This window comes from Taudactylus pleione, unplaced genomic scaffold, assembly GCF_031769625.1.
Source record: "Taudactylus pleione unplaced genomic scaffold, aTauple2 ptg000354l, whole genome shotgun sequence".
In the NCBI taxonomy this organism is placed as follows: Eukaryota; Metazoa; Chordata; class Amphibia; order Anura; family Myobatrachidae; genus Taudactylus; species Taudactylus pleione.
Window position 1 is genome coordinate 2,909,834 of NW_028284755.1, and position 144,179 is coordinate 3,054,012.

General features: G+C 43.1%; 1 protein-coding gene across 2 annotated transcripts; it reads right to left on the bottom strand.

Moving 5' to 3' along the window:
- Positions 1–9,273: 9,273 nt before the first annotated feature.
- Positions 9,274–92,880, bottom strand: PTEN (phosphatase and tensin homolog). 2 transcript variants are annotated; one of them, XM_088444325.1, is made up of 9 exons: positions 92,368–92,880; positions 58,616–58,700; positions 33,757–33,801; positions 31,209–31,252; positions 30,081–30,316; positions 29,216–29,357; positions 24,110–24,276; positions 15,316–15,543; positions 9,274–11,908 (listed from the first exon to the last, which is right to left on the bottom strand). In XM_088444325.1, exons 1-9 carry the CDS (start codon positions 92,444–92,446, stop codon positions 11,732–11,734), a joined length of 1,203 nt encoding a protein of 400 aa, XP_088300451.1. In that variant the 5' UTR covers positions 92,447–92,880; the 3' UTR covers positions 9,274–11,731. The 2 variants fall into 2 exon arrangements, with proteins under 2 accessions (XP_088300451.1, XP_088300450.1); XM_088444324.1 differs by having other exon boundaries at positions 29,210–29,357; positions 92,368–92,542.
- Between the last annotated feature and the right edge of the window lie 51,299 nt (positions 92,881–144,179).

Consider the following 144,179-nt stretch of genomic DNA (forward strand, 5'->3'; position numbering starts at 1 on the left):
TCTCTTGGAATGCTCATGTGGAACAAAATATGTGGGCAAGACAAAACGTCCGCTGAAATTACACATACAGGAGCATATAAGAAATATTAAAAATAAGGTGGAGACGCATATGGTATCAAGACATTTTAATCTGCATCACAAATGGGATCCGGATGAATTGACGTTTAAAGCAATAGAACATGTGGAACTTGGAGACAGAGGAGGAGACCTTGCAAATAAATTATCCAGACGGGAGATGTAGTGGATTTTTTAACTTGACACTATGACTCCCAGAGGATTTAATGATAACTACGAAATAGCTCCCTTCCTATAAAAGATGGTGATGGATAAGACACGTCAGGAGGGTATATTGTATGTCCCAATATTATCTACAGTCATACCTAGGTTGAAGCGCCCAATCTAGTCTGATCTTGGAAGCTATGCACCATTGGGCCTGGTTAGAACTTGGATGGGAGGGAAGACCAGGCACTGTAGTTTTCTATGGGACATACAGGTGTGAATCCCTTATGACATGTGACCTATGAAGTAACCTCTGAACTACATCTGAAAGCTCATGCAAGAACTATCCATAATAGATCTATTTGATAAAGAAGAAGCACATGAAATGACTGCACATGAACTTAGAAATACCAAGATAAATTTTATGACCTTATTTTGTATTTATTATCCAGATATACATGTATACATATATTTACATCCCACAGAGGTTATCTACAATAATTATTAACACATTAATGGACGTTTTAGCTTTATCAATAAGATATGTGGAGATGCCCAAGCTGTAATTATAAATAAGGTTAGGTCTGGGGCAATGAATAATTAAGAACAATTTTTTTGGACCTCTAAAAAATGTGTTTTATATATTTCCAACACATGGGTTTAAACTTATGCTGATACTAATATTGTTCCCATTATGTTATATAGGAAACATTAAACAAACTGACAATTCCAGGACTTAAGAATACATCATTAGGCATAAAGGAGTAGAAAGATGGCCGTGGAGAGAAAGAATGCCAGGAGTAGCAAGATGGCCGCGGATGGAATTATCACCGGGAGTACTAAGATGGACCCCGCCAGCAATGAAGGACGGATACGAGATGGCCAGGAGAGGAAAAGTGTATGAATGTGTCCTAACACTTGGCCGGGGGATTCAACAGAGGAGATGGACTAATCAGGCAAACTTGGTCAACCATAGAGATGCTGTAACGCCAAACGAGGGTGGATGTGACATGAGCAGAAGTGACGTGATGCCGAATATAGACGGAGGTGGCCTCACGGAAGGTCTGGTCTATTGTGAACATTGAAAAACGGGCAGAAGTGCCGCGATACTCATGTTTTGAGGGCGGAAGTGACGCAAGATAAGAGCAATAAGAGGCTGGATATAATATTCAAAACAAAAAAGTTTCATAACAAGGAAGTGATCATATATACAACTAATGTATTTGATGAGAGACCAGTCCACTATAAGATCGAGTAACTACTGCTTTTTATATGGTAATTAGAAAACCGGAAGTGTTGTCACACACGATTCCTATCATTCCTTGTTTGTCCTCATTTGAAGGGGTATAAATACTGGAAACCCCATAGGAGCTCAAGCATCCCTTGAAGAAGTCCAAGACACCGAAGAAACGCGTTGGCGGCTCCTATTCTCTACCCATTCATGAACTTGCCATTTTTTATAATCAGATAAGCTATTTTTTATCCTTATTTATTCTGATATTCTTACGGCATTGTTTTATATATACTTATATTTATTGGTGGATTTTATGTATTTTATCCTACATGTGGAAGGATATTGTTTTTGATTAAAAGTTGCTTTTTATTTTTAAATGAGTATTTTTGCACTTTCATAATTTAACTATTAACGCACTGCTGCACACGTTGATGCAATCTTGTTTATATATATTGCTGCTATTCATGTTTTGAATATTAATAATTTGGAGACATCTCCTTATGAATTTTTTACACGAAGCACTTTAAATTATAAAACCACTATTTTTTTAATATATATATATGTACATAAGCACATGAGGCGCTCTATTCCAGTTCCAATATTTGCATTATATATATATATATATATATATATATATATATATATATAATGTCCACGGGTGGCACTCCCAAAGATAATGAAGTAATGTAGCAGGTGCCCTCCAAAGAAAGACAATCGTGACTGTCTCCCAATATAAAATCCAGATAGGCAGCACGCCACAAAATCAAAAGCCACACAGGAATGTGATTAAATCACGACCAACGTTTTGGGACCCTTTGTTGCCCCATTATCAAGGTCAAACAAACCTACAAACAGAAGACAAATTTATTTTCACATAGCACCTAGTGAGATCCGCGCCTCCAGAGGTCCCCGGTACGGGTCACCATATGATGATGTCACACCACACGACCATCACGTGGGATGGAAGCTGCTCATAGTCGGCATCCCCGTTGCCCTGGAAACCAATGGAGCGGCGAATCTGCAAACATACAGAAAATCCACTCAATACACCAATGGCAGTTATAAATATAACTGAGACAATTAAAATTCAGGCATATATATAATATAATTATAAAAAATATATATATATATGTGTATTCTGCAATTTAGTTATGTTGATTCGCTGCTGCCAGATATATAGATGTCTTGAAAGAAAATGTGCCGACATCAAGACATCTATATATCTGGGAGGATTTTTTTTCTATGCCAGGTATATAGATGAAATTTTTTTGATCTGGGTTGGCTCTAAGCAGAAATTTCTTGATTTTATTGAATGACATAATTAGTCTACCAGCCCTGTAAAGTTTACATTTAACATCGATTGTTTCTCTGTTAATTATGTGGATGTCGAAGATTGGATGGTGATAAATTGATTACTGAATTATTTAACAAACCCAGATAGAAACACACTCTTACATTATGGTAGTTGTTACCCTAGACCCTTGAAGTATGGTTTACCTTACTAGCAATATATTCGGGCTCATAGAATCTGCAGCAATGAGACTACTGCTTTAAAGCAGATGGATATTATGTATGCCAAATTCCGTGAGAGAGGCTATGCTGAAGATATTTTGATTCAGGCCAGGAATAAAGCTCTGGCCATACCCAGATCGCGATTGTTAGAATCTAGTAAATCCAGGGATAACACTGGACATAGATTGCCGTGGGTCAATCATTTTCATACAAATAGTGATCACATTAGGAACACAGTCCGGTCTCTTAGGCCTATTGTGGGCACAGATCCTGACTTAAATCTTCATGACACCCGAATTATGCCATGCTGTACTTCTCCACAATTGGTTAAGACAGATGAGTGGAACTGATAAGGCACAATCTCAAGGATTTTTGCGTCCTAAGTTAGGATGCCATAGATGCTTGAATTCTTACATGTCGCTCCTTAACAGTGGGCAATACTTTTAATCATCCATATAGTGGACGTAAATTTTATATTCGCCATCATGTACCACTAAATATATCATTTACGATTACTTGCCCATGTGTGTTGATATATGTGGGAAAAGCAGATAGAACCCTTCAAGAAAGGATGGCGCTACACCGATCGGCCATTCGGGCTGCAATAGTGTCGGGCAGCAGTGACCAACGGATGGCGCGTCACTTTAATTGTGGCCACAACCTTGCGATGTTACGTTGTATGATCATTGACCACGTCCCTAAACCCCTGCGTGGTGGTGACAGATCTCAGATGTTGCTCCAGTGTGAATCACGCTGGATCTTCAGACTTGATGCTTTAGCACAAAGAGGTCTCAATGAGAACCTTGGTCTTCATTGTTTTCTTTGAGTAAGTAGAACTATTATTCTGAAATCTATGTGTGATGATATTGAGTATGTTGGGGCTTCTAATAAGCTTCCTGTGATATGATTGTTTAGAGTGCTTATAATTATGATGCAATAGCCTATAGATTTTGCATTGTCTGCATTTTGGCTGTCGCCATATATTAGATGTTTCACTACATGTTCTTTTTAAGTGCTATTCCCCGATTTTGACACTTGTTGATATCTTTAGATACATGTAAACGTAAGTGCTTGGGAACGTTTGTATTGGAATATGGTGTCAAATTCAGTGTCTTTTTTCTCTGTATTATTGTTAATACTATAACCATTATCTTTTATATATTTATAACTGCCATTGGTGTATTGAGTATATTTTTTGTATGTTTACAGATTCGCCGCTCCATTGGTTTCCAGGGCAACGGGAACGCCGGCTATGACCAGCTTCCTGCACTGACGCGTCTATGAGACCCCCCACGTGATGGTCGGGTGGTGTGACATCATATGGTGACCCATACCAGGGACCTCTGGAGGCGCCAATCTCACTAGGTGCTATGTGAGTATAAATTTGTCTTCTGTTTGTAGGTTTGTTTGACCTTGATAATGGGGCAATAAAGGGCCCCCGAAACGTCGGTGGTGATTTAATCACATTCCTGTGTGGCTTTTGATTTTGTGGAGTGCCGCCTATCTGGATAATAAATATACACACAGTGTCCTGGTTTGGCACTCAATGCTCTTCACTGCTGTAGTGGCCTGGGAGCCCGCACAATATGGCAATGTAGAAACTGAGTGTAAAACCCACACAAAGTGGTTCGGGACTCGATCAGTCCCATCTTCAGTATATGTATTTTCCTGAAGACGGGACCGATCGAGTCCCAAAACGTTGAAGTAAATACTTTGGTAACAAGCCCTGGAGTGACGCATTGTGTTTTCCACCTTGTGTGGTTTTCCACTCAGTGTGTGTGTAGAGAATATGTATGTATGTATGTATGTATGTATGTATGTATGTATGTATATATATATATATATATAAACACACAAAGAAAAAAAAATTTTCCTTATTATGCACTAGAATATAAATTGCTTCACTTCAAGTTGAACCCTAGTTCAAGTGGGAACACTACGATCAAGACATACAAAACTAAAACTTAGAGGGTGCAAATGTATCCAATGTCTTTCGTTGCACCAATTAAATTACTGAACAAAAGTTCTTTTTGATGTTGAGAATTAAAAGTCAATTCAAATTGTCACCAAAGTGGATGTTCTTTTAACAGTTAATCCAATTCACAGTCTATTCATCCGTTTTGATTTGAATGTTGTTGAAGGTAAATTCCATATGTTCCGAAACATTGTCTAAAAAAGACCCGCTCACCAGAGAACACCCAAAAACATGGCACAAAGGCCAACCATTAGAATCGTTAGAACAATAAAATATTTTTATTATAAAATTTCTGTCAATCTGACATAAAATGTATACTCAAAAATGCTTACATAATCACATTTTTTGACATGCATAATCCTGATTAGAATCCAATGTACAGATAATTCCTGTTTGATGGATTCGCTCCACAACCCAATGCGTTTCGTCCGTTAGGACTTCATTAGGGGTATACAATTTTGAAGCAAAGATTCAATAAGAGAGACCTGGTAAATAGATGTATGTAGATCAATAAAACTCTGGCAAATTGGGGTCACTATGGACAACTATTTGCTAGATACACCTCCCAAAACGTGCTGTGCTCTGTCAGAATCAAGTTGTAATCAATTCTAATGGTTGGTCTTTGTGCCATGTTTTTGGGTGTTCTCTGGTGAGCGGGTCTTTTTTAAACAAATTCTTATCAAAAATAACTTTTGTTCAGTATTTTAATTGATGTAACGAAAGACATTGAATACATTCGCACCCTCAGTTTTTGTTTGATAGATATATATATCTATCTCTATATTTTATTAGACACAAACTTGTGGGATTTGTTTTTCTTAAATATACTATTTTATATATAGTATAATACACATCTCTTTTTTCTGCTAAGGCCACAAGAAATACACTGGGAACTAGAGTAAGATTTTGGAACTCTCGACTGCCGAGCTATTTAGCACTAGAATACACCTGTACATTTTTGAAGTTAGGTTATACACTTCTTCAATAAAACACGCACACAGTGACAAGAATGAGACTTTAATCAGTTTTAAGTGGAGTTTATAACACTAAGATAAAGGGATGTTAACACACATACAATAACAAATGGACATGTGATTTGTATGAGGCATTATCCTGTACATGTAATTTGTTGTATATTCTCAGTGCATAGCATTACACACAGAGTCACTGCTGCACAGCACAATAATATTTGAAGAGGCTGAACCGGAGAAAAGACTAACCAACAAAAAAAAAAACCTTCCCCCCCCCACCCCCAAAAAAAACCCCAAAACAAAATATACACTTTCTGGGAATTCCTCAAATATTTGGGAGCAGAATGATGGAACAGAAAACGCCCATCTCCAGTTGAAGCCTCTTAATAGTGCACAGTTCCACCCATTCCATTTGCATGCATGACAAGTTTAACAGTATTTAACAGAAAAGAAAAGAGGTAAACGAGGCACTTTGTGGCAACCACAGGCATCGTTAGACATATTGCACAAATTTTGCTAGAATTAAAAGGGGAACTTTTGCTTACTGGCATAATAGTGTAAAAATAGTAATAAAAAATAATGAAGTTATGAGGGAAGAAAGTTAATAAAATAAAAAATATATTTGATACTGCCTGCAAACTCCACTTGAGTTGATGGCCTGTGCCACAGAACATGGAAGCTTATGTACACAAGTCTAACGTTGAGACTGTGGATCTACAAGCCTTGACATTAACCATTGAGAATACTCAAAAGAAAACTATGCTATTTTTTTTGTTTTTTAATTCCTATGCAATCCCTCTGGTTCTACATGCTTGAATGCTTACAGGTCATATAGTCTTAGCACCACGCGCATTAAATAGAACCCACCAGTAAATTTAGGGCAGCTAAAATACTGTCAAATAGATTTCATTCAGAAATGGAGGAGAGAACAGATCAGTCAGTCACAGGAATTCTTGTCAAAATCTGAGGGGATGGTAACTGAAGAAATAAAAGCAGAGTACGTCATATATTTTATAGTTCTACATATATAATGCCATATTTTTCCACTTCGGATGACTATACCATAAAAACTTTAGCAAGGCTTTTCAATAATAATGTCTCTCAAAACAGGATTTCAATATAAAAAAAAAAAGAAAAAAGAACAAACAGTGCAAAATCCCATATTTAATATTTTGGCTGGCTGATTTGAACTACCATCATTTCACACAATAGCTGTCAGGCAACTGGGAACCACATAGATTTGAGGGGGTTGGCATATGTTTAAAATTAGTGGACAAGCTTCTACAAGGTATCCCTTGTGTGGCTGTTACATATCGGCAATGCAGTTTCTGAATTGTCACTCTTGCATGTAAAAGTACAACCACTAACAAACTGGGATAGATTTGTATAAATTGGCTTTCTCCCTCCCCCTCTTAATCTATTGCCCTGGTCACAGCTCTATATACAGTAGCAGCAGATATGTACACCACACACACAAGAACATCCATGCCTGAATCATTGGTGACTCCTCAACTTAGTGCAATCTTGTACATGCCACGTCTTCACCACTGGCAATGTCGGTAAGGCAACAAATGAGCTGAACCATCATGAAACACTGCGCGCAGCCATTCAGAATATTAAATACACAGAATGGATCCTTAATTTTCTTATTAAATGTTAAGTGCTAACTAAGCAATCTACTTTGTTGTGATAGCACAGATACAAAATATGGGCAATTCTCCCCCCCCCCCCCCCATTAGCAGCCTACAATAGAATGCTGTAAATATTGAGCTGTATTAACAGTAGGCCATCAAAGAAAAATAAAAAAAAGTTGTTTTCAAAGTGCTTTTACTATAATTAGGCAGCCAGTTTGCTAACATCCCTTGTGGTATGTGTTCAGATAGTGCCTACTAAAGAGTACAGAGTACCAAATTGCATTTCCAAATCAAGTTTTGCTTGGCTTCATTGCCATCCATGATGTTTGAACCCTTGATTACCATAACAGACCAATATACTGACTAAACAAAAATTTGGAATAATAGAGTGCAGCCAAGGTTTTTTAGGAAGTTCATTATCCATGGTCTGGAACTAAATAATGGGCTTCAATACATGAAATGCAGGCATAACCCAACTGCAAGTCATGAGGTAAGTGCACGTTTTCCAGTTATAGGAAATGTACACTCCTTGGAAACAAGAGGGAACTTTCCATGCTTAAGAGGGAAAAAAATAATAAAATCAAACTCACCATATTGTTACTTGACTTATTAAGTGACTGACTGCAGTTTCGGTATAATGGCAAAAATATCCATAAAGTTTCAGTACTAGTTTACAGTACTGTATATCATGAATACTAAAAATTGCCTACATTTGGCAATCTAGCTTTGGCTGACTACAGGGAGACATGTAAAACACCTGTAGTATTTTGGTAGCTCAAGACTGTAATCTCTTCTAGTGCTCATGCATGCCGTCATTAAGTCTCCCTCCTGAGTTCTTTCAATAGTCTGGTAAACCAGGCTTTAATGGAGATTTTAGTAGGGATCACAGTTTCATTATTTGAAATGATAGATGCAGGGTTATGGACGTTGCAGAATGATGGACGTTACAGAACAATTGACCAAACAGGATCAATAGAATCTGTGTTGGATAGGTACACATTAAGAAGCAGTAATAATCGTAATAAAATAAAAGAATGCATCTTCCATTTGAACAGAACTCAATGATCCCTTCTATAAACAGTAAGCGCTCCACTAAACATGCAATGTTTACATAAAGCTGCAGATGTGACACTGTAGCATGATTTAAATGTAGAAATTTGCACTGAAATTCTGTTCTAAAGATTTGCAAAAAAAAAAAAACCACTACACTGAGCATATTGCTGCAACCTCAAGCCAAATATTTTATTTTATTAAAAACACTGATCAAAATACAATAGAAGATTGCAAGTTTTCCTGGTAGGCTTAGTTGCACCTACACCTTGAGTAAGAGCATATTCTAGAAATACACGCATTGCACTTCCAGACTAATTAAAAATGCATACTTTGGCAAGGAGCTCAAGCGGAGAGCATGCTCAAAAATCAAAGTGCTCACATAAAAATGAAAAGAAGGCATCTTAAAGGGAATTGGTATGTAGGACCGCCGGACGTCAGTTGAAATCCCGACGCCGGCAGCCCTATGGGTTTAGATTCCGACAGCAGAGGTAAGTAGGCTATCCCTACCCCTTTCCCCCCCTTAACCCTTCTTTAAGGGTGCCTAATCGTAACCTCCCCCAGGGGTGCCTAAACTTAACCCCCCCTCCCCGCAACCCTAAACCTAACCCTCCCAAGGAAGTACCTAATCCTAACCCCCCCTCCACTTCCCCTAGCCTAACCCTCCCAGGGGGGAAGGTGCCCAATCTCAAGTCGCCCCGGGAGTCCCTAAACCTAACCCCTCCCCTCCCGCGGCTAAGAGGTCCCAACACCCGGCTTACCTTCGTTTGGAATACCGGGCGTCGGGATTTCGACGCCTATCATTAGTCCCATGCCGGGATTTGACAGTCGGGAAGCCGGCAGTCGGCATTTTGACAGCCAGATTCCTGACTACATACCCTTTAAGGTCCCATGGAGAAACTCAATTCTATAATTCAATTTAGGTATTCTAAACATTCCTATTAATACATTTCCATAGGGTAAATGCAATAGACTGGGAGATGCACGTTTCAGTGCCATTCTGCAGGGTCTGCATCTCGCAGGCTATTACATCCCCCCTCCCCATATGAGCGTCAAATTAAAATTTTGTTTTGCCCAACAAGCGCCTATCATAAAATTCTCTAAACCATGTCTAGATACAAAGTAAACTACACAACAGAGCCCCATTATTTGTCAACTAATTCAAATTTGAATTTCAGCTTCAATTGATAACTAGGTCAAATTATTGTTAATAAAAAACAGAATAAAATGGGATTTTACACTGTTATGAAAGGTATTTTAGTAAAATATAAACGTATATAGCATTTGGACTTGGAGAGTGAAAGCTTGAAAAAAACAAATTCAGATGAAAAAAAAAAAAAAAGAAACAGCAGTTGTGGTGAGCTTAATATTAAGCAGTCCGGTGTGCAAAATAAAATAAAATATATATATAAAAAAAAAAAAAAGAAAGAAAGGGCCCACATTAAAAAGTGGAATACCGGGCTGCATTTGTAAGTAATGATTGAACACTGCCAGTTCAGAAATCTAATATTTTAATAGCAAAAAAACTACATAGAATATTAGGGACACTTTATATTTTGATATACACCATTTTATATCTGTTCCGTGTTGAAACTTGTAAAGCAACACTGACTTCATAACCATGTGTAATGTAAAAAAAAACAACAAAAAAAAAAAAAAAAAAATATATATGTATATAAAAAAAGACATTGAAGCTACTAAACATTCTTCAAGTAAAATTCCCTAACAGTTTAAGTGTGCAAAACTGCAAAACTCATTGTAATAGAATGTGTAAGGTCAAAAAGGTGGATCTGCTGACAGCTATGCAATAAATGCATCAGGTCTCTCCTTTTTCCTTCTTTTCAGAAAGATCTGTTAGAATCATACACTGAAACTTCCTGTACTGTTAAAATAGTTTATATTCAATGAGGAGATGGGAGAACAAAATTAGAAGCTTGCAGGCAGCACTTAAAGCATTCACAGCAGGTATATGATTAGAAAAGAATGCAATAATTGGACTCTGATTAACCATTATGTACCAAGATGTCCTCAAGAACACTTGTGTATAGCATTGAAGATCCTCATGGCACAGGTGGTTAATGTCTACAAACCTAGCACTGGCCTTGATAACATAAGGGATGGAAATCATCATTGCAACAGTTTGGAGTGGAGGGGGTTAAATTTCACTATGGGCAACAAAATCCATAACATTTGTATGGAGAAAACATTGCTACCGTCTTCGTCCATATTTTTTTAGAGCATGTAGATTTTACAATTCACATGTGGGTCTGCTTGTGAATGTTTGTATGGTTCAATCCTGTACCTCTTAAAAGAACACTCCCTATAGCTGCCTTTTCTAGCACCATTATGCTTAAAATAGAAAAATAAAAAAAATAAAATAAAAAGCACAAACAATAAGCAGCGACAGTGGACAATTCCTTCGTATGTTCAGGATTTACGGTAGCACGCTAAACAAAAGGAAAATGTTTTAGCTTGAGATGGTACATGAATCAAGCCGGAAGTAGATTCAGTTTTAAAAATTCATTATTCACCGTATTTAATATATGCATATAACAAAGTAACCCATGAACATTTCTTAGCCAGTTAAAGTGTTATCGGTTGCCAAACCGGCTGTGAAGAGGCAGGAAGTGAACCTGGTATTTCACAAAGCACATAATGAATTTCAGTTGGTGACAAAACACAAAAAGGAAGAAAAAAAATCCTACTTATACACATCTCCACTTTAAAAAAGAAAAAAAAAAAAAACTTGGAATAAAATGGAAAGTGCCATCTTTATTTATCCTAATTAAGATTTAAATGTCCTTTTGACATGAAAAGGATATTTACATAACATTGCTACGTAACCTTTTCTTATTTTTAATTTTACGTTTTTTTATTTAGTTTTTTCTCTTTTTTTCTCATTCCATTGGACAACAGTGCCAAAAACCCTGTGGGGCAAAACAATATTGGTCAAGGAAAAAAAGAAAAATAATTGCTCCTATAACTGGTAGTCTGACAATGTCATTTGCCATTTAAAAAAGGTCCTTTTTCAGTTTATTCAAGTTTGTCTTTTTCTGTGGTTTTAATTCCCTCGATTTAAAAAAACAAAAAAGGAAGAAAAAAACAAAAACAAAAAAACAGGAAAACAGAAAAATATTCAGACTTTCGTAATCTGATCTTCATCAAAAGGTTCATTCTCTGGGTCAGAGTCAGTGGTGTCAGAATATCGATAATGATCAGGTTCATTGTCACTAACATCCGGTGTCACAGAGGTGGAGCTGCTAGCCTCGGAATTTGAAGATTCTTCTACTGTTTTAGTGAAAAATAGCTTCACCTGCAAAGACATAATAATGAATGAAAGTAAAATGTGATGCGCGCGCGCGCGCACACACACACACACACATTGTATGTGTGTATATATGTATGTACTGTATATATATATATATATATATATATATATATATATATATATACATACATACACACACACACACACACACACATATACACACACATATATACACACACACAATACATTACATATATCTATATATAGTCAGGTGCATAAATATTGGGACATTGGACAGAATTTTCATATTTTGGCCTCTATTCACCACCACAATGGCTTTGAAATTAAACAAACAAGATGTGCTTTAACTGTAAACTTCCAGATTTAATTTGAGGGTAATTACATCCAAATCAGGTGAACGGTGTAGGAATTACAACGGTTTCTATATGTGCCTCCCACTTTTTAAGGGGCCAAAAGTAATGGGACAACCTAAACAATCCTAAATCTAACTTTCACTTTTTAATACTTTGTTGCAAATCCTTTGCAGGCAATTACAGCCTGAAGTCTGGAACGCATGGACATCACCAGACGCTGGGTTTCATCCCTGGTGATGCTCTGCCAGGCCTCTACTGCAAATGTCTTCAGTTCCTGCTTGTTCTTGGGGCATTTTCCCTTCAGTTTTGTCTTCATCAAGTGAAATGCATGCTCAATCGGATTCAGGTCAGGGGATTGACTTGGCCATTGCATAACATTCCACTTTTTAGCCTTAAAAAACTCTTTGGTTATTTTTGCAGTATGCTTCGGGTCATTGTCCATCTGCACTGTGAAGTGCCGTCCAATGAGTTCTGAAGCATTTGACTGAATATGAGCATATAATATTGTCCGAAACACTTCAGAATTCATTCTGCTGCTTTTGTCAGCAGTCACATCATCAATAAATATAAGGGAACCAGTTCCATTGGCAGCCATACATGCCCACGCCAGTACACTACCACCACCATGCTTCACTGATGAGGTGGTATGTTTTGGATCATGAGCAGTTCCTTTCCTTCTCCATACTCTTCTCTTCCCATCACTCTGGTACAAGTTGATCTTTGTCTCATGTGTCCATAGGATGTTGTACCAGAACTGTAATGGCTTTTTTTAGATGTTGTTTGGCAAACTCTAATCTGGTCTTCCTGTTTTTGTGGCTCACCAATGGTTTACATCTTTTAGTGAACAATCTATATTCACTCTTGTGAAGTCTTCTCTTGATTGTTGACTTTGACACATATACACCTACCTCCTGGAGAGTGTTCTTGATTTGGCTAATTGTTGTGAAGGGGTTTTTCTTCACCAGGGAAATAATTCTTCTGTCATCCTCCACAGTTGTTATCCGTGGTATTCCGGGTCTTTTGGTGTCGCTGAGCTCTCCGATGCATTCTTTCTTTTAAAGAATGGTCCAAACAGTTGATTTGGCCACACCTAATGTTTTTGCTATCTCTCTGATGGGTTTGTTTTGATTTTTCAGCCTAATGATGGCTTGCTTCACTGATAGTGACAGCGCTTTGGATCTCATATTGAGAGTCGACAGCAACTGATTCCAAATGCAAATGTCACACCTAGAATCAACTTCAGACCTTTTACCTGCTTAACTGATTATGAAGTAACGAGGAAATAGCCCACACCTGTCCATGAAATAGCTTTTGAGTTGATAGTCCCATTACTTTTGGTACCTTAAAAAGTGGGAGGCACATATAAGAAAACGTAATTTCTACACCGTTCACCTGATTTGGATGTAATTACCCTCAAATTAAATCTGAAAGTCTGCAGGTAAGGCACATCTTGTTTGGTTCATTTCAAAGCCATTGTGTTGGTGAATAGAGGCCAAAATATGAAAATTCTGTCAATGTCCCAATATTTATGCACCTGACTGTACATACACACAACTACCATACACATACACATTATATAGCCCCCCTCTCCCACACTGAAATATTTATATTTTCCACTCATTGGAAGATAACATGTCTGCCTACAAGTTTGCTACACAATTGATTCAGCCTATGGAGCACATCTGGCTAGACTTGGATAAGTCAACTATTTCCAGTGTGAGAGGCCCATGCAATGTATATGATGATTATTAATTATGTAGACCAAACCTCTAAACTACTATAATATTACTGTATAGAAAATACTTATTTCAAGAGAATTCCTTGGCTTTCAGCTTCAAAGGGACATCAGAAATGTTACGGTACAGTTGTGCGGTCCAACTTAACTCCTGTTTATTGTTGGTGCTTTGTGTAAACAGATTAATTTAACAGGTCAAAAGGAAATTTTATGGTTTTGAGGTGCTGGAACACTTGGGATTAATTCTAACCAGCGTGCAATATGTGTGGAGTTTGTATGATCACCATGTTAAGAGTATACTCCAGATCCTTGATTCAATTTAGGCTAAATCACAGCAAGTGTGTGCATGTGCATTTGCGTAACAGCGTTAGGGAGATTAATTATAATGTCTAAATGAGTCAGGGACTGAAGAAAAACATTAAGCAGAATTTATACACTTTCTTTTTATTAGCTATAATTGCTAGGGGAAGACTCTGTAAAACAGGGGTGCCCAAACTTGGTCCTCGAGAGCTACCAACAGTTCACGTTTTCCAGGTCTCCTCACAGAATCACAAGTGAAATAATTAGCTCCACCTCTGGATCTTTCAAAATGTGTCAGTGAGTAATAACTACACCCGTGCACCTGCTGGGTGACCTGGAAAACGTGAACTGTTGGTAGGTCTCGAGGACAGTTTGGCCACCTCTGCTGTAAAAGATAATCGCCCCTGCCCCATCTAGCAGAACTAATTCTGAGGTGGGCTGCTTTTAACAACACTATTTCACACAAGATGGATGGGGCTATAAGTGCTATATCACCTTTGTGAAAATAACCTAAAAAAGTGGGGTTTAGACACTTATGAAGGATGCACATTATAAATACAATGTGGTAGAAATACAATAGTTTTTTCGTGCTCGATCTCCCATCTAAAGTGAAGGGAGCTTGGGGTGCAATATTCAATTGTTTTGTGTGCCCAGGCCTTTTCACATGACGCGTTCAAATAGACCAGGTTTAGCTGTGTAAAGCGGCTAAACCAGTATAAATTCCTGGTTAGCGTGCCAACCTGCAGTTTAGGCACCCAAAACCAGGACTTTTCACAGATTTCTGAGCAGGAGAATGCGAGCAGAAATCTGTGCACCCGCAGCTATTGCACCCAACCAAGGCAACAGTTGAATTGCTCTTTTTGGGTCCAATTACTCACAGCCGCAGGCGAAAAAAAAAACAACTGAATTACCCCGGTGGAGCGAGGAGGATAAACATGGAAGTTGCTTATGACTATAATGCTGCTTAAATACTGAAGACCTGATTTGAACGGCTCATCGATGGCTCTGCTAAATTTAAAATAAATTATTCCTTTATGGCTTACTTTGAAGTTTGGTGAGAAGTATCTGTTGGCCTTGTCTTTGTTAGCTTTATCAAGATCGTTTTTTGTTAACGTGAGGGTGAGATATTCCTTGTCATTATCCGAACGCTCGGTGCTGTATATACCATCAAGTTCTTGCTCTCCAAGTAATGTTCCATTCTCTACTTTCTCTGAATATTCATCAGGACCAGGTACAAAGAATGTATTTACCCAAAAATGAAACATTTTTTCCTAAAAGGAGAAAGAAATTATTAAAACATTGCACATATTGCCTTGACATGTGTTAATTAATTTCTGCAACCCAATGCAACAAGTAATTTGCCGCTCATAAAAATGTCCTACTAGTAATCATGTGACCACCACTAAAAGTATTCATCTCCATTCCATTTATAAAATATATACACACACACACACACCATGGTGTGCCCATTACACTGCACAACAATGAAAATGTTTCTGATGTGAAAATAGTTACCAGTATAAGCCGACCCGAATATAAGCCGAGGTACCTACTTTTACCCCAAAAAACGGGGAAAACTTATTGACTCGAGTATAAGCCTAGTGTGGGAAATGGCAGCAGCTGGTAGTGCCCCCAGTAGTAATTCCCCCTGGTTGTGCCCCCAGTAGTAATCCCCCCTTTCAGTGCCTCCAGTGGTAATCCCCCCCTTTCAGTGCCTCCAGTGGTAATCCCCCCCTTTCAGTGCCTCCAGTAATAATCCCCCCCTTTCAGTGCCTCCAGTAGTAATCCCCCCCTTTCAGTGCCTCCAGTAGTAATCCCCCCTGGTAGTACCCCCAGTGGTGATCCCCCCCTGGTGGTGCTCCCTGTAGTAATCCTCCCCTGGTAGTTCCCCCAGTGGTAATCCCCCCTTTTAGTGCCCCTGGTAGTGCCCCCTGTAGTAATCGCCCCCTGTAGTCCCCCCCCCCCAGTAGAGAGATCACTTACCTGAAACTCCCGGTCCTGGTCCCGCCGCTATCCGCTCCTCCGGCCGCTTTGCATGGGAGAGACGTCGTCATGACGACGTGTCTCTCATTACCCACTGCGGGAGACGGAAGATGGCTCCCGCAGTGGGAGCAGCCGCTGAGAGTGACAGACTCTCAGCGGCTGCTGATTACAGCAAACACACAGCCGCCGGCTCCGGCGGCTGTGTGTTTGTGCTGTGTAGCACTGACCGAACTCCGTCAGGTCAGCGCTACACTTCACTCGAGTATAAGCCGAGGGGGTACTTTTTCAGCACAAAAAATGTGCTGAAAAAGTCGGCTTATACTCGAGTATATACGGTACTTCTAATTGATTTCAGCATGCAAAGAATGAATATGACATTTAAAACTCTGTTAGCTCTGAGTTCTGAGATATAGCCCATTTATGATGATGTAGGGGTATTCCTAGTGAAGTGGGCAGAATGGAGAGAATCTTTCCAGCAATCTGCGTTCTGCGAGAGAGGGGCGGGGCCTAGTGACCCAATTAAATGAATCAGTTATTTGTCCCCTCCCCTATTCAAATATATGCGATTCACAGGATTACCCACACAAGATAACTGTGGTGCACTGAGTGACAAGCATAGTGAGCGGTTCCACCAAGACATTTCAGCAATGGAACAACGATATCAGGATAGGTGAATCACTACTGTTGGACAGTGACAAGAGATGCCCCATAAGAGGAGTACAAGCGACAAGCAAAGAGATAGCACCTCCATGAATAGGCCACTATATTAGCTAGTACTTTCATATGCTGTATGTTTGTTTCGTTTGCTGTATGTTTTGTTTTGTGTTCTTATTTGTGATTGATTGAATTAAAACAACTTATTTATTTTCTATCAAGAAAATAGATTATTTTAAAATAGCTTTTCACTATGACTATATTACTAATGTACATACAGTATAGTGCAAGCGGTGTAGCTCAAAAAATAGAGCTAGTAAAAACATTCTGAAATCATTTTAGTTTTTCTTGACCTCAAATTAGTAATGTATGACTATTTTTAGAAAGGAAACAAATGAAAAGTATTAATTTGTTGTACAGTGTTATTAAAGGCCTGCTATCACTCAGCTCTTACCTGTACAACAAAACCCTGCAGACCACCCATTGCACTACTGCAAGCTATGGATAACCAAAGCACAGCAGCACTGAGCACCACAGTGCAAACTGGCTGTTTAAGGTGATGGGAAGTTCTTTTCCTTCCCATTTTGGAATACAAAGAAGGACGTTATTCAAAAGTGGAAAAGGGTAAGTAAGCAAGCAGCATGTAAGGAAGGATTTACAGCAAGTGCCATGTAAGGAAGAATTCATAGTGACACCTATGCATGGGCCATGCATCAACATGCTACGAATTAGAAGTGAAGGTTTAAATGGCTTCTCAATTCAGGTCTTGCTTTATTTATGTAAATTAGTTTTAGCCTCAACACAGCCAGCACAAAAAGGTCAACTGTTTTCCATTCAGCAGACACACCTGTCAAGTGAGGTGTGAATTACTGGTGCTGCTGCAATATTCCCTCGCCTGTAACTATGCCAGATAGGAGTCCTGAAGCCGTTAAATACCCAACTGTGCTGGAACCCATAGCAACCACTTTTCAGTAGTCTAACTTCCATTACATTGATCAACGCATATGGCCAATTAGTGGTTATAGCTTTATGCACTTTTCTTCCACAGCTTAAACAAAGCTATATTGGTTTGAATAGCACAATGTTGCTTCTCTACAGTGGAAAGGCTATTTAAAAAGCAACCAAAGTAATCGGATATTTCATTAGTGTTCACTCTAGGTCCAGCGCCAGACTTACAGAAAGGGCACTACGGGTGTCCGAAAAGGTGGCGTGTCCACAAGAAAAGGGGTGTGGATTCACTTCATCACTCTTGGGGGCATGCCCGCCACTTACAGACATGCCAGGCTGCCCCCACGCTCTCCCTTCTCTGTGAATAGCGCCCTGCATCTATCTACTTGCGGTGATCGCTAGACTGCCGTTTTCCCCACCCGCAGGACGCTGCAGCCCGCGCTGTTTTAGTAGGGCGCCACCAAAAGGGGTGGGGCGTGGTAGCCTGCTAAAACAGCATAGCAGGAACGATATTTCAATGTGCGCCTTTATTTTTAAATACATACAATCTTATACCCCTTTTATACCGGAGCTAAAACCCGGGTTAACCCGGGCAACTCCCTGGTGTAAAAGGGGAGAGAGTTGGATCGCCGGATCGAATGACCCGGCAATCCAACCCAGGTAACTAGCAGGGCTTAACACAGGCATAGCCCGTGAAACCCTGCTGTGAGAACAGCGCACTCCGGGTAACGATGACTTGGAGTGCGCTGCTAGCCAGCCGATTGGTCCGGCTTCAGTGGCGCTTGGAGATTACGTCATCTCCAAGCGACCACTTTCACTCCGCAAAAGCCGGGTCTATGCAGACCTGACTGCGGTGTGAGCGGCGCTGACTCGGGAATATCCCGAGTCGGCGCCGGCAAAATTCCGGGTCTTATCCGGATAGGAACTTTGTTCCAACTCCGGGTCAGACCCGGAATTTAGGTGGAAAAGGGGTATTAGCTACTTCGGATTTAAATACCATTTAGGCTAGTGGTTCCAAACTTCAGTCCTCAAGGCACCCTGACAGCACAGGTGACTTAATTAGTACCTCAGTCAGTTTGATTATACCATCTGTGCACAAGCATGGATATCTTTAAAACCTGGACTGTTACGGTGCCTTTAGGGCAGAGAGTTTGGGAAACCCTGATTTAGGCAATTCCCTGTGATTCACATTTCAAATTACAGCCACCTCAAGTAGCTGTAATGGCAGGATTGTTTTGCAAGATTGCTCCATGGCTGCTACAGGAGAATATATTTCCTTATATTGGGTTATGAGCTGAATAGATTGACCATTGAAACTTATTTTATAGGCTGAAATCAGACTGCACCAAAGAACCTGGTACAAAGGCACTTGAAACAATCACATTTCAAATTAGTATGCAAATTGCTGATTAACTACAATATAACAAAAATCCTAAATACATCTGGTTTCATATGTTTACCTTGGTTTTCCTTAGCTCTAAATAAAGGGGTGTCTAACCTTATGCATAATAGCGCCATGCTATGAAAAACAAAATGCATTCCAGCAGTCATTGATCCATTCATAGCCTCCATAACGCGTCCAGTCTATATTTTTATAAACGTATCCATCATGCGGTTTTGAAAGACATTGACCCTTAATAGTACAGCTGTACTGCAATATAAAATTACCATAATGAAGAAACCGCTACAACCATCCCTGTCTTAAATGCAATCAATTATCCACTTGTATGGGTAAGATTTTCAATCTCACGTACTCATTAAATGCCACCATGCTAAAACCAGGCAGCTTGATGCATAACGGTTATCCTGCTCTAACAGGGCAGGGCAGATTGACACTTTAAATATTTAAAAGGATTAATGAGCTTCTCAATGTGATGGCTTAATTCATGCAGACATGTTCAGGTGTGAGACACGCCAGACCTACAGTGCAGTCATGTGATTAATAACACACCCGGCCGCTCTGCTCAAAAGCAGCATGACGGGAAGCAGTATATACAGACAAGGTCTTTTACATATACCATGTATAAAGCTTACCTTCTCTTTTGCCAGTGGACCCCTCAGATGTGTGTCTGGTATTGAGAGAGACCCAGGGACTATAGAGCTTGGCGACTCCCAGGGGCCGACTTTAGAGTGGGATACAGGGTTCTCACAAACCTCTATTCTATCTAACTCCCACTCTGCTAGTGCTTGTTGCCAGGAACTAAGCACACAAACCAAAATAGAAAAATAAAGAAATTAAACCTAACTAAAACCTAGGACCTAAGCTAGTGCCTTACTCCAAGGCACAAAAAACAAGACTGAGCTTATGGTGGAAGGGGTGGGGTTATGTAGGGGGTGGGAGCCAGTTTCAATTAGTGTCCGCCTCTACACCTCACTACGCATAACCCAGAAGTAATGGCATCCCCCAGATGGATCAAAAAGGAATGGCCGCATCGTTCAGGTATGTGACTAAAGGTGGGTATACACTGCACAGATCTCTCTGCAGATGATGGCCGTTCATACACACTGACCGACCATCATCTGCTTCTGGCCGTGGGTCATGCTCCGCCCCCCCCCCCCCCCCCGCAGCCCCTTTACACACTCCCCGATGCAGAGATACATCTGCCCATTCATTGGCTGTGCAACAACTGCATCGTTCATAGACATATTGCTGGTACACACTGGCCAACGGGCACCAGATATATTGGCCAATTAGATGATCAGCCACTATACTGGATCTGTCAGTGTGTACCCAGCTTAATAGGCAGGTGTGTGTCCACAATGTTTTGACTACATTACAAAAAAAAAGTGACCAGATTTAAATCCAGGTTAGGGCAAAAGATAAGGACTAGTTCACCTGTTTCATATTAAAGGTCACAGAAGGGGAATTTGGAAATCTTACTCTTACGATAGAGGTCAACCTTAAACTAGGGTTTGGATCTATTACACAACATGCACTGGCAAGCAGGTGGTATGTAAATATTTAATCCAGTATTGAGCTCATGAAGCCTACATGTACGCCTAAGTAGAACTGATAAGCACTGGTAATTTACACCATTAATTACACTTACAGGTGCCTATGTTCACATTCTTGCATCAACAGAACAACATTTACAGCATATAGCTAAAGCTTAGTTATTAACAAGGAGAGGGTTTTTCAGATGACTGTCACACAGGGGTTTTATAGTGCCCTGAAGTTTTCCATCCTGTACCGCACCTGGTGGGCAACATTTAATTGACAGTGGAATGCCACTAGAGCAGTTTAGTTTTCATACCTCCACATGCAGGACTAAGGTCACTTTTAGAATATTGCTGGTTTCGGGCAGGAAAATAGCAGTATTCTAAAAGACCATCTGCCTTTAGAGCAGGGGTTCCCAACTACAGTCCTCAAGGCACACTAACAGTCCAGGTATTAAGGATAGCCATACTTGAGCACAGATGTCAATTAAAACATCAGTTATTTTGATTTAACCATCTGTGCTCAAGCATGGCTGTTACTAAAACCTGGACTGTTCGGGTGCCTTGAGGAGTGAGGTTGGGAAACACTGCTGTAGAATTTCCAAAAACATGAGGGGGATGTGGATAAACTGCGCTGGTTGAATTGTTATTGGTGCATATAGCCGCATGATTGGGCAAACCTTTAGATTTAAGGTTCAGCAAGTCTTTGAAAAAAGCACATTAAAAACTGCAGTCTTTAACAAAATAGAATTTAGATTTTCTAGACAAGTGGAAGTTATACAATTACAAGGGCTGTATGGTTGGAGGGGGAAAAAAAAAAAAAAAAAAAAGATGCAGGTCATAAAGAAATCCGTTACACCACATTAACGGCCTAGAAATTAAAGTTTCCAAAAATTCTGGCTCCACTTATCCAGGTCATAAAACCACCTCAGATGCGGACTGAAGGCCGAATTCAACTAGCCCCGTTAATTTAACAGGTGTGAAAAAAGGTGGTAGCCTTGGGCTTTAACACTTGGGGCTATTCAATTCCAGCCCCTTTTACACCAGAGACCCTTCACAGACCTATGTATGACCTGGGCCACGGCACCCGAAAACAGGTAATTTATCTGGGATTTCTTTTTGAGCCTGCTCAGACATGAACAAAATCCTCGTCAAGTGCAACCTGTTGGCTGCCTATGGGGCTAACTGAAAAGCCCCAGGGATCAATTAGCCCGCAGTAAATTACAGCAGCTAATTGAATTCCCCCCCTTAGGGTAGATACCCATTTGCTTTAAAATGCAGTAATAACACACAAGTGCAAAACACTATCAGGACTAAACATGTTAAATAAAAAAAACAATTATTAAGTATTGTAACTATAGAAATATTAATGTCTTTCATTAACATCCTAGTGGGGAAAAAATAAACTTCCAGTAGGTAATTTGGCTTAAACCATGTTTAGACATTAGTTACCTGCCCTTGTGTTGGACAGATGACAATAAATGGTGTGTGTAGGCCAACACTACACAACTAGTTTCCTAGCATTTTATCCCTTAAATGTCTCCTACAATTATTCATCAGTAAGTATCCCAATACTATCAGCTACATTTTTATTAACTTTTGGAGACTCCGTTTTTGTGGATCCATTACAAAACATTTTATACGCAAAGCTTAGCACGTGTGTGTGTGTATATATATCTCTATCTATACATACATATATATATATATATATATATAGTAGACCATGGGACAAATACTTAAAAGGATAACCTCTGTCCTGTTGATATATTTGCCTGGTGAGTGTTCCCTTACAAAAATAAATAAATAAATTTATATATATAATATATATATATATATATATATATATATATATATATATATATATATATATACACACATATATATATATATATATATATACATATACACACACACACACACTGTCTGTACCTATACATGCATGCAGATACATACTCCAGTTCTGCTATTACGGAAAATCAGTATTCCTTTGCCAAAACTACTTGTTTTATTGTTCTTGTTTCTAATATATTATTCCATGTTATCAATTGAGTCATGATTCAATCCAGCTAGGTCCTATTTTTACCCGTTATAACTATCCCCAAGCATTATTCTAGTTTATTTCATTTGAGAGACTGCAAATATTTAATATTTTTATAGAGAAAGTAAATACCCTGCTGTTAGTGGTAACATTGTACTACATAGATGCTACCAATTTGGCACATTAGTGGGGCTGTCAGTTGGAGGCTAACCTTCCTCCACACTCATTCTGTGACCTAGCTACGTAGAGCTAGACTCTGCTCGGTCATAGACCTGCAAGATGCAATCCATGCCTACAGTACTCATTTCCATCTTGACAAAGAAATGTGGGATATTAGTGATGCAAATTGCACATTCTGATCCAGCTGAGTAACTCAACCTGAGAACTGACCCAGGAACAGCTGTGTCAGAGGTGTGCACTGTGTACACCACCAATTGTGGAGCACATAGGCAAAACAGTTTACCGAAAAATACATGGGAACAAATACTCCAAAATAAAAGCACCGAGTATTAATATGGTGGTGATAACATCCCAAGACTACTTACAACTGTACAATATTTGATTAAATTAACAAGTAGAAAGATTACCACAAAGAGGAAGGGTGGGGGGGGGGGGGGGAAGCTATACTTTGTTCTCTTAATCTCTTGTGGTTAAACCATGTACTTGCATTAAACAATGCATGGATTAAAATAGCTAGAAAACCTCACATCTCTGAAACCTTGCTGGGTTTTGCACTAAGTAGCCTCACAACCACAACAGCTATTATATAAAGGCTCTCTCTCCACACCCAAGTCTAGTCACCTCATTCATGTTCACATTTAAGGGTTGGGTATGGGATGCCGCTGGTCAGAATACCGATAACGGCATCCAGACAGTCAGAACCCCGACACCCATAAGGGAACTAAGGTAAGACTAACCCTTACTCCTACCCCTTCCTGGTGCCTAAACCTAACCTTCCCCCTAGTGCCTAACCCTAACGCCCGATACTTACCTTCAGGTTGCCGGCGGTCGGGATTCTGGTACCGGGACCCCGACGCGGTTGGGATTTCGGCACCGGTATTTCAGCCGTTGGCATCCCAATGCCGGGATGCTGACTACATCCCCACACTAATATTGCATAGAGAAGCAATAGATTAAAAATCCACTTAAATCAGCCCCGATCTATAATATTCATCAGAACAAACGTAACAGTTGTCTGGAAAATGTAAACTTTGCCAAGCTCGGAAACCTTGGTTTTACACTTAATATAGCTGCAGCGAGAAGAAAAAGTAACAAACCTTTTTCATCATCTTGTTCTGCTTGTGGAAAAACTCAACCTTTATGTCCCCACAAACAGGAAGAGGCTGCGGGAAATCAAAATACATGTATTTCTCCTCACGTCTTGTGGGTCCTGTGGAGGATGTAAATATCTTAACCTTCAGCTGATAGATGACAAACTGGGGATCTACGGAAGGAAAGAAAATGGCATATCAGGTTTAACAATTCCCAACTTTATGCAATATCAAAAAGTCTACACAAACCAAGGCTCAAAAGATAATTGTGTTATTAATAATTCCCATTCTATAGCACATTGAGTGAACACACTACAACAACAATCACATGAAAAAAGCACTTTGGTTTTAAGGAAAAAGTATAAAATCAATATACTATTTAGCAAAAAATAAAGAAAAACACGCAGGAACCAAAATGTACGCACTACATAGGAGGAAAGTGCAAAATGTACGGTCAGGGTACATAAATTAGGGGCAGAGAAACCATTTGAAAGCCAAATAAATAGTTATTTAAGTGAGAACAATGTATTGTTAAATTAAATATCTATAAATTTTTTAATCTCTCAAGGCAAATGGAAAAAGAAGTGGGAGACGGGGCAATGTATGGAAGCGTGCACTCATCTTTATATCCTTTCCTCAAATGTCACAGAAAATATTTTAGTTTTTGTTCTTTTTAAAAGGAATCTAAAAAGATTTTTATTCTTTCAATTCAAACTAGCCCCTTTTAAGGCTTAATTCTTCCCACGAGCTGCTGTGGCACATTCGGCATGATATTGTGATACACTGGTGGCGAATTACTGCTCTACCACATATAAAGGCATACATAGCTATACACACTTACAAATCGGCTACTCAAATCTGTCTGGCCAGACATCACAACTGGGCGGGCATTTACATTTTCCTTCCCAGTTGTGATGTCAGTGTCGGCGGTCCCTGCATACAGACCGCCTGAATCAGATGTGGACACAATGCCAAGATTTACGCAGCTAAGCAATCAGATGACTGCGCATTGCGCATGTATCACGGTTGCACTGTGCATGTACCAATATCTCCTAACGATGCCGCTAGCAGCGAGAATTACTTTGCAATGTGATTGACATTCAGGGACCATTTGGGGGCGGTTACAGGGAGTGGCGGCAAATATGCTCATATGGGCGTGTATCTGCCTACATATGCAATCCCATACGAGTTCCCTCGGCCATTCTGCGCAACTATAGGGTTAACTCAGTTGATCGATTACCGAAGGATCTGCGACCACGGTGTGTAGCTGAATACTTGCTTGGATCTGTGTTCGTGTCCACATCTGAATAAGGCCCAGTGTATGGGCGGTCGGCGGGACGCCTGTGCACATGCAGATCCACCAATATATCTGCATGATAGATCGGTACAGGGCTGACCAGATGTGCCCCCACTTAAAATAGCAGTTCATTGAACACTGTCCTCTACTGCGAATTCATAATGGATTGCCAGTCTGAAATATAATCACCTATAGATGCAATACCAACATTACTACACCCCATAATGTATAAGGCAAAGGTTCCCAAACATTCCTCAAGGCTACCCAACAGTTCAGGTTTTAGAGAGATCCATGGTTGAGCACAGGTGACTTAATTAGTACCTCAGTCAGTTTCATTTACCCACCTGTGCTCAACCATGGATCACTCTAAAACCTGAACTGTTGGGGAGCCTTTGTGGCCGTGTTTGGGAACCTCGGGTATAAGTGAAAGTGTCCAAGATCCACACAATTCTGGATGAACAGAGACCTGCAGACACCACTGACTTCATCAGCGCAAACGCCTTTAAGTTTGCATGAATAACCTGCTCGGTGCAATGTATCAAAGGTAATTAGACAAAGCATGTTAGCCTCTTTGTCAGGTTTCCTGACACAAGCAGTATATTCAGATGTCTCAAAGGTGCCAGCCCTAGAGAGGTGACACAGGCACTACCTGGCGACTCAAACAGAGGCTCTGCTAATAGCACTGATTCATCTGTAAAAGAAGAGATTTTGGAGGAACATCTTTAATGAGCATCTGTCTTTTACGGGGAGATGGTAATTTTGTGGGTCAACCAAGTATTTCAGAGAACAAAAGCCTATTTTCCCAAGAGCCTCAAAACAAATTTCCACCAGAGTTAAATAGTCAGAATCCACTGGTTCCATATGAAAGAAAGAAAGAAAAAAAAAAAAAAAAAAAGTATTCTCATGATCATTTGGGCCCAGGAAACATAGCAAAGAAAAGGTATCGCTTATGCTGGGCATACACTATACAATGACCTGTCAGATATCGGTCCAATCTGGCTGGTTGGAATGAAAACCTGGTAATGTATGGAAGCAAATTACATTCTACCATATGTTCCCAAACACTGGAATATAGTCAAAGTCGATTGTTCAAATAGGTAAAATTCATCTGATTGAATGAATTTGTCTGAACGACTATTTTTGTCTGTTTTCCAGTGTTTTTGAGCAGATGGTTTAATGTCCTTTGCTCCCATACATTACCAGATTTTCATTCCAACCAGTCAGATTGCACAGATATCTGACAGATAATTGTATAGTGTATGCCCAGCATTAAGCTGCATACACACGTAAAGATTTTCTGTCCAACTAGTTGATTGGTTGGAATGAAAATCTGGTACGGTATGAAAACAAAATGACAATCACCAATTTGCTCCGAAACACCGGAAAATGGACAAAAACTGTTTGAACAAATTGTTTAGATCAAACATTTAATAAACTTGTCTGATGACCAGTTTCATCTGTTTTCTAGCATTTAGGAGCAAATTGCTCATCATTTAGTAGCAAAGTGGCAACAATTTCACTTTAGAAGAGCGCATCAGCTACAACTTTTTTTTTTAGCTGCTGTAACAAATATACAAAAAAAGTTTGTTCTTCAAATTGAATCTCATATACTAATACAAACTGGATAATTAAAATATGCTTCTAGACTCAGACTAAGTCACCACTCAAACTTAATTCAATATCCTTTAAAGCAGATACCAATAACTTTTGGAAATTCAGTGATAACATCAATACATTTCTATGGGGGAATTTAATTAGACACGAAGAGATGTAGCACCGAAGCTATTCTATTGTAAAACTACTTATGTTGGGAGATGCAGTGTACTGCAACTAAAGCAGGTGCTTGGCCTCAGGAGGATGCCAGCAGAAACTTGCTAGTAGCGAGATTACATCATCCCCTCTCTTCATATTGAATTCCTCCCTATGTTTTGCCACATCAAGCCCCTGTATGAAACGTGCCTTCTTACTGTTTTGGGGTGAATATTATCTACAGGATGATTATTTTTTTTTTAAATCTTTTTTTGTCAACATGGAAAACTATGTACTTTACATTTTCTCTCATCTAAAAACTCAAAGCCCGCAAAGCTATTGGCAAAAATTGATTACTTTGTTTTTTACAGTTGTAAAATCTCACTATATAGACTGAATGCATCATTGAGCAGCAGAAGTAGTAACTTAGCACAGGGTTGGGTTAGGTCACACTAATCAGGTACACAAAACCAAAATGCCCAGGATATTCAGAACAGGAAGGGTGGAGGCTACAAACCCACAGCACAAAAAGCCAGAGATTAAAACCACAATGGTGTGCAGAATTGGGACACTACAAAAAGGGCCTAAAGTTCTCAGCCAAACTGAAAAAACAAAACCACAACTTGTAATGTCACACATATTGCAATTGCATAGTGTGCCATATCCACCATGGCTAATGACAGTCTGGCTAGATTTGCAAATTGTATTATGGTTAAAAGAGAAGAAAAAAAAAAAAAAAAAAAAAGGATTGGGGGTGTTGTGGACTACTCTTGTTCAAGTTAAGGTATCATTATCTGGACTAACAAAAAACGAAACACAACAGGTCAAGTACGGTCATATCCACCACGCCTTGGATTTTTTTTCTATTCAAGATCTCCAAACACATTCTTCATACCTATAAAAGATTATGAAGGCTTATTTTACTTTTTAATTAAATACTGCATTCATTGATCTGCAGGAGAAACAGTTTGTCATGGGGCAGGAAAGTGTCTTCCAGAGACACAAAGCCAATAGCGGTGCAGGGGATACCCTGAAAGATCTGCCGACTGATCATCTTTGCGCATTAATGATGCAGAGCTGCGACAGTCTGTATATGAACAGAACTTGGAATAATAATAATTAAAAAAAATGTTGTAGTCTCTACATTGTAGCACTTCGTATACAGATTCAGAGAATCAGTAGCACACAGATATAAAAGTGTTGCATAGCAAATTAATCAGCAGTGTCTGCTGGTGCATACTAGTTGCATAACATTGTGACTTGGATGCATTTTTGGCGAAAAAAAAAGACGCCTGGTACTAGCAGTCTCACAGGACTTGGCGTGCCGAGCAGGGCTTTTTAGTGCGACGGCAGCGAAGATGTATAAGGACACATCAGTAACTGTACTGATCAAACACCCATTAAAAAAACCTCTGAACATTACCTGCAGGTATAACCTCTACGGCCAGGTGCAGGAGCTTTCTGGAGGTGGTCCATATCCACCATTCTGCTTTGAGGCCTCACACCACTTACCACTACAATTACACAAATGCTGAAGTACAATCCATGAGTTACTCCAGCCATCAATCTGGGAGCCAACAAAAAGCCAGCAACACCTGTTTTGTTACGAGTTAATCATTATTTATGTCTTTTCACACATTTTTAAATAGTTAATCCGAATGGTCCATTTCACTAGTCAGCTATAGCCTTAATGTGTGTTTTTTGTTAGGTACCAGGGACAATGTTGGGAGAAAGATAGTTGGTACATTTCATCTTGAAATGCACAGCACTTCTAAAATATAGCTCCCATAAAAGCCAAAATTAAAAATTAGTTATAAAGAGCACAACAAATTCAACATTTCAGTATCATAACACATACTTCTCAAAAGCAGTAAGAAAAAAAAAAAAAAGTACATATAATCTCTAAATCAATAAGTACATATTGTTTTTATTTAGACACCACTACATGTGTTCTAATACCATAAGAGAAAAAAGCAATAATGTAAACATTCAAATATATATTTACATTAAAATTGGTTATCAAATAGACAAACAATGAAAAGAGAAAATTAATTTCTTACACTTACTGCATGTTCCGCCACTGAACATCGGAATCGTTTCAAACATCATCTTATGAAACAACAGTGCCACTGGTCTGTAATCCAAATTATTTTTTAACAAGTAGCTGTAGTAATATACATAGCGCCTTTGGCTGGGAATTGTCACACCCTAAAAATATACAAGGAAAAAAAAAGGTTTGTTAACATTTGCCGTGTATATTGTAGCAGTTTATGTTTCTCAACCTTGCTTAACATTCTTTTTATCTCAAAGAAAAAAATCTAGTTTAACACACCTAAGTACACAAATACAGTTTTTATAAGTCACCTGCAATAGTCACAACAATGGAACTTGGTTATATGCCACAATAAGAAGCACATTTCAGACTTTAAAGTTTGTAGTTTAAAACAAACAGCAAAAAAGCATCTTAAAAACAGTAAAATTCCATGTATTGCGTACAATTTTCTTTGATCTTATTTGTGGCAGCTGCACACATGGAGCAAAAGGCTACCATATAAAAAAATAGTCCTCTTAAAGCTGCATTACTACATAAACCGGTAACAAAAAACTTTGTTCAATGTGTGCAATGGCTGTGGTAGGGGATTGAGAGGGGCAACCAACCCAAAGCCGCAATATTCACATTTGTGGCTGCAACTTCACAGGCAATGCTACCAAACCGCAAGCTAATCACAGAAGTCTGCTCTTCCCCACACCCATTCCTCAGAATGGGTGGAACAGATGGCTTCATTTAGTGCCCATTTCCATTATTTGAAGCATACTATAGAACTCACACCCATACTTTAAGTTATAATTACATGCTATTTATGCTAAATTGTGGCTTCACTTGTGCCCAGCTTCAGCGTAAGCTGGACGGATAGCCACCTGGCTACTAACCTTTTTGTCCCGAGTCCGCACTTCTCCGTAAAAATCTAGTGCTTCTTGTGCCTTCGGAAACTTGCCTCGATGTAACAAATAAGCACAGATCATTACTCCTGTACGTCCTTTGCCAGCTTTACAGTGGATTGCCGCTACATTGTCATTTTCACTTAGCCATTGGTCAAGATCTTCACAAAATGGTTTGATTAGCTCTAACTGTGGTGGATTGTGGTCTTCAAAAGGATACTGTGCAACTGTATGAAAAATTGGTATGGTAAAAGTTAAACTAAAACGAGCAATATAATTATACTAAAATGGACATTTCTACCTTCACCATACACCTAAAGTGTTGGGCTACACAGGCAAATCTGACTTGTGATGACAAATACAGCAGAGGGGGCCAAGATCACGGGATTGCTCTACTAACTTGGCACCGAATGATCTTTACTATACTTGCTGCCACATTTTGCTTTGGATGTTAGGAACTGCGACTCTGGGCCTGATTCAGCAAAGGACGCTAATGTGATCGCAGCTGGAATTTCCAACGAAACGCAGCTGCAAAAATATAGAGTATAGAGACACCCACTGCTAATATACGTCCAACGTCACGTACCTGCCTAAACATTGGTAACATTGATGCAGATCGAACACCCATGCTGCGGTTCTGATCTGTCTCGAAAAATGGAACTCTCCTCACACGCAGAGAGGTCTCATGCTGCGAAAGCAATCGTAATGGCTAACTTATGCAAGCCCACGGACCGGCGTTTAAACGGTCAGACACACCTGTGTACACCTAACCACACCCCCAAACCACGACATTCACCTTGCTATGTGCGTACGTAATTGCAAAGTGATTGCTATACGTGCGCAGTGTGACTTACATGCATGTGCAATAACAAATAATTGCCCAAGCTGTGTAAATCACCCAAGACTACAACATCTGAAGCAGACGCTTTATAGGAATGGGAACACCATTTTGCTTTTGCAGTTTATCATAGTGCTGTGTGTACAAGGCAAAACCTGAACATCTTCATAGTGAATAGAACAATGTTTACAAAAACCATGACAAATTAAATCTGGCCTGTTAAAAAGTACTTGAAAATGCCAATTATACTAGCACTTGAATGAAAAAAAATAATCACTTACCTCTGCAGCTAAATTTGTTGGTATCATAATGTCTTTCAGCACATCTAGAAGATAAAACAGATAGAATTTAGACAAGTATTTACATTACACAGAACGTACTATAAATAACTCATACTACACAAAGAATGGTGAAATTGTAAAATCAATCTATTTAGTAACAGTGGAAAAAAAAAAGGTCTAATTATTTCTAATTCCCATTTGCAGCATGATCTTGTAGAACACATTACTCTGCATTATTTAAAGAGATATGCAATTAAGACCCAAGTCATTGATCTTGGATTGCTCTCAGTGCAAGTGCCTTGTGATGTCATTATTGGCCTGGCTCCTTACTCATTACACTCAAGAGCCTGACTTTGGAAAGCGGCCTATGTGAAGGACATGTCTGCCCATTCTTAAGGTGCGTATCCACTTGCCGATAGAGGAATGACAGTACGATTACAACATTGTAATCGTACAGTCGTTCCTCTTCCCCTGTAGTGCCTACACTGAACGATATGCTGTTCAGTGAAGGCACCCTCCCTCATCCCCAAACATGCCCAATCTAGCAACCCTCTAATGTCCGGACTGCTTAATAGATTGTTGGTGCTACACAAACGAGGGAACGTTTTTATATATTTAAAATCGCACACACTAAACATTGAGTAGCGATCACGGCTTGCAGCAGTTTATATTTGAAATATTATGTTCTTCTAAAATATGGATGCTTCTGTTCTATTGCTGGTCATTTTCTAACGAGACGTGTGTCATAGTTTTAGGACCTTCCATTAAGATTGCTTTGGAAGTCTGTACTTTATTTGCACCAGAAACATTCCCGGCAGATATTGGCAACAATGACAGTGAATTACCAGTTTCTGCCAATTTATTAAACGGCATAAAGCACAGCGCCATCCCAATGCGTCACAGTAGTAAAGTCACGAGCTATAATCAAGAGCAGTGTATTCTGCTTTGTGAATGCTCTGTACAATGAAGTGGCTGCAAAGACAAAGCAACCAGTTTATTTTATATCAATATACCTACCAAAAAATCACACATACTGTATATAGCCAACAGTGATTGTTATTAGTGTTCTAAACACAACAGATATTATTTTACATTTCAAAACTCCTGTTCAGCCTACATTAAAAAAACAAAATCATTCAGGATTTGATTGGGGTATGAGAAAGCCGTACTGCAGTCAGTACAGACAGTGGTGGGTCTTAAACAACTGATAACAGTAGAATACACACCTCTGCAAATCATATACATATAAAAAGTCTTCTAATACAATTGGAATATATGAGATCTTGTAACACGTCAGTAGTTGTCATTTCATTTAAGAGGAAGCAACTTCTCAGCATAGGGGGCCTTTTACTCAAATAAAATAATAAAAAAAAAACGGAAAAAAAAACTCTGCAAAAAAGCATTTTTAAAGCACACCCACTAATAGGAGTCTTACATATTGTTAGTCTTATTCAGCTCTGCAACTTCAAATCTGAATAGCTATGACAGAGTTTGAGACATATTGGGGGCGATTCAATTCACCGGGATGATAAATAGCCCCGGGAAGGAGTTCCCCGAGCTATCCAATTCACTGCGCTGTTAGCCAGACTAAAGGACTTCTTCCTCCTGAGGGTGCGAGCAGAAATCCGACTAAAGTGCCCATTTATGACTGGATCTAAAGGTCATCCACCTTTACCTAGATAAAAATCTACCACTAGGTTCCTATTAGAACTGCTAGTTATTAAATAGGGGTTGTAACATTCACCTCTCTTTAAAGTCAAATGACACTTTGCACAAGAACAGGCAGAAGAGCTTAGAAAGATCATGGCAATAAAGAGCACATATGGCAAACAAAATGGCAGCTGCTCAAATCAATTTGGCGATACTCTTCAGGTGCATGAAAGGGAGGGGTCATACTATTCTTTGCTATACAGCACTTATGATTGTCTATCTACTTTTGTCTAAAGGCAGTGTGTGTATAACATATATATATATATATATATATACATACATACATACACACACACACACATATATATATATATACACACACACACACACACACACACACACACACATACACCCCCCCCCCCCCTATACCTATCCATCTATCACATACAGCTACCTTTTCAGTGGCTGGATTTACATCGTAAGATTTTGGATCACAACCAAGAGGGGAGGTGGAGGTCGCATTCTAAATAAATAGATCCACCTGTGTGATTTCCAGGAGCTCTTTCCAAAAGTTCACAAGTCAAATGTATTGTCCATGCATTCTATTTCTATTCAACACATGGTCACAGGCCATGAAGTGGGCTCCATTCCAAGTCATTTAAAAAGTAGATCAAGTAACATGAACGCCTGCCAAAATTCCATTTAACCTCATCACTCCACCAACACAACTGAGCTAACAGAACTCTATTAGGCTCCTCCAACTAATTGTTTCAGACTTGCAAGTCAGTAAAACAATACCCTTCCACTGTCTATAGAAATAAAAAGCATTCCACTTTCACTCAGTGCTAAAATTTGAACCACAGTGTTTGGATAAGGAGGCATCTTATAATATACTTACAGATTGTAGATCTTGTAATGGTTTTTATGCTTGGAGTCCAAAAACCTTAGAGAAAACAAAAACAAAAAACACATAACTAGATCAGCAAATATCACGTAACGACACTTCTCCTAATTAATAAGATCAAATCTTGTTTTATTACTGTGTTGTTAACATATCAAATAACTGGAGCGTTATACTCGAGTGAGCGCAAGATTAATAAAAGTCACCTGCAGCAGAGGGAGGGAGGTGATGGGGTGCTGTAACACAGTAGACACCCACTGCACAGCCTGCTTCACAGACACAAGGGTTAGTGATGTGTCAGCAAATCAGGTGGCCGCATTCTGTATCAGATCCCTCTTTCAGTGGATTGGGTAATACCTTACTTTTAAAGCACAGCAGCTGTGGATTATCAGTTTAACAATGGCCTATAGATTTTCAGGACCCATCTGAATAATGTGGGGCTTAGTGGTACTTAAGTGTCCGAATGATCGATCTCTCCCCCTCTCGATCTCTCCCCCTCTCTCCACAAGGAGGTGGTTTGCAGGAAGTTAAGGCACACATCCACTGAGAGACATGAAAATGACTATGTCGTAATCGTGAAGGCGTTTGTCAGTCTGTGATGTGCCTACACTGAGCGAGCAGTCGTTCTGTGTAGGCATATCAATCATCTGCAAACATGCTGAACCTGACATTATTGTCAGGTTGTACAACATATTTGCCCGATGATAGATGTCTAAACAACCAGCGGGAGCGCGCATCGCTGGTCGTTTTAGACTTTTTTTAACGAAGTGCAAATGATTATTGAACGATATTGTTCAATATAATAGCCTAGTGGATGTGTGCCTTTACAGTTAGTGGCTAGCCAACTTTTAGTCCAGGATTAGGCAACTTTTGGCACGCCAGCTGGTGTGGAACTACACAAAACATGATAAAACTGCAGCAAGGCATGGTGGGATGTGTAGTTCTATAGCAGTTGGAGCGCTGAAGGTTGCCTACACCTGTTATAGTCAATAATAATACTGTATACTGAATTTCTTGTAAATGATGAGCCTAAGCCATGGCAGGAAAATGCTCCTCACATTATAGAATCCATCAATGTTGGAAACAAGCACTCATTGCTGTAGTTCTCAGCTGATTGCCAAGCACATAGCAAGGAATTAATTCATTTAACCAGATCACATTCCTCTACTACTCCATAGTCCACAGCCTCCTGTGCTCTTAACTACCACTGAACTCACAAGACATTCATTGGCAGAATTGATGAGCGGCTTAAACACCGCAGACTAATATATCCTGTTCTGTGGAATGAAGGCTTTTTTTATATTGTACAGCCTTAAATCATACACTGACATTAGCAGTCAATTGATTCTACAATTGTGCAACTGTTTTTCCATGCACCAAATGAAAACAAAAATATCTAGATTGTGGATTATTTTGTTACTTTTGTCCCCTGTGTTTTTCAGCAGTTTTGCCAAATGCACCCCAAAAATCAACTCTTCCAAGAGCACGGAGGTCTCCTAGCCATAATCATCAGCAACCAGGCAGCCCAGCATCTCTACTATCATGACAGGATGATATTTGCTTAATTAACACTAGCCACATCTGTAGGGAAGACCTTTGCTTACTATCCCTAATATTCCCATGTGTTTCCATTTTTATTGTAGACTATCTACAACATGGATAAAGAAAATAAGACATTCCAGGCACTTTACTGATCAAAGTCAGTGAGTACAAATGTGGTCTATCAAATATATTGCAGCACCAATTAATCAGATTCTTTATGCCTTGGAAGTTTGAGGCAAAATTAACCAGTGTGAAATAGATGACAAGCTACTACCGATCAATATATTGTGGTGCATTAAGTTCCACCTCTATCATACAGAAAATATGAGATATGGTAAGAACTTACCCTTGTTATCTCTATTTCTACGAAGTCCATAGGGTTCCACAGGATACCTTGGGGTATAGGTGTGACGTCAGTCGCAGGGCACCAAAGAGTTAAGCTTTCAGCCTCCCAGGATGCACTAGGTCCCCCTCCTATACCCCGCCCCCGAGCCAAGGCACCTCAGCTAGTTACCAAGCCATATGCCGGAGGAGGAGAAGGAAGAGAGAGAACAAAGATCTGGACACATACAAGAATCACATTCTCACCAGAGGGAGACGGAAAACCGGTGACCAGAGCAAAGCCCATCTGCAGCACAGGTGCGACAGGGCGGGAGTCCTGTGGAACCCTATGGACTTCGTAGAAATAGAGATAACAAGGGTAAGTTCTTACCATATCTCATATTTTCTACTTCAGGGTCCATAGGGTATCCACAGGATACCTTGGGGATGTCCCAAAGCAGTATCCTTTAAGGGTGGGGACGCTCCTGTGCAGAAAGGAGAATCCGCCGCCCGAAGGAAGCATCCTGAGAGGCGAAGGTGTCAAACCTGTAATACCTCACGAAGGTATGGACAGAAGACCACGTAGCAGCCTTGCAGATCTGAACTGCCGAGGCACCACGTCGAGCTGCCCACGAAGGACCCACAGACCTAGTGGAATGAGCCTTCAGAGAAGGAGGGACCGGTAGGCCTTCATGAAGATAAGCTTCAGAAATAGCCATACGGATCCAGGCTGCCAAAGTTTGCTTTGAAGCAGGCCAACCCTTTTTACGGAAGCCAAAGAGGACAAACAAAGCGCCCGACTTCCTAAACGAAGAAGTGCGGTCAACATAAGTCCTTAAGGCCCGCACAACATCCAAAGAGGCCTCACCCACGGAAAGACCCGGTGAGTTAAAGGCCGGAACAACTATTTCCTCGTTAATATGAAACTGGGAAACAACTTTGGGAAGAAACTCGGGCCGAGTGCGGAGCACTGCCCTGTTCCCATAAAAAACCAAGAAAGGGGGTCTACAAGAAAGAGCCCCTAACTCAGAAACACGTCTGGCCGAAGCAATGGCCAGAAGGAAAACAGTCTTAGCTGTTAGCCATTTAAGATCCACTGAGCCCAGTGGTTCAAACGGCGGTCCTTGGAGAGCCCTCAGGACCACAGCCAAATCCCAAGGCGCCACAGGTGGAACAAAGGGCGGCTGAATGCGGAGAACACCCTGCATAAAGGTGCGCACATCCGGGATTGTAGCAATCCTACGGTGAAACCAGACAGATAGGGCCGAAACCTGTACCTTCAAAGAAGCAAGGCGAAGCCCATGATCTAGTCCCGCTTGCAGGAAGGCGAGAATCCGAGACAGACGAAACTCCCGCGGTGCATAACCTCTCGGTCGACACCACTGGAAGAACGTATGCCACACGCGATGGTATATCCTCGCGGAAGACGGTTTCCGAGCTCGTAACATGGTACGCACCACAGAGCTGGAAAACCCACGGGACCTCAGCATGGCCGTCTCAACAGCCACGCCGTCAAAGACAGCCGAGTTAGGTCCGGGTGAAGGCAAGGACCCTGAGACAGAAGGTCCGGTCGTAGCGGCAACCGCAGAGGAATGTCCACGGACAGACCCTGAAGGTCTGAGAACCAGTGCCGTCTGGGCCACGCGGGAGCTATCAACAGGAGCGTCCCTCCTTCCTGTTTGAATTTCCGGATTACCCGTGGAAGAAGGGAGACCGGAGGGAACAGGTATGCGAACCGGAACGTCCACCGGATGGACAGAGCATCCACCAGAGACGCCCCTTCGTCTCTTGTGCGAGACCCGTACACCGGCAACTTGTTGTTGTGCCGGGACGCCATGAGGTCGATTTCTGGAAGACCCCACCTGTCCACCAGTAGTTGAAAAACGTCCGGGTGCAGGGACCATTCCCCCGGATGAACGTCCTGGCGACTTAGAAAGTCCGCCTCCCAATTGAGCACTCCCGGGATGAAAACCGCTGATATGGCCGGAAGATTGCGCTCCGCCCAAACCAGGATCCGAGAGACCTCTACGAGAGCCGCCCGACTGCGAGTTCCTCCTTGCCTGTTTATGTAGGCCACGGTGGTAGCGTTGTCCGACTGGACCTGCACCGGGCGACCCTGGAGAAACCGCTGTGCCTGCTGGAGAGCATTGAAGACCGCACGGAGTTCCAAGATATTTATTGGAAGCTCCGCTTCTGTCGGCGTCCACCTGCCCTGGAACAAGTGTGGACCCGAAACTGCTCCCCAGCCCCGAAGACTGGCGTCCGTTGTCAACAGGACCCAATTTGGAACCCAGAACGGACGTCCCTTGTTGAGGTGGGTCGTCTGTAACCACCACGTAAGGGACAGGCGAACCTCCTGGGTGAGCACAATCGTCTGGGACTTCAGAGACTGAGTCAGCCCGTTCCACTTGGACAGGATCAGGTGCTGCAGAGGTCTGGAGTGAAACTGGGCGTATTCCACCATGTCGAACACCGACACCATGGAGCCCAGTAACCTCATCGCCGAGTGTAAGGACACCCGGCGGCTGTGCAGACAACTGCGCACCCTTGACTGTAAAGCAGAGATCTTGTCCTCCGTCACGAAGATCCTTTGCTGTCCCGAGTCCAATAAGGCTCCAAGATGCAGAATCCTCCGAGACGGGATTAGAGTGGACTTCTGCCAGTTGATTAGCCAGCCGTGCCGTTGCAGCAGTGCAATGGTCAGGTCCAAGTGGCGTAACAGGAGCTCTGGAGATCCTGCCACCAATAACAGGTCGTCCAAATACGGCAACATGCGGACTCCCTGCAGCCGCAGAGAAGCCGCCATGACCGCCATCACCTTGGTGAAAACACGTGGTGCTGTTGCCAGGCCAAAAGGTAACGCCCGAAACTGGAAGTGGTCGCTGCTGATTGCAAACCTGAGGAACTGTTGATGGCGCCAAAGAATAGGGACATGCAGGTAAGCGTCCTGTATGTCCAATGACACCAAGTAGTCCCCAGGTTCCAGCACCAGAATGATGGACCGTAGGGTCTCCATCCGAAACTTCGGGACCCGCAAAGACTTGTTGAGTGCTTTGAGGTTGAGAATCGGACGATATGACCCATTGGGTTTCTGTACCAAAAATAGATTTGAATAGAAACCCTGGCCCCTCTGGGAGAATGGAACCGCCACTATAACTCCAGCCTGGAGCATAGTGTGCAATACCTTCCGCAGCTCCGTAGCCTTGTTCCGGTCTGATGGGAGACCCGTGGTGAAGAAGCGAGCCGGGGGTCTGTGCCGGAAGGAGAGGGCGTATCTGTGGGAAACCACCTCCAGAACCCAAGTGTCTGTCGTAGTAGTCGACCAACACTGGGCGAACTGTAGCAGGCGGCCTCCCACCCTGGGATCCCCCAAAGGGAGGCCCGGACCGTCAGGCCGCAGGCTTGCCATCTGGCTTGGGGGCCGGACGTCTGGTACTCCATGCCTGCTTCCGGGGCTTGACCGATTTCTTAGGGCCAGCCTGTCGAGGAAACGACTGTGGTTTGGGCCTGCCCTGGGCCCTAGATGACCGAAAGGACGATGGTCCCGAACCAGAAGGAGCAGCGGCCGACGGGAGACAGGCAGATTTGGCTGCCGCCAGCGTGGCCACAATCTTATCCAGATCCGGACCGAAGAGAACTTCTCCGGTAAACGGCAACGCTTCCAGACCTTTCTTGGAATCTGCGTCCGCCTTCCAGGATCGCAGCCACAAGGTGCGACGAGCAGCTACCGCTGCTGAAGAAATTCTAGACACCAGAGTACTAATGTCTAGAGCCGCCTCGTTGATGTAGGTGGCCGAATCACGGAGATTGCCAATCAACTCCGCCTGATCGGCCGGACAGTCGGATTCAAAAGAAGCCTCTAATGAATCCGCCCAGCGCTCCATCGCTCTGGCAACCCAGCAAATGGCCATAGCCGGCCGTGCTGCCCCCCCTGCAAGGGAATAAGCGGACTTCAGGCAGATTTCTACCTTGCGGTCCGTAGCATCCTTAAGGGAGGACATGGATGGCATCGGCAATGTGGCACTACGGACAAGACGGGTCACGTGAGAATCCACCTGTGGAGGGGATTCCCACTTCGCAAAATAATTATCCGCGAACGGATAAGCCACCGCCAGGCGTCTCTGCGGCTGGTATCTTTTGCCAGGTTGTTTCCACGCCTCCTCTAAATGGTCCACCAACTGACCCGAAAGAGGAAAGACTGTGGCATCGCCCTTCACATCTTTGAAAAAGGCATACTTAGATTTAGCCGCTGGGGGAACTTCGTCCTCAATCACCAAGGCTGTGCGGACCGCCCGAATAAGTCCAGGAATATATACTTTGGACTTAGCATCAGCGTCCTTAGTATGGAGAGGTTCCTGATCGTAAGGATCTAGAATCTCCCCATCATCAGACGTCCCTTCGTCATCCTCATAAGGAGCGGACAGAGACGCCACCGGCCTTTTATGAGACCGCATCACAGACTCCCCTTGCAACACATCCGACAAGTGCTGTACAGAACTCGTCAGGGAGTTAACCCACGCTGGCTCCTGAGAACCCGGGAGCGGGGAAATAGGGAGACTGTGGGGTACCACCAATTGTCGTGGGAACCCCTGCATGGGTGACGACACCACAGACTGCTGGGACAAACCCATCGGAGTAAATGCGGGCTGCGGAGCTAACTGGCCCACTAAAGCTGTTAACGCCTGAGCGAAACAAGCCCAGGGCGGCTCCTGTACCGGTGCTGTAACCGTAATAGGCCGCGCCATGGACAAACACTGCCGGCAAAGGCCCTCCGCGCTACCCTCCCCCTCCGCTAACGGTACTTTGCACGTGGTACACTGTAGCCGGAGGGGAAAATCACTTTCAGACATGATGGCACCACGTATGTGACCTCTCTCACCAATTAAGTATTAAATAGGCGAGAGACCACCCTGCAGCACCGCACCGCACCGCAAGGGCTTTAGCAGAAAGAACAGGGACAGTAATAAAGCTGACAGTTTAGAGAGAAAAGATTACAGGCAGCAGCGCTAGCACAGTCACATACAATGCAGAAAAATAACAATTCCTGCACTAACAGCGCTGATCACTCAACTACACAGACACAGGGCCTGGTAGGACACAGCGCTGCATACACAGACCTGACCACAGCGGAGGAGAGGTATGCGGGGGGACCCAGACCACGATGCTTCCTTCCAGCGCTTCCAGCAGCGTTCACCATGCGTTCTGGAGAAGATGGCCGCCGAGGAGCAGAGAGGAGGCTGGCCTGGGGGAGGAGCGCTGCCACAGGACCAGTCGGCAGCATGCAGAGAGGGCTGTGTGCAGCGGGGGAGGCGCCGGCTGTGAGACAGGGAAGGCGCGCTCCCCTGGCATGCATTTAACCCCTGGGACGCCGCAGCGCTACCGCTCTGCTGCGGTCCGCTGTCCCAGGGGGTAGTGGAAGCGCAGGTTGGTCGCCTGGCTCCACGCTGCAGCCAGTCCCCAGGGAGCCCCCTGCCTGGGGACTTAGGACCATGTGATCAGCGGGGACCCACCGCGGGACCCCGCTGCTTACCTCTGTCCCCCTTGAATCCGGCCATGGTCCGGAGCATCTGGGGTCACCGCTAGCTGTGACCCCAGACGCCCACCAGCATCCCCGGATCAGTACCGGCGTTCTGGTACCGGCGGGGTGTAGGGAAGACAGCATGGACGTCAGGACTGACTGTCCATGCTGTTCATCCAGTTGTGCAGCCACAGCTGCATGAAGAATAAGCTTCAGGGGCTCTTCTAGCCCCCACTCCAACAGGTGCACCCGACTCCGGCCGGGCACCAAACTAAACTGAGGTGCCTTGGCTCGGGGGCGGGGTATAGGAGGGGGACCTAGTGCATCCTGGGAGGCTGAAAGCTTAACTCTTTGGTGCCCTGCGACTGACGTCACACCTATACCCCAAGGTATCCTGTGGATACCCTATGGACCCTGAAGTAGAAATATACATCATCTATGTAGTGATGATTCACAAAGTTTAGTGCCAGTAGATTGATGCAGCTCTGTAATTAGAAGATAGTATTGTAAAACACCTATGTGATGTGGTGCCTAAAAGATTTGCCAATTTAAATGTGCATTTTACTACAATCATCTCCCAATAGTGGTAAGTTGGTGGGCATTCCAGCACAGCCTTGTAGCAGCTCTAAAGCTATCAAAGCTGCAGTGTTCATTTTCTACAGGGCTACATATTAAAGACTACACTTGTTATTTTAAAGATACTTTAATCAACATTTCAGTTCTATTTTCTCACAGACAAAAAGTGAAAAACCCAGCATTTACACAGCATTGATGCATAGGTTTTTTTGCCACTCCCAGCCTGTACTCCCCTTCACATAGAAAGCAAATTGCTAGGACAAGCATTTGGACCCGGTAATTTGCGGATCAACACAGGTATTTACAGGTGTGTAAAGGGTCAACCGGATCGCAATTCCCGGGACTTCGACCCTGGTAAAAAGAAGGGTTGAAGACCCAGGAATTACAATCTGGGTTGACCCTTTCACACAGAAAAAAGGGCCCTTAACAGATCCAAATGCTTCGCCTGGCAATTTGCTTTTCTGTGTGAAAGGGGTATTACAAACCTTTTCTAACCATACCCAATTGTGTGCTTTGCTATTTAAAATAGTTGTAATCAGAACTGAATAATGGGTCCTTATACACAGTCACTCACAAAACGACATTGTACTTATTATCTCTAGAAATGGGTGAGGGGGGTCTTTGATCTCCAAATCGATATGCATTTTTCCACTCCAGTGCTCCCTTCACCCCCCATCTGTTACTAACTTCCTGTTAGGCTTCATGGCCATATAGCCTGCAGGAACTGCCTTTCCAGGGAGCCTATTGCTTCATCCGAAGGCGACAGACAGCCCAGGGTCTTTAGCCTTTCACCTAATAAAATTGTTCCTTAGCTACGGTACTACTTAAATTAAATGCTCAGGTATTTATATGGAGCTTACTTAATACTGTAGCGCAGTGATTCCCAACCACGGTCCTCAAGGCACACTAACAGTCCTGGTTTTAGTGATATCCATGCTTAAGCACAGATGGTTAAATCAAAATAACTGAGATACTAATTAAGTCACCTGTGCCCATCTATGGCTAGCCTTAAAACCTGGACTGTTAATGTGCCTTGAGGACTGTGGTTGGGAACCCCTGCTGTAGCGTGTGAAACTATAACTGCTACAACTAAAATACAAATCACATTCAGAATATTCACAGGTAAGTAAATATCCCAAATCTTTACAGACTTTGGGATATTTTACATTTAAAACAAGAACAGTTTAAATATATTGGAACCCTGTGCAAGCAATTGCTCTAGTATCAGCCATTTCACAAGAGAAGAGCGACTGCAGTGTCCCTCGGTTCAGTAAAAGCTACCCATACCACATTTCCTTAAATTGGTAATCCCTGGTTTAAACCATTATAGGACCCACACATCTGCAAATAATTGGGGCCATTGCCAGTTTTGCAGATGACTGGGTTGGAGAGGAATGTGAAAATCCAACATGTTGTACAATAGATTCCCCAATTCCAACCCAAAAATTATCAGCACCTGCGAATCAGGGATTTAAAACATGTTGTATTTTACCGATTTTCATTGATTTATAGTTATGTTTGACTTGCTTGAGTGCAGATTCTGTCAAATTTAGTTAGGGCATTCCTGCCAGTATAAATACATTCCTCATGCACCTATATCTACTTACACTGACACTTTTTGCATGGTCTTGAATATGCTTTTAATGAATACCACTTCACATACTGGAAATTACATTTGTACCCGTTTCTGACATTGTATGTTTGTCTGTTTTACTGTATGGAACAAGGCGGTGCTTCGCTAATAATCTAAATATTGGAAATGTTAAAGGACTGAATATGGCAGAAAATCAACCAACGAATTCAATACACCAAAAGTAATAAAAGAATCATTCTTTATACAAATTGTACTAGAAAATTAACCTAGTTACAATACATCATATACTAAAAAGTTACAATTCTTCTGCAGAAGTCTACACAGACTAATCTAATATACATATATAAAACCTCTTAATATGCATCAAATGATGTGTCCACATAAATAGTTGTAATAAAGACTACATAAAGCTGTCTTGTTGAATGACAAAGATCTCACTGGATTGTAATCCACAAAGATATAAATGCATACTCGTGTCCACAATTAACACTTGGAAGACTGAAGCCTTGATTAGGTCTCCATATAAAGGTAAGTGCTGCTGATGTAATGAAATCCAAGTCTTATACAATCACTTAGCTCCGTATAGCATGGCTAAAGTCCCCGTCTATCCATGTAGCCCGCTGAGCTGATGACCTCCAGGTCTTTTAAAACTGCCGCTTCTATTCTCCGTATTTTATATAGCAGGTGCCGTGAACCCCAAAACAACCTGGAGGTCATCCGCGCAGCAGGCTACCTGAATAGACTGGGGCTTTGGGCGTGCTATACGGAGCCAAGTGCGTGCTGTATAAGACTTGGATTTCCTTACATCAGCAGCACTTAAGCTGCCCCATCCACTACTAGATGCGGGGACGACGGCACGATTATGACGCCGTCGTCTCCCACGGGGTGAAGTGCATACACTGAATGTTCAGTGTATGCAGATCAATTATCCCGAACATGGCAACCTAACGGCAGTCATGTTCGTGCGATGATTGATGTTAAAAACGACCAGCAGGCGCGCGCATCGTTGGTTGTTTTTAACATTATACTGCCTGATTTGCCGGCGATTACCAAGCGATTGAGCGATGACGGTCGTTAATGCTCAATCGCTAGGTTTAATCGCCTAGTGGATGGGCAGCATTACCTTTATATGGAGACCTAATCAAGGCTTCAGTCTTCCAAGTGTTAATTGTGGACACAAGAGTAACCATTTATATTTATAACTTTGTGGATTACAATCCGGTGAGATCTTTAAGTCATTCAACAAGACAGCTTTATGTAGTCTTTATTAGTTATTTATGTGTACACATCATTTGATGCATATTAAGAGGTTTTATATATGTATATTAGATTAGTCTGTGTAGACTTCTGCAGAAGAATTGTAACACGGTCAATTTTCTAGTACAATTTGTATAAAGAATGATGATTCTTTTATAACTTTTGGTGTCTTGAATTAGTTGGTTGATTTTCTGCCATATTTAGTCCTTTAACATTTCCAATATTTAGATTACAAGCGCAACATCGCCTTGTTCCATTTCTGTCTGATCACCCCTCGGTGGTCTGAATTGGGTGTACACAGACCCATAGGTGTGTGCAGCTGTTTTTTTGGTTAATCATAATTAGCTTACCAGCGCCAGTCTGATCATTTTTTGTGTTTTACTGTATGCTTTCTAAAGGCGCATATCCACTACACGATTAAATGAACGATGACATAGTTATCGCGCAGTAATTATGCCGGCAACGACCAGCGATGCGCGCAGTCGTTGTCGGCATCTGTCATTGCCTGAACAAACAGGCCAACCTGACGAGATTGTCGGGTTGTGTATGTTCGGGGATGAGGGAGGGTGCCTGCACTGAATGACATATCGTTCAGTGTAGGCACATTATTCACTGCACAATATAAGGGACGATTGAATGATAATGTCGTTATTGTTCTTTCATCGTGTAGTGGATATGCACCTTAAGAGAAGATTAAAAACAAAAAAGTCAAACCATGAGGGGAGGTGGTCAAGCCACAACTTTGTAGGAACGCTCTGTTGTGGTGACCCTGCCAAACTATAGAGCCAAATACATACATAATGTTACTGACAGAAAGCTTGCAGAGCCACACTGATGTGGCTGACCAGGCTTAAAACTGACTCGTATGTTAATACCCCAGCACTATATTAAGATGGGGCAAAGGAATCTTGTGCGTGTTTAGGGTCTCAAATCAGCAAAAGGAATATAAGTACAAAATAAAAACAAATTTTGCTCAAACACAATGTACACTTTTTTTTTTTTAACTTTACAAACAATGATCCAGGTCGCTGACCAAAGCATAGTTTTGCTCATCTTATAACATGGCAATACAGTGGGTATTTCAGACTAAAGTACTAGTATAAGACTGGAGTAAACGCAATAACCTGATTGTTGCAGGCAGACATGAGATTTTAATGATTTAACCTCGAGATTTAAAGCGCAAATTTTTAAATTGCCACTTGAACTCCACTAATAAATTGACAAAATCTGTCTGCTAGACACTAGGCTGTTACATTTACCCCTATAAATGCATTTATGTAGAGGTTGTGGATTGGCTATTGGAGGTACTTATGAAAACGAAAGGAAAAAATTTTTTTTTTTTTTTATTTAAGGGAAACCTTATATAGTTCCAAACATTGCAGGAAAGAACCAATATCTGGGTTTTTTTTTTTTTTTTAACCTGAAAAGGAAAGAGAAATTAGTTTTAGCAGTGACACAGAAGTTCCTCATTCTTGCTAGGGAACATAAGTACACCACATAATCACTGCATTATACAAATTCTTATCTCTGTTGTATGGGTGATCCCTGTGTAACAGTATTCACAGTATGTTCCACCTTTATTTGGCATTGTACAGACTGGCTCACAGCCAAACCCCTATTCTATTAAGTCTGTAAGATGAGGAGACAATTGCCAGTACTGTGTGGATGAGGACTCATAGCGTGCATGCTATGAAGGTGGTTCCAGTTTCAGATCTCAGGGGCCTAACAAAGCGACAATAACCCAACTGAAGAAGTCTTTTCAAGGCTTTAAAACGTTAGACAATCAAAAATGTTACGTTAGAAATCTAAACATACGTCATAGTAAGTGTCATGCATGCAATTTTTAATTTATTTTTGACCACCCAGAAAATTTACTGCCTCTATTAAAAGGAACGATACATACAGCATAGAAACGGGGGACAAGGACATAATTCGCACTGGGGTGATCTATAGACCACCTGGACAGGGACTTATTGCAGGACATTACTAGAAGGGCTTTGAAAAGAGATCATAATCACGAGAGATTTTAATTTACCTGATATAAAACTGGGAGCTGTAATGGTTCGCATTGTCCCGGTCCTGCGGAACCGACCCCCCAGAATCGCCAAACTGAGAATCGCCGCCCATGACTTTTACAGGTTACCTCAGCATGTGTGGTTAAATAAAACTGGTAACTGCCACCAGCAGAAGAAAACTAATGCTAAAAGCATAAGGTGGGCTTCTGCTCCCACCTACATACACAATTATCAATACTTAGAAAATAGGTAACATGAGCCATAGGAGGCCTTGGGTTATAAAAAAAAAAAACAGATCCAGAACTAGAATGTTTAAAGTTACAAGGATATTAATGTTAAAAAGGATTCACATAAATTACTCACAAGTTCAGAAATAAAATAAAAGGGAACAAACAAACAAACCACGTCGACGTAAGTGGTTCTGGGATGGGACCGTCCCACTGGCGAATTCTGGATCATCTGTACCATTCGATAGCCCCATGCAGAATGAACACAGACTGTGTAATGGTTCGATTCCTACCACGGCCCCAACTGTGAGGAGTTTGTATGTTCTACCTGTGTTTGTGTGGGTTTCCTCTGGGTACCCAGATTTCCTCCCACACTCCAAAAATATACTGGTAGGTTAACTGGCTCCCAACAAAATGAAGCCTCGTGTGTATGTGTGAGCAAGTGATAGGGAACATAGATTGCAAGCTCCACTGGGGCAGGGACTGATGTGAATGGCCAAATATTCTCTGTAAAGCGCTGCAGAATGTGTGTGTGCTATATAAATAACTGGTAATAATAATGGTAATAGGTGTCTGCTGCAAGTTCCTCTACAAGTACCAACTTTCTAAGTCCCTTCAGGGAGCATCTCTCAAACAATTGGTGAAAAATGCTATTCTGGACTTGATTCTCACAAAATTGTGACAGAATATCGGATGTAAATGTGGATGAGAACCTAGGATCCAGTGATCACCAAGCAGTATGGTTTAGTATAAAGTATAGGGAGGGGCTCTAGACTGCACACCCCCTAATAGTAATGAAAGGTGCCATCATGCTGAGATTTTACACAAAACACAGAGTTGCAGATGCACTATGCGATCATTACTGTTCACATTTAAATTTTACACAATGTTTTTTGTGTATGTTACTTTAAAATCTCAGCATGATGGCACCTTTCATTACTATTAGGGTGTGCAGTCTAGAGCCCCTCCCTATACTCTATATTGTATGTATTTATACACACATCTGAAGCCTGAGATTGCTCCAGTCTACATTTGCACCCCTCACCCCACCCCCTCATATGTTTTTAAGCAGGGACCTAGCATTTGACTGCACCAGGCAACAGGCATAATCTAAAGCAAGTACTATTTCTATTGTTAGTGTCAGTTTATTTGGGGTGAGCGTTTGAGCGTGGGGCCCCCCCTGAGCTGTTCTGGCTGGACCTCTTCAGGGCATCACCACTTAATACACTTAGTATATCACCTTCATGTTTGTTTATTATTCATGTATTTTTTCACACATTTTACCTTTATTATTTTAACACTTATTAGCAACTTTTAAACACCTGATACTTTAACACTTCACTGTCACCCATTTTTTCATGTGATGCCCTGGGGAGAGGTCTTTGGCTGGGCTGTCTTTTGGGGTGCCCTGCATCCCAGATGTGAACCCCAGAGTGTTAAGGTGCCTAAACACATAGCGATATTTTACCCAATCTGGCCGATTCCGACGCATCGGAACGTCAGATCGTGTAAAATATGTCCTAATCATGATGCGGATGCGCCTCCCCGCTGGTCGCACATCGCATCTTCAGATCTGCCGTGCTGTAGGGCAGATCTGACAATCTGGGGCACGATGCACAAAAAAAAATATGTACGATGGATCGTTTGTACAAACACCAAATCGTGTGCCAAATCATGAGCAGGACTGCCGGCGAGCTGCCGGGGGAGTTTTAAGGGAAATCCTACACATCGTCAAATCGTGAGCACATCGCTATGTGTGTAGGCACCTCAGGGACCTGCTCAATGAGGTGACCTTGACGCTGGTGGGCAGGCCCGTCTCATTGGCCACTGATATGCTAACTACCTCTAAAATTATATTTAATAAATTTAAATGTGAACAGTAATGATCGCATAGTGCATCTGCAACTCTTTTTTGTGGTTTAGTATAAAGACAGGGTCCAATTCATGCCATACAAAAACAAAAGTGTATGCTCCCAATTGTTATTATGTATATCTGTTTATACTGTTACTCGTTTTACCCTCTCTTGCATTTTTGTTGTGTGGTGCTGCATAAATTTGTGGTGCATTATAAATAAAAGCTAATAAAAATAAATATTGCCTATAATAGTATATTAATATATATACACCCACTCCAGTTTAATTATATTCTTTTATTACATATATTCTTCACCCAATACAACTTGTATACAATAAATGTCATCTTTATCCACTATATTCACTTGTAGGCTTCACATTTATATACAGTATTACCAGTTATTCATATAGAGCACATATATTCCACAGTGCTTTATAGAGACTACTTAGCCATTCACATCAGTCCCTGTCCCAGTGGAACTTATAATTTAGGTTCCCTACCACATGTACACCAGGGGTAACTTTCTGTTGAAAACCAATTACATACCAACATATTTTTGGATTGTGGAAGGTAACCGGAGTACCCAGAGGAAACCCATGCAAGCACGGGGAGAATATACAAACTCCACTCAATTAGGGCCATGGTGGGAATCAGACCCAATCCCTCAGTTCTGTGAGGTAATGCAACTCTTACACCCAATCAGCACCTACTTCAAAATCACCCTATCTTCCCCTTACTTCTTGTCCTACTCTCTTTTATGCATTCCTCCACTCTCTATTTTTATTGATCCTCCTCTTTTCTATCCACTCATTCACCTTCATTATATTTGTCCATTATTATCATCATTTATTGATATATCTGTTAATCGTAACTGTAAACCCACTATTTATCATACTTCCCAACATTTAGATACCCGGTGCTAAATGTAATATTATCCTCCTTTATTTATATGGCGCCACAAGGGTTCCGTAGCGCCTCACAAAGTACATTAACAAATGAGCAAACTCGTAAAACAGCGACAAGACAATACAGAATAAGAACATGGTTTATAAACATTGCTGCAGCGATCATAACACTCAAAAAAACAGTAGGGCAAGAGTTAAGTGCCCTTGTTTTGCATAGATGATCATATGAGTGAGGGAAGGAAAAGCACATAAGGGAAGAGGGCCCTGCTCGTGAGAGCTTACATTCTATAGGGGGGGGGGGGGGGGGGAGACAGTCGAATCATATGATTTTAAGCACTGGAAAACAGACAAAAAATAATTGTTCAAATTGGTTAGAACCAAATTATCTGAGCGACCATTTGTCTGTTTTCCAGTGTTTGAGCAAATAGTCGATTGTCATTTGCTCCCATACATTACCAGGTTTTCATGACAGATAATTTTATAGTGTATGCCCAGCATTAGTAGTAAGACAGCATAGTACAGGCAGCTTCTGCAAGACCTCAGTATGCATGAGTAGGTGTGAACTATTAGGACACTTCGGTCTCTGCTCTTTAACATGAAGCGCACAGCTTTGGTTTGGCTCCTGAAGAAAGTGTCATTATTTCCTGTGACAGTGAAGTGGTTAAATTCATAACACCAAGACGGTCTTTACTTCCTCCCCATCAGACATGGCAAAGGTATGCCGAAATGTGCTGTAGCACTCCCCCGCTCCTGTCTAGACACTCCTGTGCCCACCGCCTCCACACAACTCTTGCTTTGTTTCATCATCACAGACTTCCCTGACTTCCCAGTTAACCCTTCATGGAGAGGTTTATTTAAAAATCACAGTCACTCTTGCACTTTGGTTTAAAGAGATTACTAGAGACTTCTGATAACCGATATAGACTCAGTTGTTCTAAAATTACCTTCAGTATACAACATCTAAATATATATATATTTTTTATACCATCCTAAAGCAGACTTCTCAAACTGCGATACAAAGAAAGCAAAAATAAAAAATCTGCTCAAAAAGATAAAAAGGTATATTACAACCTGGCTGCAGTCATATGATGGGCTGGCTGGTTCAATCATCAATACAGCCTGAGGTTTACTTAATTATATTTGCTTAAGTAATCCTATTATATTTTACATTGTACACTAAATTTGTCTGAGTTAATAGCTTTATTTTTAATAGGGCACTTCATAGTGCCCATATGATGCAAGTTTGACAGCTAATTAGACAAGTTTAGACATAATTGCTGCAATACTCAGCCTGTGCCTAAAAGGACTTTAGTAGTCTTAACAAGGGCACGGTAAATTCTGACAATGGCAAAATGCGACTACTTTAACTGATTTCAAGACTGAGAGGTGTAGTGACCAGTGAAATCACAGTTTTACCCTGCACAAAGGCAACAGGATCTGTGTCCAATTTAATCACTGGTGACCCGCAATGTTAAGTAGGATATCCACATATCAGAAAAAATAAAATGAAATGGTGTAATAGCAATATGCTCCTCCATTTATAAAGGGCATGATTATATTATAGTGCAATGGTTTATATGTTTTAATCTGTAATAAATGTCATTCTTAAATAGACTAGACAGACAATGTGTCATATAGTTATCTTTAGTTACTAAACAATATCTAAGTGCTATGTAACGTATATATGTATACCTTATTTTGTTGTTTCCATTTATAAAAGGGCTATAAAACTCCAAACAGTTGAGTTTTCAGGTATGAACCATGTAGTCTACATTATTCTGAATTGCAGGTGAACCTGCCCACTCCATTAGGACCTTGTCCCGATGGGACATGACACAACTTATAAAGCCGAGATGAAGTTACTGTGACATCCCTGTCCCTGTGTGCGTACCAAGGCACTGAATCCATTTTACCAAACACATGTTGACATGCTGCCCGACTAACATAGCAACTGGCTGAAAAACAGAATCACTCTCCTGTTACTGGACAGCTATTACTCAGTTCAGGGACAAACCATCTCGTATATACTACAGTCGGACAGTTGATTTACTTTACCTTTAAATCTATTGGATATTGTGATATTTGGCGGATTTGAGCAACACTTCTAGATAATGCAGCTCTGCAAAAATAAGGAGGTCAATTTAATTAGCTGCAGTGTGATATACATTGCATTCCGCAACACGACAGGACCCCTACATCGCTGATTCATGACTTGCACATATAGAGGTGCGTAAGAAAATCGTCAATGTAGTGGTAAATATGAACAAAGCAGAGAATGCGCACATCAAGCCTAATTGAATTGACCCGAATGAGTTTAATATCTTCTAGTTAAACATGTTTCCATTAAATAGGAATCCAAATGAGTGCGATATGGAAGTTTTCATGCCACAGCTAGAAAAAAAAAGAAAACAAAACTTTATTTACAAGCAAAATGAACGAACCATAGACATACAGCCAGGGACCTGTGGACAGAGCTGCTGCAGCGCCAGTCAGAGCTGGCGAAATCGTAAGGTAGAGTGGACGAAACGGTCAGTGCCACTGACCATTTCATAACTTAGACCACCACTTTGGCGCCCCGCCTGATTAATAGTAGGACCGATAATTAAGGGGGCGCATAGCACTTTGGTAATTCAGATCACTTCCCTGCATTCATACATGCATGGAATCGGTAACTACAGCACATAATGTGCGTAGTTACCAGACAAACACGTAAAACCTATTTCTGCATCTCCCTACGATTTTGAGAATGTAGTGGTTGTAATGGCTCTTAGGTGTTGGCTGATGAACGCACTTAAAGGGCAGATAGATGATCGGGCCCTGGAGACTACTTTCAGTGAGTCTGGCTCATTTCTGGAAAGTGCAAAAATGTACTGCACGTGTGTTGTGCAGATACTTCAGAGTTTGAATGTGAAACGACTAGGGCAACGGACATGTGACATTGGGAATCTTCTGACAAGAGGTTCTGGCAATATTAGAGGCGTCCTTGATGAATGAGGGTTTTATGCATTCCTTAGCTCAGATATGCTCCCCAAATTTTTCTTTTCTCATATACAGTGTCCTCGTATGGGGCAAGACAGGTATTTGGATACCTGAGAATCTTGTGCTATCACTTTATACTGAAAAGTAAAATTTCTAGGCACTTATTCCACTATCCACATTTGTGGCTAGACTCTCAAAAGTAGGTAAGGATTTGCTGAAATGAGTCTGTGGGTGTGCACCTGTGTACATGAATGGCAGGCAAATAAGTGGGCTGCTGCAATCCCAGGACCTGCATTGACCCCAGGACCTGCATCGCTAATAGAATGGATATAATCTATCTATCTAATTCAATAAGAATTATTTCCAGGATAAATATATCCTATACAAGGTCCGATAACCTTGATGTATAAATAGTTGTTGATCAAACCATGCAAATATTTGATATCCAAAATAATGTATTCAAGTATTCTACTCCATAATCCAATTTGTCTTTAATAATATAGTATAAAGGATATCTAGTCATGAGCTTACTTGCCTGAACATACACAATCGCACTAACTATTGTTAACAAAAGCTTACAATTTCTATGGACGCAGCGGTATAGAGATAGGGTGACTTGTATATCTCATTGTCTGTACACCTAATGTGTAACCCTTGTCGATCAAGCCTTGGCGAAACGTACGTCACCCGACCTCTAACGGGACGGATGGTCGGAAGCGGCCAAGTACCTTCCTGTAACGCAGCATGGAGTGTCATTCCCGCTGCATTTGCCGTGTTCCCCGATCCAACACCTGACTATTAACGGGACGGAAGTTTGGAAGCGGCCAGGCACCTTCCTGTAGCGCAGCGTGGAGGATCATTCCAGCTGCATCTGCCGTGTTTCCCGATCCGACTACACAGCAGGTAGAGGACTGACAGCTGCTAGGTATTTTCCGTGGGTGCAGTGTAGAGGGATTTTCCCGCTGCCGATGCCACGTCCCCCGATGCCTGTGACTTATGCATATGCCTAATTATACCCTGCTTATAACGGAGTAGTCTGGGTTATAAAGTGAGGTGAAATCCCTCACTGAGGTGGAATCCCTCACTGGCCTCCGGTATCTATATACTCCATGCGCACAGATATTGACGATTGGTATGTTATAGTGGATGCAGTGTCAAACAGAGAACCAATATAAGATAAGTTGCAAACTGTATCTCATTTTTTTGATATACGGATAGCCTGTCTTTTCTTACTATACAATTCAACTCTGTTTATTTTTTCAACTTATTATACCACTTAAACATATGAGATACATTGATACGATGTTGTTGCAAATCTGAATAATACTGACATAGCTATGGATGCAAGATACATCTTTAAAAAGTGTGTGTTTACATGAGAAGAAGAAACTTTTTCTTGGTATTGCAGTATTTCTGTTTACAAGAAACTTTGTATTGTTTTACCCTTTTTCTTCTTCTTCTTATCTTTATATGGCAACATATTAACTACAAGTCCTGTATTAATTTTGCTTGTATCGGTGACAAGGGTTACACATTAGGTGTACAGACAATGAGATATACAAGTCACCCTATCTCTATACCGCTGCGTCCATAGAAATTGTAAGCTTTTGTTAACAATAGTTAGTGCGATTGTGTATGTTCAGGCAAGTAAGCTCATGACTAGATATCCTTTATACTATATTATTAAAGACAAATTGGATTATGGAGTAGAATACTTGAATACATTATTTTGGATATCAAATATTTGCATGGTTTGATTAATAACTATTTATACATCAAGGTTATCGGACCTTGTATAGGATATATTTATCCTGGAAATAATTCTTCTTATTGAATTAGATAGATATATATATATATATATATCTATGTTTTGTACCGTTTATATGTGTGTGTCTAGTTCTCAATTTTTTAAGGGTTACTTATTAAAAGTTAATTTTTAATTAGATCATGTTTCATACTTAAGCAGTGCCCCCAAAAAGAGTCTTCTTTTGTCTCTTGGTTTATTTTGAGCTTTTCCCTGACTCTGGGGAGCACCACCAACAAACATGGATATAGTCCACCGTGTGGCAATGAATATTTGAAGTTGGTAATTGTCAAAATGTCAACAGACTGATATTGTATTTGTTGAATCGGGTTTTTTGGATCCGATATCATTGCACCAGTCCTGTGCGATTCTCATTTCTTTGTTTTCATATCTGTTGAAGTTGCTGAGACTGACACAGTGACTGAGTGTAACAGCTAGGTGAAGTCGGGGTCATTTTTTAGGGGGGTGCTTGGGGCAATGAATGCGTTGATTTTATTTCCTTTGGGGACCAAAGTGTGTGTTTTTTTTTTGTTTTTTTTTTAAACAGTTTCTTTGTATAACAAAGGAATCGTGGGATTTAAATCTTTTGAATCCTGGGATTACAAAAATGGGGTGGGATTGGCTTCTCACGTTGTTGCTTGAGACTTGTATTTGCATATTCATGCCACTGAGATCTATTGACTGTGGAGGCCACTGAAGTACACTGAACTGATTGTCATGTTGGTGGAAACAGCTTGAGATGTTGTGTGCTCTAAATCAGGTCTCTATCTTGTAGTCATAAGTACGGTAGAATGCATTTAAATGGTTCAAAATTGGTATTAATAGCCCTGTGTGCCTAGAAAACCTCCCCTTACAATTATACCTCACTGCCCCCAACCCTCAGAACCGTTGACACAAAGCAGGATGGATCCATTTGACAAAACAGGATTTGTCAAATCTAGTAACATTTTTCAGATCATTGGGGTGGAGGGATGCAATTCCCACCATTGAGGCGATGTGTCGATCCAGAACAGCACATAGTGCCCACCGGCATCCCAAGTTGCAATGTCCGCACTACAGTATGGGCTCCATTAGATTCAACGCGAATTGAATAGCGCCGGGAAGTTGTGTCAGAGAATGCCCGTTCTCGCAACTAAACACCCTGTTTAAGGCGCGAGGGGCGGGAGAAGGGGTATTCCCCGACCTAACAGCGCGCAAAATTGAATAGCTCCGGGAGCTCATTCCCGGCGCTATTCAACTAGCGTTAAATTGAATCGAGCCCTATATGGTAGATAAGTTTGCAGCTAGGCAGCAATTCCTGCTGAATTGAATTCCCCCTTGAGCTATCCAGTTTTGGTGAGCCTATGCCTCAGCAAGAATCGGTTGGTAAGGAAAGATCTCCTGCGCTTAACGGATATTGATGTGGTCTTAGAGCCCATCAACTGTAAGGTTCGGCATCCAGAGATGCTCTTCTACATGTCACTGTTTAAACACATGGGTGAGTTACTGTCGACCTTCCTGCAAGCTGGATTTAGTCTGGCCATTATCTTATGACCTCGGTCATTAGCGAGACGATTTGCCCATAATACTGCTGCTCACTGAATCTTTTTTTTTCTTGTGCACCATTCTCCACAAACTGTAAAGAGCCTATTGTAATTTAAAATCCAGGAGATCAGCAGTTTGAGATGCACAAACCATACAGTCTCATACCAACCACCTAATTTTTAACATACAAACTGGTACTGGTGGTTACCCAATAAAAACTTACAAAAACACACATGCTGATTCAATTAGCGGTGAGGTTTTAGGTTTTTGAATAGGCTACTGGAATTTGCGGTGATGAAAACATTGCTCGTTTTGTTATCATTTTGGAGGCGCAAGCAAAAATGGGCGGAGATCATAACTAAACCATGCACAAACAATGCTTTATGCTACTACCAGGACCTCATTGCTAATTTAATCAGCCCCATACAGAATTAAAGCCTGTAAAATAACATCGCAATGTATAAATTTGTACAGAAAAAAAATTATAAGGCTAGCATTTGCTTTAGGAAACATTTTGACATGGACCTTATCTGTCAGTGGGGATTAAAAAAAATTATGTAGCTTTAATAAAAGGCAGCACCAATTACTTTGCATCTTCATATTCAAGACCTGATCGACTTCTATAAAAGTGTGACGATATCTGGGTGCATATAAGCGGATTATGCTTTAACTCCTGAAATAAAACACTTGAAAAGATTCTGACCCTAGACTATTGGGCTGTACAACCTAAATATACATTTCCCAAAACATTTACCGTACGCTACATAATGGTACCAAAGATTTACAAAAGCGACCTCCTGCCTCTAACTAGACCTAATTTGATTTAAAAACAGAACAAAAGGCATACAGGAACCACCAGCCTTATGACGCGATTTACCATGGATGGCATTTTGGTGCCTTTGTGTAGCTGCACATCCTGTTAGAAAATGAAGGAAGTTGTTTAGACAATGCAGCTTGGGTCATTTACAGTTCATTTGTAGCCGATTGGTAAGAGGAGAAAAGTATATCACCAAGCAAAGGTAAAAACAAGTATAGAAAACAGGGAGATGTTCCAGTAACCAGCTTGTATTGTATGGATTTAAATGGCCATTACACATGGTTACACTTATCTTTTCCCCCATAAAATAAACCCCTAATCTACTGGGTCTTAACACTGCAATATATGCAGCCAAACAGAACTCCTACTAAATTCATATCATTGGCTTATTTACAGACTAAACTAGCATATTAAATATTATGTGCAGACTGCTAGACATTGAAAAATGTTTGTCCAAATCCGCATCGCACCACATGCGAGACCTGCTGCTTCTTTACATAGCCAAAGAGATACAATCAGGTGGAAAATTCAGATAACAAAGATACAAAGACATGTTAGATTGGAAACAGTGAAAATTAACAGCACCTAAAAATCTGCAAGTCATTAAGTAATGTGATCACCCAGAATGTATTATAGTTTTGTGCAATGTCATAAGTGCAGTATGACATCACACAAAGCAGATAACGTGTCGCTCAGTAATAACTAATATCTCACTTGAAATCTAATTACACATTTACATGGCTGACCTACAATTAATCATTTATAAGCAGTGGCAATAGTTTTACTTAGGACAATGTGGTATCATCATCATCATCCAGACCACACAGACCCTGCTGTAACAAGGCTCCGTGCCCGCCCCATAAAGCGTATGACATCATGCAGCATTGCTTGGAGCATCCTCAGCGGCTGTACAGTCGGCAGGGCGCATGCCCGGTGTGTTCTAGGCACCCTGCCAGCCAGAAACAAGGGCCTTGGGGCAGCAACGGTGGCGACCACAGAGCTTTGTGTGGCGGCACCACTCACTCACCCCTAGTTACATCCTTGGACCCTGGTTTAAACTTTGAGCAATCCTTAACACTGTTTCTGGTTGCATTGAAATATATATAAGTTATAGATGCGATACCTCAGATTCTTTTTCTTCTCCATTTACTTTTATGTTGTTACAGTCTCTAAACTTGTCAGTATTCCCACCACACATTCTAAAACAAGACCTTTCACATGTGTAATGTTCTCTATTTCATCCTAATTTCATGCCAGGCCACAGCATGTAGACCACTGCTTCCCCTCATGGTCATTAGACTGCGCCTCACATCAGTCATACTGTCCCAATATCAGTTGTAAGATGGCAGGGCTGGCGGAAACATGGTCAACAATTGAGATGCATAGCGTGTTCAGATTTTTGCATCTAAAGGGATCAGCAACAAATGAAATTCATCGCCAACTTGTCGAGGTGTATGGTGATAACATGTCACGAAAACAGGTTTGGCGCACTGCCTTAAATTATGCCAAGGCACACTCAGTCAACTGCATGCATGAGTTGTTATGGCACTACCATTGGGAGGGACTGGACCATCCTCCCTACAGCCATGACCTGATTATATCTTTGAAGAAGCACTTGGGTGGAAAGTGATTTGCAAAAAACTATGAAGTTCAGCAAACCGTCCTGGCTTCTGGTGCTTGACAGGGATTTCTTCTACGACGGAACAAATGCTTAGACAAGTATGGGGACTATGTGGAAAAATAATCTGTACCAAAGCCATACTCCTGATAATACGTATATGTACTAGTTTAATACATTTACGCAATGAGAAGTTTTGTTACCTTCTTATTGAACCACCCTTGTAATTTAAAAAAAAAAAAAAAATCACTGGAGAGACATACATCAACAATACATGAAAAGCACCATGAATATAACTACTTACCTTACTACATCATCTATATTGTTTCTGTATACACCTTCAAGTCTTTCTGCCGGAAAACCCATGGCAATTATGTTGGGATAAATATCTGAGAATTTTCAGTTAAGGAAACAAAGGGGTCACTGTATTTTGAGAGAAAACAAAAAAAACATGGTAAGCCGCATATGGTACCCCATAGAGTTCCCCCACCATAGGGTCTGCTATTACAGCAAGTGTGGTCATTATTAGTATGTTAATTTCAGCAATATAAATGGACCATGTGTACAAAAGATGGCTAAGCAAAAACGAAGTTCACCATTTTGATAATTTTTTAACAATCCGTCAACACATGGCCAAGGGAACAGATTATTTAGCCAAACCAAAATATAGGCATCCAGTATCCACCTTGACTCATGTGAGAAGTGATCCGGCCCGTTAAGCCTAATCACCAAACAAACAGAAGTACAAAACATGGCTGCCCTGTGGGAAACAAAATCTTTAGATTTGTGCAATACAAACTATAATTTTTATATAACTGGTAACAAAGATTCATAGCATGATGCAAAAATAAAATAAACGAACATTAAAGTAAAAAAAAAAAAAACACAATATCTCTCAAAACATTCGTATATTATACTACTTAATAGTACGTATATAACATGCATCCAAAACGCATAATCTACATCAGTTTTGCACATGTACTGATGAAAAGCACATGTATAGCCGAAATCCATATATACAATGAGACTTGACGGGGACAGTAATTGTTTGTGCGAGCCCAAACACACCTTATATCCCATCTAAACTGAATGGCGATATTGAATTTTTTACTTTGCTCGCCACTTTCAATTAGACCAGGTTTAGCCAGGTAAAATGGCTAAAACAGTCTAAAATCCTGGTTAGCGCACCCAAATCATGTACTTTTTGCACATTTCTGCTCACCACCTCAGGAGGCTACGAGCAGAAACGTGTGGTCCTGCAGCAATTCGCGCACAAACGGAGCAACAATTGAATTGTTTGTCGGACAACCATTACATAAGAGCTGTGCTAAAATCTAATCGCCTTGCATGAGAAACAGAGGGGGCAATTCAATGGTTTACAATACTGTTTGGGCACCCTAACATGGACTTTAGGCGGTTTTAGCCTCTGTGCATGGCTAAACCCGATGCTTTTGGACGAGTCAAAGTAATAGATGCCCGATCAGAGCAACAATTGCTCGGACAGGCGCCCAAAGTAATGACAATTGAATTACATTAATAGAAACGGAAAGACACCCCTTTCATATTTCTGAAAGAAAAATGCTGCAGCTATCCCTCTTGCCATTTTAATAACGTACATAGGCAGCAGACTACGTTAAGCTTTGTAAACACAAGCAGATCCAATTAACAGCCAGAGAAAAAAAAACTGGCCGGATCTATGGCTGTGTGACCACCCATGTAAAGGGGCCTATCCACTAGGCGACCCTGAAAGACTGAACGACTAGCATTCAGACCTTCAAGTCGCCGAGGTGCGGTGCCCGCACTGATCGGCGCTCACTGAACGTCATTCAGTGCAGGAGCCCGACCTATCTCTGAAACATGCCGAACCGGATGATCGTCGTCAGGTTGTCGGACAAGTTCAGTAGATAGTCGGGGCCGGCAAGGACACAGCGTGCACGCGCATTGCTGGTCCTTGTCGGCTATCCATTACACGACTTTCTGTATGATGCGACCAAAACCTCCTGGATTTGGTCGAATCGTGCAAAAAGTCGTGTAATGGATAGGCCCCTTTAGTGACCTGATTGGAAAGATCCATTGGCTCATTGCTCAGACTGACTGAACAGCTCACCAATCACTGAAAGGAAGTAAACTTTTAGACTTTTGAAACAGCAAAATGCAGTAAGCAAATGCAATGAAAAGGTCACAGTACATGTCAGTGCTCTGTCAGCTTAAAACATATTGCAAAACTGACATTAAATCTCTAGGTGGTGTTACAAAGTGGGTTAAATAATTAAATACATTTTAATGCACAATTCTACAGAAAAATTATATTGAAGTGAGGGTGGTGTTATAAAGAGGATGTAGTGTATTTATAAATATAACAGTTTGCTTTGAACCACAAAAGGAAGGGGGGGGGGGGGTTAGAAAAACAGAATTTGACGGCAGGTAAGAACCTCTTGGGCCCATCTAGTCTACCCCCCATTTTTAAACATATTGTTACCTCAACCCTTATTGATCCTTACTGCTGAAGGGAATCCTTATGTCTATCCCACGCATGTTTAAATTGCTCTACTGTCTTAGCCTGTACCACCTATGATGGGAGGCTATTCCACTTGTACACTACCCTTTCTGTGTTAAAGGCAACCCATACATCTCTAGTACAATATAGGACTCTGGGCGGAATTCAATTGTTTTCTCGCACCCAATCTGCCGTCTAAAGTGACAGGAGTGCTGGGCGTGATCACGAAAACGGGTCACTTTCCGCACATTTTAGCTCACACCGTTGAAATGCCGGCGCAGGCAACAATTGAATGGTTGAGCACTGGCAATTAAATCAAAATGGCCGAGGCACTAAAGACACACATTGACTAAACGACAGGCAAAAGACTGCACGATTACGACATTGTAATCGTGCAGTCGTTTGCTCGTTCAGTGAAGGCACATCACATACAGTCATTCAGTGTAGGCACAATCAATCATCTGGAAACATGTTGAACCTGACTATATTGTCAGTTGTACAGCAAGTTTGCATGATGATAGATGTCTAAACGACCAGCGGGAGCACGCATCGCCGGTCGTTTAAAAATAGTTTGCAAATCGTGCAAAAAAAGGTCTTAAACGATTAATGAACGATTTAGTTATCGTTCAATCGCTCAATAAAATCACTTAGTGGATGTGTGCCTTAATTAAGTCACCTGTGCTCAACCATGGATCTCTCTAAAACCTGAACTGTTGGGGAGCCTTGAGGACCGCGTTTGGGAACCTCTAGGTTAGACAGAAAGAAGAATTGTGCTGACCTACATTTGTGTAATGGCACAAAATAGATGGAGTCTGGTTTCTTAAAAAAATAAATAAATAAAAAAAAAAACATTTATTCACACAAGCCAAATAAAAAGGAAAAAAAAACAACATGTTTAAAATCCTCCAAAAATAAAAATGATCACGCACAAGCAGCTTCTGATTAAACTGATATGCGGCATGCCTATATTCTGTGTACGACACAGAGGCTGTGACACTAATGTAGCATTTCACATACAGGTATGCTTGTGTGTCCTATTCGCACAGCTTTGCGAATAAGATGCATTTGAAGGTAAAAAAAAAGCTCAGCGCTAGTCACTGTACGGTTCGACTAGAAAGGCTGCTTAAAGCGCAAGGAAGATGTATGCGACACCTGTATATACTTAGATTAGAATAGTATTGTTATGACTGTTTTGAGTGTCTTCGTTTCACCTAATTCAGGATTAAACACAACTCCGCTATCAAATATCTAATTTATGAACTACTATTTAAACCAGCTTCTGTTACTTCCGACAATCCTCTGACGAACCCACACGAAGTGTGGGGAAACGAGTTAGGACTTGTCGGTCTTATCTACACTGCAACCCACTTCCCTTTACACTCTAACACCGGCTCTGAATGGAACTCTCCAGTGCGATCACACACAGTGGCCACTGATATCTGGATAAACACCGCTGTTGTACCTTCCTGAGGGCAAAAGGAGAAATCAGACTAAAGTGCCGACCACGAGGCTGTTTTCCGGCTTAGCGGGGCGCTAACAGCCTCACGGCTGGCACTTTAGTTGGAAAATACAGGGTCTCGCAACACCCAGGTTAAGTCGCAAGAACCTACATTCTGCGACTTTACTTCCTGTCGGAGTCAACATCTCGCTGTATTGAATAGCTCCGGGAGTTCCCTCCCGGCGCTATTCAATTCAAGCTGAATTAAATCACCCTACTTGAGAAGAAAGCAGCACCTCTCGGATATTGCTGAAGACTGATATCGGTGTTCGGCTGATTGGCGACACATAACTATTCTTAAATAACTTACTTACATGTGACTAGCGCCATTGGATCTATTAAAAAAAAATATTTTTTATACAACGTATCGTCCACGAAACCTTTCCACCTCAATCTTTTCCTGCTACTCCAAGGCAAAGAGACAGAATTCTCAATTATCTGTAAGTAAATTAGAACAACTTGACTAAAGGTGCCTATCCACTAGACGATTAAAATGAGCGATTGAACGATAACGATATCGCTCGATAATAGTGTGAAAATAGTTAGAAAATTTGGTCTTTTAGACATCTATCATCGTGCAAACATGCTGGTCAACCTGATTATATCGTCAGGGTCAGCATATTTGCAGATGATTGATTGTGCCTGCACTGAACGACATATCGTTCAGTGTGGGCACCCTGCAGTGTAGTGAACGACTGAACGATATAGTTATCGTTCAGTCTTTACACTGTCGGGTAGTGGATACCCGCCTTAAGATTAGTTACCTAAAAGAAAATATAAATAATTATAATTTTTATTTTAAAATATGGGAATACTCTAATTATTTTGCTTTTCTATATTCAGTCAAGACACTCAAAAGGTATTTTTTTTCGGGATTTTGTACTGTTGTCTCAAAACAGACACTGAAAAGTTACACATTAATGACCAGTACACCCAGAAGCACCTTATATAATGGAGCACATCAGGCAGTGACAATACTTTATATCTGGGATAGCGGTGCACCTACCAGTGTAACACACCCAGAGCCACAGAAACCGAGGTACAGAGAACGACGTTAAATAAAATATAGTTTGGAATAACAGACTATGAATATGCACATGTTAAAAAGAGCACATTAAAATAGAATTTATGGTCAGCATTTAAAATTTTAGAACACAGCATGGTCTATCCTAAATGCTACCAGTAGCACTAGAGGTAAAAACAGCTAAGCATGAAACCACATTAAAAATGCAGTTATAACATGTGAACAAAGCATGCATACAGAAAAATTCATTTCAGGAGGTAGGATTCATTTGCAAAGTACATGGGGTAGAGGGGCCAGTTTTGCAGTGAATCAAAGCAGCAAGATGTGTGTAAATAGAACCAGCCATGATTGTGTTTGTGCAAGAGCCTATTGCACTATGCAAACATGTAAAAATAAATAAATGCACAGTCTTCTACACGGGGTGATCATAAACAAAAGAAACAGCACACTGAATGCACATGCAATCACACTGCTAGTCTGTTCTAGGTCTGAGCTTCGGCAAGTATTATCTCTTCACAATATTATATGTAAATGCTAGACACGTTGGCTGCGAGACTGCAGCTAGCTTCCTCCTCCATCTCCTCTGTGCTCACAAGGCAGGGCAAATGACAGAGGATGACGACACCTGTGAGCATAAATCACGCAGTAGCTATCCGCACTGTTTCCTAGGTAAAGAGCCACCAGAGGACTCTTTTCAGGACATTGTGACTTCTGCAAAGCAATGAGAAATTACACTTACACTTACTATGTATATCTTCTTCCTTATGCTGAAAACATGACAGGTGGCTCTTAGTAAGAAAAAATCATGGGTGATAATTTATTATGTCTCTTTCATAACCAGTCATCCCTCAGTTTGTATAAACAATAAAGAGGGGAAGATTGCGTGCTCTACTTCTTGTTACTGGTTCGTATATAATCTTCACCAATTACTTAAAAGCATTGGGCCGAATTCAATTAGCCGCGAAAAGCCAAGCCGCAATGTTTTCGCCGCCTTCACCTGTTTTTAGGAGATACTATTTCCCTGCGCGCTCCCGCTTATCGCCGTATTAAATTCCAAAAGACGCAAAAAGGCAAAATCGGCAAAAAGCAAAACTGGCGAAAAGTCCTTTAGATTTTGGGGAAATCCATCTGTATCCCAGAAAAAGCTGCACTGACATTAGAAATCACTATAGAATTGTCCCAATACCTGTAGCCCTAAATAAAAGTGTTTTGTGTTTGTTAAGTGTCAGAATTGGCTGTTATATGCATAAGTGCTGAAATGATAGAATGCAATTTCTTTTTGGAAAAAGTAGCGAGGTCAAATTTGGGGTACATAAAAATGGGTACTCGCATATTCTAAGGTCTCTAAATATTAAGAAAAAATCTGAAAAATACACCTGCAGCAGCCTCGTGCAATCCCAAAAACACCTGTCCCATCCATATAGCCCCCCAAAGTACCAGGCCCCCACTTATCCATTTTCAAATACTTTTTTAATTTTCGGGGAGAAAATGAAGTGTTTGAAAATGGGTAATGAGTGGGGGGCCTGGTATTTTGGGGGGCTATATGGTTGGGACAGGTGATTGTGAGGTTTCTCAAAACTTTTTAAAAGTTTTTTGGACTGATTAGTCATTGGTGGGGGTGTCCAAAGGGTTCTGGACCAAATCCCCACATTTGCACCCCAAAATAGAGTTTTTGCACTTCCAAGTCGCCTGCCTATACATGGAGAATACTTCTATTGTTTTTTTCTGCTTAGGCGAAAACTCCTGCAATTGAATATGGAGATGAGTTGAAAACAGGCGAAAAGTCCAAAACGGCAAAAACTATTCTCCAACGGGCACTTTTCGCAGCTAATTGATTACAGACAGCTGTTGGATTTCTGTATTTTTGATCAAGGTCTTTGTTACCCTGGGAGATCAACTCATTTTTATTGCTGAATATCAAAGCAGATCAGCACAGTTTATGGATACAATCTGTATTCCGTTTTAAAGTAGTGATAGTATAAAAGGAGCTTTCTAAATAAAAGAAAAAAAAATATCTATAGATAAAGCAATATATTTGTTGCTTGAGAAGTATAAACCAAGAAATTAGCAATCAGAAGGTATGTTTCGAAAAACTACCTAATGCAGAGGTTCCCAAACACGGTCCTCAAGGCTCCCCAACAGTTCAGGTTTTAGAGATATCCATGGTTAAGCACAGGTGGTTATATCAAATTGACTTTGGTACCAATTAAATCACCTGTGCTCAACCATGGATATCTCTTAAGCTGCATACACACACACAAACGATTTAGTTAATGAACGATTTTGGTAAACGATTTTCTCCCTTGAAAAAATGAACTAAAATCGTTTACTAAAGTTGTTCAGTTACTATGTTCATTTAAATGTAATGAACGATTTTTTAGAGCTACAAACGATTTTTGCATATTCCCTTACTGAAAATCGTTGAGTTGACAAGTCTGACTGAACTACAAACGTGAACGCGCATGAACGAAAATCGTTCAACGTTTGCCTCAGAAAGTGAACGATTTTTACAAAAATCATTGTGTGTGTATGCAGCTTAAAACTTAAACTGATGGAGAGCCTTGAGGACCGTGATTGGGAATCTCTGGCCTAATGATATCTTGTCTGCTATCAACGAGGACAATATAAAGACTTATGGATGTGGCTTACAAGCCAGCAAGATGCATACCAGCTACCATGATGCAGGACAGTACAAATGCTTCTAACTACAATACCAGTGGGGGGCTTTTATGGTTGAACTCAGGGCCTGATTCAGAGCCGCTCGCGAGCGCCAAGAGCTCACAAGCGAGTCGATGGTGCCCTAGTGCGCATGTGCACAACGGAGGGAGCTCTGTCGTGCGCATACGCGAGACCCGCATAGCTACGGCCAGCCGTCGCTATGGGTCTCGCACCAAATGGGGCACGCTGTCGATGGTGAGTGACAGCACGCCCCCTTTGGTGGGCGTGCCGGGGGCGTTGCTGCCCAGACGGAGGCGTTCCCATGGGAACGCCTACCGTATGGGGCCGGCCCCACTGACATCACTAGTGATGTCAGTGGGAGTGCTTTTGGCTCTAACAGAGCCAAAAGCACTCCTGGGCTTGCGGCAGCGAGACCCTACCGCAGGGTCTCGTCACAAGCTCGATGGTCGCGATGGTCTTGACCATTGCGACCATCATTTTGGCCACTCGCATAAGCTGTGGGTGGTCACCCACAGCTATGCGAGCGGCCAGGAGGCCGCTCCAATTTTAGGTAGGAGGGCCCTGATTCAGAGCGAGCGCTCTGGTCAGAGCGTCCGGCTCTGAATCAGGCCCTCAATACTAAGTAAAGGCACTTTTAGTCCTTCTGGCAACAGGATGTTCTCCACAGTCATTGCTAGTATATTTTACCACTCTTTACTGTATCTTGTGCCACCAGACCAGTCCATTGCACCAGCCTGGCCACAGGACGTTGGGCATTAGTAGTACCTTTATTCATAGAAAAAAAAAACAAATAAGTGGAACAATGACACCAGCTGCAAGCTGAAAGATTTGTTCAAAATATAAACAGGCTATCATGCTTTCATTTTGCTAATTATACAGTTTTGCAAAGGCAAAAACAAGCATTAACTTCAGTATTTTACTTTTTAAATGAAATTACATCTAACTCTAAAAATTCAGAGCCACCATACCGAGGATGGTTTGTGCAGCAACATTTCTTGTTGAACAAACAAAATGGGTAACTAGCTATTGCTTCAACATTATTCAGTCTCAGTTTGGCCAATCTAACCATAATGGACGGTACACACGGTCAGACTGCTTGACGGTCAGATAACGATAACTATCGTTATCTGATCATCCTGCATGTGCTGGATCGAACATCCAGCAACCCCCCAATTACTATAACGACCAGCGATCCTCCCTATATTAAACAGGTAAACATGGTCGATATCGACCATTCGTGCCTGCGCATCGACAATTGTTTGGTCGTTTGAGGGGGCCATAAACTTGACCATTTGAACGATAAGATAGTCATCGTTTAAATCGTCGAGTTTATCTGACCGTGTGTATGCACCATAAGTTTCACCAGGTCATCCCCTACTTGAATTATAAAAATTGCAAGTGGAAAGGATTTACAATGCAGTTCATCCTCAATAGTCTAATCTTTACATACTAGAGAAAAGTATCAGAAAAGCAGAGCTTGATTGGACACTGCAGACCTGAAAGAGTTCATTACTGGTTCAGAGGAGAAAGGAGTTAAAAATACCAGCATAAAGGGGGATATAAAGAGGTGTCTGTTCTCAGCCGTGGTGCAGACTTTCAGCAGTATCTCCTCTTTCAACAGTGAGCACTTTGTGCTCCGACTGCCATAGCTAGTCCAAGGAAAACGCCTTTGGTATTTTCAGCATAGGGGATATATTCATGGTGTCTGCCAAGCTCATTTCTGAAGTGACTGTACTTGAAAACAGCACTGTTATATTCTAAACTTCAAATCCTGGGGCAGGAAATAATCCTTTTTGGCTTGAATCCCTTTCAGAAATGTTCTTCGAAGAATGCCTGTTTTACGCCCCCAAAGTTAATAGTAAAGTGTACTTGTGGATCAAACATCACATGGGCAAGGAAGACAGATTAAGAACTTGACACGATGTTGTACCACAAATGGACTCAAGATTCCAACTAAAAGTGCTACCACTGCAAATTTATGCATGATTTATACACACCCTGTAGTGCAACTATTCTATTAAACTCGTTTGGAACACAGTAATATTCATATGCTCACAATGGGGGGCAATTCAATTCAGAGTTGGGAACGCAAAGTGCCGTTCCGGAATGGCACATCGTGTCCATCCACATGCCAACTTTGCCCTCACACCCCATCGAGATGCACAGGAAAACTATTGCAGTACCGTATATGGCCAACGTGCGGAGATGAGCATGCAGCACATCATTCAGAATTCTGTTCAGTGCTACAAAATATCAGAAATGGAAAAAGAAAAACAAAGCAATATACAGGTTATAAAATTAAAAAAAAAAAAAAAAAAAGAGTTATGGTAAAACTTGCCTTTAACTCTTTCTTGGAAGTCCATAGGGTCCACAGGGAGACAATGGGTTGTAGGTGGAGGACCGGACACCAACAGCAAAGCTTTTCAATCCCAGGATACTTTGGTCCTTTACCCTATACCCCGCCCACCGCCTGAGGGCAACAGAGTCTTGTGAACAAGCCCAAGGCAGGAGAAGGAGAGGAGGGGAGAGAAGGAAGACTGGTACACTGAAGAATCACACAGAGAAGGAAACAAGTGACCAAGAAAAGAAACCCATAGAAGCCAGGAGCGTCAGTCTTCGCAGTGAGCCACTTGACATCCAATGATTCCAGGGGTTCAAATGGAGGTTCTTGAAGTGCTTTAAGCACCACTGCCAAATCCAATGGAGCCACAGGAGGGACCATATGCAGGTTGTATACGCAGAACACCTTGGAGGAAGGTGTGAAAATCTGGTAGAGGATCAAGTCTTGCTTTCAGGGTTGCTAGGCGGAGGCTGTGCCCCCTTTCTGCTTGAACTTCTGAAGAACTCGAGGAAGCAGGGATATTGGGGGAAAAGATGTATGCCAAATGGAAGGTCCATTTCACCGAAAGCTTCCACGAAGGCTTCGGTCGGGGTCCCTTGTCCTGGTTCCATATACTGAAAGTTTGTCGTGTCTTGAGGCCATGATATCCACATCCGGCAGACTCCATTTGTCCACCAGGAGCTGATAGACTTCTGGATGTAGAGACCACTCTCCTGCATGCACGTCGTGATGGCTGAGGAAATCTGCTTCCCAATTGAGAACTCCCGGGATGAATACCGCGGAGATAGCGTTCGGAACATGTGAGAATGTGGGACACTTCTGCCATTGCTGCCAGAATGAGTGCCTCCTTGGTGATTGAGGTACGCCACTACCGTGGCGTTGTCGAACTGTACTTTTACTGGCTTGCCCTGAAGAATATCCTGAGCCACAGTGAGCTCTGTAGATGGCTCAAAGTTCCAAGACATTCACTGGTAACTCTTGCTTCGACTGGGGTCCAGCGGCCCTGGAGGAGTGCTGGCTGGTCACTGCTCCCCACTCTGAGGCTTGCGTCTGTGGTGAGGAGAGCCCAGTCCGGGATCCAAAAGGGGCAACCCGTGTCTAAATGTATAGCCAACGTCTTGGACCGAAGTAGATGGGGTAGCCCGATCCACCAGAAGAGGATCAGGTGTTGTAGGGACCTGGAGTGAAACTGAGCGAACTCCACCATGTCGAAGGTGGACACCATTTATCCCAATGTCTGCATTGCAGCGTAAATTTACACTCTGACTGCGGAGCAGTCTGCGCACTGTGTTGTATTAAGGAGATCTTGTCCAAGAGGGCTCCTAAATGTACCATTCTTTGAGAAGGTGTCAGGATTTTTTTTCCCACTTGATCAGCCATCTGTGAGTATGTAGGAAGGCAATGGTTACCTGCAGATGGCGGTGAAGAATCTCTGGGGAGCTAGCCAACAGCAAGAGTTCGTCTATGTACGGGAGCAATCTGATCCCTTGACGACGAAGGGAGGCCACCATAACTGCCATGATTTTGGTAAAGACCTGAGGGGCCGTTGAGAGGCCAAACGGTAGGGCCTGATATTGGTAATGTTGTTGTAGGATAGCAAACCGGAGATATTGTTGACGAGAAGGCTCTATAGGTACATGTAGGTAAGCATCCTGAATGTCCATAAAATCCCCAGGCTCCATAGCCAGGATAATACAGCAAATGGTTTCAATACAAAACCTGGACACCCTAATAAACTTGTCCAGAGATTTGAGGTTGAGGATAGGCAGAGGAGCCCCGTTGGGCTCCTGAACTAGGAAAAGGGTAGAATAGCATCCCTTGCCTCATTGTGAGGAGGGGACCAGAATTATTACTGCTGAATTCAGTAAGGACTAAATGGCTTTTTCGAACAGCAGGGCCTTGCTTGGGTCTGATGGAGGTCTTGTGTAAAAGAACTGCTGGGGGTCGCTTTAGGAAGGCTAGAGCATATCCGTGAGAGACCACTTCTCTTACCCAGGCGTCGGATGCCAAAACTTGGCGAATTGAAGAAGTCGGCCTCCCACCCTCGGAGCCCCCAGGGAAAGGCCCATTCCGTCAGGCTGTAGGCTTGTCCTCAGACATGGCAGGTGGAAGTCTAGTAGCCCAGGCTTGTGGAGGCCTTGGCTGATGCCTGCTGCCGTGGAAAGGACTGACCCAATAGCTTTTCCTTGAGGGCGAAAGCATCGAAAAAGATGACGTCCGAGGCTTTGTATTACAAGTAGAGGGCAGGAACAGTCTTGGAAGCTGCCAAAGTAGTCACAATTTTACAAAATTTTGGACCAAATAGGATATCTTCAGAATAAGGAAGAGACTCCAAAGCTCTTTTTGAACCAGAGTGTGCTTTTCAGGAACGGAGCCAAACAATATGGCGGGCCACTACCACAGTGGCAGATATCCTGGAGGTCAGGAGAGCCATATCCATTGCTGCTTCTCCCAAGTAGGAGGCTGCATCTCTAATGTGAGATATGTAGGGTAGTTGTTCCTTTGAAGCATCAGGGGGAAATGTCTCTTCTAGGGCCTCTGCCCAACTCTCAATGGCTTTTGCCACCCAGGCCATAGCCCTAGCAGGACGAGTAATAGCTCCTGAAAGAGAGTATATGGATTTGTGACAAGTTTCTATATCTGTAGTCTCCATCAAGGAGGTTGCAGTATGGATAGGTAAGGTGGCATTCTTAACCAGACGTTTACATGAGAATCTACTGCTGGGGTAAAGTTCCCATTTAGTGAAATCCGTAGCCGGTAGAGGGCAAAAGGAACTTTTCCATGCTTCACTTATGTGATCAGATAGCTGATCAGAGTGAGGGAACACTGGTAAAACTACCTTTTGTCGTTTAAAAAGTGGTTATTTTTTTCTTGGAGCAGGTTCTTCCTCTTCTATTTGTAAAATAGATCTTACAGCTCTCACAAGAGCAGGTATATTTAATTTGGAGGGTGGCTCCTCATCTCCTGAGTGAGACAGGTCTGCGTCTTCTGCCTCCCCAGAGGATATATCAGAATCAGATAACTGGGTGAACTGGAAAGAGAATACAACACATTTAGTAGGTAAAGGCTTTTCTTTTTGCAGCTTTTGCTGAAAAACTGTACAGGTATTAGCAAAACTCTGTACGAAGGTAGACTGTACCCATGGGGGAGGCAAAGGATTTGCAGGGAGTACCTGCTGTGGCCATCCCACAGGGTGGGGGGGGCTACCACTGGGACTGCTAAATGGTATGCAATCTTTGTCAGTACCTGAGAAAAGGCAGCACAGGGTGGTCCTGAGGAGGAGACAACGGGGCTGAGGGGCCTGAGTCTGTGTAACAATTTGTGCAAATACCATCCTGAATGAGGTCCTCTGGGCTAAGCTCGCTGATCAGAACTTACAAGACTCCAGAGTAGGAGCAGCTGTTAAAAATGGTGGCCCAGCTCCTGCAGGACACCAACGAAACTGAGTTGCCCTCAGGCTGTGGGCGGGGCATAGGGGGAAGGACTGGAGCATCCTGGGTTTGAAAAGCTTTGCTGTTGGTGTCCGGTCCTCCAAGGTCTCACCTACACCCCATTGTCTCCATGTGGAACCCTATGGACCCTGAACAAGAAAGCAACTTTACATTATTTGAACATGAAAGTTTAATGGAATTTATTAAAAAATGTTTCAGGTCTTCTCTTGTAAAGCCTTAGCGCAGTGCATGGATCATAAGGTGCAAATAAAATGCAGGCATTTTGTAATCTTTGCCATAAAGAACTTTCATCATCGATCCTCCATATTGAACATCTGTATTGCACCCTTTCTTTGGCTGTCATACATCAATGATTACCATATGGTGTAAGGTCAAATGTTTAAAAAAAAAAAAAAAAAAGGAGCATATTTAGGGTCACAACTTAACACTGAATAACAGATGGCACCTTCACGATAAATAGGAGGGCAAATCACCATTGTGCAGCACCCAGCATCTTTGGTTGCTCTTGTTTACCACTAACCATTTGAAAACAGTATAATCTACACAAAAAATAAAATCACTTATTCCCAGTTATTTCCATTGCTTGTGTAACTGAAGTTAAACCCATGTATAGATGAGCAGTTAGAGAAAGTCTTCAAAACCTCTTAGTATAATTCCATTTAATATAGAAACAGTCAAGTTTGTACGGAGCTTGATTTTGAGACTCAAGTTACCTCAATCTAGGTCTGCAAACATGGCAAATCGCTACAGCTTAACCACTTGCCTGGCACGGTCATATCAGATACAACCATACCAGACTGGGCTTTCCCTGACATGGTCGCATCTGATACCACCAGTCAGAAACACACAGTGGGCGGCTTGCTGGAAGTTAACTTCCAGCAACTGTCCATCTCAGAGGGACCTTCTGGTTCCTCTACAACTGCGCCGCCTCCTCCTCCTTTGTGTCCTGATCACTGCTGGCCACAGTGAACGGCACCTGTGGAACCCCCCTAGAATCAGCAGCCACGGCTCATGTAGCCGCTGCTGCTGTGACCCGATCACGGTGGCCAGCAGTGATCGGGCAGTCATTTCAGTAAGAGGCAGTAACTATGTAACCGGGCCGCTAGCGGGAGACCCTCCCGCTGCGGCTCCAGAACACAGTGATCAGAAAGATCACTGTGTAGTCAAAAGCAGCGGCTGTTAGCCGCGGCTGCTGCTATGTACCCCGTCGGCGCCTCCCACTCCTTTCCGGGGTATATACACAAATATGTGAGAGAGCAGGAGCTATTTTTTTATATATATATATATATATATATATATATATATATATATATATATATATATTTTATTTTTATTTTCGATCTAATATATATCGCAGAGCCTCTGATTAGGGATGGCAACCGACCATCGATGGTTTGCAAACATCGATGGTCTGACTGAAAACAAGTGGTTTGCCATTGCTGGTGGCCATCAATGTTGCACCATCGATGGCAACCCTCAATCGTTTAGGAAATATCGTCAGTTTTGGTTTACACCAATTGCTAAACAATTGATGGCTTCTAACGATGGTTGAACCATCGATGATACAGCCGTCAAAAGCCATCACTACAGTATAACATAAAGATTGCTATCTTTATGGTATACTGGGATTTAAAAAAAAAAATAAATAGTTTTAAATAAAAAGTGATGGATAAGATTAAAATTATGTTCTTGACCTAATTCAACCATAAAAGAAACAGACAATTTTGAAGCAGTTTTTGGAAAAATAATTAGTCAAGTGGTTAATAAAGTATTTGTAATCATATCTATGCATAATTATAAAATGACTGCCAAGAAACATACACATTTAAAAGGTAATTAAATAGATTTTTACATAGTACACTCAAAATTGTGCAAGCAATTAAAGGATAACACTTTGGTGCAGCAGGATGTAGATGTGCGTCCTAACGGTACACCAATGGTACTAGCATTCTGTTCCTGATAGACACTGTTACCCGAATTAAGGCCAGGAACCATAAGAAGAACCAAGTCCAACCACTGGAACACTAATGCACAGCGCTCTATACAGAACCTTAACCCACCTCCAATTTGTCATAAAGTGGCTCTCTAAACCTTGCTTTATTGTTATCATGTATAGGGATCCTTTAACAGCAGCTTGGATGTTACTAGCATCTAAATTATCTTGTGAATAATTCAGTTAAATGCTATGTGCTTTTCTGTAACGTGATGTTGCTGGATGTAGTGCGCAGCGAACTTTGCGGTAATCTCAAAGTGAATTGCCCTTTTTGTCCAACTGGCAGCCATCTGTGCTGCCTCTGCAGAGACAAGGACAGGATTGGGGGCAATGATCCTCAGCAGAAAAACAGGATTTTGGTACTCACCATTAAATCTGTTTCTCTGATTCCACAGGGACACTGGAGTATAGATGGGTGCAGATTGGAGCCGGCACTTTAAGAATTTAGAAATGTGACTGGCACTTCCCCCTCTATGCCCCTCCCCTCTTAAATTATAGAAAAGACCTGAGAGGAGACGGAGAGGAAGAACCTCTAGAGAAGGAGGAAAAATTAGAACAAGCAGAATACAAAGTAAGAACAGTAACAAACTGCAAGAAGACAGCAGTCTCACCACAACCAAAACATCATAACGGCAGCACAGGGAAGGTGTCGAGTGTCACCTGTGGAACCAGAGAAAGATTTAACGGGTGAGTAGCAAACTCCTGTTTTCTCCTTCATCCACAGGGGACACTGGAGTCAAGACTGTGGGGACGTCCCAAAGCCACCGAGACGGGAGGGCGAGTGCTGCAACACCTGCAATACTGAATGGCCAAACTGAGCATCAGAAGCCACAAGAGTGTCGAACCGGTAGATCCGAACAAACGTATGAGTCGCCGACCAAGGAGCCGCAGAGCAGAGAAAAACTCCCCAGGCAGCCGTCCAAGTTGACCCAACAGATCGCGTAGAATGCACCGAGATGGAAGCCGGAGCGGACCGAAATGCTGCTAAATAAGCCTGATGAATAGTCAGTCGTATCCAATGTGCCAGAACCGGTTTAGAAGCAGGCCACCCTCACTTAGCCGCTATATACAGCCATGGCCAGAAGTTTTGAGAACGACAAGTTTTGGTTTTCACAAATTCTGCTGCTTCAGTTTTTATGATGGCAATTTGCATATGCTCCAGAATGTCATGAAGAGTGATCAGATGAATTGGAACGACCCTCTTTGCCATGACAATGAACTTAATCCCAAAAACAACATTTCCAATGCATTTCAGCCCTACCACGAAAGGACCAGCTGACATGTCAGTGATTCTCTCATTAACACAGGTGAGAGTGTTTACTAGAACAAGGCTGGAGATCACTGTCATGCTGATTGAGTTAGAACAGCAGACTGGAAGCTTTAAAAGGATTGTGGAGCATGAAATCATTGTTCTTCCTCTTAACTATTGTTACTTGCAAGGAAACACGTGCAGTAATCATTGCTTTGCACAAAAAGGGCTTCACAGGCAAGAATATTGCTGCTAGTAAGATTGCACCTAAATCAACCATTTATCAGATTATCAAGAACTTCTAGGAGAGAGGTTCAATAGTTGTGAAGAAGGCTTCAGGTCACCCAAGAAAGTCCAGCAAGCGCCAGGACCATCTCCTAAAGTTCACTCAGCTGAGGGACCGGGGCACCACCAGTGCAGAGCTTGCTCAGGAATGGCAGCAGGCAGGTTTGAGTGCATCTTCACACACAGTGAGGCAAATACTTTTGGAGGATGGCCTGGTGTCAAGAAAGGCAGCAAAGAAGCCACTTCACTCCAGGAAAAACCATCAGGGACAGACTGATATTCAGCAAAAGGTACAGGGATTGGACAGCTGAGGACTGGGGTAAAGTTATTTTCTCTGATAAATCAGCTTGTCCGAAGAAGGAAAGGTGAGCGCTACAATCATTCCTGTGTCATGCCAACAGTAAAGCATCCTGAGACCATTCATGTGTGGGGTTACTTCTCAGCCAAGGGAGTGGGCTCACTCACAAATTTTGCCGAAGAACACAGCCATGAATAAAGAATGGTACCAAAACATCCTCCAAGAGCAACTTCTCCCAACCATCCAAAAACTGTTTGGTGACTAGCAATGCCATTTCCAGCATGACAGAGCATCTTGCCATAAGGCTAAAGTGTTAACTAAGTGGCTCGGGGAACAAAATGTCGAAATTTTGGATCCATTGCCAGGAAACTCCCCATACCTTAATCCCATTGAGAACTTGTGGTCAATCCTCTAGAGGCGGGTGGACAAAAAAAAAAAAAAAAAAAAACCTACAAATTCTGACAAACTCCAAGCATTGATTAGGCAAGAATGGGTAGCTAATCAGTCTGTGGCCCAGAAGTTGATTGACAGCATGCCAAGGCGAATTGCAGAGGTCTTGAAAAAGAAGGGTCAACACTGCAAATATTGACTCTTTGCATAAATGTAATGTAATTGTCAATAAAAGCCTTTGACACTTATGAAATGCTTGTAATTTTACTTCAGTATACCATAGTAACATCTGACAAAAAGGTCTAAAAATACTGAAGCAGCAAACTTTGTGAAAACCAATACTCAACTTTTGGCCATGGCTGTACAGAACAATCAAGGAATTGAACTTGCGCAATGAAGCAGTCCGGTCTAAATGGATAGATAAGGCACGCACCACATCCAAGGAACATGAGGATGAAAGATCCTCTTGCAACACTGGGACCACAATAGGTTGGTTCAAATAAAAAGCAGCCACCTTAGGCAAGAATGCAGGACTAGTAGAGAACTACCCGATCCGCATGAAAAATTAGCTAAGGAGAGCGGCATGACAGCGCTCCAAGCTCAGAGACTCTCCTAGCTGTTGCCAAGGCCAGCAACAGAACCATCTTCCAAGAAAGATATTTTAAATTAACAGTCTCCAAACGGCTCAAATACGGAAGACTGAAGGAAATAAAGATCTAAGATCCCAAGGGGCCGTTGGATGAACAAAGGGCGGTTGAATGCTAAGGACTCCCTGTAAAAAAGGTCTGAACCTCAGGAAACAGTGCCAATTTCATTGGAAGAAAACAGAGCAGAAACCGGATACTTCAATGATCCCAAGCGAAGGCCCGCATCCAGACCTGACTGAAGGAAACCCAAAAGAGGACCCAAACGAAAAGACGAGGTATGAAACCCCCGTCTTTCATACCATGCGGCATAGGCCTTCCAAATTAGGTAATAATGGGCCGAGGTGACAGGTTTCCGAGCCCGGATCATAGTAGGGATAACCGCTCGTAGAATACCCTTCCATTTCAAGATCGCAGTTTCAGCCACGCAGTCAAACGCAGTCTGTGTAAGGTGGGGTAGCGAAAAGGACCCTGTTGAAGGATGTCTGTACGAAGAGGCAGCGGCCAAGTCTCCGTTTCGAGAAGCATTTTTAGGTCTGAGAACCAAGCACTGCGAGGCCAGTTCGGAGCCACCATAATGTGTATATATAATGCGATTCCCTGAAGCAGCCCAACCAAAGCAATCCGGGGGACCCACGCCCCAAAAAATAACCCCCCAAAAATTAAACTTTTTGGGGGGGTAAAAAAAAACAAAACGAAAAAACACTTCTAAAATAGACAAATTAAATCCTATGGGGTTTTCTTGTATGCGGCTGGTATTTCTTCATTGTGCAGAGTAGCGCCAGGTGCATTTTTGCAGAATTTCTTAATATAACTGTAGGGACGTAAAAATATGCTTACCCCCATTTTCATGTAGCCCAAATTTGAAAGGAATTATTTTAACAAAAAAAAGAAAAACTAAGTGCTATTCTTCACCCCTTCTTCATAGCCGCAAATATGCAACTGCTGTGGCTATTACAAACCCTGACTTCCATTAGCAGGCAAAAATGGGGGTAGACAGTGATCCCCCATGTCTGGGTATCTTTAGGGGGGTCCCAGGCAGATTTACCGAAAATTCCCGTTTTTTTTCATAGATGGTGCAAAATGTCAATTGAAAAAAACGGGGATAAATTTTCAATTGCCTTTAGCAGGTGAAAAATAGTGCAGAATTGGGGTTTAGGGGTGCAGGCTTTAAAAAAAATAGCCTGCATCCTTGGGAATGGCCCCTTAAAAGATGCAAAAAAAAAAAAAAAAGTAAAAAAAAAAAAAATTCGGGACACCCCAAAAATTTTTTCAATTTTGGGGTGGAAAAAAAAATAAAAAAGTGGTACAAGGTTTAAAAAAAAAAAAAAGGAAAAGAAAAATAGGTTCAGGGGTATTCTGTAAGTATGCAGCAGGTGTTTTGTAGAATAGGCTATTAGCGGCAAGTGCTTTTTGACAGAATTTAAAAAAAAAAAAAATCATTTAGGGACTTAAAAATATGCTAGTACCCATTTTAAAAAGGTACCCCAAATTTGAAGGGACCACTTTTAAAAACGAAAAAAAAAGCTAAGTGCTCTTCTGCAAAGTCGGGAAAAAAACACCTGCAGCGGCTATTTAAAAACCCGACTTTCTTTTGCAGGCAAAAACGGGGGTACCCATAGTGATCCCCCAGGTCTGGACATCTTTAGGAGGTCCTACAATTATTTCCCATATTTTTTTGACGATCAAATGCTTGCCTGTTCCCGATTTCGCCTACAGTGGAATTGAATACGGGGAATAGCGGGTGGGCACGCACGCGATACTTTTCAGCCTGGAAAACAGGCTGAAAGTCCAGCAGGCGAAAAGCCTCAAATTGAATACGGGCCTTAGACCTTGAAATTCGTCCCGAATGGTATTTTGAGCTTGGCATGCCTGCATTAGACGATCAGCAAACACCGAGATGGTCGTCACTATTTCCCTTGAACTCCCGAACAAACAATATAGTGCATACACTGTGCAATCTTCGAAATGACCAAACGATATATATCGTGCGTCGTTTGGTCGTTTCATTTTTAACTATACGTTAGCGTATCACCTGGTCGTCTGGTAGTGCGTACACACTGCATGATGTGCGAAAAATCGTTGATGAGATCCTCAGATTAAGTAGCATGTAGGAGCGACCAAAAGTTGCGGTGGACAATGAAGCAGGAGAGCACATAGTACATACACACTTTACGATTTGAAAGTTATGTAGTTCGGATCTTTCGGAATTGGGCAAATCATTTAAAATATCGTCTAATTAGTTGTAGTTAGGCGCAACAAAATATAATAAAAAAAAAAGTATACGATTTGCGTTTAGACACTCCTCTCACAAACACAATCCTCTGCACATATGAAATCTTCTTTCCACACCTGCAGTGCAACATGGTTTTGCCATGGGACAAAGTTACTTACTTTTTTCTGCTTTACTCCCAACTCAGAGTTCCCCAGAATGTCTTACGCAAACCAGCCAAACTAAACAGGCAGCACTAGATCTTCTGAACTAATGTCTCACAGGTACCACATATGGTAAAGGATGTATGTTGGGGCCTAACAGAACTAAGGCATGTTCATTAAAAGGACAATTCAATTTTGTCTAAATTTACTCTCTAAAGTTTGTGGTATAAATGGGGAGAAATAGTTGAAAGCTTTCAGTGCAAGTATCACATTAACTACAACAGTACATGTAAAGCTTCAGATTGCCAAAACTCCACAATGAGCAGATCAAAGTTTCTGATCAATATTAGGGATTAAAATCAGTACACAAACTGCCAAGAACTAAATAATACATTCAATATGAGATTCTGTTTCAGAAATATACTACTATGATTTGAAACCCATTAACATGCTACAGAAACAGCAATTACATGCAACACATAGTACTATACCATTGTAGTGGTCAGAGGCATTGAATACTGGTGTCTTCTGGAATCTTTCACACCATCCCAGAAGTAAACAATTTTTACAGAGCAGCAATATCCACAAGGCATGTAGAGGATTGGACAGAGAAATACATCATATGCTTGAGCAAGAAGTGCCATATTATACTATACTTCGCATACAGTACTGTGCAAAAGTTGTGGCAGGTGTGGAAATAATGTTGCAAAGTAAGAATCCTTTCAAAAATAAAAGTGTTAAGTTTATTTTTATCAATTAGTAAAATGCAGTGAATGAACAGAAGAGACATCCAAATCAAATCAATATTTGGTGTAACCACCCTTTGCCTTCAAAACAGCATGAATTCTTACACTTGCACAGTTTTTGAAGTAACTCAGCAGGGAGGTTGTTCCAAACATCTTGGAGAAATAACCACAGATCTTCTGTGGATGTAGGCTTGCTCAAATCCTTCTGTCTCTTCATGTAATCCCAGACACACTCGATGTGGAGGATATCATCACTTCCAGGACTCCTTTGTCTTCTTTACGCTGAAGATGGTTCTTAATGACATTGGCTGTATGTTTGGGGTCGTTGTCCTGCTGCAGAATTTGGAGCCAGTCAGACACCTCCCTGATGGTATTGCATGATGGATAAGTACCTGCTTGTATTTCTCAGCATTGAAAAACAACATTAATCCTGACGAAATCCCCACTCCATTTGCTCAAATGCAGCCCCAAACTCGCAAGGAATCTCCACCATGCTTCACTGTTCCCTGCAGACAATTATTGTACTGCTCTCCAGCAAACAAACTATTTTCTGCTACAGCCAAATTTCATATTTTGACTCCTCAGTCCGGAACACCTGCCATTTTTCTGCGCCCCAGTTCCTAGGTTTTTGCGCATAGTTGAGTCGCTCAGCCTTGTTCCCTTGTCGAAGGTATGGCTTTTTAGGTGCAATTCTTCCATGAAGACCACTTCTGGCCAGACTTTTCAGAACAGCAAATGGGGTCCCACTGATTTGACAGTTTTGAGCTGATGGCACTGCTGGACATCTTCCAATTTCAAAGGGAAGCATGATGTGTCTTTCATCAGATGCACCAAGTTTCTTTGGCCATCCACTGTGTCTACTGTCCTCAATGTTGCCCGTTTCTTTGTAGTTCTGCAAAAGAGCTTGAACAGCACATCTTGAAACTCCAGTCTGCTTTGAAATCTTTGCCTGGGAGAGACTTTCCTGATGCAGTATAACTACCTTGTGTCTTGTTACTGTGCTCAGTATTGCCATGGTGTATGACCAGTGACATGAAACAGTCATCCACAACCTCACCATTGTAGCAGAGTTGGCTGTTCCTCACCCAGTTTTAAGCCTCTTACACAGCTGTTTCAGCTAATGTGCGTTTCAGCATACATAGGACAATGATAATTATCATCACCTGTTTGGTATGATTGGTTAATCATACACCTGACTATAATCCTACAAAATTCCCTGAGTTTATGCAAGTGTACCTAGAAGAATTGATGCTGTTTTTAAGGCAAAGGGCGGTCACACCAAATGTTGATTTCATTTAGAATGCTCTTCTGTTCATTCACTTTGAATCTTGTTAATTGATAAAAAAACAATTAAAACTTCTATTGTTGAAAGGATTCTGACTTTGCTGGATTTTTTTCCACACCTGCCTAAAACTTTTTCATAGTATGGTATATACTGCACCCTCTGGCTGTCATAGATTATCCGAGTGGCTAGATCAGCTAAGATATGAAAGGGGCCTGTTGGAGCAGTCAGAGTAGGACCATAAACACTGGATGATAACCATCATCTGCAGTCATGTTCAAACTGCTCTCACCAGCATGCCCAAAAACTAGTAGATTTTGATCAGATCATAATATATCAAACTGAGTCTAAACACGCATATTAAACCAATTGGGTGGAATTGACAGAGGTGATTGGTAAAGAGGAAACAGTGCTGGTTAGGCAGCAGAGCTTCAGAAGCAATATTGATCTACAGTACCTCAGAAGTGGACAAAATAATACAACGTTAATAAAATCTAGCATTAGCTTTTATGGGGCTAGAGAAGATGTGTACCCATATCAATTAACATTCATAATGTAGACACCAACAGCTGTTGTGGAGAGCACTAGATTACCTGACCCTTAGGATTTATCCAGCTCTTACCTAAACATTGGAACAAAGATGCAAGAAAAAGAATAGGTAGCTCTCATCAAGTTCCTTGCATGCATTTCTGACTTAAGTGTTCCTTTAAAAAGAGAGACCACCACCTTTTCCTGCTTTATTTCTAGAGCACACATTACTTATGCCTTACATAGCACTTTCATCTCCTTTAATATTCCTGATAGAGCTGGCTCTTGGTAGATGCACTGGCTCCCTGCCTTGGCATAACTTCCACCAGCACAGGTATCTGATCACTTCAGTCATTAGAAGAATAAAATCCAAAGTACATGTGCTGCTAGCCATTTGCAACTGGAGGAATAAATAATCTGGTTTGAGAAATGTATTAAACTAAATGTTATTTAATTTAGACATTCATGGGGCCGCTAGCTGGAGACTAGATACTGCAAAAGTAGAAGAAAAAAATGGAAATTGAATCTGGCACATTTTTACATATAAAAGATTGATGCAGATAATGTAAAATTACTGGTTTCAGACCTACTTTCGCCAGAATATATATATATATATATATATATATATATATATATATATATATATATATATATATATACATACATACATACATACATACACACACACACACACACACACACACGAAAGTCCCGGCACTCCATAAGCCCCAAGCTGGGCAAATACCTTGCTCCAGGTGCCCTCAGTGAGGCGGAGATCACTCCCCTCTGTATAGTCCACAGCAGATACAGCGGCACTCAGGAGACTTCACAACAGGGTGAAACAACGTGTATAAATAAATACACGTTTCACCCTGTTGTGAAGTCTCCTGAGTGCCGCTGTATCTGCTGTGGACTATATATATATATATATATATATATATATATATATATATATATATATATATATATATATATATTCTCCTTGCTCATCTAACTTCAGTACACCATGCAGCAAGTTATGCTTGGCATGAGTGAGCCACCAGGTCTCGTGCAACTCTGCTAGCATCGGGCGTCTTTTTTTGCCGAAAGTGTGTCTAAGTCGCAAAGTGACGCAACTAGGAAGCCCCACAAGACTGCGCTGATTAATTTGATATTCTACACTTTTATCGTAATTAGAACTGTGTGCAACCAAGTCTGTAAATGGAACTTGGCATGGAAAAAAGCTGCGGCCACCGAGTAGCACTTTACCTGCTGCTTGAGATACTCAGTCGCACACAGATATTCTAGTGTTGCATATCAAATTAATCAGCACAGTCTCGCCGCGCCCCTTATTAGACACTTTCAACAGAAAAAAAAAAAAGCCGCCGAATGCTACAAGTCTCACAGGACAGGATAGGCTATTTGGTTCAACTGCAGCAAAGACAAACGAGGACACATCTGTACAGTAGTACAGTCTGTAAAATAGGTTAACCAATTTAGTTATGGTTATTTTACCAACATGCCACTTATTAGGCATCTGCACATTCTAGAACTCTAACGCACTTTCTGTTACAAGAACAATAGTGCATATAACTAATGAAAGCAACCACAAAATACAAATAACCTATATTTATTGCAAATATAAAAAGGTCTACCCTTAGAGCTATTTAACGCACAACGTTTTGTCTGGCAAAAAAACGGACGGATTTTTACCGTTAATTAACTTCAGGGGATGTTACAGATATATTAGGGCTTCCATACTGCACGAACACTGCATGGTCGCCGTATTACAGCCGTGATAACCACGGACTAGGACGGCTGCCGTCCACAGGTTTCACTGTTAAAAGATTATTTACACGCGGCACAAAAGCTTTGTATGTGAAAGGGACTGATCCACAGGGAAAAAAAAAAACGGAGTTTTTTTCTGCCAGGACAAAAACGTGTGAGAAAAATAAAAACTGGACTTTTTTACCATTTAACTTCAGTGGTAAGCGGCACAGTCGCTGTGTTATGGACGTGATAACCACTGACTAGGACTGCTGCCGTACACAGTTTCAGTTTGAAAGATTAAACAGGAGATTTAAACACACGACAATAACATTACACGCGGCACAAAACGGTTGTGTGTGAAAGGGACTGATCCACAGGAAAAAAACCTATGTTTTTTTTCGTCTGGACAAAGGTGAAGCCAAAACAAAGGACTTCTGATTACCGCATCTCTGTATATGATTAGCGAAAAATTTATGTACAGTGCATTGCAAAGGTATTCACCCCCTTTGCATTTGTCATGTTTTGTTGCCTCACAACCTGGACTTAAAATGGATTGTTTGAAGGAGTGCATCATTTCATTCACAGACCATGCCTACAACTGTTAAGTTGTGTTTTTTTATATTGTGAATCAAACAATATTTAGGACAACATAACAGAAAACCTCAGAGTGCATAACTATTCACCCCCCTAAAGTCAGTACTTTGTCGAGCCACCTTTTGCGTCAATTACAGTTGCAAGTCGCTTTGGATAAGTCTCTATGAGCTTGTCACATCTTGCCACAGGGATTTTTGCCCATTCCTCAAGGCAAAAAACTGTTCCAGCTCCTTCATGTTGGATGCTTCCCATTTGTGAACAGCAATCTTCAAGTCTGACCACAGATTCTCAATTGGATTGAGATCTGGGCTTTGACTAGGCCATTCCAACACATTTAAATGTTTCCCCTTAAACCACTCGAGTGTGGCTTTAGCAGTATGCTTCGGGTCATTGTCCTGCTGGAAGGTGAACCTGCATCCCAGTCTCAAATCACAGGCAGACTGAAACAGGTTTTGCTAAAAAAAATATCCCTGTATTTAGCACCATCCATCTTTCCCTCGACTCGAATCAGTTTCCCAGTCCCTGCTGCTGAAAAACATCCCCACAGCATGATGCTGCTACCACGTTTCACTGTGGGGATGGTGTTGAGTTTGCGCCAGACATAGCGTTTTTCTTGGTGGCCGAAAAGTAAAATTTTAGTCTCATCTGACCAGAGCACCTTCCTCCATACATTTGGGGAGTGGCCCACATGCCTTTTGGCAAACTCAAAAATCGGGTCTTCTTATTTTTATCACTAAGTAATGGCTTTTTTCTGGCCACTCTTCCATAAAGCCCAGCTCGATGGAGTGTACGGCTTATTGTGGTCACATGCACAGATACACCAGTCTCTGCTGTGGAATTCTGCAGCTCCTTCAGGGTTACCTTTGGTCTCGGTGCTGCCTCTCTGATTAATGCCCTCCTTGCCCGGTCTGAGTTTTGGTGGGCAACCCTCTCTTGGCAGATTTGTTGTGGTACCATGTTCAATCCATTTGATGGTGCTCCGGGGGGGGGATCATCAAAGATTTGGATATTTGTTTTATAACCCAACCCAGAATTGTACTTCTCAACAACTTTGTCCCTGACTTGTTTGGAGAGCTCCTTGGTCTTCATGGTGTGATGCCTCTTGCTTAAGTGGTGTTGCAGCCTCTGGAGCCTTTCAGAAAAGGTGTGTTTATACTGACAGATCACGAGACACTTAGATTTCACACAGGGGACCATTTCACTAATTAAGTGACTTCTGAAGGTAATTGGTTGCACCAGAACTTTTAGAGGGGCTTCACAGCACAGGTGGTGATTACATATGCACATGCCAATATTCAGAATTTTATTTATAAAGATTCTTTTTTTTTATATATATATTTTTCTAATTTCACTTCACCAAACTAGACTATTTTGTGCAGATCCATTACATAAAATTCAGATTAAAATAAATAAATTACAGGTTGCAATGTAACAATAAAGGTAAAAAGCCAAGGGAGTGGTGGTGAAAACTTTTGCAAGGCACTGTATGTGAGAGAAGGGGCATATCCAATCAGATGTCACAATACATTCGACAGTCTGAAAACGTTCAAAGTCCTTCCAACTGGAAAGCCTATAGCCATAAAGAGATGCTCTCAGACAAAATAGCAAACGTATTAGAGAAAAAGAGTTCGAGTGGACAGTCTCTTCAAATACAGGTTGAGTCTCCCATATCCAAATATTCCGAAATACAGAATTTTTGGAGCGTGACTGAGATAGAGACACCTTTGCTTTCTGATGGCTCAATGTACACAAACTTTGTTTAATGCACAACATAATTAAAAATATTGTATAAAATGATCTTCTCTTCAGGCTGTGTATAAGGTGTATATGAAACAAATGAATTTCGTGTATGTAGACAAACTGTTTGATGCACAAAATTATTCAAAATATTGTATAAAATTACCTTCAGGCTATGTGTATACGGTGTATATGAATCAAAAAAAAAAGTATTCTGGGTTTAGACTAGATCTCATTATGGTATGCAAATATTCCAAAATACGGAAAAATCTGACATCCAAAATACTTCCGGTCCCAAGCATTTTGGATATGGGAGACTCAACCTGTACGTACGTACATACATACACCTCTTAGGAATTACAAACTGATACTTGCTTGTCTATTGCAGACATTGATAAGCCACTACTAGTAGATGTAGACTAAATACAAGGAAATTGAAGATAAAAATTACAACCAATTGCCTCAAAATAACACCACTCAGGAATTATAGGAATAAATGTTCATGATCATTACCAGATGTGGACATTGATGGGCCATAGCTACAAAGTGGTATTTTCCAAGAACAAGGTTGGAAAATAAGAAAAAACAATCCAAAAACTGAACTACTCACGCATGAACCAGAACTAAACTAATCTGTCCAAACAATAAGCAGATAAGTGACTGGTTCCTTATTCTCTCCATTCCCTTATGCTATCAGGTTAACAGGACAGATGTCACCATTGATTTTTATGGAGAAATGCAAGGACATACAGTCTGCATATCCAATTTACCAAACCAGATAAATTACATTACTTTGGCATTACTGACCCATCAATCTGCAGTCTGCTCAAAGTGTTTGATAATAATGAACTAAAGTGTCCACACACAGACATACCAGGCAGACCGGCCCAAGAATCAGATTCAGCAACACATCCAGTCAAATCTGACAGAAACATGCATGAGCATATAAAGACTGTACATGCTGCCTATCCAAACGTACAACAGCCAAATCGGCCTTAAGAAGCAGTTTTGTTGCCACATAGTGAATATATCATACTAAACAAGAGTGCCCATACACCAACAGATGCAGTCAGCAATAATTTAACCAGATTAGTAACACTTGAAAGAAAAAAAAAAAAACCTTCCATACCCCATGTAATAAGTAATAGTTAATAGATGGTGGGAACCTTCTGTAAGATAACCATCAAATTACAACCAGATTCCAGTTTCCTGAAAGAGGATAGCATCAAACTCAAACTGCTTAGTCAGCCAACAGCGCAATTATGGGGGAGGGGGAATGTACATGGCTGCAGATTGGGTATAGTGACTGGGAGCAGCCACATAAACTGTAGTGCTATTCAATTAAAAAAAAAAAAGTCAGACCACCAAGAAAAAAAACAAACAAACAAACAAACCACACACTAATAAGTAGTAAGAAGTAGTACTACTCCATCTTTGTGGCAATATATCAGACCCATATTATGCCTTTTAGATACTGAGTATCACTCTAAAGACGATAATGGAACATAAAGAAGGCCAAGGCTATTCTACTAAACGGACTATATAGTCAAACATGCAACAATTGCAACCTTTCTAGAGACTTGTATGTAGAGCAATTAAATTGCCTCTGGCTACATTCATATTTTTGCTAAACATCAATGAGGAACTTGCACTGACCAACATTATTTATAGAGAAACACAAAGGAGCTAAAAAAAAAAAAAAAAATTAAAAAACTTAAGCCGCATATCCACTACGTGATGTTACTGAGTGAATGCACGATTACGACATCACAATCACGCAGTAATCGTGCACAAATCAGGCACTATTGTGTCGGAAACGACCAGCGATGCACGCTCCCGCTGGTCCTATCCGACATCAATTATCTACTGAACATGCTGGTCAATCTGCCGATAAGGAGAGATTGCCCATGTTCAGAGATGATTGATGTGCCTACACTGAACGATTAATCGTTCAGTGTAGGCACTGCAGGGGAACAGCAACAACGGTACGATTACAATGTTGCAACTGAACTGTCGTGCCGCCGCCTAGTGGATGTGCGGCATTAGAGAACCAACTGTCAAAAATTATATATATATCTCCTCTTGTAAGATTTTTAAGCAAAATGTCCATTATTCGACATAATTTAACGTAAAATGGAGATTTACAGTTTTTTTTCCTTGTTTAGGCCCTGCCAAACTAGCCAGCAAAACATAAGCGTACTTAAAGACTACACAACACATACTGGAAATAGCCTTTAGAATATGTTCCAAAAAACCTGAAAAGTGAGAAACATGAAGGCTGTGTATTCCAGTATGAAGAATGCAGCTGATCAGGTGAAAGGAAAAAACCTGCCCTATTATTCATGATTTCAGCAAATTTACTTTACGTTAAGCAGTTTTTTTTAAAAACACACTGGTAGCAAGCTGTCCGAGCTAGAAAACTAGAATTAACATGTAACTATTTTATGATCTGGCACGTCACGGGTCTTTAGTAATGGAGAGCAATGCTACCTTTTTTTGGACAATTCAAAAAAAAAAAAAAAAAAAAACAAAGACAATAACTCTGTTACACAAGATCAGTCACAAAACTATCCTGAATCCTATACATAACTCGAAATCGCTGAATAGCAGTACTTCCATTTAGGTACAGAAACAATCTTTCTACAACTGAATACAAGGCAACAAGACCTAAAACTTTTACGGTTATCAAAGTGTCCAAACAAAATACTACAGACATGGCCGCTCACGTCATGAGAGTAAATAAATGAGTCATAAGCAAGGGCTTCAATGTTTGACAAACAGTAAGAGGAAGGCCACAAATGGAAATAAATACTTATATGGCACAAACATTCTCCAGCTCTGTACAATACAAGGAAATAGTTATTCTTGCAATGAGGCCTCAAAAAAACTGCAATTTCAAACTTATGCTTTACAAATGCTAGATCAGAAGATGTCAGGAGGTTTGCAACTAGTGTATGACAAAGCGTCCCCCCTTGCTGGGTCCCCCAAAGCGTTTAGCCATGGTAACAGCAAAAATGCCACAATGCATTCAGGAATATGACATGCAAACTGGACACGATCATAACAGTAATAAAAATGGTAGTGGGTATGGTTTCTGATTTGATTACAAGCAAGTCCCTAGCATTATAAACCCTAGTAAACCACAAAGTAATAAACAGCAGCAAGGTGCACTTAGAAGGAGGATGTGATGTCCCTAACATTTCTGGACAGATTTCATTGACATCTGCCATATTTAAAAGAGCTGCTTAGCAGAGTGAAGCTTCAGGTCTCTGGGTGTGGTAGACGGAATGGGATTGAAATGTAGGCAGCTGTTTAGCCGCAGGTTCAAATCCCGACAGCGGCTGCCCGACAGGATGAAGATCCTGACAGAGGCAGGTAAGTACTCTAACCTCCCCTGTCCCCCCCAACCCTCCCTTAGTGGTACCTAACCCCCCCCCCCCTTACCGTTTCCTAAACCCAACCCTCCAGGGGGGGTGGGGGGGTGCCTAGCCAAAGCCCTCCCCAGTGTGGGTGCCTAATACTAAGCCCCCCCCCCAAAAAAAAAACTAACACTAACTGCCCTAAACCTAAGCTCCCCCGCAGCTAAGAGGACACGCGGCCCCTACTTACCTCGTTAGGCCATGTGTCCTCCTGGATTCCGGCGTCGGGATTAGGATAGGCATCGGTATTTTGACACCTATCATGAATCCTTTGCCAGCATTCAGCAGTCAGTATTGTGACCGGCGGTCACATAACTAAATCCTGCAGTGGAAAAATGTGAGCGACAGGCTTGTAGTCTCCTATTTAATGGAGAATACATTACACAGTTTGGTGGATTTACATTTACTCGGACACATCTAATGATGTAGCAGCAAGTAAAACCAACATGATATTCTTTACCAGTTGAGCCGCGTATACAATGCCAGCAGCCTTTCATCACACATGTTACAGCTAAAGAAATACTTCTATACAGAGGTCTGTATAGAGTCAACACCATCTGTATTAGTTTTCTTTTTGTTTTTTGGGGGGGGGGTTTTACAAACTCATGCAGGACTAATAAGCCACATGAGCATTTCTATAGAGGAAAGACTTGTGCCCTTGAGGAATACAGCAAAAAATGTGAATGCTAAAGCAACATATCTTCAGGATGATAAAAGTACAAAAAATACAGTTAATTCAATCCACATTTGCTGTTGCAAAAACAATACCCCCAAACACCTATTTTAATAAGATCACTGAATTTCATCTAACAGTGTTTGCCATTTGGCATGAAGCTGAATCAGTATTACATAAGTTCTTTAGACCTAAAATCTTAGCACTTCCAAGGGTGGAATTAGTTTGCAGCTACCTATGCGCCCGATGGAGCTATTCAATTGTTTTTCCTGTCAGGCGCGATCAGCTGCCGGCGCTGGCATTTGAGCTCGCACCACCCAGGGGGTGCGAGCTGAAACGCGCAAAAAGTGACGTCCAAAAGGAACTTTTTCCGATCACGACCAGCACTCTTAGGTGGCTAAGCCCAACTTCATTGGGCGTGATATTCTAATCAAATAAATCTCGCACTGCGATCTCCCGTCACTTTCGCCGGGAGATTGGGCACGAGAAAACAATTGAATTCCGCCCTTAGAGTAATGTTAAATAAAAAAATTTAAAGATAAGTTCCACATTTCCATTTTCTACTCAAACTGCATGATGAAATCCACACAGCTATTATTACACTGCAAAAACCACCACAAAGTAGACCTCAGACTACGACGTCACCAACATATCTGCAATCAACTCACTCACGAACAACATTAAAAGAAAGATTAAAAATATATATATATATATATATTCTCATTATGATGAAAATGAATAATGCTTTAAAACTGATGCTAGAGATAGGCTTTAGAATTACAGAGCAAAACAGATGCATTTGATCAACCAGCAGTTATATTGATAAATCAAACAGGTCTTAAATTCGATTCACAGCAACTAAAGGTTTCAGTCCACCAGCTTTTCGTTCAGTCAAGGGAACAAAAAAAAATGACTGCAAGGAGTCTGATGCAATCCTTGTACGTGCAACCTTAATTTTCATTTTAATCTGATCTGTGACTGAGCTCTGGCCTAAGCACACAATGTAATACTTCGCTGTACTTCAATGATATGAAAGAAATAGCCAATAACCTATACAGATGGACACTAAAAAACATTTCTAAAATTATTCGCATCTCAACCCACCACTTATGGAGAAAAACGTATCCAAACTGATATTAAAGAGGGCAATTAAAAAGGTTATATAATAGGAGAAAAGATAGCATGCATATGATTTTATGCTAGAAAAGGGATGAAGCTTACCAGTTTCAATTAAGGAAAAAGGTTAGCGCTTACCACTATATTATAGGTGTCTGGATTCATGTACTGTAATTCAGGGCAGGCTGACTCTTAATGGTACTTCCTGACATGTCCCATTAATCGGACTCCATGGGACCCTGCACACACCACCTGATGTGTACCATTATTCAGATTCTATGGCACCCTGGACACAGAGCCACAGTTGTGGCAAGCAGGCCAGGATAAATCTAAATCACCAACACTGACTGGCAATACAGGAATATTTATTTCCGAGATGCATAAAAGATTTGCACTGGTCGTCAATTATTGTTTCATGGCCAAATGTTTCAAATATTTAAAAACCTAAAACCTGGAGGTACCAATAGGTTTTCACACTAAGATTTGGGGCATTGTTAGTTTTATTTTCAATGGTCATTAGAAGATTGAAGGATGAGATTAAAGTTGCATGTCAGATGATACAGGATGACATATCACCAAACGAGTAGGTTATTCAGAAAAGAAACCAATTGCTGACATAATATTGCAAAAGCATGTGACATGAAAAACTGGGTTTGACTTAAGACTCAATTTAGCTAATGCAGACTTTGCACACAGAATAAAACATCAAAATGCTCTGCAACAGGAGACATGCACATAAAAAGCGTACATGCAATCACTGCATGATACAAAACACAGTATAAGTATCAAAATGTCCCATAATCAGACCATGTCATACAACTAGCAAATAAAAATGGCATCAAAAAGCCTCATAATTCCAAAAGATTAATTCTGGCTATGTGCAAGGAGCCTCAGAGGCTAAACTACAACAGTTCAAAAACTAAGATCTCTAACACTGGTGGTGGGGAAGACCATCTTGAAATACCTACAATACTTATACAGGTCCATTGGCTCAAGTGCAATCCAATGATTAAGATTACCATCTAAAGAGTCGTATGCAACAAATGACTGACATTTACCCCTCTATGACAGACAGCGCTCCTTAGATACATACCAGGTTATATACATGATCCTAGCAAGCACAGTACTTTACAATCCATTGTTACTTGACTGTTAATAGTTGGCAAAACCATTGGCCTTTATACATACTCTGCATCTGATCCTAGAGCCATGCTAGAGGATGACAAGTCCAAGATGGATCCAATTACTAGAATTCATGGGAAGGGGAGGAAAAAGAACTTAAATAATTCAACCAATGTGTTTTCCCAATAGTAACAACGATCTCCAACTCTGCCCTGGGCACTTCCCCAACACCCCATCCCAGGTACCCCCATGCCCTTGGTGTAAGGGTGCCTAGCAGCAAACCCTGTAGTTGCCTCAAGCTGGGCATGAGACGGATGGGGGGGGGGGGGGAAGAGGACACAGATAGAGCCACATAAAGGGATACAGGTCAAGTCCAAGTCGAAGCCATCCTCCTGGTATCGCCTTTTGTTCCTGCTGACGAACTCCTTGATGATGGCGGTCATGTCGGGGAGCCTGGGGGTGGGGAAGAAGGAGGAGAGGGGGGCTGAGAGGTGCTGCTGCTGGTGGGGGGCGGCAGCAGCAGCCCCGGCTCCGTGATCTGCCTCCTCTGCCCGGCCGCTCAGGTCCCCTCTCCGCCCCCTTCTCCTCCTCCTGGTGCTGCTGCTCCGGGGGCTGCCTGGGGAGGCCAGAGTATGGCCGGGAGGGAAAAGGGGGCAAGTGGGGGGGATGCGGCCTTCTGCTCTGGGCCGCTCACAGGGATGGAGTCCCGGGGTACCCAGCAATGACAGCCCCGTCCTCTGTGCAGTTCGGGGTACACGGGCGCCTCCCGGGTGCTTCCTCCACCCTGCCCGGGCTCGCTCTGCTGATCCTGCCCGCGGAGAAGCCGTGTGTCCCGGGCCGATGCTCCCTGTCTCTCGCGGCTGCTCCTGGCCGCTGGACCGTTAGACGGCCGGTGAAGGGAGGACCGGTCTGGTCGGTGCAGGAGCCCGCCTGCCGCGTCTCATGTCTCCGCCGCTGCACGTTCAGGCTCCCATCATGGCTTCCCTGCGAAGAGTCAGCGAGGAGGCTCTGCGTATCCCTCCGCCGCTGTTGCTGCTGCTCGTATCCTTCCGCCGGCAATATAGTCCCGCGCCACATCACCCCTACAGCGGCTTCGCCGTACTGCCTCGCCACCCCCACCGACCTCAGCCCGACCACTTGCGGCCGGCAGGTACTCAGTCTTCTCGGCGCGAGTTGGGCAAATGGCTTTTCACCAGAGTAGGTAGAGAGTCCCAAGTTTCAGGCGGAGGGATATTTTTGTCAGAGCTAGGGACTATTTTTGTTCCTTGAGGAGGGAGGGTCACGTGGTGTAGAAGTGGGGAACTTTTGCAAAATGTCATTTTTTTTCTACTTTATTTCCCTCTCTTCCTATTGCATCAAGAAAAAGAGAGTGGTCGTTTCTGTGTTTCTCTACAGCTTTGGGGGGGAGGTCTATCTTTTGCAACCATGCTATAATATGTTTTATATATACACACTCTCATTTTCATAGTATTGTGTATAATTTTCAAACATACATTACATTGCATAAAGTGGCCCTCTAGCTTTCAAAAAAAAAGATGGCCATGGCTGCTTTAGTGGTAAAACATTTTCACCATGTACATATTACACATTTCTGATTTGTAGATTGTAGCTGTTTGGAATAAAGTCTTTACAGGAATACCATACCATGTATGTTGTGTATTGTACAACTTGATTATAGTGTACTCATGTTGTTTCTGAGCATTCCACTTTAATGATTGTACTATCTGTTCTTGAATACAAAAAAAATTCAATAAAACACATTTGATTCAAAAGTGTTAATGACTTGTTTCCTCTTGTTAAGAATAACTTACTGGCTTTATTATACCTGGCAACAATTGTATTTTTATTGCCATTATACATGTTCTATCACATCAACCGATTGTGGGGGCAAATCAATTCCAGGTGATGTTGGATTGATTTATGTGATGTGCCATTGGAACGGCGTTTACTTCTAATAACATCTCTCATTTTACCTTCAACTGCCATACATTGCACGCTGTAACATCATACAGAACTTAATTGCCTTCTATTTGTCTATATATACATTTTGCAAATGAGCTTCTAGCCTGGATAAATATACAAAAATAACTAATTTGGGGATGCCATCTATTGATGGATTTACTGATATTTATTTGTGGGGTTTGGGTTTTCCGTTTTCATTAATATTTTTTAATGTCTTACAAATAGCAATATGTTAGTCCAATGCATTTTGTAATACTTTTAATCTACCATAATTGCTCAGAGAATATTCTATGGATCTTTACCCACAGATGTAAGAATGCATTGCCAGGCCCCAGAGAAAGAATCTGTAGGGGCGTAAAGATGATACTCTAGCGTCTAATGTTTTTTCAGAGTAGAGTAAGGCGCCTCTTTTAAGGGGTTGGGTATGGGATCCCAGCTGTCAAAATACAGACGGCGGCATCCCGATAGTCACAATCCCGAAAGGTAAGTTCTCTAACACTAACCCTCACCCCTAACCCTCCCTCCCCGGTGCCTGAACCTAACCTCCCCCTCCTCACACTCCAAACCTAATCCACCTCCCTACTGCCTAACCCTAATCCCCCTAGTGCCTAAACCTAACCCTCGATACTTACCTTCGGGATGCCAGCGGTCGGTATTCTGGAGCCGGGATCCCGACTGCTGTTGGATTACAGTGCCAGTATTTAGACCTTCGGGATCACGTCAGGCGGGATGCTGACTACATCCCCTTTTAAGAATATGCAATCAGAGCTAGGTGGGTGTCCTGGAGGGAGTTAGTGGCTACACCCTGTACACTCCCAGTAGTTCCCCACTGTATATAAATCTGTAGTAGTCTAATGTTATCTTTCAGTCTTCCTCTTTCCATTTTCAAGGTGTGTTATAGGTGTGTAGGGACTGGCCAGAAGGGAACTTTGATGTAGTTGACCGGCTTGACAAATGATTGCAGTATGTGAATGCAGAGCATGTGTGATTTGTAGAATTATACGTGTGTTTATATATAAACACACGTGCACACAGACACATTATATATATATTTATATATATATATATATAATGTGTCTACCCCCCTTGCTTGTTCACCATTATACCATCTGAAACTGTTGCCCTTTCACATATATACGCGTATCCCATCACTCTGGGAGAGATTCGGAGACGTACGTTCTGCCCATGTTTACGCTGTTGGGCAATGTTTTTTATACTGCGGATGAATTTAAGTTGCTCTGTGAATGTGCCGCGAGGGTAATGCGAAGGGCGTCTCGGTGAGGATTTATTTGCAAACTGATTAACAGGCAGGGACCGATTGTGGTAGGTAATAGTGAGGTGGTGACTCAAACGCAGGCATGTTGCGACCGGACGTTTTGTCTGCAACTGCAATCCAGTTGAGTAGACTCCGGCGTCTCACTTACGACTGCCATTCTGAGTAACCATAGGATTACTCAGAAGTTTGATGATCAACCAATGTCTAACCAATGTTTGCGTCTTTGTATACAAGCGATGGATCTGAGAAGCCGCAGGTGGGAGTCTCAATATAAGTTATGGTAGCTGCGACATATGCACATTTTTCGCCCAGCTGCTGCGTATAAACATGCAGCTGCGGTGCCATTTGCGTACATCTCTGAATCAGGCCCTCTGGCCTGACAAATCCAGTTGACCTTTACCTCTCCAGGCCACTATTGCTGAATGAATGAGTATTGGCCAGCTGCCTTGGCGTTATTTCAGTCATAAAATGTAAGTGATAATTCTGGTGATTCTTGTTAAAAGTTGAGTGTGCTACTGTGCAGACTCCATATTCTTCTAGGGAAACTTCATTTCCTGTTCCAAGATGGCCACCGACCTAAGTATTGCGTATGCAGGGCGCCATCTTGTGTTAAATTGCCACAGTGTGAGACAGTAGTCTTCTAGTGTTCATTCTAGCACCCTGCACGCAATCAGTGAGGAGGGCATATTTAAATTTTGAAGGGCAAAATTGTACACAAGATGTCTTGCTACAGCTACAGTAGCTGCAGTGATACATCATGTCTAAAATGTTGCCCTTCAAAATTAAAATATGCCCTCCTCAATCATTATGTGCAGGGTACTAGAATGAACACTAGTGTTCCACTTAGCTCTGGAGAGACCTTTGATTATCTGCATCCAAAGTGTTCCAGTATCCTGTACTGCTACCCGCAAACTGCAAACACTCACTGGCTGTGAGCTGTATGACATCCCGCTCTGCTCAAGCTTCACTGCATGACCAGAGTGTGTATAACAGTGAGTACGGCTGTACACTGTGTAACACCAATAAACCACTTCATTGATTAAGTAACTGGGCTGTTCATAGTTGTAAGGCATCCGCTGGTGTGTACAGGAACCCTGCTATATCTGAACCTAACCCTCCCCCCTTAGTGCCTAACCCTAACCCTCCCCCTAGTGCCTAACCCTAACCCTCCCCATAACCCCGATACTTACCTTCTGGATTCCGGCATTAGGGATTCTGACTGGTGTCGGGATTCTGATCTCCAGTATTCTGAACGCTGAAATCCCCATGGTCTGGATATTGATCGCATCCCGCCAAAGATAGAAATTTGCTAAGAATGGTGTTGGGGTAATTTGGTGATTTTCAGTGATAAAGCCGTGAGTTTGCAAATAGGGAAATATGGAATTTACATGCATGGTTTTGGCATGGCAAACACGACTTCGCATTCCACATCACAGCAAATCACCATTGGACCAAGCATTGTATGATTAACATTGTCATCAATGCAAATTACGAATTCACTAAGAATTGTATTGAACAACACAACCGATCTCGCACAAAAATCGCAACGCAATGCACAAAATGAATAGACTACCAAATCTGTGGCATATTTGCATGTGCAAACCATTTCAATTAGGACAGTCTCAATCATGTTGCTTATAAAAGGTGCCCTACTCAGCTGCAACACCATCTGTGATTTCAAACATGTCTTAGGCAGGCTTTTCTGTCATGTGGGCACAGGCACTTCTTTCCTTTGGATTGCACCAGCTGACTCAAAGGGCCCAGGTGAAAGAAACAGAACAGAGGAACCAGCAAGTAGAGGTGCTGCAGAGCCTATGTAGGCCTAGGCTCTTCCGTGGGCGGTTAAATCTCAATGCAGTGTCTGATGACGAGGTCATCCAGATGTTCCGCCACAACCGCAACAACTTAATCACCTGTATGACCTTGTTAAAACTTAAAAGTCACCTTGAGCCAGACACTGCATGGTCAGAAGCCATATCAGGCCTACACAAACTGCTGGCTGCTTTGCAATTTTTTGCTACTGGGAAATTTCAGTCAGTGACTGTAAGGGTGGTTGGAATATCACAAGCCACCTTCTCCCGCTACCTGGCCAAAGTCCTAGTCACAATCAAGACCCTCTCCAATCAAATGATCAAATGGACCAAATGATCTGTTTCTTGATTTAAATAATATGTCGCCTCACCTGGTGTGAACTACTTAACCAAGGTGTTTCACCACAGATGATGTCCTGCAAAAATTAAGATGGAAGTCAAGGTGCAGAGCATTTGTCCCTCCAGGAATGTCTCCTGTTTGGTGGTGTAGAAAGTGTTTGAAAACATTCATTTATACTACTAAACACCATACATTTCTCAAGTAACTTCAATTTCACTTTTTCTCATCTAAACCCATAAGTGTAGAATGCGTGTGTCTAAAACATGGTAAACTCCCTGACTTTTAGTTTGCCTCTCTTTGTGTTGCATATTATGTATTTTGCCCAGTGGCATAACTTGGGTATTTGGAGCCCAGGGCAAGATGAAAAATGGAGCCTCCCCCACCTATGTATGTGAGCCACAGACGTGCGCAGAAAAAGTGGGCCCGGTCACACACCACAAGGGGCGTGGTCACTGAAAATGGGGGCATGTCAACATGACACACCACCATTTCTCGTCACTCTGGGAACATTCCTTTCCATTCCATATGCACCTTAGTGCCCCCAGTAGTAGTGCCCCTTATGCAGTGTCCCCAGTAGTAGTTCCCCTTATGCAGTGCCCCCAGTAGTAGTGCCCCTCATGAAATGCCTACTGTAGTAGTGCCCCTTATGCAATGTCCCCAGTAGCAGTGCCCTTTATGCAATGCCCTCTGTAGTAGTGCCTCTTATGCAGTGCCCCAGTAGTAGTGCCCCTTATGCAATTCCCGCTGTTGTAGTGCACAGTGCCCCAGTAGTGCCCCTTAAGCAGTGCCCCCAGTAGTAGTGCCCCTTATGCAATGCCCCCAGTAGTAGTGCCCCTCATGCAATGCCTACTGTAGTAGTGTCCCTTATGCAATGTCCCCAGTAGCAGTGCCCCTTATGCAATGCCCTCTGTAGTAGTGCCACTTATGCAGTGCCCCAGTAGTAGCACCCCTTATGCAATGCCCACTGTTGTAGTGCCCATTATGCAGTGCCCCCATTAATGCCCCTTAAGCAGTGCCCCAGTAGTGCCCCTTATACAGTGCCCAATATATAGTGCAACTTATACAGTGCCCCGAGTAGTGCCCAATATACAGTGCCCCCGGTAGTGCCCAATATACAGTGCCCCTTATGCAGTGGCCCCAGTAGTGCCCAATATACAGTGACCCCAGTAGTGCCCCTTATATAGTGCCACTTATGCAGTGCCCAATATATAGTGCCCACAGTAGTACTTATACAGTGCCCCCAGTAGTGCCCCTTATACAGTGCCCTAGTAGTGCCCAATATATAGTGCCCCCAGTAGTGCCCAATATATAGTTCCCCCATTAGTGCCCCTTATACAGTTCCCCAGTAGTACCCTTATATAGTGCCCCCAGTAGTGCCCCTTATACAGTGTCCCCCAGTAGTGCCCAATATATAGTTCCCCCAGTAGTGCCAAATATATAGTGCCCCATTAATGCCCAATATATAGTGCCCACATTAGTGCCCCTTATATAGTGCCACCAGTAGTACCCATTATGCAGTGCCCCCAGTAGTGCCCAATATATAGTTCCCAATATACAGTGCCCCCAGTAGTGCCCCTTATATAGTGCCCCCTATGCAATGCCCCTAGCAGTTGTGTCTTTTACACATAAGACAGACACACACACACAGCACATTATTTACTTACCGGAATCCCTGCTCCTGTGCCCGCCGAAGCTGTCCGCTGCTCCCGCCCGCTCAGCACTGTGGGAGACGTGACATCATGACGTCTCTCCCTTCACCCAGTGCGGAAGCCGAAACTCATACGTGAGCTCCAGCCCAGCTCCGGGGCTGAGTGCAGCAGCCAATAAGAGTTAGTCTGACTCTTAGTGGCTGCAGTGTTAAAACAAACACACCGCCAATGCCGGTGGTGTGTTTGATTTAGTGTATAGTGCCAACGCGGACCACACGTGCCCTGGACTGTGGCCAGTGGCCGGCAGCGCTCCCTGAGCCACCGTACCTGACTGCACCTAGGGCACGCACCCTGCTCGACACCCCACGTTATGCCACTGATTTTGCCATTTCAGCAGACTTTTAACATGTGGGGTCAAGTGTTGTATATGTACAGTATGTAACTGGAAGGCTTTCAAAAGAGCAGGGGCATGGACGTCAGTAGCGAAAATCCAAGTTCTTTCTTCTGGGCCATAGTCCCAGTCAATGAGGTATTGGAGTCGTCCATAGCGGCAGTGGGAATCCAGAATCTTTTGGATCTTGAATTCCTGTCCACTCTGAGTGTGGATACTAGGTGTCTTAGGGAGAGCTCTTTGAAATTTATTTAAACTAAAGGTTTCAGAAGAAACACGTGGAACAAATTAGGGATTCGTAAGACAGGAGGTAACTTCAACTTAACAGCCACTGGGTTGATAACCTTTTCCACTGAAAATGGACCGATAAATCGAGGAGCGAACTTCATAGATGGGATGCGAAGTCTAAGATTTCGGGTAGACAACCACACTCTATCCCCAGGTTGGAACTTCGGGGCGGCTCGTCTCTTACGTTCAGCAAAGTTTTTGTAACGTATGGAGGCCTTCATCAATGAAAAATGGACCTTGTCCCAGATAGCCGTCAGATGCTGGAGGGTATCTTTAACAGCTTGTACATCAATAGTTGGTACCAGTGGGAACTCAGGTATGCGAGGATGTTGACCATACACAGTATAAAAGGGTGTGTTCTCAGTGGTGGAGTGATAACGATCATTATGAGCAAACTTGGCCCAAGGAAGTAGTTCCAACCAATCGTCTTGTGAAGATGAAATAAAGAGACGCAGGAACTGTTCAAGGTCTTGGTTCACCCCCTCTGTCTGCCCGTTAGTCTGAGGGTGATAGGCCGTAGAGTATTTAAGTTTCACTTGCAGGGCTGAACACAGGAACCTCCAAAACTTGGCCACGAACTGGACTCCTCTGTCGGAGACAATATCTTGAGGCAGACTGTGCAAACGGAAAATTTCCTTAATGAAGAGCTGTGCAAGCTGGGACGCTGAAAGCAAACCTGTTAAAGGCACAAAATGAGACATCTTAGAGAATCTGTCGACAATTACCCATATGGTATTGTGGCCTTGTGATGGGGGCAAGTCCATAATAAAGTCCATGGATAAATGGGACCAGGGCTGTCGAGGAACAGTCAACGGATATAATAGACCAGCAGATGTTCTTCTAGAGATTTTATGTTGAGCACATTTGACGCAGGAAGCAACAAAATCTTTGACAGCAGTCTTAACGTAGGCCACCAATATGAGAACGTTGAATGAATTTGACAGTCTTCTCTACCCCAGTATATCTAGAAAATCGGGAAGCGTGAGCCCAATGTAATAGCTTTTTACGAAGATCCGGGGCCACGAAGGTCTTTCCCCGAGGAGGATCTGACGAGAGTCTGGTAGAGGTAAAGAATGTGGGCTCCAGAATTGGAGGAGGAGGTTCTTGTATATTTCCCTGTAGAATCCAGGGAGCAAGATAAGGCATCAGCCTTAGAATTCTGAGGAAAGTTTAAAATCGAATCGTGAGAAAAACAGCGCCCTTCTGGACTTTCTGGAATTTAAACATCGGGCTGTCTGTAAGTAAAGCAGATTTTTATGGTCAGTGAAGACTGAAATAGGGTACGAGCCTCCTTCAAGCATATAACGCCATTCCTCTAGCGCCAGCTTAATCGCCAGGAGTTCTTGGTCTCCAATGGGATAATTCCACTCGGCAGGTAGGAATCTTCGAGAGAAGAAGCAGCAGGGGTGTAACTTGCCATCATCGGATCGTTCCGAGAGAACAGCTCCCACCCCTCCATAGAGGCATCTACTTCAAGGATGAAGGGACAGGTCACGTCAAGCTGTTTTAAAACTGGTGCTGAGATAAAAGCCTGTTTCAGCTGGTGGAAAGCCGAAATAGCCTTAGGAGACCATACACCGGGGTTAGCACCTTTTCGAGTAAGAACTGTAATAGGAGCAACCAACAAGGAGAACCCCTTGATGAACTTGCGGTAGTAGTTGGTGAATCCTAAGAACCGCTGAATGGATTTCAAGGTGGTAGGCAAAGACCAGTCGAGAACGGCTTGCAACTTCTGTGGATCCATTTGTAGACTGGTTCCGGAGATAATATATCCTAGGAAGGGAATGGTTGAGGTCTCGAAGTTGCATTTCTCTAACTTACAGAAAAGCAGGTTTTTCCTTAAGCGAAGCAAAACTTCCTTGACTTGGGATCGATGCGTCTGAAGGTCTTGGGAGAAGATTAGGATATCATCCAAATAAACTACGACTGACTTGTATAAAAGGTCTCTGAAGATCTCATTAACGAAATGTTGGAAGACTGCTGGGGCATTGTTGAGGCCGAAGGGCATCACTAGATATTCATAGTGCCCGTCCCTGGTATTGAATGCAGTCTTCCATTCATCTCCTTCACGTATACGGATCAAATTATATGCACCCCTTAAGTCAAGTTTGGCAAACACAGAAGCATCTTTCACTCTATCGAACAGTTCTGTAATGAGTGGAAGTGGATAATGAGTCTTGATGGAAATGTAGTTAAGTCCACGATAGTCAATGCAGGGACAAAGGCTCCGGCGGGCGAGCTGGAGGGACGAATAAACCCTTTCTCCAAGTTTTCTGCTATATACTTGGACATAGCTTGGGTCTCTGGCAACGAGAGGGGATAGACTCATCCACGTGGCGGAGTTTTCCCTGGCACCAAGTCAATAGGACAGTCCCATTCACGATGTGGAGGGAGAGTGTCAGCTCCTTGTTTACTGAAGACATCACAGAAGTCTTGATAGGTCTCAGGAAGACCTTCTAGAGATTTCACACAGGAGTTTCGAACAATTTGAGGAAGGCAGTTCTGAAAACAAAATGGACTCCAGGAGACAATTTGCAAGGGCATCCTATCGATATGAGGATTATGTCTTTGAAGCCATGGGAGGCCCAGAATCATTTCATGAGAGGCTTTAGGAATGACAAGGAAGGACATGGTTTCCACGTGAAGCGCCCCAACTTTGAGCTTCAAAGGTTGGGTGCGATGAGTAATTCTCCCACCGATGAGTCAACTATCATCTATAGCAGTTAAAGACACTGGCTGTGGTAGCCACTCGGTGGATATGCGATGTCTGTGAATGAAGTCCGAAGTGAGGAAATTCCCATCAGCTCCTGAGTCAAGCAAAGCGAGAACACTTAGGTAGACTTGGTTCACTTCCAACAAGGCAATGAGAGTAGGATCAGTTTCCTTGTGTGATTCCATACATACTCCTAACCTAACCCCTCTGTCATAGGTTAGGAGGGGGTGTTTCCCGGACAGGAGGGACAAGACTTGAGGTAGTGGTGCAAAGAAGCCACAGTACAGGCAAAGATTTTCTAGACATCTCCTTTGACGTTCTTCAACAGAGAGTCGGGAACGATTCACTTGCATAGGCTCATCAGGAGGAGAAGAGGGTGAAGCAACTCGAGGGGCAGTATGACTTTTAGGGCAGTCGAACCGACTTCTTTCCATGTCTCGCTCTCTATGACACAGGTCAACTTTATTGCATAAAGAAATCAAGGCGTCCAATGATGAAGGCAGCTCATGGGAAGCTATGTCATCCTTTATTCTCTCTGACAACCCGTTCCAAAAGGCAAAAGGCTGCAAGTAAGGCTTCCTCATTCCAGGTCAACTCTGAGGCTATGGTGCAAAATTGAATCATATTGGCTGACAGTCCTTCTTCCTTGATGGAGGCGTAACACATCATTTGAGGCTGAGGTCGTTCTACCTGGTTCGTCAAAGATTCTCCGGAAGGTGGTTACGAACTCGGTATAGTTGGAAAGAATTGGGTCAGCTTTCTCCCAGAGAGGAGAGACCCAGTCCAAGGCTTGACCAGTCAGTAGTGATATGACGTATGCTAGTTCTGGAAGTAGGGAAGCTTGCTGCCTGTAACTCGAAATTAATCTCGCATTGATTTAAAAATCCACGACAGAGCTTTGGATTCCCATCAAATTTATTGGGAAGAGGCAGCTGAAGACGAGGCACTGGAGCAGAGGCCACTGCGGGAGTGGTTACAGAAGTAGAATTACTGGACTGGAGATCTGCGCTAGATATTCCTGAGAGGAGAGCTTGAACATTATCCAGATGAGTAAATATATCCTGAACATACTGCATCAACTGTACTTGAGCCCACTCCTGTCTACCCAGGCGATTCAGTAGATCCTGGACAGATCCAGGCCCAGGGCTCTGTGTACCAGACTGATCCATTTGGCCAGTACAAATTGTCACGACTCGGGTAATTGGGATTGGTGAACCCGAACTGGGTTGATGAACAGAGACACCTGGACCAGTGGGTAGTTGGAATTTAGATGGTTTAATGTCATTCTTGGTCATACAGCTGAATGAGGACTTTAATATGAGATGTAGAATAATGTCCTCTATGCAGAGATGCACAACAAAAGATACTGAATAAAACTATAAGACAAAGTCTCTGGAGTAAACGAAGTAACGTGTCGACAAGAACTGTAGACTTGGAACTGTAGAATTAGATGAGGAATATTGAAGCTTGAAATAGAGTCCGGGCTGAGGTTTGCTGAATAACAATTGGATACTTGAATGTGACTCCTGGTGGAGTACGCTGGTTTGGAGTGAGAACTTGAGTCTGACTCCGGGAAGGAGTATGCTGGATTAGAGAGAACACTTGAATAGGACTCCGGGATGGAGTATGCTGGATTGGGCGAGCACTTTGAATAGGACTCCGGGATGGAGCGTTCTGGATTGGGTGAGCACTTTGAATAGGACTATTGTACTGGCAATGAGACAGAGTCAGGGAAGGGCTTTTATACCCCTGGTCGGATGCTGATTGGCTGGAGCAACTGGAGAGTGCTGCTGACTGGATGGATCTGGGCCACCTGACTTGATCCAAGATGGCCGCGCCCATGATCCGGAGGTCTGACACACTGAAGTGCAGGAAGCGCATGGAAGTGTGACTGGGACACCTAGGCAACAGTGGGGATGCAGGAAACCACCTTCAGGCATAGGCCTCACTCTGGATTCCACTGACAGGAGCGGCCGGCCACTCAGCAAGGCGCGATGACATAAGCGCATGGGGAGATGCAGGGATCTCAGCCAGAGGTCTCTAGCACGGTTTGTGACACAGTGTTAATGGCTGCCAATCAAAAAATATGTGAAGAAAAAGAAGCACAGCCCTGTCAACCACCACATAACTGAACCTATGGGTGATATATAAGCACAATTTACTTAATTACATTTTTGCTGAATTTATTAATAGGAAACTGTTGGCCCAGGGATGTCGTGGAAAAAATGTTGATACTCTAGGGCGCCGTGATTCAAAAAAGTTTGGAAGCACCTGCTCTGTTTAAAGTTGTCTTTTAGGAGGGTGTATAGAGGAGGCAGTGTAGAGGAGGGTGTGTAGAGGAGGGCGTGTAGAGGAGGCAGTGTAGAAGAGGCAGTGTAGAGGAGGGTGTGTAGAGGGGACATGTAGTGGAGGGTGTAGAGCAGTGATTCCCAACCTCGGTCCTCAAGGCACACTAACAGTCCTGGTTTTAGTGATATCCATGATTTAGCACAGATGGTTTAATCAAAATAACTGAGGCACTAATTAAGTTACTTGTGCTCAAGTATGGCTATCCCTAAAACCTGGACTGTTAGTGTGCCTTGAGGACCGTGGTTGGGAACCCCTGGTGTAGAGCATCTAAGATGTGGGACGGGGGAATATAATAAGCTATATCTACCTAAGCTGTGTTGTGTGGTAATGAAATACCACTGTGGCTGGTGGTGGTGGTGCTACTCAGAGTAAATGCAAGTAGACAAAAAAGGGGAGGGTATATCTTTGGGTTGAAGTTCTCACAGAACTTACTATCCTTCCCTTTTTTGAGGTTGTAGAGCAGCCTGGACCTGCAGCATTACCTCTGGTGCAGGCCCCATGCTTGGGTGAAGTTGATGCAGGTGAGGGATTTAAACGGGTGCTGCCACTAGTTTGTGGCTTTGGTAACTGCTTAATTATTTCTCTACCTATGAGGTAATGTTAACATTCATATGCCTAATTACATTTGTTTGATTTTGGTACATTCTTAAAAAGCTCTCTTGAAAGCTAATGTTTGCATTGGTTTGTGCCTCAAGCAGACGGCGGTTGGATTCCTTTAATCAGACAACATGTTCAGGATTAGTATTAATATTAGAATCAATGTTTCCAACAGAGTCAGTTAGCTGCATTATGCTGACTTTAATGGCTGTGAGGCTGCTGTTACGTTTACGGAAACTGCGATTCATTTGTATCAACTGTCTCATTTGTGTGTCCACTAGTTTCACATGACGATCATTGAAAGCAGCCATGAAGGTGGGGAAGGCAGAGGCAGCATCAGCATTTGCATTACTAAGCGGCTCTTGTAGGTGTGGGCTGAGTGGTCATGGTGTTTCTGGCCTTACTGGTGTTGCTGGAAACATATCTAAGGTGATGTATTCTTCTTGTATTCTTCAGGTCAAGCAAGTGGGTCTAATGTTGGTGAATGTGGTTCGTCACTCTGTGGAACTAAAGCAGCACATGAGGTGAGTATGTCTGAAAGTATGAAATGCAGCAGTACATGCAGAAGAATGGGCAATTGTAGAGTGTGGGATGAAATTAATTATTTCACAGTAATGACAGGACCCGCAAACAACACAAAACAGTTTGGCCGGCCAATATGCAGGTGTTTGGATTTCTGTTGGAAATGTTAAGAGGTTATTGTATTGAACTTTCAAAATAGTGTTAACGTGGCCCATTTCTTATGTTTTCCACACCAACCATATAGATTGACATAAGCATTTGGCAAGGACACTTTAATAACTAGTAGGTACAGTAGGTGCAGATTCTTTTCTATGCATACGTTCTCCACTGTGCCACTTTGCCAGTAAATCAAAAACTTCATACAGTTAACAATGTGTGATGCTGTTAAAATGACATTTGCATGAAAGAAAACATGCAAATGTTTTTTTATTATCCTTTATAGATATTCACCAAATGGCTGTGCAGATGGAGGTGTATGTGGTGTATGGGTCAATTGTCTGTGTTGTTTCACCCAAGTCGGGCTAGTGGGCTGCTGTTGTTGGCTGGCAGATTGACATGCTGAAGAATGCCCTTAAAGAATAGAAACTTGTAAAATGAAAGTGCTGAATGTGTTTTGAGACAAAAGAAACCAGAAACCAGAAAATGTATTTATCTGCCTGATCTTCATTCTGCCTTAAGGCAAACTTGCCTATCCTCCCAGTATGGCCGGGAGACTCCCAAAAATCAGGTGGCACTCCCTGCCACCAGGAAAGGTAGACAAGTCTCCCAGCATTCCTGGGCCACCTGGCCGCAGCTGCCCACTTCCCCAGTGAAGGGGGCGACAGAGGCGGGCGATGACCCGATTCGTGTTGAATCGCATCATTGTGGCTCCGCCCCCTGCCCCACAATGCCGGTAAATCTCAGCATTGCATAGCGAGGGGGCTACAATGACGCAATTTCATCATGCCCCCACATCCGCCACCTCTGCCGAGCCCTGCCCTTCTCTGCCAAGCCCCGTCCCTCCAGTGCTGACCTGGCTACCTCCAGCCAAAAGGTCAACACCTGTGCGTTAAAGGTGGCTGTGAAAGAGTCCTTCTTTGCACTTGTTCTTTTGCCTGTGATGTAACATGGTAAAAATATATTTTAAAATACTAATCCAAGATGTTATTTTGTAAAAAAAAAAAAAGAAACAACATGTTGGCTGCCAATATGTGCATGGACATGTCTAGAAATCTATCAAAGAGGGATCCTATGTAGACTGGGTTAACCATTTCAATACAATAGAAGTAGCTGCTGTAATTTATATAGCTATAATGTATACCCCTGGTGAGTTTGCCAAATCAGCAAAAACAATGGCACAAAAAATATTCTGCTTGTGTGGACAAATCTATTTTATGATTTCTAAGCAACATTTCCATGTTTGCAAAAAACACAGGACATTGTTTGTACAGTACTCAGGCCCGCCAAGAGCCGCAGCGGGCCCGGTTAACAGGGGGTGTGGCCTAATTGTGGGCGGCATGGCCACGCCCCCTTTAAAAGAAAAATAAAGTTTTTCAGCGCCGCTAGCAAGGGGGCACTCTGAGCCCCCTCAGCCTGACACAAAGCCAGGGGGTGCGATCAGTGTGATAGCTCCCCCCCAAAGGCATAGGAGACTGTGCGCTGGGCTGCTGTGAAGGAGGGGAGGGCGGCGTCAGACCCGGGCCTCCACTGGGCCCCTCAGAAAGCCCGGGCCCGGGTAATTTGTACCCGCCCCCCCCCCCTCGGCACCCCTGACAGTGGTATGCAGATTTGGATTAAAGGTCTGTAAAATCTATTTAAAAGTACATAATGGGCCAGATGCATGAAACATTGCGTTTTGAATGCAATGTATCCCGCCACTCTTCGCAAGCAAAATGGCGTTTATTAATGCCATATGCTTGAAGAAAATCACAAAGGACAGCTGTCTAAAGATGGCGTTGCCCACCGCAACCAAGCTCCGGAATGTGTCACATTCTGGAACTTGGTGCATATGTTGTAAGCAGCCGAACCGTCTAAAACAGCGTTTTCGGAGGTTTGACCGCAAAATAGGCTTTGCTGCATCCCGCCCAAAGTCATTTTACAAAACATTTATCTAACAATACATAGGTTATCATGAAGATATTACTCACTCTTTTTAGGCGGAGTATCACTTCTGGCGGAATAATGCTGTGCAGTAGCTCCTCATATTCCAATTATTCCTGCGGAAATGGGGATCTGCCCCCAGTTTGCCTTTCCTGCCACGCTGTTTGAAGCAATGTTTGATGTCACCGAAGTGCTTCAGCAAGCCAGAACAGTTCACCTGGTCCAGAATCTTTTGCCAAATTAGCGACTTTTTGCGCCTACTCATTCTGGAGGCATACCACCCAAACAAACTGTTATAGCTTTCTATAACCCATCTTATGAGGGCCACATTCACCTCAAAGGAGAACTGCATGTTGCAACCGCTCTTGGTCTTTGTCCTAACCAAAGACCCATCATCATCCTCAGCCTCTGACTCCTCCAAAGGCTGCTGCACAGACACCTCATCCTCCTCCACCTCTGAGACCTCTAAATCCTCTGGCCTCCTCCTCCCACTGTACTCCTCTATGACCACAAAAAAAAAACTAAACTGTTAAGGCTTGGGCATGATAGTAGGGAATAGTCCTGCAACAGCCTTGAGGGCTGGTATATCTTGGTTGGATGCAGCCATGCAGCAGCCTTGAGGTCTGAATTGATTCGATTAGTTGTGGCTTGATGGCCGAGGTTGTGATGCAGCCTTTGGGTTGTGGAGACAGCCTTGAGGGCTGGAATGCTGTGGTTGTTGTAGCCTGATGGCCGAAGATGTGATGCAGCCTTTGGGCTGTGGAGGCAGCCTTGAGGGCTGGGACGCTGTGATAGTTGTAGTCTGATGGCCGAAGATGTGATGCAGCCTTTGGGCTGTGGAGGCAGCCTTGAGGGCTGGAATGCTGTGGTTAGTTGTGGCCTGATGGCCGAAGATGTGATGCAGCCTTTGGGCCATGGAAACAGTCTTGAGGGCTGGTGAATCTCTTTAAGAAATTGTTAAGACACTGAGATGCTACCAATGTCATCGGGTTGACACTGGCGTTGGTGCGCCAGATTGCGCACTTGAGATGCTGAGATGTGACCAGTGTTACCGAGTTGACACTAGCCCGGGACGGAGGTGTACTCTAAACCGCTGGGATGACACACACGGCTGAGGGCAGAGATACACACTGTGCCTCTTAGATGACTGAGCAGCACACAGCAGATGGAATGCAGACTGTGCCGCCTGGATGGAACAAACTGCAGTGAATAATACTTAAACTGGACACATATACTCGACTGAACAAACAGGAGACTGGAACAACCGGAAGCAAGAGTAACTCTATCACCGGCATGGAGTGAAGGGCTGGCGGGAATTTAACAAAGACAGGGCCCAACCAGAGCAAGACTCCCTAATGACTGAACAATGGGCAAAGCGAGGTAGATCCACAATTAAGTCCATTGCAATGTGTGTCCAAGGCCTCCTGGGTGTAGAAAGATGAAGCAGCAATCCTGAAGGCGAAATCCGAGGAGCCTTGTTATGAGCACAAATGTCACATGCCAAAACAAAGTCCCGCACATCTGAAGACAAGAACGGCCACCAGACAGCACGAGAAGTTAATTCAGTGCTTTTAGTGATGCCTGGATGTCCAAAGGCTTGCTTCACATGGAAGTACTGCAAGACGGCCTTCCTCAAACCCTCGGGGACAAACAAACGATTGGACAGCCTACCAGGAGGAGCATCTGCTTGAAATCTAGATAAATCCTCAGCCAGGTTCCGAGACAGAGCTACGTGAATACAGGAACTGTGAATGATGGATTCCTTCTTCACAGTATCCTGCTGGACTGGGGCAAAGCTCCTGGACAGTGCATCAGCTTTGATGTTTCTAGACCCAGGGCAAAAGGAGATGAGGAGGTTAAACCTGGTAAAAAACAATGCCCAACGTGCTTGCCTGGAGTTGAGTCTTTTGGCCGATTCGATGTATGCCAAATTCTTGTGGTCAGTAAGGACGGAGATCTGGTGTTTGGCTCCTTCAAGCCAATGTCTCCAATCCTCGAAAGCCAACTTGATGGCAAGCAGCTCCCTATTGCCGATGTCATAGTTACATTCAGCTGAGGAAAATTTGCGTGAGAAGAACGCACATGGATGAATTTTGCCAACAATGGATTCTTCTGAGAGAGAATAGCTCCAGCTCCGATCTCCGAGGCATCCATTTTGACAACAAAAGGCTGACTTGGATCCAGATGTCTAAGGACTGGAGCACTGGTGAATGCAAGTTTAAGAAGCTTGAACACCCGGAGAGCCTGGGAAGGCCAGTTGGAAGTGTCTGCGCCTTTCTTGGTTGACTCCACTATGGGGACAACAATGGTGGAAAAAGAGCCTATAAATCTCCGATAGTAATTGCAGAACCCCATGAATCGCTGGATGCCTTTCAACATGGTAGGCTGGACCCACTCCATTACTGCTTTCACTCTCCCAGCTTCCATGGAAAAGCCATGGGGAGAGATGATATATCCAAGAAAAGATACTTGCTTCACATGAAATTCACACTTTTCCAATTTGGCAAACAAGAGATTTTCTCTAAGTCTACGTAGGACCTGACTGACATGTTGGACATGCTGGTGCATGGATTGATAGTAAATGAGAATGTCGTCTAGATACACGACTACAAATTTGGCAAGGAACTCTAGGAGGACATCATTACTTAGATCCTGGAACACTGCTGGGGCATTGGCCAACCTGAATGGCATAACAAGATATTCATAATGTCCCGTATGTGTACTGAACGCCGTCTTCCACTCATCGCTGGCTTTAATCCGGATCAAATTATAGGTTCCTCGAAGGTCAATTTGGAGTTGGTCAAACAGCATGGAAATGAGGGGTAAAGGGTACGAGTTTTTGATAGTAAATCAGTGATCTGTAGTCTATACAAGGGTGTAATGATCCATCCTTTTTCTGGACAAAGAAAAAGCCTGCTCCCACTGGAGATTTAGAATGGTGAATGAATCCTTTGGCTAAAGCAGCCTCAATATACTCCTCCATGGTTTTATTCTCAGGAATGGAAAAAGAATAGAGGTGGCCCTTAGGTAATCTGTCTCCTGGTGAGAGATGTATGGCACAATCGTATAGACTATGAGGTGGTAGAGAATTTGCCTTGGATTTAGAAAACACGTTAGTGAACTGATGGTATTGGGCTGGTAGACCAGTAAGAGATTCAGAACTTGAGGGAAGGACTGCCCGGATAGGAATTGATATACAATGGGAATGGCATGCCAGACTCCACTTAACAATATCTCCAGAAATCCAATCCAGGACAGGATTGTGGATCTTGAGCATGGGAGGCCCAAGATTATGGGAGCCAGAGGACACTGAAGCAACATGAAGGAGATCATCTTGGAGTGCATAACCCCCATGGAGAGACTAAGAGGTGGTGGCTTGAACTTCATGATGCCATCAGCAACCAAACCACCATCCAAGCCACAGATGGGGATTTCTTGAGGCAAAGGAACTGCTGACAGACCTAGAGATTGGAAAAATGAAAAATCCATAAAGTTTCCGGTAGCTCCACTATCCACAAATGCTGAGATGGAATGGACAGACTGAAACAGATGCACCACCGCAGGAACTAGAACAGAATTCTTTGAGGAGATGGGTGCTAGACCTAAGTGTAACTCCTCATCTACACCTAGACCAGTCCTTTTACTGGCCTGTGAGGGCAGGAATTCAACAGATACCCTCCAACCTGCATGAGTTCCTTCAATTCGTCAGTCGTCGTGACAGTGGTGACCGCACCGAGAGACTGCGTTCCCTCTTGCGTTCTCAGAGGCATTGGTCAATCCAGATGGCTAACAAAATTAGGTCATCCAGGGACTTCGGTGACGGATGCTGCACCAGAATGTTTTTAATGGCATCCGAGAGACCAAGGCGAAATTGACAACACAATGCCGGATCGTTCCATCCAGAAATCACCACCCACCTCCGGAACTGTGAAGAATAATCTTTCTGCAGGTCTTGTAACCTGTCGAAGAGCCTGCAGGTTAGAGAGTTAATATCATGTCTGCGGATCTCCTTGTAGGAGTGAGATTACTAAACCCACTCTCTGAATCTCAGTTCCGGAGGATAAGGGTCTGAGATGGAAATAGAGCTTATAACTGTCTCGAAAGTTCAGGAAACGAGTGCAATCACCAGCAAATCTATCAGGGAGATTCATTCATATGTGGTGGAAGTCTGAATGACCTCCATACGTAAAGAGAGCTCCTGAATCTTTTGTGAGAGCACTTGAATCTGGGATGCTAAAGCTGGAATAAGGGGCTGCTCCATAGCTACAGGTACAGAAGAAATGCAAAAAAAATTCCCTTTTTGCGTTGCCGGTGATAATGTTAAGGATTGGGCATGATAGTAGGGAATAGTCCTGCAACAGCCTTGAGGGCTGGTATATTTTGGCTCTATGTGGCCATGCAGCAGCCTTGAGGGCTGAATTGATTTGATTAGTTGTGGCCTGATGGCCGAGGACATGATGCAGACGGAGCCGGCTCGCGAGCGGGACTGAATCAGGCCCAGAGGCCCTGATTCAGAGCCGGTCGCTCTGACAGAGCGCTCGCTCTGAATCAGGGCCGGTCTTTTTTTTTTTTAGAACGGCCTCCTGGCTGCTCGCATAGCTGAGGGTGACCACCCACAGCTATAGCGAGAGGCCAGGAAGATGGTCGCGATGGTCAAGACCATCAGGCTTGCGACGAGACCCTTGTGGTAGGGTCTCGTTGCCGCAAGCCCCAGAGAGATTTCGGCTCTCACAGTGGGGCCGGCTCCAAATGGTAGGAATGCCTCCATGGGAATGCCTCCGTTTGGGCAGCCACCCCCCGGCTGTGCCACAGTTTTGCAGTGCCACAGTTTTGCTATTAAGGCATGCTAAAACTGGCAGGGCATGCTGGGATAGTCCCACAAAAGCTGAAGAGCCCGAGTTTGACACCACTGGTGTACAGCCTCAGCAGCAATCAAGACTGGGACTGCAAATAAAATGCTGCAACCACAGATCCTAACAGGAGGAAGTAGGAGTCTTCAGCGAACGCTTGCCAAGCGTTCACCCCGCACAGCATTGGCAGCGCTGTGGCTTGTGACATAAACACAGAGAAATAAAAGAAAATAACAAACCATATCCTTAGACACTCTTCACATACACACACCAGAGACACACACAAATTATGACAAGACAAAAATTAAAATGACACGACAAAATGAAGACAACCTTTTCAACAAAACAAGACAACAGAATAAGACAACTTACAAAACCAATCTGCAATCGCAAATAGATATATCAACTCTCCTCTCCAACCACAGTGCAAACTCCTCTCAATATACACGCCACCAATGCACGTGGTACAAGTTGTTTATTAGGACATGGTGACGACAAAGGAGCATGTGTGAATTTGGACCAAAGAGTTTTGCGAACATGTTGCAATTTGCCTCCGATTACACTTAGCTTTGTGTCGTGTGTTGAAGTGCATTCGACTTTTGAAAATAGCTGTGCGCGTTTCGGCGCAACCAGGATTTGCGAATTTATGTGCAACTTTGGCCCAATACGAGTGAACTTGCACACTCCACAACATGGTGAGAATCACCATCAAATGCTTATTGTCAGCCAAAGATGCTTCTTAGTAAATGTGTGATTTGCGGCGGAAAACGTTCCAGCAAAGAGCCGCGATTAGGGATCGCACACCTTACTGTACAACATTTGTCATCTATTATCTGCAAATTTCTCTGGTGTTGCACCTGACCTCAGCAGGAATGCCTACCCTCCAACATGACCCCTCCCATCAGGTACAAAATGCTCTGCTCCTGGACTTCCCACCTAATGTATGATTGCAGTCACCTGTATTGAGCTAGGTAATTGATGAGACAGGTGTTTCACCACAGATGGTTGCAATCATCAATTAAGAAAGTCCAGGAGTAGAGCATTTTGTACCTAATGGAACGGGTCATGTTGGAGGGTCTGGGAATGCTCTCCTGCGTTCTATCAGACTACTAATATGCATAGATTTATGCTGCAGCTGAAGATGCAGCAGGGAAAGTTATCAAATTTTCTAACTACTGTTTTTCACCTCTTATTCCAACATAATGGCCACACTGCACTCTGTATACAAAGGGCCTGATTCTGAGTTGTACCCAAACCCGATCACCATCAGATTATCACAGTGTGTATCATAGGAGCTGGCAGGAGGCCTCCTGCGGCATTAGCATATTATCACACAACTGCTGCATACAAAGTTGCAGCGGCTGTGTGATTAGCATACAACTCTGAATAAGGCCCAATATCCCCTAATCCACATGGGATGGGTACGGGATGCCAGCACTCGGGATCCCGGCAGTCAAAATCCTGATGCCGACATTCCGACAGGGTTAGGATACTGACACCTGTCGGTAGGTATCCTAACCCTCCCCCCCTCCCCAGAGCAGTCCCTAGCCAAATTAGTGCCCTAGGCAAGATTTTTGGTGGTTCCCCCCTCCTCATTGGATCCTGAAGAGCGGTGTGGCCAGCACAGCATGGTATCAGCACCCACGCTCACACACCACCACTATCCCAGCAGACCACCCCTCTCCCAGCAGTGAGCACCACAGCACCCCAGTCCTCTCCCAGTTCCAAACTTACTTTACTTGAGCGCAGTCTGCAGAGCTGTCCGACTCAAGGTACAGCAAGCCGTGTGCAGCGGACCTGCTTTTCCCATCTCTGGCTGGCAGGCCGCAGCCGTGTGTGATGATTGCTGGAGGCGGAACCCAGAGCCATGAGGTGTAACTCACTACCCCGAGCTCCGCAAAGACCCATGGTGCAGCAGCCCTCCCGCTACCATTTATTTATAGTCCTGAATGAGCCTCTGCCCATGCCGTGCCTGCACAAAACCTCCACCGGCCCTAGGCAGGCTTTGATTCCCCCTCAGCATTCCAAATGCCCTAGGCATTTGCTTAGTTTGTCTATGCCTAGGGCCTCCCTAACGTAACCCTGCCTTCCCGTTGACTGAACCTAACCTCCCCCTCCCTGCACCCTGAACCTAACCCCCCTTAGTGCCTAACCCTAACCCTCCCCATAGTGTCTAACCCTAACCCCTAATCAGAGGCGGACTGAGGCTGCTGAGCAGCCCTGACAGTTCCCCTGCACGCGCGTGCAGAAAAGGAGCGTGTCCTCACATCAAAAGGTGAGTCTTCTCGTCTCATAGGGGAGGTGTTGTGAGTAGCGGGGGGCCTGGCCTCACGGCACGGCCCCATCTATCCGTATCCCTGGCCAAGCAGAGTGCCTTAGGGTGGAGATGTTCAGCTGGGGTTTGACGCCGGACGGGCCCATCTGGCCATTTGCCCTTCTGGCATTTGCCAATAGTGCCATTCCTATTAGTGCACACTTGCACTAACCCTTTCCTTAGTGCAAAGGATGCGCCTGAAATCAGTTCTCTGCATACACACGACTCTGTGGAGCCCACAATTCCATCTACACACCAGCAACATTCCCTCAAGTTGCGTTACATGCGAAAACCCCCTTGCCACTCATTCCCATGTGGCTGAGATGCCTAGCAGTATATCCGTGCACTCTGCCACCGAACAAGCTCAGTGCTAAAGAATGCAAAATCTTTATGTGAAACAGTTTTTTATACAACTATGCCTCAACTATACATTAATGTGGCTGTTCTATTATTCACAATATGGAATTGTACCTCATGTATCATTCCCTTATTTCATCATAATACATCGTAAAATCTCACAAGCAGTGCCCTGTCTTTTGTACTTACATTTAATGTATGTTTACTCGTGCCCCCCCTTTGTGCAGCACTGTGGAAAATGTTGTATCTTTATATACAATAAGAATTGGTGCTACATGGCAACTTGGTCTCATGAGATACCAGTCCAAATGAAAATATCTTAGGTATTAAAGATACATACTGTATGGTATAAATACTAGATATCTTTTATTGAGCTTATCGTCTGAAGGGGCCCAGAATTTTATAGAATTTTTAAAACTTGCCAGAATATATTTAAGGCTTTTATTACATATATCCTTCATGAATGTTTAGAAAATATATAAGCAGACATATCACTTCACCTCAATAAAATAATGTTATGTTGTTTTCAGAAAAATGTATGCAATTGCATAGGTTACACTCCAAAGCCTGAAGAAGAACCTTCCATTGTTGTATCCGTATGAAGTTATATGGTTGCACAAGAGAATGTACTATGGGCCTTACGGATCGCAACTGCAACAGCGTACGCAGATCGGCCGATGGTGCATACTGCGCATGCGTATGCACCGCAATGTGCATGCGTGAGCTAGCATTGCGATCGCACTACGATCATCTACGCAGATACAAAGCCATCGCAGACCGAGGGACAGGACGTCAATGTTTGGGGGTGGTGACAGGGGAGTGGTTGGAGAAACGCAGCCGTGCCTGTCCATTTGAACGCCGTTGCTTGAGCGTGCATAAATTAGCCACTGTGATGGCATACGCAGCTTGTGTACTTACTGCATGCAACGAGGTTAGCAATTTCTTAGTAAGGTCATGCCTGCTATAATTGTACTGTACGTGAGGGGCCAATGTTACTCGAAGTTCCCGATGTATACGCAGGACTGCAAGGTATTACGGATGTGAGATAGCGGTAGTGGGCGTCTCTATGATGGCTGTGCGACGGCTTTGTGATAGCATTCATTAGCATATTTTCTCAGCAGATCTGCGTGTGTAATCGCAGCTACGATCCATAGTGAATCAGGCCCTATATATGTTGGAAATTGTGGAAAACATAGACGGTTTTTACTGATGAGTGGTTGAAACATAGAAATCTGACAGAAGCGAATTTTGGGGTACCAAGTTGAATGAAGGCATGGCTCGGTTCCTCCCAGAAAATTCAGATCTCCAAAAATTTTATTTTTCCAGATATGTTGGATCTAGCTTGTTTTTGGATTGCATGTACAGTAAGTGTCTCCCTGTCACATTCCTTCTACTTACCATTCCTCCCTGAAGCAGTTCCGCCTTTCTGAGCGGGCTGAAAAGACTGCACAGATCAGAATGATCTGTGCAGACTTTGATATGTGCTAAAAATAGAAGAAATGTGTAATAGAAAATAATTTGTTCGCAGGCGTGTCACAGCCATTTCCAGGGCATGTCACAGCCTGCTTCTGTGATCCTATACACAGTGACAGTGGCTCCGGGGTCTCAGTACACAAGGCCATTCTGCGCGACCATACGGTTACTCAGAACTGTAATGATCGAATGATCTGCGAGTGATGCTGCATCTTTGACCGCAGCTGCTTGGATTTGCAAAGCCGCCATTGGATGTCTCAATACAATCCCCTGCCTCTGCTACATTTATTTTCGCACAGCAGCTGCACAGCTGCATACGGGATCGCATATGCGATGGCATTAGCCTACAACTCTGAATCAGGCCCACAGTCTTATTGTATACAGCATGGGTGGACCAAATAATGTAGATTTAATTCATTAAAATGATAAGAGCCAGTTTAAGCCTTTGAAAAGACAGGATTGTACAGAGGCAATCTTACACCTTGGATTTATCCAGGTTTTTTTAACTTGCAACTATGAATCTGCCAACAGTTGTGATTTTTCCCAGTACAGTCTCAATCTGACGTGACCAAAAACAGGGCTGCCATGAGAAATTGTGGGGCCCGGGACTGACAAAATAGGCAGCCCCCCACCTCCCGCCCCCCACCCCCACAACCCCCTTCCCCCGCTACCTTATTCAAACAAAATGAAAAAAAAATGTCAATAAATGTAATGACATGCTGCCTGCAATAAATGTAATGCAAGAGAAGAATCAGACACTGTGGGGCAGATGTACTAAGCTCTGGAAAGTGATAAATTGGAGAGTGATAAACTACCGACCAATCATCTCCTAACTGTTATTTTTCAAAAACATTACAGTTAGGACCAGAGTGGCTCCATCACAGTTAGTGACACACTTACTTTAGCTACCTCACTCGTTCCTTCTTCTGTCTGTCTGCTCCGGCACCTCACACCACCGGCCGTGGCCCCTCTCTTTCAGCGGCACGGCTTGACATCATGACCTCACACCGTGCCAGCTTCAGTGCTCACAAGAAAAACTTTACTGCGGACATGCCAGCCAATGCGGTATAGGTAATGTAGAAGGTAGAGCAAATCACTTGACTCTATAGTGATGGGGGGGGCCGGGGGGATCGTAGTGGGCGCTGGGCACGGGTGGCCACAGCTAACTGGTCAGAGCGGGCCCCCGGCTGGGCCTGTCACTGACCTGTCCCTGCATTCCTCCCCTGATGGCGGCCCTCACCAAAAAGGAAGTAGCCTGCATGGAAATATGTGTTAGTGTGCAACTGGAGACGTGGTACAGTATGGACGAGTGGCTGAAAAATCGGGAATGCTGGAGGGTATGGCTGTGCAGGAAATGTTACATACATTTAATCGCACTGAATCATCATGTAACATTATAAGAGAATATAACAGCATTTTCAGTTTCAATTTCCCACCAGTAATAAATTCTGTATATTAAAATTTGGACAAATGAAAAATCTTTGTTTATTTTATGGATTAGCAGAGTAAACATAATACCGAGTCTCCTTCCATGGCTATTGTATCTGCTCAAGTCTTCACTAACTCAAACCCTCAATTCTATACACAAATATTACAATAAGTTTATTTGGAAGGATGTAAAAGGTCAATATGATCAAAAGCACTAATATCAGGAAGCTTGGACATGACAATATTCTGCAGATATTATCAAGCTGCTCGGCTATATGCCAGCTGGAGATAATACATGGGAAGATATCGAGAGGGATTTTCTAGATGAAGACTGCCTTGGCTTCCAAAGAAACACACCAGCCTCAGCATTTCCTACAATTAAGCTAACTCTCCCCATATGGGACAGAACTAACAATAAATCCAATCTAGCAGGATTTTCCTCCCTCTTAACACCAATGTCAAGACATCCACTATTCCCCACTTGCAAATATGTAAGATTTACCCAAACTGGGATTCAATTAGGAATAGGATTGAAAAGATTTTTCTTTCATATTCTTGGAAACTTTGCCCCCAAATCTTTCTCAGATACCAAACTCAGATAAATAACTATATGGTTAAAATGTGTGTGAGTGCATATTTATTAGCCAGCAACAATTTGTTTCTTGGATTGAGAATCAAGAACAATCACAGCAGCAGGTCATGTGATATCTGCAAATCTTGTGTCAGTGCCTGGAGGCACCCTATGCTTGTAGCACCAGAAGCTCAAGGCAGTCCTCCGGTGAGGACACTACCGGTTGCTCTGTAGGTTTTCAGTTATGTATTCCCAAACCACCAAAGTATGATGCAGACTCCAATAAGTGTCGGGAATCCTTAATCAATGTTCAATACATCTTGAACTTCTGCCTAGGAATTTCCTCACTTTAACTTATGTAATCTTCTTACTTCCCAACCAAGCTTTAATCTGATCATCTGCTCTGTAGGAGCAGAATGACCCCTTGCTGCCTAATTGCGCTACATTCCTGGACACCTTTTGTAAAATCTTCGATGAACCTGGTCGGTTGTCATCTGTGGCCTCTGGGCTTCTTCGTCTGTGCCAAGCTTCAATTTCATTAGGCCAAAACTATGGCTGAATTGGAACAATGAGGCTTTAGTTGCCATCTTTTGGCAAGATCTGAATGAAAGAATTTAAGATGAAGTGGCCTCGAGAGATCTGCCCACATATATGGATCAGCTGATCTTTCTCTGTAACAAGGTGATGCTTTGCCTTAGTGAAATATAATCAGGAGAGAGAATCTGATACCAGGGAACTAGTTTGAACTGGTGTGTAGATTCCTTTGGTGCCACAATAATCTTCTCCCATCTTCTCTGGCTAGGATCCCACGCAGTTGGGTCACTCTAAGTTATCTCTAGAGAAACATCTGAAAAATAATCTGTGTCATTATTGTGGGGCCTCAGATCATGTCGTGCTGGATGTCCTAACAAGCTGAGAAACTCCAAAGCCTAGTTAGTGTTGGAGAAGCTATTCTAGGTTCTATCCGTCACTCTCCAGCCCTAAACTTGGTTTCTCAGTTGTACAACCAAATTTCTCTAGTTCAGAATAATAAAACTGAGAACTAGTTGTAAAAGAGCTTCAGGTTCAGGCTCTGATGTGAAAGTGGTAACAAGTGGTGTGGGGGGCTGGGGGGGTGATGGTGGTTGGGGTTCAGCTAAGTACTGTAGGAGTGAGTACCATACCTCTAGTTGGGTGAATTCAAAAGGAAATAATTGTACAATGTTAGCTGACTGGGGAAGGGTTAGGTTTAGGGAGCATAGCGGGGTTAGGGTTAGGTTTAGGCACCACTGTGGGGGGAAGGTTAGGGTTAGGCACCACTGGGGGCAGGGCCGGCTCCAGGAGAAGCGCCCTTTGCAGACAGGGATTCCGACATCCTATTACCCTCTTAGCATAGGCCACGTCCACTAAATGATGATATTTGGGGGGGGTGTCCGTATGGCATGCCTCCCATTTAATGTCAGTAGCTGGGCTGCCCCCAGCCCTCTCCCTGGCGCAGGATCCATTTCTCTTCTCTGGGGTCCGGCACTGCTGCATAGCTTCGGCGGAGCTGTCCATCCTCCCAACCACCGGGAGGACACTTCAGCCTGCTGGTGGAACAGCGGAGCAGTGCACAAAAAACGGGACTGTCCCGCAGAAATCAAGATGCTTGGGAGAGGTGCGCCCTCTATGGGGTGGAGCCCCTGATCGACCGCACTGGTCAAACAAGCCTCCAGTTGGCCCTGCCTGGGGGGGGGGTTAGGGTTAGGCACTAAGGGGGGATGGTTAGGTGTAGGCATCAAGAGTGGAGGGTTAGGTTGGTACTTACGGAGAGGGTTAGGGTGCGGGGTGGGGAGGGTTAGGGTACAAGAAGGGAGTGTTTAGGGTTAGGGAAAGAAGGGTAGATGGTGAAAATACTTACCAGACCCCTGTTGAGATCTTCACCATTGGGATGCCTCTGTCGGTCTTCTGACCGCCGGCATCCTGCATGCCGGGAAATCATACTGTTTCCTTTTAAAGTTCCTGCTGCAGTGCTAATCAATAGCCCTATAGGTAAATGGGTGGTGTCGGATACGTGTAGTTTTTGTTATCTAGAATAAAAGGTATCTCAGGTTCACTAGAAAAAAGTCTTGCTTTTAGTCGAGAGATGCCGGTTACCTCACCTTGAGCTGGGTGTTAAGTCCAAGTAGACGGCATTCTCCAACTTGAGTGTTGCCAGCAATGCTGCTACTTCATGCGCTCATCCGGAAACCAGCATCGTGGCCCTAGTTTAGTCGTATTTCTGCCCGCACCTCAGGAGCGCGTGAGCAGAAATCCTCTAGTTGGGAGTTTACAGCGTGGTATATTGAATAGCTCCTGGAACTCCTTCCCAGAGCTATTCAAAAGCGCACTGAAATGAATTGCCCCCAATATAGTACATTGAGGTTATGTGTAATCACAGAGCGGCATTAGTATGCGATGCACATGGAGGATGTAGATGTGAGTGTGTATGGGGTCTGTGGTGCAGTAGTGGGGTGGTGATGTATGCAGATGCAGGGTGCTATATCTGAAAATTGGGTTTGGATGGGGACAGAGGTGTAGTATCTGTCTGTGTGCGGTGCGCTGTTTGTATGCAGGGTGAAGGGGGAGGGTGTGTGCATGAGATATTTCTAATCTGTATCGGGGTGTTGGGGACTGGGTGTGAAGTGTTGGTGATGGATTGTGGGATACAGTGGTCATGTGTAATGGCAGTGGTATTTCTGAGTAACTGATGATGATGTGTAATGGCAGTGGTATGGGAGTAACTGATGATCAGCAATTTGCTCCTAAATGCCAGAAAACAGATGAAAATGGTCGTCAGACAAGTCTGTTAAATGTTTGATCTAAACAATTTGTTCAAACAACAGTTTTTGTCCATTTTCCGGCGTTTGGTACCAAATTGCTGATTGTCATTTGCTTTCATACCTTACCGGATTTTCATTTCAACCAATCAACTAGTTGGATGGTTGGACAGAAAATCTTTACGTGTGTATCCAGCTTAAGGCTTCATCATTTCAACTTCTTTCTTAATCATCACCATTTGCCCAAATATTTATTTTGTGTGGAATTGTACAAAAAAGCTTATATTTACCAAACAATTGAAATATCAGTAAAGTATTTATTGTAATTGTATTGATATTAGCAACACTTTCAGCATTTTCTATAAAGTGCTTTATTTAAAAAAGAAAGAACATTATTTTACTATCTGCTAAATACAGGTGTTTAGAGGTGTTCTTCAACTAATCTCACCCTTCTGGAAATACCCTTCTCCATCAAAACTGTGCCAGCCTCTCTGAGAGTGATTAGAAGGTGTATACATGATCCTCTCTAGACCATATGGTAGGCATTGAGAACCTTGAAAATGACCCACTGATAAAAATAGACACACATACTAGACAGCGGAATATTTGGTAACATGCCATTCCCCTGCATTATCACATATTAACTCCACTTCTCCACATTTGCCTCATGTCACGCAGCAGAATATCACAGTACAACATAGGCTTTTACAATGCAGTAGGGTCGACTCACAACTTACCACTGGAAGTTTTCAGAGTACATTTAGTGCAGAGGCTCTTAACCATTTAAGGGCTCGTGCACTTTCAGTTTTCATACATTTTTCTCTTACTCTTTCAATTATTATTGTTATGCATGATAAATTTGGAGTAGAAAATGATATGTCCATAGAACTTACGCCTCGTGGAAGGTAACACATACAATCCTAAAAATCCAATATAAGTAAAATTAAAAAGCATCAGTTCCAACCTCAGTTAACAACTTACCAAGAAAAACTTTCCAATGTTACTTTTCTCAAATTACACTGCAGCACCACAATTCAAACTGTAATTGTAACTGTAAGTGTACCTCAGTACACTGTCATGCCTTCAGCATCAATAAATGTTATATGCATTGATTCTGTGTGGGCTCCACCTTGTGGTCAGTTTTTTCTGCTTGGTTTGAGCCTTATAGGATGCTATTGAAGCTTTCCAGTGCACCCTGGGTAGGTCATAGTGCAGTCTCCATCTTATGTTTCACATTGTCTACTGCAAGCAGATAGATCTTCTTTAGTAGAATTACCCTGACGTCATCAGTTACTATCCATATAGACAAAGAGTGGGAATAGTAACCTGTGGCAAATGAAGCGAGCCATTGTGCCAGAAGCGTGGTAAGTGAAGCAAGCCTGCGAGGGTACAAATTTCTACTATTGGTTGCAGATACTACAATGAAGAGAAAATAATGGTGCTGTCAGGGCATGGAACCACTCTTCCGCCCTCACTCCACGTTACATCTGGTACATTCACTGAAGGGATCTATACACAACCATGCATATATCTGCCCCCTAGCATAGCATTGATGGTAAGAACTCTGGACTATGGGCCTGATTCAAAGGTGTACGCTAAAGCATACACAGCTGCTCTTTCCCATGTTCGCAGCTATGAAAATATGCTAATGTTAGCAAAGATCACCCGAGCATAAAGATGCCCACTGCTGCCTTCGTACTTGCATGTGCTATTGCATGCACGCATAAAGGGCCTGATTCAGAGATAAACACAACTGCAATTTGCACGCAGATCGAGCGATTATTTGCCATTGCGCATGCATATGCATAGCAGTGCTCATGCGCGAAGGCACCAGTGCATCCGATTTGCATTCACGCAGACCACGGAGGACCATTGCAGATTGACTGACAGGAAGTGACTGTTTGGGGGTGAAGACGGGTTGGTTTGCGAAACACAGGCGTGCCTGGCCGTTTGAATGCCGTTATGTGGGCGTGCCTAAATTAGCCACAATTGCACATGCAGTTCTGCGTGGCAGAAGTGCTCTCTGGCCTGCTTGTGGTCAGACCTTCCGCAAGGGTAAAATGGCCACCGATGTTCTCCGATGGTACCAATGTTTAATTAGTTATGCGTAGTTGTAAGCAGGTGAGAAGCCAGCAGTGGGCGTCTTTTAGCTCTGGTGATCTTAGCTAACATTAGCATATTTATGCAACTGAGTTGAATACGGAGACGCAGTTATGGTCGCATTAGCGTACATCTCTGAATGAGGCCCAAATATCAGCAACATCAAAGGACATCGGCGGCCATTTTACCCTTGGGGCAGGTCTGACCTGCCGCAGCCTAGAGAGCATTTCTGCCACGCAGGGCTGCGTATGCACTTAAATTGGCTAATTTATGCATGCCCACGTAACGGCGTTCAAATGCCCAGACACCCTGCGTTTCCTTAACCACCCCCCTGTCAATACCCCCAAACGGTCAATTCCTGTCAATCAATCTGCAATGGGCCTCCGTGGTCTGCGAACTCGCACAGCGATCGCTACGGGATTGCACAGCTGCCTCTGCGCACGCGCACTGCGATGCAATGGCAAACAATCGCTCAGTCTGCGTGCGAATTGCAATAGCGTCCACCTCTGAATCAGGCCCTATATCTGCTATTATAGATCTGCTTATTTTGTGATCATACTCTTATGTTTTTATTGCAGTTTTTCCATTGAAATCATAATTTCTCCTATCAGTACAATAAACACCATTCTAAAGATTTTCACATCTACTGTAGACTGGATTATGAAAAGTGGGTGTGGGCATGCTGTCTAATTATATAGACCAAACGGAAGCATTAGTGAGGACAGAACAGCAGCACTACTAAGATCACATCTTCACATTGCAATTCATTGTTTCACACAACTTGTTTACACCAATACAAAAAGTTTATCACAATGTAGCGCCAAAGTATAAAAGGAACATGTGACAATATCCGTTTGACAACACAAACACCATACTACAATAATACAAATACTTGTTTTACAATTATCCCAAAAGCGACTAAGTAAATATTTTTGGGAAACATCACTGCTGCTAGTGCTGGATCCGAACACATACTGTACATGCACTGTACAAAATGGCAGTGTATAAAACCGCATGGGGTAGTGTGTCTCGTACATCGAATCTGAGTTTGTCGAATGAGATTAAATTGCAGAAATTTAAGATTTATAGAGTATCGCCAGGCATCTTATACTGTACAAGGGTGGGTCTTTTTACTACACATGGTGGTAAATGCTATTCTTTGGCTGGCCCATAACCACATACGCCACTAACCAAATTCAATATTGTTTTGGTTCATTGTTTTGTTAATTCTTATCATCTTGGGGCAGTATATGCGGCAATTTTGGGTCAGTTTGATCTAAATTACAAATTTGTTGACAAAACCACCAACATGCCGCCAGCTAAAGAAACAGATGATAGCTGACACTGTGCTCCCCCATCATTGTGTCTGTATAGTCTTCTGTTTTTCCCAATTTGATAAATAATCATCACCAATTGCCCTCCCTTAGTACATCTTAAATGCAGAATATTTATAATAATATGGTGGTGCAGTGGTCAACATTGCTGCCTAACAGTACAGTTGCATGCATGGTGTGGGTAATGTTATGCTTGAAGGATCCTTTGCTGCATCAAAACTGGGCTTGTTGCCATCATTAAAGGATTAATTCTCTGTATTAGCAGATACTGCATGAAACTGCGAAGTCAACCGCCCAACAGCTGGATGCACTAGGACAATAATAATTTTAAAAAAGACATAAGCATGTCTTATAAGTTTATTGTAACCAAAAATGTAGAGCTTTACAATGACCTAGCCAAAGATCAGTCATACACCTCGATTAGGTGCTGTGGCTGGATATGTAATGAGCATAACAACATCTCAGCTAGGTTTAGATCTTCCTAATGTCCTTGCCATCTGCCACAGAGTGTAGGATACAATCTCCTTTAAAATGTATCTAACCTTACCAGGGTTTAACTGTGATGTGTGATTTGAAGTAACATATAGAGGTACAAATGTAGTTGTTGTAATACAAATTAGTTAGAAGCATTGATGGATTGACATGACCTTAAGCCCTGGAGAATAGTTAAGGCATTATGACCTCCATCTATCCTTTCCTCCCATTGTCAAGCACAGGGGTAGACAACATTTTTCTCTTTGGGTGCCAGATGTTCAACATTACAAGCCAAAAAAGGTTTCCAGAGCACTACCACGATTACATAATAAAGAAACATTTACAAAATGAATAGATGGGTATTTGAAGCTAGCTTGCTCAGGTTACACTGATAATTTGTAGTCTGGAGATGAAGACACTCTTCAACATTTTGAACAGTTATTAGACTGTGAGCAGGACTGGTTCACCCACTATAGGTCCAGAATTCGTTGGGTATTCAGGTTGCACTTTGGTTCTTCAGTTTGGAGAGGTTATAGCATGCCAAAAGGCTATCCTCTATGAGGGAAAAAAGTAAAAGAGGAGTGGAAGGAGTATGCCTGGTAAGAGAGGGTATGAATGAGTACCACTCTAAACATTGAATGCTACCTTTGTAGCACTAGTGCCGGGGGTTGCCAACCTATGGTCTTGCAGTATATAGTATGTCCAGTAATTTAACCGCAGTGAGAAATATGCCCACTACTTACTCCTATGTGTTCCATTTCCAGTGGCTCCCAATACTGCTGAGTCCTCCATGTCCCACTGATAATAGTAATATGTTTTCCCCATGTCTACCACTACTGTACATACTTTTGGTATAGCTGGCTTTTACACTACAGAGTCAATTTTAGTGAAAGTCAAGCAAAGTCACCCAGCATATATCTGACCTTTCTTCACAGGTGCTGGTTTCAGTTTTGAATAGAATCCTATTTTTAACATCCCCAGTAAGGTTTTAAGTAAGGTAAGGAGTGAAGGGCTAGGCATAGGTTTGAGGTTATCAATACATATTTTGTGCTTTAATAATGCTGAGGTTATTTCTTAGAGTAGAATTATCTCTGAGGTTAAGGTTGGGGTTTAGGCTAGTTTAAAGAAGTGTAAGCACCCATGGAGTTGCAATACAGCTGGAGAATCATGTGGCCTCTTTCAGGTTTGTTCTACTGACTCCTTGAATGTGATTGTGGATTCCATTCAGTGCCATATATATATTATTATGCGAGGGTAAGAGCAATAGATAACTATGATTGTCTATGCCAGACGGGGTGCTTTAAGTATCTCAGAAACTGCTGATCTTCAGTACTGTCCACACACAAACATCCTCTAGAGTTTACATAGAATGATGGACAAAACAAGAAACATCCATGTAAAGTTTGTTAATCTAATAATATAGGGCTTGATTCAGAGATCTACGCTAAACCAGGGGGTTAGCATTCATCTCCGATGGTGAATGGTCTGCACATGACATGAGTAGGACCCGTTCCCCACATGTGCACAACGGTTCCCATGATTTCACCTACAGACCCTCCCACTCTGCATCATGATGGACATGCTGCGCCGTTTGGGGGGCGGGACTGGCCACCGTTCCTGGAAATCAGGGTGTTTTGCCCCCATTTGCTGTTAGGGACGAGGCCAGGGTCTGCGGCGGTAGATGCAGATTTCCTGGCCTTGCAGCTGTAAGGACTTGATCAGGCTACGGTAACCTTCAACTACCACAGCCTGACCAAAGGGGCAACCATCGCAACTGATAGTCACATGGTTGCAATGGTGATCCCAGACTGCGATCTCATTCACAGCTGTGGGATCGCAGATGCAGCAAGGGGGTGTCTGTTTCATACAGACACCTCCATCTGCATTTGAATTTTACATGGGTGGAATTGCACAGCGACTTGTGTGCGGCTCTGCAATTCCGTCCATCTCCGAATCAGGCCATTAGCTTATATATAATCTATAACCAATGTCGACAGAGAATCTGCACATTGCAATGTTAATTGAACAAAATTATTTGAATGTTTCTGGTCATTACCAGCTTGAGCTGTGTGAGCATGACAGTTTCTTTATATTGGATTTGCTTTATATTTATTCATATATTGTATTTATACAGAGGTGTGCAAGTTATTACACTCAATGGCAGTTTTTTGCATTTCATAGTTTTCCTGACTTACTGGCCACAAACTTATGGCCTGATGGTTTGTGTAAATCTCTGATGGTGGGGTACCTGTGCATGTGCAATAACCATTCTGCGCACGTGAAGTATGGGTCCATCATCGTTGCACACAGTGCCCCCTGAGCAATCAGGCTGCGGCCGTTTGGGGGCAGGATGGGGCGGTACCGGCCTCCATTCCAGGAAAAGAGGGGCGTGTCAGCTGCAGCTCTGGTTGCAGTGTTGGAGAAGTCGCAGCGAGGGTGGGAACAGGGTGGAGATGGTCTGTGGAATTTTGCAGTGAAACTTATGCTGGGCATACACTATACATTTTTATGTCAGATATCTGTCCAATCTTGGAATGAAAACCTGGTAATATATGGGGGCAAATGACAATCGTCTATTTGCTCACAAACACTGGAAAGCAGACAAAAATGGTTGTTCAGACAAATTGGTTAAAACACACAAATTTAACCAATTGAACTATTTTGTTTGTGTTTTCAGTGTTTAAAACCATATGATCGACTGTCATTTTCTCACATACATTACCAGGTTTTCATTCCAACCAGCCAGATTGGACAGATATCTGACAGAAAATTCTATAGTGGATGGCCAAGTAACCTCTTTGTGTGGCTTGGAATCCCTTTTGAGCAATAAGAGAACTATTATTCATTTTGTATTCAGTTAGGGCTGAGAGAGACATTATTACACATGCAATTGTCAAGTGCTGCTCTATATGTGTGTAGTAATTGGTTCTTATATTGTATTTTTATCATGTGTCTATGTTTTTTATACTAAAACTATATTGGTACATGTATCCAAGTCTCCTGTTTATTAATAGAGAGCAAACAGATTTGTGCTTTTTATTTAATTTTATTTATGCAATACAGTAGCACCCCTTATACACATTATATCACAGAATAGGGCCCCCCTTACCTATCTGTTACTAAATAGTGGACTGGGCATACTGCCTAACCACTCACCAGAGGCTCAGGCTATTGCCTGCCTACCTTAGGTCACATAAATGACATGGGCCTAATACCCAGAGTCACTTTTACTTGTGATACCGACAATCTGACCATCTAACATGCCCAACATTCCTGAGACCTGATTGCACCCACTGACCTAATGCCCAACAACTGGTGATCTAGGGAGGGGGGAGTGGTAATCACTGGTGGCCTGAGCTGCGTTATCTAACTGAGCATCGGATAATCTGCGGGAACATCGGCCGGCTAAGTGACCCATGGGCTCACGCAAACCGGCAGCCACAGATGAGAGAAAGAGGCCAGGAAATCTCTGTCAGCCGACAGAGATGCTGGCCTCTTCCCTCCCCCCCAACGGCGGCGACATGCCTACGTTTCAGGAAATGGAGGCCGTCGCCGCCCCCAAATGGCAGCAGACTGTCAATGTATTCAGACAGGACCCGTACTGCACATGGGCAGTACGGGTCAGGCGTCTGCCCAGATTCCCGACCAGCAGGCATCTGCGTTCAGCAGGGCATTAGCGTGCACTACTAAATCAGGCCCTAAGTCCTGTATTTAAATAAAAATTGTTAGAAAAGCCTTCAAACTTGTATTTTTGAAGATGGCAGCCTTGTCACAAAATAACATAGATGTCCTTCTCAGGCCAGGCAACAGCCCAGATGCAAATACAATCGAGAATCTTTGGCCAACTGTAAAGAAAAAACTCAAGAAGAAGACAATCACCACCAAAACTGACCTCATAGAAGAACTTATCCGAATACGGCATAGGGATGAGGGCATTAAGTGAAACTGTGACACTCTCATGAACAGCAGCCAAACTGTATCAAAGTGGTTATACACAACAAAGATATTATACAAAGTATTAAACTGTGTCAATAAAAGAGTTTTATAGAAAAAATGTGACTTTGTTTTAAATTCCTTGTTTGAGTCTAATAATTTGCACACCTCTGTATTGGCTCATACTGTACTTCTGCATTAGTGGTTGGGTATTTCTAAATATAAAAATGCTGCAAGACACCTTTGGTTTAAGCTCACTAAAACAAACAACAGAGTGTGATTGGGAGAAATCAAGATTGTATTTTATAATGTTTGTTTACATTAAATTGCTAAACTGTGCTCGAATACATTACATTTGATCCTTTCTGACTTGTACTGGCTAAGTGGTGTGAATAAACATGTTTAAATACAAACACATTGCTCCCCCTGCTGCTTACTATGAGACAATACTCTGAAATGTGTATACAAAATTATCATAGGAGAAGTTAAAATGTCACCAAGGGGTATATTGACTAAAGTACAGGTTTATATAAGTGAAAGTGTTGCCCAGAGCAACCAATCAGATTCTACTTATCATTTATCTAGCACCTTCTAGAAGATAATAGCTAGAATCTGATTGGTTTATTGGGCAACATCTCCACTTCCATAAACCTGCACTTTAGTAAATACCCACTAATATCTGACTTGTAGTTTTAAAAAAGGTTAACATAGGTTCAAAGCATGCAACTGATCGTTAAAATAAAACCTATTCCATTTTATGCTTTATACCCATTTGTTTTCATATTTCTTTGTGCATTTACATGGCTATGTTGTTGTTTTTTACGCTGCCTGCCTGATTTCAGTGTGTTCAAAGCATGTACTGTAGCTGAACTTAAAAAAGTCCATTCATCTCCACAAGGAGCACACTTAGTACATACCCATTAGTGCAAGTGATAAACGGCAGCAGTTACACCAATATTCAACTGTTGTTTTCCTATAGGAATGAGTAATTATGTTCACTGAGGTTGTGCCATTGAAATTAAAATGCCACAGTGCCATAGGCTGATCCTGCCAGCCTCTTCCACCTCCCCCCCCACACACACATCACATATGTTATGCCATGACATCATTAAGTTTATTAAGAGGGGGCTGGGACCACGAAATTTGAGCACCAGGCATCTCTTAATGACATGCTTGGGCGGCTCTTGAGGAGCTCTCCAGGCTTCAGAGTGCTGTTCCAGGCATGCTGCAAGCAAATTACAGGTGTCACCAGGGCAGCAACGGTGCGGCTTCTTGCCTTGCCTTGTGTCCTGAGTGGAGACACACCGCTCGTACACTCCTATTTACACTCCTATTTGCAGGCCTAATAGGCCGCTAACATGAATGCAGCTCCACAGCATTGTTAATGGGTCTTCTCAAAAATCATTGGAGAAGGCCCATTATCAATTAACATTGTTGTCTGCTGAAAACACTGGGTTCCTAAGACCACCGATAGATAGCCAATTACAAGCAATGAGCATGTAAAATTATTGTGATTGTAATTAAAATGGGATGAGGCAATGGACGAGGGTCCATCAAGACTCTCAATTTTCATGATTTTTTGCTTTTTAATTATTTTTTAAAGAAAAATCCAGGGCCTGAACATACTGAGCTTATATGGGGCTGCCCTTTGCATAGTGATGTTTTTTGGTGGCTTCCTCTCCCCAGGCTCCTGCCTGTCACCATATTGAATATCCTGCTGTCACCAGTTCTGACTGATTCTGCTCCCTGTCAGCCTAGGGTAGTGTGTCAAGGATGACAGACAAACTGCACAGCCAGTTAAGGCAGGAACTGATCCCATCTTCTGCCCTGATGAAAGCTGTCTCTTCTGCCCTGATGAAAGCTTTCTCAACCCTTCCCTCCTCCTCTCACCCCCCTCTATGTCCATTCTATGTGATTTTGCTCCTGATCCATTCCTAAGTGCATGTGGGGCTGGTACCTGTTATCTACCTCTGCAGAGACCTTGTAAGACATTGATAGATGCCCCTGCCTCACACAGCAATCATCTGCAAAGCAAGAAAGCATGGTAATGGGTTAGGTATGTAATGGCAGAAGCTCATGGGGGCTATTAATGTAATGTGGGTACTATTAATGTAGTGTTGAAGCTATATGTAACATAGTTGCTGGTGGGAGTTATTAATGGTGTCTCTTTTTACGAGCTACATTTTTTTATTAATAAAAATATGAGGATGGTTGTGGCTATTAATACATATTATAGGGGCTAATAATACAATGCTGGGGCAAAGGATGCCTAATTCCCAAACATGACAAGGTTAGCAGATTGAGAGTGCATATGTGACAAGGGGAGCAAGGGTTGAGGGCAGAATGTAACCAGGGATCAGTAGAAAGGAACATGCAGCTGGCTCACATAAGTCTCATCTACATTCCAGATGTACATTAGGCAAAGCACCATGCACGCCACATAAAATATGGTGTACTATCTCACAGTGCCCCAGGTCATCTTAATCCAACATTGATAGTGACATATGATACTCCCAGTTAATGTAGATCACTGCCAGTCAGCAGCAGGGAAGCACAAAACATATAACAGTATATGATCCGGAGTGCCCTTAGAGGGTTTCCTGCTGCCTACAACCCCCCTCCTTTGGTGCTGAAAACAATTGTATATGATCACTGACGCGCAGGAGCTTCGAGCACTGTGAGCAGGACAGGGCGGGACTAGTTCAGGAAGCAGTGTGCTTGTAACATGCTGTTACTCATCTATGTCATCAGGAGACGGACAGCTCAGGGAGGGGAGACTGTAGATGCATGATCTGCAGGGGAAAGAGTGTCTGTCTGAATTGTCAGTTTGTCTTCTAGCAATGTCAGTGTGCTTGTCCCTCAGTGCTGCTTGTGTCTCTGGTTGTCCCATAAGTGTGTCTGTCACTCTGACCCATGAACCAGTCATAGTGTCCGTCCCTTAGTCCTGCCTGTGTTTCTGTCTGTCATGTCAGTAAGCTTGTGTATCAGTCATGTCTATGCGCCATTCAGTGCTATAACTTTAAGTAGGGAAACAAAGCATTGTCTTTTGTAATGCACTATATTAAAACTTACATTTATTTATAATTTTTCAAGCGGTGTAGCAGAAAAAACTAAAAAAGTAGTCCTGACAGGACAGTAGCCGCTTCACTAGAAAGGTTGCGTTTATATTGCAGAGTATGGGTATGTGTAATATTGACTGTGATTGTATATTTGTATGTTTACAGTATTTTTACTAAGGGATGAAAAATACGAAAGGCGGGATGTAGTAAGCATCGCATCATCGATACGGTACATCCCCCCTGTCTTCAGGTACATACCGCAGTTCATTACTGCGTTATGTACTAAGAATATTGCAAAGGATAGCTCTCCTGATAAGACCTGTCCTGTGTGATGGCTCCGGTCAGAGGGACTTCCGGGTTTAACACCCAGACGTCCCTCTGGCGTCTGTTCTGCGCATGCCCAGAAGAACGCCAGCCGCGGGGGGTGCTGTGAGGGATCCAATCGGCTCCCTCCCAAGGGGGAGTGTCCCGATAAGAAGCCCCAAGGAATTTGGGGAATGCGGTAAAACCCCAAAAAACTGCATTTTCGGGGATTTTACCACATTTTCACCTTTAGTACATCCCACCCTAAGTAACTATGAAAACTTAAAATAATAGCATTTTTTTGCAGTCCAGTCAGTGGCACTGACCAATCGATGGATGCAGCAAGAACCATTATCTCTATGTTAAATAAATATTGCAATTATTGCAGTCCTGAACGTATCAGAATCATACAGTGTGTGGTGGATGCATCATGTTCACTGCAAGTAAAATGTTATTTTATAGTGTGAAAAAACAATTTTTTCTCTTTTAAATGTACTATTAATCTCACTATATAAATAATTAACACTTTGGGACTCAACCAAATGCCTGGGAAACAATTTAAAAAAACCTGTCTGTTTTAACCTTATTGCTGCAGTGTTTATTATTATTATTATTATTATTATTTTCCTTTATTTATATGGTGCCACAAGTGTTCTGCAGCGCCTTACATAGAACATAGAACTAATAGGTGAACAAGAAACAAGTAACTTACAGTACATTACAGTGCAGGACAAGGACACGACTTATATACATTGCTGAAATAGTGATTAAAGCACTCACAATAAGCTGCCGGGAGTTGGCAGTCACGTGTTAGGTGCCCTAATGGTGAGTAGAGAGTAGAAGAAAATGTAATGAGAAGCACATGAGGGAAGAGGTCCCTGCTCGTGAGAGCTTACATTCTAAGGGGAGGGGCAGACAGACAGGTGTGACACAGAAGGGGAAGATAGGGAGGAAAGAGCATGAGGTGGGTTAGGATGAGAGCTGGAAGGCCTTGATGAAGTAGTGGGTCTTGAGAGCCCGTATGAAGATTTGTACCGAGGTGGAGAGTCTGATAGGGAGAGGGAGAGCATTCCAAAGGTAGGGAGCAGCACGGGAAAAATCTTGGATGCTGGAGTGGGAGGAAGTCATCAGTTGGCAAGAGAGGCGGCATGCATTAGTTGAGCGAAGTGGACAGACGGGAGTGTGAAGGGAGAGAAGGTCAGAAATGTATGCGGGAGAGGATTTGCTGAGGGCCTTGTAGGCGAATGTAAGAACCTTGAATTGGCATCTGAAGGGGAAGGGGAGCCAGTGTAGGGCTTGAAGGAGAGGGGAAGCAGATGTAGAACGTCTGGAGAGGAAGATGAGCCGAGCAGCAGCATTGAGAACCGATTGTAGTGGAGAGAGGTGAGAGACTGGGAGGCCAGCTAGGAGAAGGTTACAGTAGTCCAATTTGGATATGACCAGTGAGTGGATGAGGGTTTTAGTGGCATACTGGGTGAGGAAGGGTCTAATCCTGGAGATATTTTTTAGGTGAAAACGGCAGGACTGCGAGAGGTGCTGAATGTGCGGTTTAAAGGAGAGGGAGGAGTCTAGGATAACTCCAAGACAGCGCACTTTGGGGCTAGAGGAGATAGTTGTGCAATCAATAGATAATGAAATTGTGGGAAGTGATGTAATGGAAGAGGGTGGGAAGATGATCAGCTCAGTCTTAGACATGTTAAGTTTAAGAAAGCGCTGGGACATCCACGAAGAGACACCAGAGAGACAGTTGGAGATATGGGTAAGGAGCGAGGGGGAGAGCTCAGGGGTGGAAAGGTAAATTTGAGTATCATCTGCATAGAGATGATATTGGAGGTCAAAAGAGTTAATGAGTTCACCTAAAGAGGATGTATATAGGGAGAAAAGGAGAGGTCCAAGAACAGAACCTTGGGGAACTCCTACTGTTAGTGGAAGTGGAGGGGAAGAGGAGTCATGAGAGGACACAGTGAAGGAACGATCAGAGAGGTAGGAGGAAAGCCAGGAGAGGGCAGTGCCACGTAAACCGAGAGAGTAAAGGATTTGCAGGAGGAGAGGGTGGTCTACAGTGTCAAATGCAGCAGAGAGGTCAAGGAGAATGAGCAGAGAGTAGTGGCCCTTGGATTTGGCAGCAAGGAGGTCATTGCTGACTTTCGTGAGGGCAGTTTCAGTGGAGTGGAGAGATCGGAAGCCAGATTGAAATGAGTCAAGGAGGGAGTGGGAGGAAAGAAAGGTGGTAAGGCGATTGTAGACAATACGCTCAAGGAGTTTGGAAGCAAAAGGGAGAAGAGAGATGGGTCGATAGTTTTAAAGTATGTTAGGATCAAGGGTATGTTTTTTAAGAATGGGGGAGACAAGAGCATGTTTGAATGCAGAAGGGACAGTGCCAGATGATAGGGAGAGATTAAGGAGGTGAGCCAGATGGGAACAGGCAGAAGGAGACAGGTGGGAGAGGAGACGGGAAGGGATAGGGTCAAGAGGGGAGGTGGAAGGAGGGGAGGACCGGATGAGGGCCATGACTTCCTCTCCAGAAGCAGGGGAGAAGGATGTCAGAGTTGGTGAGACAGAAGGGGAGGGGTGGTAAGGGAAAGAAGGGGGAGGAGTGCTGAGGGTCTGATGGGATGTGATGTCCTCACGTATGGAGTTAATTTTAGATGTAAAGTAGGTGGCAAAGTCGAGGGCAGAGCGAGGAGGGTAGGTGAGGAGGGGAAGAGCAGAGTAGGGAGTTGAAAGTGGCAAAGAGACGCCGGGGGTGTGAGGACTGGGAGGAGATGAGGTTCTTGAAATATGTTTGTTTGGCGAGAGACAGGGCAGCACTGCAGGAAGAGAGAATACATTTGAAATGGAGGAAGTCAGCCTTAGAGCATGACTTTCTCCACTGATGCTCTGCAATTCTTGAACACTTTTGTAGGTATCTGGTGCATTTGGAATGCCAGGGTTGTGGTGTGGATCTGCGAGGGTGAGTAGTTATTGCTGGAGCAACAGAATCAAGAGCAGAAGTAAGGGAGGAATTGTACAGGGAAGTAGCTTGTTCAGGACAGAAGAGAGAAAATATAGGGGATAGAAGAGAGTCCAGCAAGGAGGAAAAAGCAACAGAGTCAATAGCCTCAATATTACGCTTAGTAATGGTAGCCTTAGGAGTTAAAGTTCTTTACTTTGTGTTCATGGTAAGGGTGTCATCTCCTGGGGTAAACAATTGCACGTCATGCACAGGGACAGAACTATGGGAGACAATGAAGGCGCCTGCCGCTGGGCTCCAGCTCTGAAGGGACACCTCCTCCATTGTCCACAACATATTCACCGCACTTAGGCCTGTAACTATGTACCTGGAGTGTACCGTCATGGCTGCCCAATACATGGCACCTCTTCTCAGCACCTGAGAAGCCACCATACACTAGTGGAGAGCTCCATGTCAGACCATAAGCTGCTGCCTTTGTCTATCTATAGCCTGTCTGCATGCAAATTGCTACATTACAGTGTCAGAGGCTGTGAAGGGGGGGGACCAAATTAAAACTTGCCTCCGGGTGTCTGGGATGAACTTACGCAACTGGTCATGCAGCATTTAATTAGTAGTACCCCAGTCCAGGGACTTGGTACAAGTACTGTAACTGCAGCTAGTTTTATTAGCAGCACAAAAAATAAACAAATCACACACAAAAAAAATCCTGGAGTCCAGCTCTAACTTAACAAAATGATTCCCTCTCTCATGGACTAATTTACTAAAGTGAGAGTTTTCAGAAGTGGAGATGCTGCCAGAGGCGTATTTAGGCCTCATGGGGCCCTAAGAAAGACACCGATTTGGGGCCCCCCTTCCTCAAACAATCCATGACACTATATTTTCGTTTCCGATTTATTCCCTTTACATTATTTGTCGTCTTTCCTCCTTATACTCAGCTTTTTAAAAATGTTCCCAATTCACCGAGCCCTAGTTTAGCAATTGTAGAGGATTAGATAGTGATCACTGTAGGATTTTTTTAGGGTAGGGGGTGCTGAACACAGAGGAGGACACATCTGTGCACACCAAAGCAGAACCATAACTACACAATTTGGTGCCCTGTGTACATAAAGAGCATTGGTGCCCCCATCCATAATTGAAGATGGGAGAGCATGCACCAAAGCCATGCGCCGAAAACCCCCCAAAAACACAGGTGTGATCTCGCTGGGAAGGGGCGTGACCACACAATAGCACCACCAATTAAAAACATGCCACACATTAGTGCCCCTCACATTACACCACGCAGTAGTGCCCCTTAGTCACATTACACTGCACAGTGGTGGTCCTTATTCACGTTACGTCATACAGTGGTGTCCCTTATTCACGTTACGTCATACAGTAGTGCCCCTTATTCACGTTACACCACATAGTAGTGCCCATTCATGTTATGCCCCCAACGGCGGCAAATGACTCCTTTTTGGGAAATGGAGGCTGTCGCAGCCTGCTCCCCGCCCACAGACACAAGCAGACTGTCAATCACAGACAGTCAGCTAACGCTCTGCATACGATCATGCAGGACCTGTGCACTACTGAATGATGGCCTCTGACAAAGTGTGAAAGCTACAAAGTGTTTCCAAGTGGCATTTTTTCACTTTTAAATCATAATTTATAATGAAAGTACAACAACACAGCTTTTTGCTGCTAGAGTTACCAACGACAAAGACAGATAAAATCCAACACAAATTGTCTTTGCAATGATATCCTCATTACACAATCTCCCAGTCAAGGACATCTTAAGAGAGGAGGGGGCCAGTGTGCATTCCCCTTCTGTGGCCCCCTCCTCTCTCCCCGGTGGCCGGCAGATGACTGATTCGGCTGTCCGGCCACCGCAGCATCAGTAGACTCTGGGCACTAGAGTGTGCCCAGAGTCTACTGCGCATGTACAGATTGCCGGGGATTTAACTATTGCCTAGCGATTTCCTCACTGCGCATGCGCAAAATGCCGGAAAAATGGCCACAGTGGCCATTTTCAGGTGTTTTGTGCAGTGCTGAGACCCCTGACACGGGACCTGCTCCCATTAATTGCATGCTGAACAATAAAGATTATTATCCAGCAAGTAGGATGGGTCACATCTTACATAGTTCTTGGTAAGACCTGCTCTCCGCCCAAATTACACTACCACTAACCCTGCTCCCACTCTCCGCACAAATACACTACCACTAACCCTGCTCCCGCTCTCTGCTTACACTGCACTACCACTAAGTCTACTCCTGCTCCCACCACACACTAAACTACCCTTACCCTGCTCCGGCTCCAGGCCTCAACTACACTACCCCTAACCTTACTGCCGCTCCCTCTACACACTACACTACCACTAACCCTGCTCTGGCTCCCTCCACACACACTGCCACTATCCATGCTTCCTCTTCCCACTCACAGTGTACTCACAGTACACTACCCCTAATCCTGCTCCCGCTCTCTGCACACACTATACTACCCCTAACCCTGCTCCTGCTTCCTGCTCACACGACACTACCCCTAACGCTGCTTCTCTCTGCACACACTATACTACCCCTTCCCCTGCTCCTGCTTCCTGCTCACACAACACTACCCCTAACCCTGCTCCCGCTCTCTGCACACACTATACTACCCCTAACCCTGGTCCTGCTTTCCGCTCACACGACACTACCCCTAACCCTGCTCCTGCTTCCCGCTCACACGACACTACCCCTAACCCTGCTCCTGCTCTCTGCACACACTATACTACCCCTTCCCCTGCTCCTACTTCCTGCTCACATGATACTACCCTTTAACCCTGCTGCTTCCACTCTCTACACTACCCCTAACCCTGTTCCCCCTCCCTCCACACACTACACTACCCCTAACCATGTTCCCGCTCCCCGATCACACAATACATCTATGCCTGCTATTTTATTTTAATACCTGCCCCTCCTTGTGACCGACCCCCCGATTAATCAGTAGAAGTACAGTATGTGGAGGTTGAGGTGGAAGAATTAACATAGAAAGTGTGTGAGGTCTTGAAATTAGGTTACCACAACAACCTGTTATCGGAGCTGGGTTAGAAAGCACATCAAAGAGGGATATACTGTATGTGCCAGAGGATAGTTTCAGTTAGTGTAGGCTAGGCTGTGAGGGACAGATCATTGGAGGTTACAGGCAGGGAAAGTAATTAAAGAAAGGCAAGTGCTGCCGCGAGGGGGGGCAGCACTTGCCTTCCTGTAATTACTTTCCCTGCCTGTAACCACGAGGAGGGGAGAGGGGGGGCTGCGGGGGGGGGCAGCCGCGAGGGGGGGTGGCGATGACACAGGACTTTCCTTCTATTTCAACAATGTACCCTCTCTGGACACACGCACTTTGCCTTCTAGCTTACATCTCGGCTCCTCCTCTCCTCTGTGCATAAGACGTGACGCGTAGCACACATTGCAGAGGAGAGGACACAGTGAGCCACCAGACAAAGCGGCATCCGGCAGCTGTCCAATGTGCTGACAGTCAGCCGGTGCTGGTAAATTATTATGCAAGCCTCCATTAGATAGCCCTGTCAGCAGGCCCCCCGGGACCCGCCAGGCCCTAAGCGGCCGCCTGTGATGCATATCGGTAAATTCGCCCTTGGATGTTGCCCATAGCAACCAATCAGATTCTAATTAACATTTAACTAGCACTTTCTAGAAGATAATTGCTATGGGCAACATCTCCACTTCTAGAAACTCTCACTTTATTAAATTTACCCCTATGAGTAGAAGTGTCACGGCCAGGGTATTTCAGCATGGCTTTAGGCGAGTATTACCTGTGAGGTCATTGTGGCGTGGGCTGTCTGGTGGCGGAGCTGGTGCCTGGTGGGGGGCTTTGGCTGCGCGCGTTGTTGTGCGGGCCTGTTGTCACTCTGCGCTGGTAAGGCCTGGCGGCATCTCCATTCTGTTTGGCATGGGCGCCGCCATCTTGCCTTCTGGCCATGTGATGCGGCTGGCCAATCCTGCTGAGTCACATGTTCCCTCCGGCCAGTAACAGCACGGCATGGGGTATTTAGGAAGGGTCAGTGCCTTCCTTCTTTGTCAGTGTACGTGTATCTCAGCCTAGCTGAGAGGGAGTTCTCTGTGCTTTCCTGTTCCTGTGAATTCGCTGTCTGCCAGTCTGCCTGTCAGCTCCTAGCTCCCACTGGACTACCCCGCTTCCTCCATCACCCTTACCCATACCTGAGTGCCTGAGCCTGCTGACATCCTGCGCTTCAGTTCACTACCTGTATACCTGGCTTGTTTATTTTCAGTTCACTACCTGCATACCTGGTTTGATTATTTTCAGTTTCACTACCTGCACACCTGGACAGCTCTAATTGTTTCTACTTGGACATTAACCCTTTTACTCCCACCACAGAACTCTTGTGCACATTTATATATTCCTGGACTTTTATTTACTGCCATTATATGTCTACTCAAGCACTTATTAAAAATCCTAGTTTTATTTTCAAATCTGCTTCTGTGATCGCTCCTGCTACCACCCCGGGTCCACAAACAACCCAGAACATCACAGTTTGCACTGGCCCCATGGAGCCGGCCATGGATCAGGAGTCAGGAGTGGATTTGTTCCGATGCATTTCTGGTCGTTTAGAAAATCTGGAAAACATGCAGCATCAGATGGCTCAACTTCTGCAAGAGATGTCCAAGCGACAGGATAGTTTGCAAACTTCCTTTTCTACCCCTGAAGTACCAGCATCTACATCCGCATCAGCGTCTGGGAATACAGGAGGCAGATCATCTCCCTGCTTACATCTTCCTTTACCAAATAAATTTGACGGTAGTCCTAAACTCTGCCGAGGATTCCTAAATCAGTGTGACATACATTTTACCCTGCAGCCTGACAACTTTCTAACTCCAAGAACTAAAGTGGCTTATATAGTCTCTCTGTTATCCGGCCAGGCCTTGGAATGGGCTTCCCCACTCTGGGAGCGCTCAGATCCGCTGCTGGATAATTATGCAGGCTTTGTGTCATCCTTCAGGAGGATTTTCGATGAGCCTGGGCGTACTGTATCAGCATCATCAAACATCATGACACTGAGACAAGGGGTCCGTCCTGTCAGTCAATATGCCGTGCAATTTCAAATTTTAGCATTAGAGCTCAAATGGAATGAGGAAGCCCTCACCTCGACCTTCTGGCATGGGTTGTCAGACCGACTAAAGGATGATCTAGTCACTCGAGAGCTTCCTACCAATCTGAACGACATGATTTCGTTGTGTATCAAAATTGACCTACGCTTCAGGGAACATCAGGCTGAAAAAAACAGAACTGACCGGCAAAGGTCATTTACCCCCTCCATTTCTACCCATCCCATTCCTTCTCCTACTGAAGAGGAGCCTATGCAGGTGAATCATACACACCTCTCCAAAGAAGAATGTCAGAGAAGAGCGCAAAAGAACCTCTGTCTGTACTGCGGAGAGTCCGGTCACCTGCTGATCTCCTGCCCCCGTAAACCGGGAAATGCCAAATCCTAACTGACCCTGGAGACATCAAGTTAGGAGTTATGAACCCGTCTCCAAAAAATAAAGATTTCACGATTACCCTAGCCTTGGATCTTAAACCCAAACCTGTCTTTGCTACTGCTCTACTCGACTCGGGAGCAGCCGGAAATTTCATAACGTCTAGTTTCATAGATACATTTCAGATTCCTTGTTTGTCTCTCAACCATGCCATCTCTCTGACCTCTATAGACGGACGCCCTCTAACTAAAGGGATAGTCACCAAAGAGACTCAACCAGTATTGGTCCGAATTGGGGCACTTCAATCTGAATCCTTAAAATTCCTGGTGATATCAGAGGCCTCTCAAGAAATTGTTCTTGGTCCACCCTGGTTACGTCAACATAATCCCAGGATTAATTGGAGTTCTATGCAGATTCTGTCATGGGGTATGGACTGTCAGAAATCCTGTCTTCCAAAAATTCGACCTGTGAGAAAGACAGTTCCATTAGTTTCTTCTGCCATTCCCAAGGAATATCAGATGTTCGCCGACGTTTTCTCTGAACAACAAGCAAATATCTTACCCCCTCATAGGGAATGGGACTGTCCAATTGAATTGATACCTGATAAGATACCACCTCGTGGTCGTACCTATCCGCTGTCCTTGCCTGAGACTCAAGCCATGACCGAGTATATCTGGGACAACCTGGCAAAGGGGTTCATTCGCCCCTCTACTTCACCTGCCGGAGCTGGGTTTTTCTTCGTTGGCAAGAAGGACGGTGGTCTAAGACCATGTATCGATTATCGAGGCCTTAATGACATTACTGTAAAGAATCGATACACTCTTCCCCTGATTACTGAGTTGTTTGATAGGGTCAAGGGCTCTGTAATTTTTTCTAAATTAGATCTAAGAGGGGCTTACAACCTCATTCGTATCCGAGCTGGCGATGAATGGAAGACCGCTTTTAATACCAGAGATGGACATTTAGAGTATTTAGTAATGCCTTTTGGATTGTGTAACGCTCCTGCTGTCTTTCAAAGTTTTGTTAATGAGATTTTCCGGGATCTGTTATATGTTTCGGTTGTTGTCTATCTGGATGACATACTGATTTTTTCACCCTCTGTGGCTAAACGTCAAGAACATGTTAAAGAAGTTCTGACCCATTTGAGAGAAAACCACCTTTATTGCAAACTGGAGAAGTGCGTCTTTGGAGTGCCCAGTGTACCATTTCTCGGCTATGTAATATCTGGCTCCAGTTTAGAAATGGACCCCAAGAAGGTACAAGCAATTCTGGATTGGACCCGACGTCAGACACTGAAGGCCATTCAGAGATTGTTGGGCTTCGCCAATTATTATAGACGCTTCATTAAGGGATTTTCTACACTGCTTGCTCCCATTACAGCCTTGACCCGCAAGGGTGCTAATCCTGCCCAATGGTCACCTGAGGCAGTCTGCCTTCATCTTCTAAAACAGGCCTTTATCTCAGCACCAGTTCTTCGACAACCAGATCTGGACAGGCCTTTTTTGTTGGAAGTAGACGCATCATCTGAAGCTGTGGGAGCAGTCTTGTCTCAACGTTATGAGGACAACCGAGTCCATCCGTGTGGGTTCTTTTCTAAAAAATTCTCACCTGCCGAAAGGAACTACGCCATAGGTGAACAACAACTACTAGCTGTAAAGTTGGCATTGAAGGAATGGAGATATTTGCTAGAAGGCGCCAAGTTTCCATTTACTGTATTTACGGACCATAGAAATCTCCTATTTCTCAAAAACCTCCAATGTGTGAGTCCTCGTTTGGCCCGCTGGGCAATATTCTTTGCCAGGTTTCAGTTCACCCTGACCTTCCGGTCTGGAGCACTTAATCAGAAGGCTGATGCCCTATCGAGATCTCTCCTCTGTGATGATCAATCTGAAAATCAAAGCAATACCCCTGTCTTGGAATCAAGAGTTTTCGCCGCATTACAACTTCAGCCTCCTACGGGAAAATCATTTGTGGCCCCGGAATTAAGGAAGCAGCTTCTCACTTGGGCACATTCCTCTCACTTCGCAGGGCACTCAGGCACTCAGAAGACCTTGGAGTTCCTGAAAAGACACTATTGGTGGCCTTCTATGAAGGCAGATATAATGGAGTTTATCTCTTCCTGCTCCTCCTGTGCCCCAGCATAAATCATCACGACAAGCTCCAGCTGGGGAATTGCTTCCATTACCTACTCCATCACGTCCATGGACGCATCTCTCCATGGATTTCGTCACAGACCTGCCAGTCTCTCAAGGTTTCAACACTATCTGGGTTGTAATAGACCGATTTTCTAAGATGGTCCACTATATACCGTTGAAGAAGTTACCTTCTGCCCCTGACCTGGCACAGTTGTTTGTCCAACACATATTTCATCTACATGGCCTTCCTACTGAAATTGTCTCTGACCGTGGTGTGCAGTTTACTGCAAAATTCTGGAGGGCTTTGTGTTCTGTTCTTCAAGTGAAGTTAAACTTTTCCACGGCCTACCATCTGCAAAGCAACGGCTCCACCGAGAGAGTTAATCAAGATCTAGAGACTTTCTTAAGAATTTTTATGTCATCTTCCCAGGACAATTGGGCTGCCTTGCTGCCGTGGGCTGAGTTTGCACATAATGCTTCCAACCACTCGTCAACTAACCAAACGCTATTTCAGGTTGTATATGGCCTTCATCCTCGTGTTCCCGAATTCCGAAGCCTGCCTGTTTTCGATTTTCCGGCCGTGGAGGACACGGTGCGGAATTTTGCTGCCATCTGGACTCAAGTACGGTCTGATTTGTTGAAGGCATCCTCACGCTATAAGACCCAGGCCGA

Excerpts from the sequence above, each read along its gene's own strand:
- PTEN (XM_088444324.1), bottom strand. The coding sequence starts at position 92,446 with ATGACCGCCATCATCAAGGAGTTCGTCAGCAGGAACAAAAGGCGATAC. Across the intron at positions 24,277-29,209 it reads TGGCGGAACATGCAGTAAGT|ATCCCCAGTTTGTCATCTAT; the intron begins GTAAGAAATTAA and ends TTCCTTCCGTAG. Across the intron at positions 15,544-24,109 it reads AGAACAAGATGATGAAAAAG|GAAAAAATGTTTCATTTTTG; the intron begins GTTTGTTACTTT and ends TTCTCCTTTTAG.